Genomic DNA, 125,113 nt, shown 5'->3' with positions numbered 1-125,113 from the left:
CCAAAGATGTGCAGGTTGGGTGGATTGGCCATGAAAAATTGTCCAAAATTCTATGATTAACCTAGGACAAAAGTTCGGCGCAACATCATGGGCCGAAGGGCCTGTTCTGTGCTGTATTTCTCTATCTCTATCTATCTATGGACTGTGGCAGAGTTTGAGCTCTATATTGTAGGCAATACCAAATATCAGGAAGCTGGAGCTATGAAGCATATCTCTTAAGAAGCAGAGGAAGAAGATGGAAATCTAAGGGGGTGACAATAAAACAAGGTGGGAATGTGAGTGGAGAGGAGGAAGTAAAGAGGCTTCAGGGTGATTTAGACAAGTTGAGCGAGTGAGCAAATGCAGCATAACGAGGATAAATGTGAAGTTATCCACTTCAGACGGACTAACAGTGTTTCAGAATATCATTTAAAAGGAGACAGATTGGGAAATATTGATTACAAAAGGTGTACATCTTTTGTGTCCGAGTGCAACAGTCACTGAAAGTGAGCGCGCAGGTACAACAAGCAGTTTGAAAGGCAAATGGTATGTTGGTTTTCATCGCAAGGGGATTTGAACGCAGGAGCAACGATGTCTTACTGCAGCTGTACAAGGACTTGGGGAAACCACATCATCGTATCGTGTGCCGTTTAGGTCTATTTATCCAAGAAATTATCTACTTGCCATAGAGGGAGTGCAGTGAAGGTTCACTAGACTGATTCCTGGGAAGGTAGGATTGTCATACGAGGGGTAATTGGGTCAACTGGGCCTGTATTCACTGGAATTGAGAAGAACGAGAGGGGATCTCATTGAAACGTATAAAATTCTGACAGGGCTGCACAGACTGGGTGAGGGGATGTTGTTTCCTCTGGCTGAGGGTCTAAAGCAAAGGGTCAGCGTCTCAGGATACAGGGTAGCCATTGAGGACTGAGATGAGAAGAAACCTTTTAATTCAGAAGGTGGTGAATCTGCGGAATTTTCTACCACATAAGCCTATGCAGGTCAAGTCACTGAATATATTAAGAGAAATAGTTATATTTCCAACACTAATGGGTCAGGGGTATGGAGAGAAGCAGTATGGTGTGGCGACAGAGGATCAGCTATGCTCATACTGAATGCACAGCAGGTTCGATGGGCTGAATGGCTGACACCTGCTCATATTTTCTATGTTTGTAATCATCCATCGGCGGTTTGAGATCAACACCACCTGTTTCAATTTTCTTTTACTAAACCAAACAACTTCATCAATCCTGGTGCCCACTCTGGTTGGAATGCACCAAGCACGGACTCCTCCCCAGGGTTATCCAGAATTCCGAGGAAGAGAGATCAACGGCCAGAGATACCTCCCTCCCCATGTGCCCCTGGGTGGTTTCTACCCCGTATGAATGGGCACCTGGGCAGGGTCCTGGAGCAGACCCACGACTCCTCCTTACCCACTCAACCTGCATGGCTTTCCAACTAGGGGTTAGCCACAAATGTCAGCCTGATTCACAACACCTAAATAATCAAGGATAAATGATAAAAATAGGGGTGGGGTAGGGGTTATGAAGAACAGCAACTGCACAAAATGCTGGTAGATCAGCGATTGTCACAGGGTTCCAAATATGAAAGTTAATGAGAGTGGACGTGTAGATTCACCTGGGATAATTGCTGGGATGGGAAACTATAGCTGAGGGGAAAGATCTGGCTATTTCCAACAGGGTAGAGAGGCTTTTAAATCATGATGAGTTCTGATATAGTGAATACGGGAAAGGCATTTGTAGTTTGGAAGTCAGTTTTGTAGATTTCTCCCCTGACTGGTGTGGGGTGTTTTCACCTGCTTTTGTCAATCCTCGGTGATTCCAAAACTGTGGCTGGGGGAGTGGGGGGGTGTTATTCATTGCCCATCAGACATAGTGCCTGTAGGGCAGGCTTGATAGACAGACAGTCTTTCAGTTCTCCCCCATGTCCTGATCAATATTTTCCCTCGTCCAAAAGGACTAGAACAGATGATCTGACAGCACAGTGGTTAGCACTGATGCTTCACAGTGCCAGGGTCCCAGGTTCGATTCCCGTCTTGGGTCACTGTCTGTGCGGAGTCTGCACGTTCTCTCTGTGTCCTCAGTGTTTCCTCCGTGTGCTCCGGTTTACTCCCACAAGTCCTGAAAAACGTGACAGGTGAATTGGACATTCTGAAAATGAAAATGAAAATTTGCTTATTGTCACAGTAGGCTTCAATGAAGTTACTGTGAAAAGCCCTGAGTTCTGAATTCTCCCTCTGTATACCCAAACAGGCGCCGGAATGTGGCTACTAGGGGCTTTTTTCACAGTAACTTCATTGCAGTGTTAATGCAAGCCTACTTGTGAGAATAATAAAGATTATCAGTCCACGATTCCTCAGCAAGACGGAAGCTGATTGGCATCAACGAACAAATATGAAGGTGGTGGAGAGCACTTCTATATACTGCTGAAGAATGAAGTACATCTGTCACTGGTTCATCTTTAAGCAGCATTTCTCCTGTTTATTGTCATAAGCAATAATTTAAACATAATTAAAAATAATTTACAAAAATAATCTGGGTGGCATCAACAAAAGCAGATCTTTAACAGTCGGTAACATATGAATACAGTGCACGGCGTAATGTCGTGCACCATGTGTGTGCTCGGAACAATAGTACAAAGTAAAGATTTGGCAAATAAATGCTGCTATCAACTCAATATTTGGTCATATCTGGAATATATTTACTGAGCTGCGATGAGCAGAGGGAAGACCAATAACACTGTTTAACACAGCGAGGAGAACTGAACTTTCCAAATACTGATCTGGCATTCGATATTGGTAGAGATCGGCCCTAATCGGCAAAATGTAGTCAGTTTTACTCTGTATCCTGGGGATTTCCTCGTCTCCCTCAGTGTCCCCTACCTACTACAAACTATGCATCTTCACATGCAAGAGTGGGGCATCAACTCAGCATTAAATTATTTACTTTGTCTTCTAGTTTCAACCTCAATGGTGGCCTGCACCTAGCTTTCTTGAGAATGAGCTTAATTTTGACCCCAAACCTAACGCTGGCTACATGGAGTTTGCCTTTGGGATTTTGTTTCAGAAATCATTGCCTGCAGGCAGTATTGATCCATCTCACATTAGCCTGGCCTCCAAAGGGTAGTCAACATTCTGAGGCGACATCACTGAGCGGGTCATGGCTATCCAAAATGAACAACCGATCAGTACAATAATAAAGTTTGTTGCAAGGCTCAAGTCCTTTCACTACTTGTCACTAATTCACACAAGACTCAATTCCATTTGTAACTCATTCATCGTCCCTGGAAGACTAGACTGAACTGCTTCTTCATTGATCAACTTATCTTTTGCAGAATGATTTATGTCCCCTCATTTGATAGATAAACACTGCCGTGGGGGAAAAGCCCGGCTCATATTCAATTTGAAAAGTGCACATGTTAAAACAGTATGAGAAGCTACTTTGAAAACCATGCCATGCAAAGGGAAATGTCTCCACAGGGCAGCACTTAAAGCAAAAAAATGATAACAATAGTTATCAATCCAGAGCACAGATCAATAACTTACATTCCTGCTACAAAGCAAAATATCATGGATGGAGATCTGAAAGAAAAACAAAGTGTCGGAAGAATTTAGCAGATCTGGCAGCATCTGTGGCAAGAGAGAGTCAGATTGGACTCGAACATTAACTCTTTCTCTCTCTCACTGCAGACCCTGCCAGACATGCTGATTTTTCCAGCACTTTGTTGTTACTAGCTTAATTTCTACAAGACTCTTCAGATACACAAAGATGTCCCAATATCTCGAGCACTTTATGGGGCAGTGGATAAAATAGAAGTGTAGTGGGGAGGAAGAAAGACAGAGAGAGTGTGAAGGAAGGAAAAGCTTGAAGGGATTGAGAAGGAGTTCCAGAGGGTAAGATTACTGAAGCTAAATGAGTGTCTGCCATTGATGTAGGTGGAGAGGGGATGCCACAATGAATAATGTTCATTCCAGCTGCAGTACTGGAATGATACTTGAAAGCTTGCACTAATAATCTGGAGAACACAAGTTCAAATTCCACTCTGGCATTTCCAGAATTTTACACAAAGAGCTGGCCTCAGTTAAAGTGGCCATGAAACTGTTGGATTGTGGTGTTAAAAACCAACTGGTTCATTACTGTTCTCCACAAGGAAGCTTCTTTACCCAGTCTGAGACTATACTGTGACTCCAGTCCCACACCAATGTCCCTGACTGTTTATTTCTCTCTAAAGTAGCCTAGTTGTATTAAACTGCTGGCTGCACAATGAGGAAGACTGACGACCACCTTTTGCCTGTGCAACTGGGACAGGACAATAAATGGACAGCCTTACATTGATACGCACATTCTGAGAAGTAAAAATGAGCAAAGCACTGGAGGGTGTTAGAGAGAACGCGAGTAGGTGCAATGTAGCAGCCACTGAGGAAGGACAGACCTTGAGTCAGTAAGATGAGGAATAGGTGCAGCCTTGGCGAATGGAGTGACCAGACAGTAATCATGGCTAGAATGTTGGGTACTGTGCAGTAGCACATTAGAGAGTGACAGTGGCCACATTAAAGGCGATCTCCTCATACATTCGGTAGGAAGCAGAATTCAGGGGGTTTGTGCAAGGAGCTTCATCATTCCCTAAGCTAATTTCCACTGCAACACGGTAGCACTGTGTTATCTAATTGCTTCACAGTGCCAGGGTCCCAGGCTCGTTCCTGGCTTGGATCACTGTCTGTGCAGAGTCTGCATGGTCTCCCATGTCTGCGTGGGTTTCAACAAAGAAAAGTACAGCACAGGAACAGGCCCTTCGGCCCTCACAAGCCTGCGCCGACCATGTTGCCCCTCTAAACGAAATTCTTCTATTCTTCCGGGGTCCGTATACCTCTAATCTCCATCCGATTCATGTATTTGTCAGAATGCCCCTTTGTTCCTCCAGGTGCTCCGGTTTCCTCCCACAGTCCAAAGACGTGCTGTTTAGGTAATTTGGACACTCTGAATTCTCCCTGTGTCTCCGAACAGTGCCTGGAATGTGGCGACTAGTGTGATGTTTACAGTAACTTCATTGCAGTTGTTAATGTAGCCTAATATACGGAAAGGATTTCAAAAAATGAATTATTGGCAAACAATCAGCCCATCCACACTAACATGAACTGGATTGGGCGGCGAGGGGGTCACCAGTTAGAAGCATCACCACACACAAAAGAAAGTTAAGATCAAACTGCCATTGTAAACTCTAAATCTGTTGGTGTAAAAGTTTACATTAAAGCTTTGTTTATTTTGTATATCAAGTATTTTAAGGCTCATTAACTTGCTACTTTTCTGCTGCTCCCTGTGAGAGGAGCAGACTTGTAGTTGCTCCGAGTTATTGCTGATCCTGTTTCTGTAGAAACATGGCACTTTAAATGTCAGGGTAATGGGGAGAGCCCTGGAGTAGTAGGCGTTGAGATGGAAGAGCAGCCCTGATTGGCTTGAATGGGTGCAGCAGGCTTGATGGGCCAAATGGCATATTACTGTGCTATCTTCGATGTTTCTAGGAATGATGATTGAGTGACTGGCAATGGAAACACTTGTCTACATGAGTCTGACTTTTAGGATGGTGTGACAGGGAGATTTAATGCTGGGCAGAAATCGATATGGTTTGGTAGATTTCTGTTATTGTGCAGTAAAGTTACAATGACAACATTAATGCACACACCTAAAACAAAAACTAGTCATAAAAATAAGATGATAAAGGCAGGAGGATAATTACCTATCAAAACATGCTGGGGGTTAACTAGATATTCTGGCTCCAAGGCTCATTGCAGGACTAGGACAGAACAGGAGACATTGACACACGAAGCAGCAGGACATGATGTAAAATGAAGAGTGAGAGATCCCACAGAGGGGCAGAAGGGAGCAGCGTGGAAAGGGCCAATGGAAGTAATGAGGGTGGCAGTAACATTTTCTCACCAGGACAGTGTTAGGAGAACACAGAGACATGAACACAAACCCCAGTACAGTGTGAGGGGACAAAGACAGATACAGATCCAGCATCGCATCAGGGACTGGCACAGATTAAATACTGACCCGAACAAGACACACTCTTTTTTTTCTTTATTCATTCATGTGATGTGGATGTTTACTGGCAGAAGGCCAGTATTAGATGCCCATCCTAACCGTCCTTGAACTGAGCGGCTTGCAAAGTTATTTCTCTGGGTCTGGAGTCACATGCAGGCCAGACCAGTAAGGACGGCAGATTTCCTTCCTAAAGGACAGTTAGTGAACCAGACGGGTTTTTACAACACTCAACACTGGTTCTGGTCACCATACGGAGACTAGCTTTACATTCCAGATTCATTAATTAAGTTTTAAATTCCACCAGTTGCCGTGGTAGATTTGAACCTGTAGCCCCCCCCCCCCCCCCCCCCCCCCCCCCCCCCCCCGAACCAGAGCCTCGGATTACTAGTCTACTGACATCATCACTATGCTAGGCACCCCGCCTTCCCCATAACAGGTACAAGGAAGGTAGAGGTGCAGAGCACAGTCGAAGGACCATTGAAGATAAAGGCCGCAAGAGAAAAGGTCTCCTTAAAAGTTTCGTTCAAATCTGCACAATCAGAATTGGTCAGCACACCCAACAGGCCAAGAAACAGGTTCAGAGTCATTATAACAGAAAGGGCAGCCAATGGTGTAAACTTCTCCAAAGCATCTCAAATCCACTAGAACTTAAACTTTTAGAATCAGTCACGGCCTGAGACCCGCCAAAGACTGGTCCACAAAAGAGAGCAGTGACCTTGGTATCATCCACAAGGAGATCAGGGGTTATGGGGAGAAGGCAGGAGATTGGGATGAGAAAATATCAGCCATGATTGAATGGAGGAGCAGACTCGATGGGCCAAGTGGCCTAATTCTGCTCCTATGTCTTATGGTCTTATCCCCAAATACCTGGTGTCAATATGGGAGAAAATGATGGCTCTACCTGGCCTTTTGCTGCTTTCCTCAGTACGACCGAAGCAATGCAACGTCCTACACTGATGAACAGAAGCAAGTGTGATGATGCATGTCTGAAGCACAGCACAGGCATGATGCTACCTCATTCACTCACAGATGCTGCTCTGGTATAACTGCACGCCCCCCCCCCCCCCCCCCCCCCCCCCCAGCCCAACAGAGGGAGAAATTTGAATCCTTGGGGTAACCGGGAGCTGTATTGCCATCAACTTGTGAAAGGGTGAGCAAAAAGCAACACCATTAGTCTGGTGAATCCAATGTGTTTTAAAAAACGAGAAGGCACTCCAAAGTGCTTGGCATCCAAAGAGTTAACAGTACAGAGTGCCGTTAAACAAACTTGCTTCTGCCACACCCCAAACACTGATTTATTTTCTTTGAAGATTTTCAGCCCTCATTGATATTATTTCTCGCCATTTTATAGTTTATTTCCTTCCCTTCTACCGGTGATTAGATTAAATCACGTAGCCAGGGCTTTTCTCTTTGGAGCAGAGGAGGATGAGAGGCGACTTAATAGAGATTTATAAGATGACGAGGGGATAGATAAAGTGGACGTTCTATGTTCTATGTAAACTACTTTGGGTTAAACAGACGCCATTCAGTAGCTCAAAGTTCTGGCCTCGCATTTTTGGCACAGTCTCTGACCTCTGCTCATCGCTGCTGCTCAACATACATGAAGCACAAGCAGCATAAACACAGAACATGCAGCAGTGATTTATATTAGCTTGACATACACACCACATGCAGCACAGGCAGGAGAGAGTAGCACCTTTGTTTAGAGGCAGACAGCAGTGGATCTCTGCAAAATCCAATCCAACTACAAAAATGCAGCATTTTGTCACAAAGGGAAGCAGTTAAATTATTTCCTACACATCTAAGCAAAGAGCATTTGATTGATAATTTGTGCAGCATTTAAAAAGGAGGATTGTGTGAAGAGAGGGGTTTTGGGTGACTCTGGGACTAGGGTTAAGTGTGTTTTTCATTAAAAAGATTGGTGATTGGCCTTCAGTTGGAATTGCAGATATCCAGGCAACAACAAAGCAGTTAATCACTCACTGGTGTTTCACACACTGTATGGAACGTGCCAGGCTCATCCAGTGTTCCTACAATAACTAGATTAGCTGGGAACAAGCATCTTTTAGCAACGTCTGAAAATTGTAACTTCTGAACTACAGCCCGTTAAATATCCCCAAATTTAATTGAAGAAAAACAGGAAATATTTTTCCAACCAGTTGAGCTGCTCCACATTATTGGAGGGATCGGTGGATTCCAAGTTATAGAAAGAATTCCAAATTCCCGATAAAAAAAGTTTAAATGCAATATTTCAACAAATTAAATAGTCATTGCATGCAGCGAGTCAAGACCAAAAATAAGGGACGCGATACTCCGACCCCCACGATCGGGCCGGCGTCTCTGAAAGATGCACTCTTTTCCCTCCGCCGCCCCGAAAGATCAATCCTCCATGTCTTGCGGGCCGGCGGAGGGGAGGACAGCAACTGCGCATGCGCAGGGGATGTCATTTAGGCGCCGCCGGTCGCTTCATTTCCGCGGTGCCGCTCTGACGCAGGCATCAAGGCCCGGCGTGCGTAATTGATGCTGCGCCGCCCCTAGCCCCCTGGGGGTGGGAGAATAGGGAGCGAGGAGCGGCCTCCGACGCTGGTTTTCACTCCGGCGTCGGAACTTTGTCTCCCTTTGGGAGAATCGCGCCCAAGGGCTCGAAGACTTAATTCAGTTCCCACATTTAGTCATTATTATTCAGTCCTTATTTTTATATTGCCACTGTAAATTCCTCTGATGCTGCTGTTGCACCTCCAATTATGGGAGAGTGTAATTACACCATGACAAGTTGACATCGGCAATTTCAATTTAAAATAGGAACATGAGCATTTCTAATGGGACTGCAGACACAGCATTTTAATATGTCGTCTGTGGAAAGTGAGAAATCAAATGGGTTTCAGTATTATTATATGCACAACAGGAGGTGACACAGAAATATAACAACGGTAAATCATTTTGACAGTGGGGCTCAAGATATGACAAAATGGAAAGGACACACATGCAGCAATCTTCCCAAATCCTGAAGGCGCTTGTGCTGAAAGGTTTGCTCGATAGAAGTAGATACAGATCAGGATCAGCTTCCCTTCCTTAGCTGGAAAATGGGTCTCACTCACAACAGCCAATGGCATCTGCAGACCCACCAACAGCAAGTTTATCCATTGTACAATAACACTCAGCCAAACTGTACGCGTCCTAGAAATCACAGTAAATCAGGTGGACCTAACTTAACCAGAAGCAGGAAAATATCAGAGAGCGCGAGAAAACCGGAAAGACAGAGGGGAAAAACAAATTTCCATCGTGATTAAAGTTTGCTGCAACTGCAAACTGAGCACAGCGTTTAGAAGACAGTGAAAACCCCGAGTTAAATGGTTAAAAACAAATATATATATATATATATATAAAAAAAATAAAAAGTTAATACAACTTAACATTCTTGTTAATTTTTGTTAAAAACATTTTTAAAAGTTCTTTCTCTTGGATTATTTGTGCAAACACATTAACAGTAGAGATTTTACACTCCAAAACAAGACCAGGCCTGCACCGATAGGTAGCCCACTACAATCTGCTGTGTCAAATCGGAAAATATCCAGTCCTTTTCCTTTTCCCACTTGGACGTATCGGAGGGAAGCACTGGGTGAAACTCTTCGGCAACTCTGGGCTTGATCCACACAGGGCAGAAACTGGCGCAACTCTCAAAGCTCCAATCCTCCTCACCTACGCATCTGCTCAATTCTCTCAATCACTGCCTGTAATAAGAAACTGAACACACAAACTCCAATTAATAAACAGAGGCTGGTACTGAACCTGGAATCTCCGGAAGGAGCGATTTTCCAGGAAAGGGATACAGTGCAGATTCATCAGTGCAATACCATGGGTAAAAGGGTGACAGGTAACCTAGGCTAGGCTTGGATTCACTCGAGTTTAAGAGGCGATCTAATCCAGTGTTTAAGATGATTTAAGGGTTCAATAGGGTCGATTTAGAAAAACTTTACCCCCTGGTGAAGCAGCCAGAAAAAGGGAGCACCACCTTGCACTGAGAGTAAATGAGATTCAGAACTACTTCTCCACGCAGGATTCATGGAATTGTGGAAAGAAACCGGAGTTTAAAAAATAATAATTTTATGGGACTAACTCGCTAACTCGGGCAACTTTTTTTTTAAACCCACTGTGCTGTCAGGGAGGAATCCAGGATTTTGACCCAGCGACAGTGAAGGAACAATAATATATTTTCAAGTCAGGATGGTGAGTGGCTTGGAGGAAATCCAGGTGGTGGTGCTCCCATATTGTCTGCTGCCCTTGTCCTTCGAGATGGTAGCGTTGTGGGTTTGGAAGGTGCTAGAAACAACTGACTTTTTCACACTTGTAATTGACAGGTAAGACGATAAAGGGATATGGAGCGAAGGTAAATAAATGGAGACAAGGGACACACCATCCAACGTCCTCAACCTCAGAGAACAAGCTTGGTTAATATCCTGGTCATATTACAGAGTTAGGATGTAAATAATCCTGAACTTCAGCTGGAGATGCTCCAACTTTTCCCCAAAAGTCTGACCAGAATGAAGCAAGTATTTTAGTTCCTTCAGGCTCAACTTCTGGATCGAGTATCCCAAAATGTATGAGAAAATTATGTGGACACACCATTCAGCAACACATTAAGGGGTTACCAAACATTTGGAAATATTCTGGAATTACAAAACCCAGCTGTGTTACACAAATAGAACCTGGAACTCTAAATTCTGTAGCACCCTCAAGACAGACGAGAGTTCTCCTTGTCAACAGTTCACCTCAACCATCTCCAACAACAGCACTGCACATCTTATCGCTGCATGTGGGGTCTTGCTGTGATTCAACCAGAGAAGACGACGATTTTAAAAGGACATTAGATGGGCAGACGAGGGAAATAAACGTACAGGTCCACAGGGACAGAGTGGGTGAGTGGAACTCCCCAAATTTAAAACTCGTAAACTTAAATTAAACAAATTAATTAATTAGAGATGGCTGGTCAGGTGATGTGCTTAAGCTGCTTGATGTGGGAGCTGGCAGATCCCATTGCGAGCTGCAGTGACCACATCTGCAGTAAGTGTTGGCTGCGCGAAGAACTTCGGCTCAGAGTTGATGAGCTGGAGTCTGAGCTTCACACACTGAGGCACATCCGGGAGGGGGAGGCTTACCTGGACACTTTGTTTCAGGAGGCAGTCACACCTGTCAGAGTAAATAGTTTAAATCCTGCCAGTGGCCAGGGACAGCAGGGTGTGACTGCAAGTCAGGCAGGTAAAGGGAACCGGCAGTCAGGAACTCAGGAGCCTCAGCCCTTGACCCTGTCCAACAGGTACGAGGCACTTGCTCCCTGTGTGGATGCCGAACAGGGCTGCAGGAAGGATGAGTCAGCTGACCAAGGCACCATGGTTCAGCAGGCCATTCAAGGGGAGGAAGTAAATAGGCAAGTTGTAGTTGTAGGGGATTCTATTATCAGAGGGATAGATAGTATCCTTTGTGAGCAGGATAGAGGGTCCCGCATGGTATGTTGCCTGCCCGGTGCTAGGGTGCGGGACATCTCTGACCGACTTGAAAGGATATTGGAGAGGGAGGGGGAGGATCCAGTTGTTGTGGTCCATGTCGGTACCAACAACATAGGCAAGTCTAGGAAAGAGGACCTGTTTAGAGATTATAAAGAGCTAGGATTCAAATTAAAAAACAGGTCCTCAAGGGTCATAATCTCCGGATTACTGCCCGAGCCACGTGCAAATTGGCATAGGGAGGCAAGAATAAGGGAAGTTAACACGTGGCTGAAAGAGTGGTGTGGGAAAGAGGGGTTCCTTTTCATGGGACACTGGCATCAGTTTTGGGACAGGGGGGACCTATACCGTTGGGATGGTCTCCACCTGAACCGAGCTGGGACCAGTGTTCTGGCGAAAAGAGTAAATAGGGTGGTCAATAGGACTTTAAACTAGAGATTGGGGGGGAAGGGAAAGTCAGGGAACCAAGAGGTGAAGGAATCAGTGGGAAGCGTAGCTGCTTAGGATTACAAAAAATCACGAAAAGACAGAGCTCAGGAGAGGTTACGATAGTCCCGATCTCACAAAATATGACACAGTGTATGGAAAGGCTCAGTAAACCAAGGTCCACCACACTAAGAAAACAAAAAGGGACAGTCAATAGAGAATTAAAGGTGCTATATTTAAATGCCCGCAGTGTACGGAACAAGGTAGATGAGCTTGTGGCCCAGATTGTGACTGGCAGGTATGATGTGGTAGGCATCACAGAGACGTGGTTGCAGGGGGTTCAGGACTGGCAGTTAAACATCCAGGGATTTACAACCTATCGAAAAGACAGAGAGGTGGGTAGAGGGGGCGGGGTTGCCTTGTTAATTAGAAATGAAATGAAATCAATAGCACTAAACGACATAGGGTCAGACGATGTGGAGTCTGTGTGGGTAGAGTTGAGGAACCACAAAGGCAAAAAAACCATAATGGGAGTTATGTACAGGCCTCGTGACAGTGGTCAGGACCAGGGGCACAAAATGCACCACGAAATAGAAAGGGCATGTCAGAAAGGCAAGGTCACAGTGATCATGGGGGACTTCAATATGCAGGTGGACTGGGTAAATAATGTTGCCAGTGGACCCAAAGAAAGGGAATTAATTGAATGTTTACAGGATGGCTTTTTGGAACAGCTTGTGATGGAGCCCACGAGGGAACAGGCTATTCTGGACTTAGTGTTATGTAATGAGCCAGAATTGATAAAAGATCTTAAAGTAAGGGAACACTTAGGAAGCAGTGATCATAATATGGTAGAATTCAGTCTGCAATTTGAAAGAAGGAAGGTAGAATCAGATGTAAAGGTTTTACAGTTAAATAAAGGTAATTACAGGCGCATGAGGGAGGAACTGACGAAAATCGACTGGAAGCAGAGGCTAGTGGGAAAGACAGTAGAACAGCAATGGCAGGAGTTTCTGGGAGTAATTGAGGACACAGTGCAGAGGTTCATCCCAAAGAAAAGAAAGGTTATCAGAGGGAGGATTAGGCAGCCATGGCTGACAAAGGAAGTCAGGGAATGCATCAAGGCAAAAGAGAGAGCCTATAATGTGGGAAGTCAGAAGATTGGGAAGGCTACAAAAACAAACAGAGGATAACAAAGAGAGAAATAAGGAAGGAGAGGATCAAATATGAAGGTAGGCTAGCCAGTAACATTAGGAATGATAGTAAAAGTTTCTTTAAATACATTAAAAACAAACGGGAGGCAAAAGTAGACATTGGGTCGCTCCAAAATGACGCTGGTAATCTAGTGATGGGAGACAAGGAAATAGCTGAGGAACTTAATAAGTACTTTGCGTCAGTCTTCACAGTAGAAGACATGAGTAATATCCCAACAATTCAGGAAAGTCAGGGGGCAGAGTTGAATATGGTTGCCATCACAAAGGAGAAAGTGCTAGAGAAACTAAAAGGTCTGAAAATTGATAAATCTCCGGGCCCAGATGGGCTACATCCTAGAGCTCTAAAGGAGATAGCTGAAGAAATAGTGGAGGCGTTAGTTATGATCTTTCAAAAGTCACTGGAATCAGGGAAAGTCCCAGAGGATTGGAAAATCGCTGTTGTAACCTCCCTGTTCAAGAAGGGAACAAGAAAAAAGATGGAAAATTATAGGCCAATTAGCCTAACCTCGGTTGTTGGCAAAATTCTAGAATCCATCGTTAAGGATGAGATTTCTAAATTCTTGGAAGTGCAGGGTCGGATTAGGACAAGTCAGCATGGATTTAGTATGGGGAGGTCGTGCCTGACAAACCTGTTAGAGTTCTTTGAAGAGATAACAAATAGGTTAGACCAAGGAGAGCCAATGGATGTTATCTATCTTGACTTCCAAAAGGCCTTTGACAAGGTGCCTCACGGGAGACTGCTGAGTAAAATAAGGGCCCATGGTATTCGAGGCAAGGTACTAACATGGATTGACGATTGGCTGTCAGACAGAAGGCAGAGAGTTGGGATAAAAGGTTCTTTTTCGGAATGGCAACCGGTGACAAGTGGTGTCCCGCAGGGTTCAGTGTTGGGGCCACAGCTGTTCTCTTTATATATTAACTATCTAGATGACGGGACTGGGGGCATTCTGGCCAAGTTTGCCGATGATACAAAGATAGGTGGAGGGGCAGGTAGTATTGAGGAGGTGGGGAGGCTGCAGAAAGATTTAGACAGTTTAGGAGAATGGTCCAAGAAGTGGCTGATGAAATTCAACGTGGGCAAGTGCGAGGTCTTGCACTTTGGAAAAAAGAATAGAGGCATGGACTATTTTCTAAACGGTGACAAAATTCATAATGCTAAAGTGCAAAGGGACTTGGGAGTCCTAGTCCAGGATTCTCTAAAGGTAAACTTGCAGGTTGAGTCCGTAATTAAGAAAGCAAATGTAATGTTGTCATTTATCTTAAGAGGCTTGGAATATAAAAGCAGGGATGTACTTCTGAGGCTTTATAAAGCACTAGTTAGGCCCCATTTAGAATACTGTGAGCAATTTTGGGCCCCACACCTCAGGAAGGACATACTGGCACTGGAGCGGGTCCAGCGGAGATTCACACGGATGATCCCAGGAATGGTAGGCCTAACATACGATGAACGTCTGAGGATCGTGGGATTATATTCATTGGAGTTTAGGAGGTTGAGGGGAGATCTAATAGAAACTTACAAGATAATGAATGGCTTGGATAGGATGGACGTAGGGAAGTTGTTTCCATTAGCAGGGGAGACTAGAACGCGGGGGCACAGCCTTAGAATAAAAGGGAGTCACTTTAGAACAGAGATGAGGAGAAATTTCTTCAACCAGAGAGTGGTAGGTCTGTGGAATTCATTGCCACAGAGGGCGGTGGAGGCCGGGACGTTGAGTGTCTTTAAGACAGAAATTGATAAATTCTTGATTTCTCGAGGAATTAAGGGCTATGGGGAGAGAGCGGGTAAATGGAGTTGAAATCAACCATGATTGAATGGTGGAGTGGACTCGATGGGCCGAATGGCCTTACTTCCGCTCCTATGTCTTATGGTCTTATGGTCTTAACTGATTACATTGTTCTGCTGGGCCAGTATGGATTTGATAGGACGAATAACCTCCTGCTGTGCCATATTGACTAGGTCTGCCACGCTTGCCCACACAATAGACACTGCATTTTGTGAAATCCTTGAATTGTGTCTTCACCCAGTTGCCAAGTCAATGCAGAGGCAGTTCTCGTGAATTGTGTTAAAATTCCATTCAGAGAAGTAACAGAAATATATGTCAGGGGATCAGGAGATCTGGGGAAAAGGCAGGAGAATGAGGATGAGAAAAATATCAGCCACGATTGAATGGCCGAGCAGACCCGATGGACCGAGTGGCCTAATTCTGCTCCTATGTCTTATGGTCTGATGTAGAATATTTCCTCCCTTATCTTTTTAGCTGATTTGTAAAGCCAGAGGTAGCATTATAGCTGATAATTTACTATATATGTTTCCAAACATCTTAAGACTTCATGTAGGTTAGTGGACCTTTAGCCTTAAACCAAAAACAAAGACGTGGAAACATTTCAGGAAAATCCTACACCGAGTCAGGCTATACCTTGTAATAGGAAGGGGAACATCTAAAATACAGTAATGTCACAAATGTTTTGGGCAATTGTTTCAACATTAAATCTGAAGTACATATTGGTGATTCATTGCTCCATCTAAAGAAAAGTTACTGATAATGCAAAAGGGCTGCATAAATGCGGCACGGTAACACGGTAAGCACTGTTGCTTCACAGCGCCAGTGATTCGGGTTCAATGCCAGCCTCGGGTGACTGGCTGTGTGGAATTTTCCCTTTCTCCCCGTGTCTGCGTGGGTTTCCTTCGGGTGCTCCAGTTTCCTCCCACAAGTCCCAAAAGCCGTGCTGTTAGGTGGACTGGCCATGGTAAATTGTTCATTAGTGTCCAAAAGTGAGGTGGGTCACTGCGTTATGTGGAGAGAGTGGAGAGGGTGGAGGTGTGGGTTTAAGTAGGATGCTCTTTCAAGGGCAGACTCGATGGGCCAAATTGCCTCCTTTTGCACTGTAGATTCTATGATCTGTGAATCCTGAAACGTGTTACTGGGTGGTAAAGAGGAAAGATCATTAGCAAATTAGCAAGAAATGGCAATAAGGTTGGATGGATCATACTGCAAAGCATGAGGTGATTGGCAAAAGAATTAAGAGCAATGTAGACCAAGAATGAGACAGAGAACGATGTTAGACAACATAAAATCGAAAGCGGGAGGCTCCTACAAACAGCTGAAGAGGAAAGTAAAAGATCGCAAGGTGTGGAGAAAGGAGCTGAGAAGCTGTCTACAGACAGATCACCACAGCTAATTCTATGCACAGAGCAACTATAATCCATAAATCATGGATCTGCAGCTTTAATAAAACTGAATGTTTGAGAATGAAACTTATTCCCCTACAATCCCATTCAAAACCAGACATCTGGCCAGCAGCCTCCAGACTTCAGACTTCTCATACTGTACCTTTCTGTGATGATTCGGAAGACTTGGAAACTGGGCGAGAAGGGTGCTGCGGGATTGACTCTTCTCTGTGTGAAGGAGGCCTGAGAAAAGGAAAATTGTATCGTAAAGCTTATTGAATTGTGGCAAGTGTCAATCTCCCTCCCACATCATCCAGCATCAATCCCTTCATCCTTCAGCGGAGATCAAACAGCACAACGCAGTCCTGACTCGGATCAAACAGGACAGCGCGGTCCCGACCCGGATCAAACAAGACAGCGCGGTCCTGAACCGGATCAAACAGCACAACGCAGTCCTGAACCGGATCAAACAGCACAACACGGTCCTGACCCGGATCAAACAGCACAGCGCGGTCCCGACCCAGATCAAACAGCACAACGCAGTCCTGACCCGGATCAAACAGCACAACGCAGTCCTGACTCGGATCAAACAGGACAACGCAGTCCTGACTCGGATCAAACAGGACAACGCAGTCCTGAACCGGATCAAACAGCACAACGCGGTCCTGACCCGGATCAAACAGCACAGCGCGGTCCTGACCCGGATCAAACAGCACAGCGCGGGCCTGACCCGGATCAAACAGCACAGCACGGTCCTGACCCGGATCAAACAGCACAGCGCGGTCCTGACCCGGATCAAACAGCACAGAGCGGTCCCGACCCGGATCAAACAGGACAACGTGGTCCCAACCCGGATCAAACAGCACAGCGCGGTCCCAACCCGGATCAAACAGCACAGCGCGGTCCTGACCCGGATCAAACAGCAGTGTGGTCCTGACCCGGATCAAACAGCACAGCGCGGTCCTGACCCGGATCAAACAGCACAGTGTGGTCCTGACCCGGATCAAACAGGACAGCGCGGTCCTGACCCGGATCAACCAGCAGTGCGGTCCTGACCCGGATCAAACAGCACAGTGTGGTCCTGACCCGGATCAACCAGCAGTGCGGTCCTGACCCGGATCAAACAGCACAGTGTGGTCCTGACCCGGATCAAACAGGACAGCGCGGTCCTGACCCGGATCAAACAGCACAGCGCGGTCCTGACCCGGATCAAACAGCACAAGACGGTCCTGACCCTGATCAAACAGGACATGCGGTCCCAACCTGGGTCAAACAGCACAGCGCGGTCCCGACCCGGATCAAACAGCACAGCGCGGTCCCAACTCGGATCAAACAGCACAGCGCGGTCTTGAACCGGATCAAACAGCACAACGCGGTCCCAACCCGGATCAAACAGCACAGCGCGGTCCCAACCCGGATCAAACAGCACAACGCGGTCCCAACCCGGATCAAACAGCACAGCATGGTCCCGACCCGGATCAAACTGCGCAGCGCGTCCTGACCCAGATCAAACAGCACAACGCGGTCCCAACCTGGATCAAACAGCACAGCACGGTTCCAACCCGGATCAAACAGCACAGCGCGGTCCTGACCCGGATCAAACAGCACAGCGCGGTCCTGACCCGGATCAAACAGCACAGCGCGGTCCCAAACCCGGATCAAACAGCACAACGCGGTCCCAAACCCGGATCAAACAGCACAACACGGTCCCAACCCGGATCAAACAGCACAGCGTGGTCCTGACCCGGATCAAACAGCACAGCGCGGTCCTGACCCGGATCAAACAGCACAGCGCGGTCCTGACCCGGATCAAACAGGGCAGCGCGGTCCTGACCCAGATCAAACAGCACAGCGCGGTCCTGACCCAGATCAAACAGCACAGCGCGGTCCTGACCCGGATCAAACAGGGCAGTGCAGTCCTGACCCGGATCAAACAGGACAACGTGGTCCCAACCCGGATCAAACAGCACAGCGCGGTCCTGACCCGGATCAAACAGCACAGCGCGGGCCTGACCCGGATCAAACAGCACAGCACGGTCCTGACCCGGATCAAACAGCACAGCGCGGTCCTGACCCGGATCAAACAGCACAGAGCGGTCCCGACCCGGATCAAACAGGACAACGTGGTCCCAACCCGGATCAAACAGCACAGCGCGGTCCCAACCCGGATCAAACAGCACAGCGCGGTCCTGACCCGGATCAAACTGCAGTGTGGTCCTGACCCGGATCAAACAGCACAGCGCGGTCCTGACCCGGATCAAACAGCACAGTGTGGTCCTGACCCAGATCAAACAGGACAGCGCGGTCCTGACCCGGATCAACCAGCAGTGCGGTCCTGACCCGGATCAAACAGCAGTGTGGTCCTGACCCGGATCAACCAGCAGTGCGGTCCTGTCCCGGATCAAACAGCACAGTGTGGTCCTGACCCGGATCACACAGGACAGCGCGGTCCTGACCCGGATCAAACAGCACAGCGCGGTCCTGACCCGGATCAAACAGCACAAGACGGTCCTGACCCTGATCAAACAGGACATGCGGTCCCAACCTGGGTCAAACAGCACAGCGCGGTCCCGACCCGGATCAAACAGCACAGCGCGGTCCCAACCCGGATCAAACAGCACAGCGCGGTCTTGAACCGGATCAAACAGCACAACGCGGTCCCAACCCGGATCAAACAGCACAGCGCGGTCCCAACCCGGATCAAACAGCACAACGCGGTCCCAACCCGGATCAAACAGCACAGCATGGTCCCGACCCGGATCAAACTGCGCAGCGCGTCCTGACCCAGATCAAACAGCACAACGCGGTCCCAACCTGGATCAAACAGCACAGCGCGGTCCCGACCCGGATCAAACAGCACAGCGCGGTCCCGACCCGGATCAAACAGCACAGCGCGGTCCCGACCCGGATCAAACAGCACAGCGCGGTCCCGACCCGGATCAAACAGCACAGCGCGGTCCCCGACCCGGATCAAACAGCACAGCGCGGTCCCGACCCGGATCAAACAGCACAGCGCGGTCCCGACCCGGATCAAACAGCACAGCGCGGTCCCGACCCGGATCAAACAGCACAGCGCGGTCCCGACCCGGATCAAACAGCACAGCGCGGTCCCGACCCGGATCAAACAGCACAGCGCGGTCCCGACCCGGATCAAACAGCACAGCACGGTCCCGACCCGGATCAAACAGCACAGCGCGGTCCCGACCCGGATCAAACAGCACAGCGCGGTCCCGACCCGGATCAAACAGCACAGCGCGGTCCCGACCCGGATCAAACAGCACAGCACGGTCCCGACCCGGATCAAACAGCACAGCACGGTCCTGACCCGGATCAAACAGCACAGCACGGTCTCGACCCGGATCAAACAGCACAGCACGGTCCTGACTCGGATCAAGCAGGACAACTCGGTCCTGACCTGGACCAAACAGGACAGCGTGGTCTTGACCCGGATCAAACAGGACAGCGCGTTCCTGACACGGATCGAACAGGACAACAGCGTCCTGATCCAGATCAAACAGCACAGCGTGCACCTGACCCGGATCAAGCAGGACAGCGTGCTCCTGACCCGATCGAACAGGACAACGCGGTCCCGACCCGGATCGAACAGGTCAACACAGTCCTGACCCGGATCAAACAGGACAGCGTAGTCCTGACCTGGATCAAACAGGCCAACACCGTCTTGACCCGGATCGAACAGGCAATGCGTTCCCGAACCGGATCAAACAGCACAGCGCGGACATGACCCAAATCTGAAATGGAGGCAGGCAAAACTATTTTGCTCAATAAGATCATTACATGAGCTGCAGAATAAATTGCACCACTGATGCAATCAAAATTACATTCACCGATCTCCACAACAGCTTGCTCCGGTTTCTCTGCCACAACACAGTATATGGCGATAAAAATCCTTCAGTCATTGTTGTGCAGTAATATTTCAACTGCAGTCAAGTTCCACTCTCAGCCACAGATTACTTTAACTGCAGTCAGTTTACAAACTGTAACCACAATCAGTTAAAATTGAGCATTATAGGGCATTACTTCTGTAATTATATTTGATTGTGCATTCGGTACACCTCAACCAGGTGGGGACAGTGAATAAACACTGCTGTACCAGCCAGAAATAAACAGTACACTTCACACAATACAATTCTCAATTATTTCTTTTTATATAATTTCAACATAATGACAGTTCCATTTTAAATGTAGCTGTTTTAATTGGTGGAGAATGTATTGGGCATTGCCCAGGGATAGCAATGAGTTTCCTGCGATTTTCACCCTAAATAAAAGTTCTTGGGCGGCATGGTGACGCAGTGGGTTAGCACTGCTGCCTCACGGCGCCGAGATCCCAGGTTCGATCCCGGCTCTGGGTCGTTGTCCGTGTGGAGTTTGCACATTCTCCCAGTGTTTGCGTGGGTTTTCCCCCACAATGCAAAAGATGTGCAGGTTAGGTGGATTGGTCACGCTAAATTGCCCCTTAATTTCAAAAAATGAATTGGGTACATCAAATTAAAAATATATAAATAAATAAATAAAATTTCTTGTGCTCTAATTCTCTGGCACTGCTGTGTTTGAGTGAAGCTGTGGTGGCTGCTGGGACTGCCCTGGGGACAGGGAGGAGACAGGATGAGTCAGAGAAAAGGTTTTGTTTTTGACGGCTTGGGTTCTGGTTCGAATTCAACCCAATGGTTGTTATTCAAGTTTGGTATCGAGGCATCACTCATGCAGAATTGAACACCAGGTTAAACCAGTTTACGCACCCAAGCGGCAACAGATCTACTTGCCAAAAAACAATCATGGATGATGAAGGAGTGATGAGACAATATTACAAAAGGGAAAGCACACTTGACCAATCTACTAGAATACTTTGAAGATGTAACTAGTAGAGTTGACCAGGGAGACCCGATGGATATGATTGATTTAGACTTTCAGAAGGCTTTCGGCAAGGTCTCACACAGCGGATTACTATGTAAAGTTAAAGCGCAAGGGATTACGGGTCGTGTCTTGAGATGGATAGAAAGAATAATAGAATTTACAGTGCAGAAGGAGGCCATTCGGCCCAGACATTGAGAAGAGCACCGTACTTAAGCCAATGCGCCTCCACCCTATCGCCGTAATGCCACCTAACCTTTTGGAAACTAAAGGGCAATTGATCATGGTCAATCCATCTAACATGCACATTTTTGAACCGTGGGAGGAAACCGGAGCACTCAGGGGCAACCCAAGCCGACACGGGGAGAAGGTGCAAACTCCACACAGACAGTCACCCGAGGCCGGAATTGAACCCGGGCGCCTGGAGCCGTGAGGCATCAGTGCTAACCACTGTGCAACAATGCCGCACACAGCTGGTTCGCAAACAGGAAGCAAAGATTTGGAATAATGCGGTCTTTTTCCGATTGGCAGGCAATGACTAGTGGGGTACCGTAGAGATCAGTGCTGGAACCCCAACTGTTCACATTATATATTAATGATTTGGAAGAGGGAACTTAATACATTATCTCCAAATTTGCATATGATACAAAGTTGGGTTGAGGGTGAGCTGTGAGGAGGATGCAGAGATGCTTCATTGTGATTTGGACAGGCTGAGTGAGTGGGCATACAATTGGCAGATGCAATTTAATGTGGATAAATGTGAGGTTATCCACTTCGGTAGCAAAAATAGGAAGGCTGATTATTAGTTGAATGGGTGTAAATCGAGAGGTGGATACTCAGCGAGACCTTGGTCTCTCTGAAAGTAAGCAGGCAGGTACAGCAGGCAGTAAAAGTGGCAAATGGTATGTTGGCCTTCACAGCAAGAGGATTTGAGTTAGGAATAGAGATGTTTTACTGCAATTGTCTAGGGCATTGGTGAGGCCACACCTGGAGCATTGTGAGCAGTTTTGGTGTCCTGGGGCGGGATTCTCCCCTACCCGGCGGGATGGGGGGTCTCGGCGTAGGGGAATGGCACCAACCACTCCGGGTATTCTCCGCACATTTGGGCGCTAGCCCTGCGCCGGAGCGGTTGGCATCACGACGACTGGCGCAAAAACCGGCGCCAGCGGGACTGGCCGAAAGGCTTTCGCCGGTTCGCGCATGCGCCGGCGCTGACGTCAGCGGCCAGGTGCCGCTGACGTCAGCGCCGGCGCATGCGCGCTGTGGGTTTCTCTTCCGCTTCAGCCATGGCGGAGGCCGTGGTGGCGGCGGAGAAAGAGTGCCCCCAGGGCACTGGCCCGCCACCTGATCGAGGGGCCCCGATCGCGGGCCTCACCACCGTGGGGGCACTCCCCGGGGTCCAATCGCCCCGTGCCCCCCCCCAGGACCCCGGGGGCCCGGTCGCGCAGCCGATCCCGCCGCCACCAGAGGTGGTTCAAACCTTGGCGGCGGGCGAGGCCTCGCAGCGGCGGGACTTCGGTCCATCGCGGGCCGGAGAATCGCCGCAGGGGTCTCGCCGATCGGAGTGCCGTGATTCCCGCCCCCGCCACTTCCCGGGTGGCGGAGAATCTCTGCCACGACGGGGGCGGGATTTTTGGCGGCCCCAGGCAATTTCGCCCCTTATCTGAGGAAGGATGTTCTTGCTGTGGAGGGAGGGCAACAAAGGTTTACCAGGCTGAATCCTGGGGTGACGGCTCTGCATTCTCAAGATGACTGCATGTACAAGACAGCCACCAGTGATCAGGGAAAAACATCACAGAACTAGCCATCAAATTTGGAAACGTTTGGGAAAAGGGGAGAATGCTTCCAGGAGAACAATTACCTTCCTGGTCTTTCAGGCTTCCCTGTCATTTGTTCCGGCCCCTCCCGAGGCTTGGACCTGACGTATTCAGTGGCGTCGCGCTGCATGGGATAGAGAGAAGGACAATCACAACATGGCAGGAAATAACAGCACAAAACAAGCAGCGTACTACTGCAGGTGAAATATTCACTAGCTTACTGCGGCCTCAAAACTTGATTCTCAACTTTAAACATTTGTGATCAAGGAGTGTGCATATTCCCAAGACCGACACTATTGGATCTGGTCAGACACATCTTAATAACACTGCACATTTTCACACATGGCTTGGTGTCCCTCTCTCCCTTCCTGAACTGGAGCTGATGGATCCTAATCACGATCTGTACAAAACTACTAAACCCCAACAAGAATTCCACATAATCCAACACGATGACAACTCATTTGAGGCCAGGGAGAGTAAAGAGGGTAAAAAACATTGCAGGCGAAATGTTCTCATCGTCATTTTCCGCTTCCCGTTCAGACCTTCCCTTCTACACTATTTCCAAAAGAAGTTTCACTTTTGGAATAGCACATCCCCATTTTCTCTGCCCTGGTCATTTTGTCAAGCTGCTCTGATAACAGGTCCATCATAACCGGACGGTTACAGCTTGGGACAGTCTGAATCCTGCCCCAACAAAGGATGAGACAATTTGTTACAAGTAGCACAGTGGTTAGCACTGTTGCTTCACAGCTCCAGGGCCCCAGGTTCGATTCCCGGCTTGGGTCGCTGTCTGTGCAGAGTTTGCATGTTGTCCCGGTGTGGTTTCCCTCCGGGCGCTACGGTTTCCTCCCAGAATCCAAAAATGTGCAGATTAGGTGAATTGGCCATGCTAAATTGCCCTTTGTGCCCAAAAACGTTTGGGTGGGGTCACTGGGTTACGGGGATGGGGTGGGGGTGTGTGCTTGTGTAGGGGGCCGGTGCAGACTCGATGGGCTCCTTCTGCACTGTAAATTTTATGATTCTATGAAGCAACAATCTCACCTGAAGGCGACTGCATGGCAAAGATGTCATTCCTTTGCATCTGTGGGTTAGCCTGGTTCAGGCACATTATAGAGAAGACTAACAGCAGCTATACTCTGCTCTTTCCAACTTCCGAGCACTTAGAACGATAGAATCGTTACCGCACAGTCAGGAGGCTGTGCCATCGAGCCCCTGCTCACTCTTTGGAAGAGCAACACTGCGAGACCCACACCCCAGCCTTTCCCGATAGCCCTTCAGAAGCTTATCAAATTCCCTTCTTTTTCCAATCACTAACTCCGTGTCTGCCCTCGTCTTCTCGATCCTTTCATCGATCCTTTCTTCTATAGGAACAGTTTCGCTCTATCTGCTCTGTCCAATTCTTCAGAATTTTGAACACCTCTATCAAATCTCTTTTCAATCTTCTCTTCTTCAAAGGGAATGACTCCAGGAGGCCATTTGGCCTATCATGGCCATGTTGGCCCTTTGAAAGAGAAATCCAACTCGTCCTCATTTCCTAACTCTTTCCCCAGCCCTACTGCTTGATGGGCACAGTAGATGGAATCTTCCTCTGTATCTAAGCTGCACTATTCATCACTAAAATGTATTCGGTATTGCTATAGGTTGCTTAAAATTACCCAGCAGAGACAATAACTTTTATTTATTCGCTGCCGCAATGTGCTCCATCGGAGTATCATAAAGGAAATTGTGACACTGAGCGGTAATAATGCAGTGTGAGAACATACAGTTAAAAACTTGGTCAAAGTGGTAGGTTTGATGCAGTAGCTTAAAGGAGGAGAGAGAGGTAGAGAGATTTAGGGAGTCGATTCCAGAGATTAAGACTTAGGCAGTTGAGGGTGCGACTGTCAACGGTAGAGCAACTAGAACCATGGATTCTCACAAAATTGAAGGAAAGTAAAAATCTTAGCAGGTTCCAGGACAGGGGGAGGTCACAAAGGTAGAGAAGGAGACTAGCCATTTGAAATTAAAGCAAAATACTGCGGATGCTGGAAATCTGAAATAAAAACAGAAAATGTTGGAAAAATCAGCAGGTCTGGCAGCATCTTCAGAGTGAGAGAACCAGAGTTAACGTTACGGGTCCGTATGACCCTTCTTCAGAGCGCTCGAGAGCGCTATGGACTTGAAATGAGGAATTTGAAAAAAGGCTGAAAATTTTGAAATCAGGATGTGCTTAGTTAATGAACTTCAGCGAGTGCAGAAGTGAAGAGAAAACAGGACTTGGTGTGAGTTAGGAGAGAGGGGAGCTGCGTTTTTTTTTTTTTTTTTTAAATAATTTTTATTGAATTTTTCAAAATACAAACATTTTAACCCCCCCTACATTTACATTTAAATTATAACAAAACAAAGTCAAACCCCCTACTTAACAAGAAAAAGAAAAAGAATCCCCCCCCCCCCTACCCGCGCATCCCCCCCCCCCCCCCGCCGGCGAACCGACAGTCAGACCAACTTATCATTTCTAGCAGCGTCCTCGGGCAGGCCTTGCCCGTGCCACCGCCGCTACCGTACTTCCTTCGTCGTTTTCCCCCCTCCCCCTCCCCCCTCCCTCCCTCCCGCCCTCCCCTCCCCTCCCGGGTTGCTGCTGTCATGGCCTCAGTTTCTATCTCTGATCCAAGAGGTCTAGGAAGGGTTGCCATCGCCTGGAAAACCCCTGCACCGACCCTCTCAGGGCGAATTTGATCCTTTCCAATTGGATGAAGTTTGCCATGTCGTTTAACCAGGTGTTAACACTCGGAGGCCTTTCGTCCCTCCACTGAATCAGGATCCTCCTCCGAGCCACCAAGGACGCAAAGGCTAATATTCCAGCCTCCCTCGCCTCCTGTACCCCCGGTTCCACCCCAACCCCGAAGATCGCAAGTCCCCATCCTGGCTTGACCCTGGACCCCACCACTCTCGACACCGTCCCTGCCACCCCCTTCCAGAACTCCTCCAGTGCCGGACATGCCCAAAACATATGTGCATGATTCGCAGGGCTTCCCGAACATCTAATACACCTGTCTTCACCCCCGAAAAACCGACTCATCCTTGTCCCCGTCATGTGGGCTCTATGCAGTACCTTAAATTGAATGAGACTCAGTCTCGCACATGACGACGACGAGTTGACCCTCTCTAGGGCGTCTGCCCATGTCCCGTCCTCTATCTGTTCCCCCAGCTCTAACTCCCACTTATCTTTCAGCTCCTCTACTGGTACCTCCTCCACCTCCTGCATAATCTTATAGATGTCCGAGATCTTCCCCTCCCCGACCCAGACCCCTGATAGCACCCTATCACTCACCCCCCTGTCGGGGAGCGCGGGGAACCCCGCTACCTGTCGTCTGGCAAATGCCTTCACTTGGAGGTACCTGAACGTGTTCCCCGGGGGGAGCCCAAATTTCTCCTCCAGCTCTCCCAGGCTCGCAAACCTCCCCTCTATAAACAAGTCCCTCAGTTGTCTAATACCCGCCCTCTGCCAGCTCTGGAATCCCCCTCCTGTGTTTCCCGGCGCAAATCTGTGGTTCCCTCTTAGTGGTGCCCCTATCAGACCTCCCACTTCCCCCCTGTGTCGCCTCCACTGCCCCCAGATCTTGAGGGTGGCCGCCACCACCGGGCTCGTGGTATACCTCGTGGGAGGGAGCGGCCATGGTGCCGTTACCAGTGCCCCTAAGCTTATGTTGCCGCAGGACGCCTTCTCCATGCGCTTCCAGGCTGCCCCCTCCCCTTCCATCATCCACTTTCGTACCATCGATGCATTTGCCGCCCAGTAATATCCGGAAAGGTTGGGTAACGCCAGCCCTCCACTATCCCTACTCCGCTCCAAAAAGACCCTTCTAACTCTCGGGGTGCCATGTGCCCACACATACCCCATGATACTACTCGTTACCTTCTTGAAAAAAGGCCCTGGGGAGGAAGATGGGCAGACACTGGAACAAAAACAAGAACCTCGGGAGGACCGTCATTTTAACTGACTGCACCCTCCCTGCTAGCGACAGCGGCACCATGTCCCACCTCTTAAACTCCTCCTCCATCTGCTCCACCAGTCTGGAAAAGTTCAACTTGTGTAGGGTCCCCCAGTTCTTTGCCACCTGCACCCCCAAATACCTAAAACTTTTAACTGCTCTTTTGAAGGGGAGCCTCCCAATTCCCTCCCCTTGGTCTCCCGGGTGTATTACAAAGACCTCACTTTTCCCCAGATTTAATTTATATCCCGAAAAGTCCCCGAACTCCGCTAGTATCCCCATTACCTCCGGCATTCCCCCCTCCGGGTCTGCCACATACAACAACAAATCATCCGCATAGAGCGAGACCCGATGTTCCTCCCCTCCCCTTGTCAGTCCTCTCCACCCCCCTGAACCCCTCAGTGCCATCGCCAATGGCTCAATCGCTAATGCAAAGAGTAAGGGAGATAGGGGACATCCCTGCCTAGTACCTCGATGCAGCCCAAAATATTCTGACCTCCTCCCGTTTGTTACCACACTTGCCATCGGAGCTGAATAGAGCAGTTTTACCCACTTGATAAATCCCTCCCCAAACCCAAACCTTTCCAACGTCTCCCACAAGTATTCCCACTCCACCCTGTCAAATGCCTTCTCCGCGTCCAGCGCTACCACTATCTCCGCCTCCCCTTCCACTGCTGGCATCATAATCACATTTAACAATCTCCAAACATTTGTGTTAAGTTGGCGTCCCTTCACGAACCCCGTCTGGTCTTCATGGACTACCCCTGGCACACAGTCCTCTATCCTGGTTGCCAGGACCTTTGCTAACAGCTTGGCATCTACATTTAAGAGGGAGATAGGCCTGTAGGACCCGCACTGGACCGGGTCCTTGTCCCGCTTCAAAATCAAGGAGATCAGGGCCTGCGACATTGTTGGAGGCAGAGCCCCCCCCTCGCGCGCCTCATTGAAGGCTCGCACCAGCACTGGACCCACCAAGTCCACAAATTTCCTGTAAAACTCCACCGGGAACCCATCCGGCCCCGGCGCCTTCCCCGCCTGCATCTGGCCTATCCCTTTAATTAGCTCCTGCAGCTCTATCGGCGCCCCCAACCCTTCCACCAGCTCCTCCTGTACCTTTGGGAACCCCAATTTGTCGAGAAAGTTCTTCATTCCCCCTCTCCTCTTCGGCGGTTCAGACCTATACAATTCCCTATAGAAGTCCCTAAAGACCCTATTCACCTCTTGCCCCTTCTGCACTACATCCCCACCCCTCTCTCTCACTCCCCCAATCTCTCTGGCTGCATCTCGCTTACGAAGCTGGTGTGCCAGCATCCTGCTCGCCTTTTCCCCGTACTCATACGCCGCACCCTGCGCCCTTCTCCACTGCATTTCCGCCTTCCTAGTGGTCAGTAGGTCGAACCTGGCCTGCAAGCTACGCCGCTCCCTTAATAGCCCCTCCTCTGGCGCCGCCGCATATTTCCTATCTACTTCTAGGAGCTCCCCCACCAGCCTCTCCCTTTCCTGCCTCTCCTTCCTCTCTCTGTGCGCCCTTATGGAGATCAGCTCTCCTCTAATCACTGCTTTCAAGGCCTCCCAGACCGTCCCCACCTGCACCTCACCTGTGTCATTCGTACCCAGATAGTTCTCAATGCCCGTTCTCACCCTTCTGCACACCTCTTCGTCCGCCAACAGCCCTACATCCAGGCGCCACAACGGGCGTTGTCCCGCGCCTCCCCCATGTCCACGTCCACCCAATGTGGTGCATGGTCCGATATCGCAATGGCCGAGTACTCCGTGTCCTGCACTCTCGGTATCAGCCCCCTGTTCAATACGAAAAAAATCGATCCTAGAGTACACTCTGTGGACGTGGGAGAAAAAAGAATACTCCCTCGCCCTAGGCCTACCAAATCTCCATGGGTCTACCCCTCCCATCTGCTCCATGAACCCCCTTAACACCTCTGCCGCTGCCGGCCTCCTATTCGTCCTGGAACTCGATCTATCCAGCCCAGGGTCTAACACCGTATTAAAGTCCCCTCCCATGATCAGGCCCCCTGCCTCCAGTCCCGGGATGAGGCCCAGCAGGCGCCTCATAAAACCCGCGTCGTCCCAGTTCGGGGCATACACATTTACCAGTACCACACTCTCTCCCTGCAGCCTACCCCTCACCATCACGTACCTGCCCTCCTTGTCTGCCACCACCTCTGCCGCCACAAACGACACTCTCTTTCCCACCAAAATCGCCACCCCCCGGTTCTTGATATCCAAGCCTGAGTGGAACACCTGTCCCACCCACCCCCTTCTCAGGCGGACCTGATCTGCTACCCTCAAATGAGTCTCCTGCAGCATTGCTACATCAGCCTTCAGTCCCTTCAGGTGTGAGAAGACCCTTGATCTTTTGACCGGCCCATTCAGCCCCCTTACGTTCCACGTGATCAATCGGGTCGCAGAGCGACCCGTCCCTACTCCCTGTCGATTAGCCATGTCTTGTCCCTTGCTCGCCCCGGGTCATCCCTTCTTTTCTGACCCGCTTCCCATAGCGATGGCCCCCCCCCCCCCACCCCCCCCCGGCTCTCCCCTTCTCGTCCCTGGTCTTTCTAGCAGCAACCCGGTGTCCCCCCCCAGTCCCCCCCCCTTCCCCCCCCCCCCCCCCCCCCCCTGGCTAGGACCCCTCCTAGCCGCGATGTACCCCACATCGTACTCCCGAGAGTCAGCTGGTCTCCGCTGACCCGGCTGCTCCTGCCACATTCCGACTCCTCCCGGTTCACCCCATCTGCGCCCGTGAAAGATCCCCTTAAAACCCCCGAGAAAGACCCGCATAATCAACCCGCTCCCCCCCGTCCCGTCTCCCCAACTTAACGATATAAATACAAATACCCAATGGCAACTAAATACATAAATACTTAACTACATACTTAAATAACAAAATAATTAACTAACTATCAACTAACCGCGTGCCCAACCATCACCCTCCATCAAACAGTATACATAACCGCAGATAACCATAACCCGAAAAGAAAAAAAAAGAACCAAAAAACCCCCCCAAGCACCCAAAGAAAAAGGGTAAGAGAGGTAAATAACTAAGGGAAATTGGAAACGGGAAAAAACACCCCATAAGAAGCCAACGACCCACAATAGAGATTTCAACAGTACAAATATACAGAAACACCCAACAACTCGAAACCTTCAAAATATTCAGAAAAGTCAACCGTTCGAGAAAAAACACCCCAAACACTCCACGAAACTGTTACCCAGTTCCGACCTGGCCTGAAAAAGAAAAGGGCCACTTGCACAATCAAGAGTCCCCCGGCGGCTACGACCGCCGGTGCTCCCAGGTTTTAGTTCGTGTCCAACTTTTCCTCTTGTACAAAGGTCCAGGCCTCCTCTGGGGACTCGAAATAATGATGTTGGTCCTTGTAGGTGACCCACAAGCGCGCCGGTTGCAACATTCCAAATTTGATCTTTTTCGCGTGCAGCACCGCCTTTGTCCGGTTGTACCGGGCCCGCCGCTTTGCCACCTCCGCACTCCAGTCCTGGTACACCCTTACCGTCGAGTTCTGCCACTTGCTGCTTTTCTCCCTTTTAGCCCACCTCAGGACTTTCTCTCGATCACTTAGCCGCTGGAACCGCACCAGCACCACCCTCGGGGGCTCGTTTGCCCTAGGCCTCCTGGCCATGACCCGGTATGCCTCTTCCAATTCCAGGGGCGCCGGACCGGCCCCTTCCCCCATCAGGGAGCTCAACATCTCCGCCACATATCCCGGGAGATCCGACCCCTCCAGGCCTTCTTCCAGGCCCAGGATCCTCAAATTTTTCCTCCTCATCCGAGTGTCCAGCTCCTCGAAGCGGCTCTGCCACTTCATGTGGAGTGCCTCGTGCGCCTCCACCTTTGCCCCGATGACTGTGGCCTCCTCCTCCCTCGCGGCCATCTCCTGCTGCAGATCTTTAATCGACGCCTCTTGGATCGCCTGGGCTCCCACCAACCTGGTGGCCGTCGCGTTCATGGACTCTAAGAGTTCCACTTTCATCTCCGTGAAAAAACGGAGGAGAGCGGCCTGCTGCTCCTCCGCCCATTTCTTCCACTCCTCCGGTGCACCGCCGGCCGCCATTTTGATTTTCTTCCCCCGCTTTTTTTGGGGAGCTGCTGCCGTTTTTCTTGCCGCTCCACTCCGGGTACCGACCATAAAATCGGTCTAGTTCTCCTCAGGGGACCTTCCCCCACCGGGATTCGTTTTTTCAGCGCCGTTGGGGCCCTCCAATTGGCCCAAAAACACCTTTGTTGCAGGAGCTTCCAAATGTGCGGCTTAGCTAGTCATAGCCGCAACCGGAAGTCTCGGGGAGCTGCGTTTTTGACGACTGCAAGTTGAGTGAGTGCAGTGTGGCATGTTGGCCAGGTGTACATTAGAGACAGGGGTGGTGTTGCGGAGGGAGAGATAGGCAGTTTTGACCTCCCTATTTAAAAAGGGATGCAATTAGGTTAGGAGCAGTTCAGAGAAGGTTCACTCGACTCAAATTAACATATACAGGAAAGAAGATTTGGAGAAACTTAGGGGCTAAAATTCTCAGGAGCTGGTGGCCTACAGCCTGAGGTTCTGAGTGTGCTAGCTATGATTTTCCAAAATTCCTTCGAGTCTGGAACAGTCTAATCAGATTTGAAGTTGGCAAATGTGCACCACATTTCATGAAAGGAGGGGTTGAGAAAACAGTGAGCTGCAGGCCGGTTAGCCCAGCATCAGCTGTTGGGAAAATTCTGGAATCTCTTATTAAGGAGTTAAATAATTAGGGCAGCACGGTAGCACAAGTGGATAGCACTGTAGCTTCACAGCGCTAGGGTCCCAGGTTCGATTCCCCGCTGGGTCACTGTCTGTGCGGAGTCTGCACGTTCTCCCCGTGTCTGCGTGGGTTTCCTCCGGGTGCTCCGGTTTCCTCCCACAGTCCAAAGACGTGCAGGTTAGGTGGATTGGTCATGATAAATTGCCCATAGTGACCAAAAAGGTTAGGAGGAGTTATTGGGTTAAGGGGATAGGGTGAAAGTGAGGGCTTAAGTGGGTCGGTGCAGACCTGATGGGCCAAATGGCCTCCTTCTGCACTGTATGTTCTATGAGTGGGTAACACGATGGTGTCTAACGTAGGGAAGTCTGAAGTTATTCACTTTGGTCACAAAACTAGAGAAGCAGAATACTTTTAAATGGTAAGAAACTGAGAAGTTTTGATGTTCAAAGAGACTTGTGTGTGATCACACAAGGAACGCAGAAAGTTAACATGCAGGTCCAACAAGCAATTAGGAAAGAAAATTGCATGTCAACCTTTATTACAAGTGAATTGGAGGACAGCAATAAAGAAGTTCTGCTCCAATTATACAGGGTTGTGGTGAGACTACATCTGGAATACGATATATGCAGTTTGGTCTCACTAAGGAAGGATACACTTGCATTTGAGGCGATACAGCAAAGGTCCACTAAACTGGTTCCTGGGATAAGGAGGTTTTCCCATGCTGAGAAAATCACAGAATACGACAGTGCAGAAGAGGCCCTTCAGCCCATCGAGTCTGCACTGACCCACCTAATCCCATTTGCCAGCCCTTGGCCCATAGCCTTGAATGTTATGACATGCCAAGTATTCATCCAGGTACTTTTTAAAGGATGTGAGGGAACCCGCCTCTACCACCCTCCCAGGCAGCGCGTTCCAGACCGTCACCAACTTCTGGGTAAAAAGGTTTTTCCTCAAATCCCCCCTAAACACCCACCCCTCACCTTGAACTTGTGTCCCCTTGTAACTGACCCTTCAACTAAGGGGAGCAGCTGCTCTCTACACAACCCAAGCCTATCCAACCTCGCTTTATAATGTAAATGTCCCATCCCCGGCAACATCCTTGTGAATCTCCTCCGCACCCCCTCCAGTGCAATCACATCCTTCCTATAATGTGGTGACTAAAATTGTACACTGTACTCCTGCTGTGACCTCAACAAAGTTCTACACAACTCCAACATGACCTCCCTGCTTTTGTAATCTATGCCTCGATTGATAAAGGCGAGTATCCCACATGCCTTTTTCACCCACCCTATTAACCTGGCCTTCCAACTTCAGAAATCTCTGGACAAACACGCCAAGGTCCCTTTGTTCTTTGGAACTTCCCAGTGTCAGATCTTTCATAGTATACTTCCTTGTCAAATTACTCCTTCCAAAGCGTATCACCTCACACTTTTCAGGGTTAAATTCCATCTGCCACTTATCTGCCCATTTGACCATCCTGTCTCTATCTTCCTATAACCCAAGACTTACCTCACTGTTAACCACCCAGCCAATCTTTGTGTCATCCGCAAACTTACTAATCCTACCCCCACATAGTCATCTATGTCATTTATTTAAATGACAAATGAGAGGAGTAAATTGGGTTTATTTGAGAGGTGATCTCACCGAAAGCTACAAAATTCTGACGGGGAAAGCTACAAAATTCTGTTTGATGGGTTTGATGCGGTGGACGCTGAGAGATTGTTTCCGCTGGGCGGGGAATCTAAATCACGGGACACAGCCTCCGGATTCGGGGCTGAAATCAGGAGAAATTCCTTCACTCAAATGGTTGAGAATCCTTGGACTTCTCAACCCGAGGGTTGTGGGTCTGCATTGTTAAAGCCGGGACAGGTAGATTTTTGATCTCTCAGGGCATTAAGGCTTATGGGACATGAATGGAGTGAGGCCGACAATCAGCCATGATCATACTAAATGGCACAGGAGGCTCAATGGGCCGAATGGTCTACTCCAGAATTTACAGTGCATAAGGGGGCCATTTGGCCCATATGAGTCTGCACTGGCCCTTGGAAAGAGCACCCGACTTAAAGCCACACCTCCACCCTATCACACCCCCCCCCCCCCCCTCCCCCACAACCTAGTAACTCCACCTAACCTTTTTGGACACTAAGGAGCAATTTATCATGGCCAATCCACCTAACCCGCACATCTTTGGACTGTGGGAGGAAACCGGAGCACCCGGAGGAAACCCACGCACACGGGGAGAACATGCAGTGACCCATACCAGAACCTGGGACCCTGGAGCTGTGAAGCAACAGTGCTAGCCACTGTGCCACCGTGCTGCCCCCTACCTCCTGCCTCTATTTCTTGTATTCTTGACTCATTCCTGGAATGAAGGGTTTATCTTATGAAGGAGAGTTGAACAGGTTGGGCCGATACCCACTGAAGTTTAGATAAATGAGGGGGTGGATACCAGGAGGACGTTTCCACTTGTGGTGGAGACTGAAACTACGGCTCACTGTTTAAGAATTAGAGGTCACCATTTTAAGACGAAGATAAGGAGAAATTCTCTCCCTCTGTGGGTCATTAGTCTGTGGAGTTCTGTTCCCCAGGGAGTGGTTGAGGCTGGGTCATTGAACTTACTCAAGGCTGAGGCAAGACATTTTTGATAGACAAGGGAGTCGAGGGTTATGGGGTTGAGACCACAGCCAGGTCAGCCATAATTTTATCGAATGGTGGAGCAGTCTTGAAGGGCCAAATGGACTCCTCCTCAGTCCACTGTTCCTATTTTGTGATTGCAGATAAGAGCACAAAGATTCAGAGGTCGAACCCGACATCTTTCACTTAAACCCACAAAACAGCTTCAGAATGAAGTTCAATGACCTGAAACATTAACTCTATTTCTCTCTTGCTACAGACGCTGCCCAACCCGCTGAGTGTTTCCAACAGTTTTTGGGTTGTATTTTAGATTTCCAGCAACCGCAGTATTTTGCTTTTGCTTTCTAATTAAGGACAGGCAGATGAACGGCATTCTCCAAGTCGATCGTGTTACACCTGAGGGTTCTTTCAGCAAGACACAGATTAAATTAAACACCAAGAAAAGTGCAGTGCGACTTTAGGTGAATGGTCTCCACAAGAAACTCTCCTCTCATGGGTCTCAAGTGTGTCTTGTTTACAGCAATCATTAAATTAAAGCCTCAAAATTATAGCCTGTCATAAACGTTACTGAGAAAACAAGTTTGCACAGCACCCTGTTGCCAGGTGACCGGGCAGGAAAAACCTGGTATTGCTTCAGTGTAAATTATGTGGTTCATCTGTTAGATCCTGCTGTCTGTGTTTATCTGCACATCCACAGTGGATACTAAAAAAGGTCAGTCAGGATAGCAGCACATAATGTCACATGTGCACGCCACACTGGTTAGCACGGTTGCCTCACAGTGGCAGGGTTCCGGGTTCGATTCTCGGCTTGGGTCACTGTCTGTCTGGAGTCTGCACGTTCTCCCCGTGGATTTCCTCCGGGTGCTCCGGTTTCCTCCCACAAGTCCCGAAAGACGTGCTGTTAGGTGAATTGGACATTCTGAATTCTCCCTGTGTGTACCCGAACAGGCGCCAGAGTGTGGCGACTAGGGGCTTTTCATTGCAGTGTTAATGTAAGTCTATTTGTGACAATAATAAAGATCTGAAAATTTATGTCTGACAGACTTTGGGAGATAATTAAGTTGAGCCTACATATCGGAAATCCTCAAAAAGGCATAATTAATGGCAGTTAGGTGGGGTAACGGGGATGGGGCAGGGAGTAGGCCTGGGTAGTGTGCTCTTTCAGAGGGTTGGTGCCGACTCGATGGGCCGAATAGCCTCCTTCTGCATTGTAGGGATTCTACGACCTATTCAACAGAGACAAGCTGATTATGGCGGTAAAGTAACAGATGAAATTTAATGCAGAGAAGTAGGAAATGATTCATTCCAGCAGGAAAAACAAGGCAAGATTAAATTAAATAAAGAGGGTGCAGGATTCAGAGGGTCTGGGGGTTGATGTTTCGGCCTCAGCAATAGTCAACAGGAATATTTCAAGGCAATATTGAGGGAGTACTTCTTTAATGGGAGGTCTAGATTAGAATGAGAAATTAAAGCAAGACCCTGCACACCAGATAATGCCAGCCGAGAAGGGATCCTACGGCGCTATTCAAAGATGAGGATGGTCTCCAGGAACAAGTAACCTCCAGGCTGTGAGGTGCTCAGAGATGTGGTAAAACACAAATTAAAATTCTTTACAAGGAATCAACACGGTTTTTACTCCAATTTTAAGAATTGAAAAAAAAGATTCAAAATCAAATCTCACCAAGTTTAGGATTTACATGTTTAAATTAAACTGTAATCAAACCAAGGTCCAACTCTACCTTCTTTTCCTGCTCATGCTTCCTGCGTTCTGAAGATCCCTTCCTCCTGTCCTCCTCTGCTCTCCATGCAAAATCTTTTTCCTTGGATTTCCTGTGGGACTGCTTATTCTCTTCCTCCATCAGTAACCGGGCGATCTCCTGCAATTGACAGTTGGTGAAAGATTTGATCATTAATCTCAGTCCTTCAGTGTCCCACAAGTCCAATTCTAATACTGCAGACAATGAAAGAGTGTGCACTGCTTTTCCTCATTACACAGAGACAACACACGTACAAAATTAATTGCAACAATAATCGCAAGCTGCATCACCCAATGTCTACCTGGCAAAATCCCCAACTGGTATGGCCTGTTAAAGATGGTCTTACCTCATCTTGGACCATTTGAGCTGCTGTCTTGGAACTTTGGATAGCCTGGAGCAAGGAGAAAAAAGAAACACAAATTGATCAGAGAGTTGCTCTGGACTGCGTTCCTTCACAGCTAATACACAACTTACCGACAACTCCTTCTGGAATGAAAACATTATCGACTGTGTCATTTTATACACGATTGGAAAACGCGCCACAAATCTCATAACATACCTGGTGCTGGTGGTACAGTTGGCCAGATTTACACCTTTGCATTTATCATTTTCCCCTGCTGGACAGCTGGTCCGTGCGAGGATGACACAGGCCACTGCACGGAGATCGTGGGTCCGTGTCGGTGTGACGGGCATTTGGCGTAGTACTGGAGGGTGACGAAACCCCAAAGCAACAACTGGGAGTGAGGAGAATGAGTGAAAGGGTGATGGGCAGAGAAAACTGTCTGAAAGCAGAAAGCTCCTTCCTTAATTTTTAAACAGGAAATCTAATCTTTAGATTAGGTTTCCAAGAATAAAAACATTCCAAAAAGATACAAGGAAAAATAACTTGCATTCCTATAGCCTGTGGGACTTCCTGAGATCATCGGAGCCGTTACAGAAATACAATTCAATTAATCTGATAATTTAAGTGTTAGCACCATGAAAACTGCCAGATTGCCACATAAACCAAACTGATTTAGGATTGTCCCTGGGGGTGGGGGCCTGCCACCCTTACCCGGTCCAGTCCTACCAGATTCCCACATGATATGGTTGATACCCATTACCTCACAGGCAATCAAGGGTAGACAATAGATGCTGGAGTTAGAGGAGAATCTTCAGTTTCCTCCATTGAACTGATTATAGAGTCATAGATGTTTACAGCATGGAAACTGCCCCATTGGCGCAGCTTGTCCATGCCGCCCAGTTTCTATCACTAAGATAGTCCCACTTGCCCGCATTTGGCCCACCCTGCCCATGTAACTATCTAACTGTTTTTTAAAGGAAAAAATTGAACCCACCTCTACCACTGCCTCTGGCAGCCCGTTCCAGGTACTCACCACCTTCTGTGTGAAGAAATTTCCCCTCTGGTCTCTTTTGTATCTCACCCCTCTCACCTTAAACCTATGCCTTCTAGTTCTAGACTCCCCTATCTTTGGGAAAAGATGTTGACTATCTACATTTTATGCCCCTCATTATTTCATCGACCTCTATAAGATCACCCCTAAGCATCCTACGCTCCAGAGAAAAAAGTCCCAGCCTATCCAGCCTCTTCTTATAGCTCAGACCATCAAGTCCCGGTAGCATCCTTGTAAATCTCGATTGATAAAGGTGATGCTGGGTTGCCTCAGTCTCATCAACAGGGAAACATTTGAATGTTGCACTTTGTTTCAGGAGGTACAGTTAGCACAAGAATTAAAACAAAAGTCTGATTTTATTAAATGTATTCTTTCATTGGGTGTGGGTATCACTGGCAAGGCCAGTGCTTGCTGCCCATTGAACTGAGTTTCTCGCTCGGTCATTTTGGAGGAAAGTGAAGAGTCGATGATAATACTGTGGGTCTGAAGTCACATGTGGGCCAGACCGCGTAAGGACGGCAGATTTCCTTCCCTAAAATACATTAGTGAATTAGTGTAATGGCTTTTTACAACAATTGATGATAGTCATCATGGTCACCATTACTCACCTGCACCAGATTTAACAGAACCAAAAGAAAACTCATGAAACTAAATTTTAATGTTGATGGATGTTTTTTGGACTTGCAATTTGGACCTTCCATGACGACAAGATATCACAAAACTGCTTTACAACCAATGAGGTAACTTTAACAGGTAATGGCTGTTGTAATGATGGGAGGCAGCCTCAAAACCAGCAATGAGATAAATAACTCATCTGTTCGGATGAAGTAGATTGTGGTAAACACTGGTCAGGACACTGGGGAGAATGCCCCCTTGCTCTGCTGAACAACGTAATGGGATCTTTTACCCCGTCAAGGTCGGTAGACACGGCCTCATCAGGGAGGGGACACATCCGACAGTATAACATTCCCTCAACACTGCACTGGGGATGTCAGTCGAGATCTTATGCCAAGTGGAGAGAGTGAGCCACAGCCGAGACTGTTGCACAAAGAGCTTGGAGACATTAATGTGCGCACAAATTAAACAAAGAGCAAACTGGCAGGTTTCTCTGCTCACCATCAGCTCTTCTTCTTGAAGCTTCCGTGCGAGTTCAGCATCTTTCCACTCCAGGTCTTTGGCACTCATCTTTGAAATACCATGCATGGTTTCCTTCACTGCTTTATCCATTCTTGGCTTCATCCCTGTTGGAGATGGTTAAAGCTGCCAGTGAGCACATCATTAAACAAAAAACAGACGGGTCCAGCTCCCCAACCTGAGCAACAATTTCAATGATTTAATCATCCACCCTGCAGGGGTATCGTCAGCCACACACTGTTTCCGTGTTTTACACGAACAGCTCAGGTGCGTGTTCTTCTGTAACTGTCTGGGCCGCAATAGTGTTCCAGCACCACCATGAGACTGCATCAGCCGCAACAGGCAAATGTGCAGAGAGTAGAACCATGGAAACTTACAGCATATCGAGAGGTCATTTGCTCCATCAGGTCCGGGATGGTTCTTTGCCACTGGTCTAATTTTGCCTCAAAGCCCCGTTTCTACCTTTGCTTCGATCATTTATTCAATCTTCCCTTCAAAGAGGCAGTGATCTCCCTGCTTCAACCATTCCGAGGCATCCACACTCCAACACCCTCCACATAAGGGCATTCCTTCTAAGCTCGCCCCATGCTCAGTGATAATTTTAAATTTGACAGCCCCTCATCAATAGCTCTCATCCAGAGGCGAGATCAAAACTATTCATAGACACTAAGATCCATTAAATCTCGGAGTCTTGGCTCTGCACTGAAAGTAGACCCAGTGCTTTGTTAGTTTGCACATAACTGCAGTCATTGGCAGTGTCTCAGGATGTGACCTTGGGGCTACGGACCTTGGGGCTACGTAGCTATGCTGCTGAGGGGCGGTTCCTGTGAGAAATCTCTCACCAAGAGGCTGTGCCTGAAAACCCAGGGTTAACATTTACCCCCGTGGCACATCCATCCTGAGAACTTCACATAAAACCCTGTCCTAATTCGGGGAGGAGCAATCACTCCTTGCGATTATTTTCAGATTGCTCTTGGAACCTGACCATCTCTGACAAGACCAGCATTTATTACCCATCTTTAATTGCTCTGGATATGGTGACGCAGAGCCTTCTTGAGGCACTGCAGCCCCATGTGGTACAGGTGTACCAAAATTCCAATCACCAGGAATTCCTGGATTTCTTTAAATAGTGCTGCGGGACTTTCCATCTCCACCCAAGGGCCAGGCAGGTGTTGGTTTAACATTTCATCTGAGAAACAGCATCTCTGATAGCGTAGCACTCCCGCTGCATTGACCCCCCCCCCCCCCCCCCCCCAGCAGCGGGGCGCTCCCTCTGCACAGACCCCCCCCCCCCCCAGCAGCGCAGCGCTCCCTCTGTACAACATTGAAGCAGAGAGATGTTGTCCTCAGGTCTCTGTTTGGGACTTGAACACACAATTGTTTGACTCGGCAGCAGCGTGCCAACCTCTGAACCACGACTGGCACTTGTGCAATGGACTGCCATTTGAGCAGTCGAGCTGACGTGAATGTGAGGGGGGCAATGCTCAGCCATTCAACTCTTGACAAAATCTGGGGAGGAAAATGATTCGCTTCCTGCCACTGGAGGGCTCCAGTGAGCTTCAGTAAACTCAAAGCCAGCAACTAGAGCCCCGATTACAATTAACCATTGAAGTGCTGGTCGCAGAGATGAATCTTAGCAATGTTACTTTTAAGTGTTCATGACAGCTTAAAGGGGCAACAAATTACTAGCAAATCACAATGGGTAGGGGAGGACAAATCAGAAGTAAATGCTTATGTTATGGTAAGGTACTCAGAATTAATGGAATTAGGTCACATATCAAATAGAACATTTTCTGAGAGTATTGAAAGCAGTATGGGAGGAGATGCAGCAGAGGGATTTAGGGTAGAGTTTCGGAGACTGTGCAGTGAGAAGGGGTGGTATAGTCACTGTTAATGGAGATTAGCTCCAGGGTCCCAGGTTCGATTCCCGGCTGGGTCACTGTCTGTGCGGAGTCTGCACGTCCTCCCCGTGTGTGCGTGGGTTTCCTCCGGGTGCTCCGGTTTCCTCCCACAGTCCAAAGATGTGCGGGTTAGGTGGATTGGCCATGCTAAATTGCCCATAGTGTCCTAAAAAGTAAGATTAAGGTAGGGGGGGGTTGTTGGGTTACGGGTATAGGGTGGATATGTGGGTTTGAGTAGGGTGATCATGGCTCGGCACAACATCGAGGGCCGAAGGGCCTGTTCTGTGCTGTACTGTTCTATTCTATAAGAGGAAAGGGAAGGAACAGTGCAGCATGGAGGGTACGAACAAGCAGGGAGGTGGAGCCGAGAGACATCACCGAGGTTGAAGTTGCATGGAACAAAGGGTAGGCAATGTTGAGTGGTAATCTCACTGTGCTGGTAATCCAGGGGCCCAAGCTCTGGGACACTGGTTCAAATCCCACTACGGCAGCTAGTGAATTTAAACAACATTAGTCAATCTAGAATCGAAACCTAGCTAGTCTTTGTAAAAAACCCATCTGGTTCACTAATGCCCTTTAGAGAAGGAAATCTGCCATCGTTCGCTGGTCTGACCGACTCCAGTGTGACCCTAGACCCGCAGTCGTGTGGTCAATTTTAACAGCCCTCTGAAATGGTCCAGCAAGTCACTCAGTTCAAGGGAAATCAGGGATGGGGAACAAATGCTGGCCCAGCCAGGAAACCCACAGTCCCCAAAAGCACAAAGGAAGTCCCTGAAAGGATTTGGAAACTGACATGGCGAAGCACATGTAATTGGGGTGATCGACGTTTAATCCTTTATACACAGACAATGCCATCGGCAGTAGCATTGTGAATAAGTTATCATTTACTCAGTGGAAGAAGCCATGGTGGCTGGGAAAACATAGATGTTGAGCTTCGGAAGGATAGCTGCATATATTAGAGCCAGCAGCAGTGGGGGCAAGAGGTGGAGAATACAGTGGAAATGTCGAAGAGCACCATGGTAGCATTGTGGATAGCACAATCGCTTCACAGCTCCAGGGTCCCAGGTTCGATTCCGGCTTGGGTCACTGTCTGTGCGGAGTCTGCACATCCTCCCTGTGTGCGCGCGGGTTTCCTCCGGGTGCTCCGGTTTCCACCCACAGTCCAAAGATGTGCAGGTTAGGTGGATTGTTCGTGATAAATTGCCCTTCGTGTCCAAAATTGCCCTTAGTGTTGGGTGGGGTTACTGAGTTATGGGGATAGGGTGGAGGTGTTGACCTTGGGTAGGGTACTCTTTCCAAGAGCCGGTGCAGACTCGATGGGCCGAATGGCCTCCTTCTGCACTGTAAATTCTATGTAATTCTGTTTGGATACACAAATCTAACGGTTAGGCCAAATGATTTGGAATTCCGCTGATATGTTCAGAGAGTCACAATTTCACCTCTGGGACCGTGTCTTTGGAAAATTGAAGGTGGAAACGGCACAGTCAAAAATCATGTGCCTTGTCAATTGCCTTACATTGCAAGATTTGCTCAAGGGGTCATATTGGCACAGAACTAATCACTGCCCTTCTTTCATTTCCTGCACCACACCCGCACTTTCACTCCCAAGACGTCAAGACTTTGTGTACACAGCCTATTTGTTGCACCGTGTGGTCCCTTTAAGACAGAAGCGTGGCCACACACACACACATCTTAAAAGGAATGCTGGCTACGTGCGCTCTGCTTATTGTGCTGCAGCTGACATCCATCCAGACTGCTTCATGGTCAGTTCGCCATGTCCCTTTCCATGAGACTGTTAAATAAGTGAAAAGCCCATGGTGCTCCGGGCAAGATCCTGGCATGGATAGAGGGTTGGCTGACTGGCCGAAGGCAGAGAGTGGGGATAAAGAGTTCTTTTTCAGGATGGCAGCCGGTGACTAGTGGTGTGCCTCAGGGGTCTGTGCTGGGACCACAACGTTTTACAACATACATTAATGATCTGGAAGAAGGTACTAAAGGCACTATTGCTCAGTTTGCAGATGATACAAAGATCTGTAGAGGGACAGGTAATATTGAGGAAGCAAGGGGGCTGCAGAAGGACTTGGACAAGCTAGGAGAGTGGGCAATGAAGTGGCAAATGAAATACAATGGGGAAATGTGTGAGGTTATGCACTTTGAAAGAGGGAATCTAGGCATAGACTATTTTCTAAATGGGGAAATGCTTCAGAAAGCAGAAGCACAAAGGGACTTGGGAGTCCTTGTTCACGATTCTCTTAAGGTTAATGTGCAGGTTCAGTTGGCAGTTAAGAAGGCAAATGCAATGTTAGCATTCATGTCAACTTAGGGGGCAGCAGGGTTGCATGGTGGTTAGCATAAATGCTTCACAGCTCCAGGGTCCCAGGTTCGATTCCCGGCTGGGTCACTGTCTGTGTGGAGTCTGCACGTCCTCCCCCTGTGTGCGTGGGTTTCCTCCGGGTGCTCCGGTTTCCTCCCACAGTCCAAAGATGTGCGGGTTAGGTGGATTGGCCATGCTAAATTGCCCGTAGTGTCCTAGAAAAAGTAAGGTTAAGGGGGGGTAGTTGGGTTACGGGTATAGGGTGGATACGTGAGTTTGAGTAGGGTGATCATGGCTCGGCACAACATTGAGGGCCGATGGGCCTGTTCTGTGCTGTACTGTTCTATGTTCTATGTCAAGAGGGCTAGAATGCAAGACCAGAGTCCTCAAACGTTCCTCATACGACAAGTTCTTCATTCCAGGGATCATTCTTGTGAGGCTGCATAAGGCTCTGGTCAGACCCCATTTGGAGTATTGTGAGCAGTTCTGGGCCCCGTATCTAAGGAAGGATGTTCTGGCCTTGGAAAGGGTCCAGAGGAGGTTCACAAGAATGATGCCTGGAATGAAGAACTTGTCGTATGAGGAACGTTTGAGGACTCTGGGCCTGCACTCGTTGGGAGCTTAGAAGGATGAGAGGGGATCTTATTGAAACTTGTAAGATACGGCGAGGCCTGGATAGAGCGGACAAGGAGAGGATGTTTCCACTTGTAGGAAAAACTAGAACCAGAGGACACCATCTCAGATTAAAGGGAAGATCCTTTAAAACAGAGATGAGGAGGAACTTCTTCAGCCAGAGGGTGGTGAATCTGTGGAACTCTTTGCCGCAGAAGGCTAAGGAGGCCAATTCACTGAATCCCTTTAAGGCAGAGATAGATAGATTCTGGATTAATAGGGGGATCAGGGATTATGAGGAGAAGGCAGGAAAATGGAGATGAGAAAAATATCAGCCATGATTGAATGGTGGAGCAGATGGGCCAAGTGGCCTATTTCTGCTCCTATGTCTTATGGTCATGCATCTGTGCAGTTAAAAAGAGAACATTGCTCAATGGGTTCTGATACCTCAGCAATTAGTATCACGATGGGGACCCATTTCACTCTTATTTTACCAATATACCGGATTTCCTGTCAATTAAACTTTCATTTTCTCCCAACCAAGCACGACTCAAGAGGTTTCAAAGACGAACTTGAACACAGCATTATCAAAAGTAATATATCCTCACCATGCGAACCAGGTATGGAGGGCACCCGAGCACAGACTGTACTCCTAGAAAGTTACATTCCTTCTTTATTTTGAGGTAATAATCTGAAGACACTGGAGGAAACGTTATGCATTCAGAATGGAAACGTAAATAAAAACAAAAGTTGCTACCTGGTTCCTGGCAGTTGTTGCTCTCACCCCGCAGGTCAGGTGACCGTGAACGTCCTGCCTGTCGCCGCTCCTTCCTCGCCATCACAACATCTTCTCTGCATTGGCTTTCTCTTGCCAGCAGTTCCTCAGGGTCAGGGGCGCAAGCCCCCAAAGTTTCGGGGATACGGTTGCACGACGTTTTGACATCGGGCTTGCAGCAGTGAACACCACACCCGGACGGGTCACCACACTCATCCCCAACCTCAGCGACCTTGGGCCGAGCACCCTGACTGTCGTATCTGGCAGCAGCCACCTTAGCCGAGTGCAGGACAGGGGGAGGTGGTCTCTTTGGTGCCTCCTTCCTGTGAGGGCGGGTCTCGGGCCTCCGTCTGTCAGCGTCCGGATAATTATTAGCCCGTTCAGTGTCTGAAGGAGGTAACTTCTCTCTGGATCCATGAGCTGCTGGCTCTGTGGCCCAGTCATCAATCTGAGATTTTGAGATTGGGTCTACTTTCGGTTCACTGTCCCTTTTGTACCTTAAATCTCTATTTCTACGGGAGTCATTTCCATGCCTGCTGGTTCTATCGTGTTTGTGCACCCTGTTTTTCATGTGATCTGAGATTCACGTGGACACAATAGGATACGAAAACTGGTTAGCAAATGTTAAACACAAAGCAAAACAAGAATGAAACTCAAACTGAGGGACTGAATGTTAAACCACAAACATACAGGACATGCTCACAGAAAGCCATGCAGGTAAATGATAATGTCCTATCAAAAATGTTGACTTTTCATTCACCCCCTAAACTTTGGTGCGAATTCCAAAAACACGTTGGTCATAAACAGCACTGCACTGACCTTTGTGTGGAATAAGGAGGGTAATAAGTGGAATAAGCAAGAGGTGGTGCAGTGGTTAGCACTGCTGCCTCACAGCACCAGGGATTCAGGTTCAATTCCAACCTCGGGTAACTGTCTGTGTGGAGTTTGCACTTTCTCCCCGTGTCTGCATGGGTTTCCTCCGGGTGCTCCGGTTTCGCCCCTCAGTCCAAAGATGTGCAGGTCAGGTGGATTGGCCATGATAAATTGCTCTTAGTGTCCAAAGGTTGGGTGGGAGATTGGGTGAGCTAATTGGGATATGGCGGGGTATTGGGCCTAGGTCGGGTGATCGTTTGAAGGGTCGAAGGGCCAAATAGTCTGCTTCTGTACTGCAGGGATTCTGATAATGTATAGAATGAACAAAGCAACATGCAGCTTGATTATTAAGAGCCTGGCACACAAAGCTTTAATCACATTGAGCAGACAGCTCAGTCAGGTATGCACGGTGAACTGGATTAGCTAACAGACACCAAATTCCTCAATGTAAATATTTCAAGAGTGCGTTTGTAAAGGTCAGTGTTTGATATCAATTTAGACTATACGATTAATTGAGAGGGATATGAATAGGAGGAGGCCATTCAGTCCCTTGGCCCTATTCCATATTAAATCAGGTCATGGCTCATATCAGATCATGGACAGCACGGTAGCACATTTGCTTCACAGCTCCAGGGTCCCAGGTTTGATTCCAAGCTTAGGTCACTGTCTGCACATCCTCCCGATGTCTGCGTGGGTTTCCTCCGGGTGCTCCGGTTTCCTCCCACAGTCCAAAGATGTGCAGGTTAGGTGGATTAGCCATGCTAAATTGTCCTTAAGTGTCCAAAAAGGTTAGGTGGGGTCACTGGGTTACAGGGATAGGGTGAAGGTATGGGTTTGGGTGGGGTGCTCTTTCCAAGGATCGATGCAGACTCGACGGGCATTTTAAATTATATAATGTGATATGATATCTATCTGAATTTCATCCAGCTGCTTTGGTTCAGTGTCTCCTGTCCAGCAAAAATCAATCAGATACAGGTTTCAGATTAATTGGGCTCCAGCATGCAATGCTTTCTGTGGGAGAGAGTTGTCTCTATCTATCAACCATGATGAGAAATGTTTCCCGAATTCCTTTCCTCAAGGTCCTAACTCTGATGTTAAGATTGCGTCCCAATTTCTCTCACCCAACCAGCAACAAGAGTCTTTAATTTATCATATCAAATTGTTTTCATAACATTTTATCAAAACATCCTTAATCTTCAATATCCCAAGGAATAAATCTGCTATATTCCAGGGAATGCACATGGTTTATATAATCTCTCCACATAATCTAACCTTTGTAGTCCTGGTAATATTTGGGTGAATGGGGCACATCTTCCAAGGTCAATATAACCTCTGATGGTGCAGTGTTCAGAATGAACACCATCTTCCTGGTGTGGGACAGTCAGTATTGTACAGCTGCAGCAGAATTGCCTTGCCTTTATATTCTAACCCTTCATTATCAGATGCTCATACTTCCATAGCCTTTTCAATTATTTTATTGATCTGGATGCGGGCGTCGCTGGTTCGGCCAGCATTTATTGCCCATCCTTAACTGCCCTCGAGAAGGTGGTGGTGAGCTGCCTTCATGAACCGCTGGAGTCCATGTGGTGGAGGTACATCCACAGTGCTGTTCAGGAGGGAGCTCCAGGATTTTGACCCAGTGACAATAAAGGAACGGCGAGATATTTCCCAGTCAGGATGGTGAGTGACTTGGGAGGGGAACCTCCAGGTGGTGGGGTTCCCCGGTATCTGCTGCTCTTGTCCTTCTAGATGGTAATGCTCGTGGGTTTGGAAGGTGCTGCCGAAAGGAGCCTTGGTAAGTTACTGCAGTGCAACGATAGTGACGGGAGTGAAGGTTTGTGGAAGGGGTGCCAATCAAGTGAGTTGCTTTTTATTAGCCGTGTCGAGTTTCTTCAGTGTTGTTGGAGCTGCACTCATTCAGGCAAGTGGGGAATATTTCATCACATTGCTGAACTGCGCCTTGTAGACAGTGGACAGACGTTGGGGAGTTAGGTGGTGAGTTACCAGTCACAAAATTCCTAACCTCTGACCTGCTCTTGTCGCCACAGTATTTATATGGCTCGTCCAGTTCAGTTCCTGGTCAGTGGTAACCCTCAGGATGTTGATAGTGGGGGATTCAGTGATGGTTATGCCAGTGAATGTCATGGGGCAATGGCTTATTGGAGATGTTCATTGCCTGGCACTTGCTTAGTGTGAATGCTACTTGCCACTTGTCAGCCTCAGCCTGGATATTGTCCAGCTCTTGCTACATTTGCACGTGGACAGATTATTAAATCACGTGGTAGGAGATTTTGCAGATGCCATTGGGTAGTGACCAAGAGTGGGAATCCGGGATCGATTTCCCACTCCTGAGCCCTGGGATCAATCATTCAGCCCTGGCCATAGCAGATAACTCAGCTCCAAGTGTGAATCAAATTGTGGAACCGTGTTGCTCTGGCTGATCCTGGGCATTGCATTCCCCAGTGGGATGGGGTGGTGGGAGCCAGATGAACCCCTGAGTAACTGTTTCAGGTTTACCAGTATGCTGCCTGCTTATGAAGAAATTCTGGCGATGGGTGTGCTGTACAGAGGGAATGGTTCAGAGTGGGCGTGGAGCTTGCAAGCAACACAGAATCAAACGACACAAGGTGAACGTAAATACAACATTAAGGATGTCAATACGAAAGAAGGGGAAAGACACAAGCAGGATGGAAATGAAAAATCAGGAAGAGCACAGATTGTTCAGTGCCACTGATTGGACAGAAAGATTACGGTATTAAGCCTTTTCCGGAAGCTTCCAATCATCGAGCGTTGAATTGAGCAGCCATCATTTTCTCAACGACTTCAGTGCAGACCCTCCACCAAGCATGCTATCACTGCCACAAACCACCACCACCACCAAACCAACGATGCCACAGAACCACCAATCAGCGAGTACTCTCAGATTTAACAGCAATTCACCCGCTGTGCAGAACATAACTAAGTAACCAAACCCACTAACTGCTGGTTTCCATAAAACTGCCCACACCAAAAAGCCACTCGGAGACCTGTGCTTTTTGAAACAATCCAGTTTACACTTGTTCCTTCGACAGCTACTTTCAAATGGGTGCAAAGAGTTCCATTACTATTCAATTCGCTCAGAAACCACACCAAACATCCTGCGTTACCATAGTGGATCCTGTGGCTGAGCCCACAGAAGCTCCAACTCAGCAAGTTGAAGATTGTCCGGTTGGTGGAATTAACAGTTCCCTTTAACACAATGTTTCACACACAACAGTAATGCCCAACATTCTTCTTTATAGGAATCACCAGAATGCGTTTTGAAGCATTACCTCCATTTTCTTCGGAACCGCCATCGTATTGTTCCTGTTGATGTTTCCGCCTTAGTTTCTCCTCCTTCTCCTGAAGTTTCCGAGCAATGGCCTATGTGAAGAAATTTTAAAAGAGACTCTTTTAAAGTGTGCTCAACATCGGAGAGGTACCATCGTACAAAACCAAAAAAGTTTACTTCTAGTTGCCTACAACTTGCGGAAATCAGGACCAGATCCCATATCCAATCTGTGCTGAGTTGGTTTATCAGCTAATCTGGCAATTGGAATGTAATCCAGTGGCATCTTGGTGCCTGGTCTACAGAGCACTCCTTCCTTAATTACGGCCAGGCAACCCATGAATAGTGTGCATGCGGGAAAGGATAAGATCAGGCGCCTCTGATCCGGCCCTCACTCAAAAGAGGCCGGGTTAGTGAGGATTAAACACAAACACTGTCCACTTGGGCAGAAAGTGCCCAACATAAAGAGAACAGTACTCCAACCAAGAATTTCAGTGGATAAATACACTGTATGGATACGATACTGAACCACACAGAGAACAAATTCCACAGATTAAATAATGCAGAGCTCTGAGATGCAGAGGGATCTGGGTGTCTGAGTGCATGAATCACAAAAGGCTAGTGCTTAGGAAAGCTAATGGAATGTCATCATTTATCACGAGGGTAACTGGATACAAAAGTAGAGGGGTTATGCTTCAGTTACACAGAGCATTAGTGAGATCACATCTGGAATACTGTGTACAGAACTGATCCCTTATTTAACCAAGGATGTAAATGCATTGGAAGCAGTTCAGAGAAGGTTTACCAGACTGATACTTAGTAGAAGAGGCAGGTTGTGCTGTGAGGAAAGGCTGGACATGTATCCGCTGGAGTTTAGAAGAGTAAGAGGAGACTTGATGGAAACATGTAGGGGTGTTGACAGGGTGGATGTGGAGAGGATGTTTCCTCTTGTGGGAGAATCTGGAACCAGGGACCACTGTTTAAAATAAGGCATCGGCCATTTAAAAAGGAGATGAGATTAATTTTTTTCTCTCAGGGTTCGGAGATCATAAGACCACAAGACATCGAATCTGCTCCAATATTCAATCACGGCTGATGTGTTTCTCATCCCCAGATTCCTGCCTTAAGAAGTAGGAGCAGGAGTAGGCCATCTGGCCCCTCGAGCCTGCTCCGCCATTCAATGAGATCATGGCTGATCTTTTGTGGACTCAGCTCCACTTTCCGGCCCGAACACCATAACCCTTAATCCCTTTATTAATCAAGAATCTATATATCTCTGTCTTAAAGACACTCAGTGATTTGGCCTCCACAGCCTTCTGCGGCAACGAGTTCCACAGATTCACCACCCTCTGGCTGAAGAAATTCCTCCTCATTTCTGTTTTAAAGGATCGTCCCTTCAGTCCGAGTATGTGCCCTCGAGTTCTAGTTTTTCCGATAAGTGGAAACATCCTCTCCACAACCACTCTATCCAGACCTCGCAGTATCCTGTAAGTTTCCATAAGATCCCCCCTCATCCTTCTAAACTCCAACGAGTACAGACCCAGAGTCCTCAACCATTCCTCATACGACAAGCTCTTAATTCCAGGGATCATTCTTGTGAACCTCCTCTGGACCCTTTCCAAGGCCAGCATATTCTTCCATACAGGTCTCCAAACTGCTCACAGTGGGGTCTGACCAGAGCCCCACACTGCATTTCCTTCCTTACTGCCAACTGAACCTGCACGTTAACTTTAAGAGAATCATGAACAAGACCTCCCAAGTCCCTTTGTGCTTCTGATTTCTGAAGCCTTTTCCCATTTAGAAAATAGTCTCTGCCTCTTCATATCAAAGTGCATATCCTCACACTTTTCCACATTGTATTCCATCTGCCACTTCTTTGCCCATACTCCTAGCCTGTCCAAGTCCTTCTGCAACCCCTCCTCCCTCAATACTACCTGTCCCTCTGCACAACTTTGTATCATCTGCAAACATACCAACAATGCCCTTAGTTCCTTCTTTCAGGTCATAGATGTATATTGCGAACAGTTGTGGTCCCAACACTGACCCCTGCGGAACACCACTAGTCACTGGCTGCCATCCTGAAAAGGTTCCCTTTATAACTACTCTCTTAGTGGTTCTGCCAATCAGCCTCTATCCATGCTAGTACCTTACACCATGGGCTCTTCTCTTCTTCAGCAGCCTCCTGTACGGCACCTTGGCAATGATCTTCTGGAAATTCAACTAGATCGCATCCACTGGTTCTCCTTTGTCTAACTTCCTCAAAGAACTCAAACAGATTTGTCAGGTATAACCTCCCCTTGACGAAGCCATGCTGACTCAGTCCTATTTTACCATGCACTTCCAAGTACTTCGCTATCTCATCTTTGATAATGGACTAAAACTCTTACCAACAAGCAAAGTTAGGCTAATCAACCTATAATTTGCTGTCTTGTTCTGATACCCCACTGATGCCTTCCACTGGGAAGACTGATGCAAAGAAGAGCGTTTACGGAACTCTTCCTGAAAAGATGAGTCTGAATATTTTTAAGGCAGAGGTGGATGGATTCTTGGTAACAAGGGGGTGCTGGGTTATTGGGGGTAAGCAGAATGCAGATTTGAGGTCACTATCAAATCAACTATGATCTTATTAAATGGCGGAGCAGCCTCGAGGTGCTGAATGGCCTACTCCTGCTCCCAGTTCGTTGGAATGAAAATTAATGAAAAGAAAGAAATGCTATGATCCCGAGGGAAAGGATGGGCTTATATGTGGAGTTTGGATATGAATAGGCTCGACTGTTATATTTCTCATGGTTGAGCAATCAGATACTTCACTCCTCGTGTCTGAGGGCAATGGGATATGCAGGCGTATGAACAAAACACAAGCCAGTGCCATCAGGACAGAGGGGAGAATATTGAAGTGGTACAGGTCAACAAGATCAGTATAACCTACCTGCCTGTTGCAACTCACAAAGCTTCACTGAAGAACAAGACTCCTGTTGAACTATCTCCCAGTATTTGAGTCTCATGTAGTCTTAATGAATATGCAGCAGCAAAATAATTTTATAAAGCTCCTTAATCACATCACTATAAACAATGTTAATTTGCAAAACTAATTATATCCTTGATGTACTGCCAACTAAGCTGTTCACATCTCTTCTTCCGACACTTGTAGTATCAACAAATAAAAACCCATCATTTCCAAATGTTCTTGTAACTGGTTACTAGGTAACTGAGGATTAAAGTAATTAAAGGGTATTTACATGGTGCAGTGAGAAGTAAATATTTGGACCTTTTCTCATTAATGGAAAGGACTGCTTGCAGCGCTGTGAACACAAGTAGGATGGAGTAGAGTTTTTCTGGATATTTATATTTATAGGCAGCAGATTGCACGTTGCCTCTTGAAGTAAGGCCCGTGAAGCATTCAACACTGCAATATAAATGGAAAATGTCTGCACCATCCTTAAGTGCTGCTTTCTTTCTGACCGCTTGAAGCAGCTCTGCCACTCCCCAAGGGCTGAATGAACAGCTGAGACATACAGAAAAAGATCATCGCTGGTTAAATCTCTGTACTGTACTGCAGTAACAGTGGGAGCGCTATTTTAGAGCGCAATCCCCAAGTGGAGTGGTTGCTGAGGGGAGGGGTGATTCAGAGGGCAGGTAGCTAAATGGGGAGGGTATCAGAAGAGGCGATACATTTTAAAAATAGACTGATGGCACGGTTGAATCGCTTTTCAAATTTCACAGCACAGTTAGCTTTCCAGCTCATCCATTATGAAGCAGAAGGCAAAGCCTGGGATGGGCTATTTTGGCAACAAATTTCGCTTGTTATTCCCTCTACAACTCAGTCAGGCACAGAACTAGATCTCCCACGGGTATTGCATTTTTCCGACTGTGCTAACTGCTTGAATGTAAACTCCAAACACTGTCCTTCGTGCACCATAGCTGGCGATACTTCTCCCACATTTCCAAAATCTACCAGTACACAGGCTCCAATCCAATAGTGCAGGTGCAGTAACATTGCAGAATTCTCCAGACCACTTACTCCATCAAGTCCGCTCTATTTAGTTGACACCATGAATGATCTGTGCCAACTTTCAGTCTGGGACTAGGTAGGTATAGTTCCAGCCATCTAAGCATTGGGGTGGAAACATTTGGCCCAATTGGACTGAATCAAGGAGCATTTTAGGAACAGGAAAGGAAGTTGGGTTAAATTTCTCTTAAGGAAAATTAATTAAGATGAGGAATAAGCTACTGCTGAAGTCAATGAGTCAAGGCACCATTCGGGGTTGCTGGTGGGAGGGACCATGGGGCAAGGATATATCGATTTCTTCTTTGAAGCCTCCAATCTCATTTCTGATGTCAAGTGCTGGAGCACTTGTGCTTATGTCTTCATGTACCAATCAGCATTCCAAAACCCTGTTGTATGAGGAGATGCTTAATGGGAATCAACTGAAGCATATTATATAGTAGACCAAGCAAGACCAAAGAATATAACAGCATAAATTAGGATTTAGTGACTGGCTGAAGCAAAAGACGGATTTTGAAATACACGCGATTACCAGGAGTAAAGGGAGCTGAGTATCAGGCAGGCTCACCACCAAACATTATTATACAACTACGAAAATTAGAGTGTCAATTCCATCAAGTTCCCTAAAATTCATCTTCCTCACCTCAATCAGCTACCAGAGAACCAGGCTGAATTTTCAACATTGACAGAAAGGATGATAAATGCATTGATATCAAGTTCCTTCAATAGCAAATGGAAAGAATCTCTAGTTAGATGATCTGATATAAAGGTGGAAGTACACATGTATACCAGTGTCAAGAATGAGCTGAGCACAATGACGAGATGGACTAACTTCTACTCATTCCTTCGATAATATTTGTTCACCTTCCTCATTGAAGGCGAGATGAAGTAACAGCTTTGGGTTCTCACAGTACAAAACAAGGGAAATTCCAGTCACTGGGCGCCGCTTTGAAAATGAATAATTAGCAGGACTATGAGGAAAGACAAAGGAAGTTGGGCTCGAGCCAGCACGAGGTAAGCTTGGCCAAATGGCCTCCTCCTTTGCTGTGAGATTCTACGACACCGATCACAAAATATTTAACTCTCTTCACAGAAAAATGGCAGAATCAAGATTATTTGATTGAAACATAGAAAATAGAAGCAAGCCCTTTGAGCCTTCTCCGCCATTCATTATGATCATGGCTGATCATCAAGTTCAATATCCTGATCCCGCCCTCCCCCCATATCCCTTGATCCCTTTAGCCCCAAGAACTATATCCAATTCCTTCTTCAAGTCACACAACGTTTTGGCCTCAACTACTTTCTGTGGTAGCTAATTCCACAGATTCACCACTCTCTGGGTGAAGAAATGTCTCCTCATCTCACTCCTAAAAGGTTTACCCCTTATCCTCAAACTATGACCGCTAATTCTGGACACCCCCACCATCAGGAACATTCTTTCTGAATCTACCCTCCCTAATCTTGTGAGAATTTTCTAAGTTTCTATGAGATCCCCTCACTCTTTTAAACTGAAATGAATATAATCCTAACCAACTTGGTCTCTCCTCGTATGACAGTCCCGCCATCCCAGGAATCAGTCTGGAAAACCTTCAGTGCACTCCCTCCATAGCAACATCATCCTTCCTCAGATAAGGACACCAAAACTGCACACAATACTCCAGGTGTGGTCTCACCAATTCCCTATACAATTGCAGTAAACATCTCTTTTCCTATACTCAAATTCTCTCACTATGAAGGCCAACATATAATTTGCGTTCCTTACTGCCCGCTATACCTGCGTGCTTACTTTTAGCGACTGATATACAAAGTCACCAAGTTCTCGCTGAGTATCCGCCTCTCTCAATTTACACATTCAAATAATAATCTGCCTTCCTATTTTTGCTACTGAAGCAGATAACCTCACATTTATCCACATCATACTGCATCTTCCATGCATGTGTCCACTCACTCAACCTGAAAAAAATCCCACTGAATCATCTCTGCATCCTCCTCACTGCTCACCCTCACACCCAACTTTGTATCGTCTACAAATTTTGAGATAATACATTTAGTTCCCTCGTTCAAATCATTTTTATATTTTTATATAATGTGAACAGTTGGGGTTCGAGCACACATCCCTGTGGTACCCCACTAGTCACTGCCTGCCAATCAGACCAAGACCCATTTATTCCAAATTTTGCTTCCTGTCTGCTAACCAGCTTTCTATTCATCTCAAGACACTACTCGTAATCCCATGTCCTTTAACTTTACATATCAATCGACTGTGTCGAGACTTGGTCGACAGCCTTCTGAAAGTCTAAATAAACCATATCCACCGGCTCTCCCCAGTCAACTCTGCTAATAATAATAATCTTTATCGTCACAAGTAGGCTTACATTAACACCTCAATGAAGTTGCTGTGAAAATTCCCGAGTTGCCACATTCCGTACACCGAGGGAGAATTCAGAATGTCCAATTCACCTAACAGCACGTCTTTCGGGACTGGTGGGAGGAAACCGGAGCGCCCGGAGGAAACCCACGCAGACACGGGGAGAATGTGCAAATTCCACAGCGCCGAGATTCGCCCTGCTTTTTGGGCCTTGGGGAGTTTCTCCCTGTCAAGGCCACACGTTAGCATATTTTCAGCACCGATCGGCTCGTCGATCAGGACACTGTTTTGAACTGCTACCCCGATCTCTACACCCCAGCCTTTCAGGCCCCCTCCCTCTGCTTTCAGGATCCCCCACCTTCAGCCCGCCCCTGCCCAATCTTTTTGTGACCCCCTGGCAGTGTCAACCTGGCACCTGGGAACCTTGGCATTGCCAGCCCAGCACCCTGACAGTGCCCCGGCATACAGCAGGATGGCAGATCTCAAGGTGCCCGGCTACCACCCTGCACTGTCCCACACCACCCAGGGGTCTCCAATGGCCTGCGAGACACCCCCTCCCTCCCCAAAGGTGTCATCAAACCTGATCCACGGTGGTGGATACCAGTGCTAAATGGTTGAAGTATGACAGGCGCGGCCATTGACTCCCGGGGGTCGGTTGAATGCAGTGCCCGAGTATTTAACGGCTCGTGCACATCTGGATCACACCCAGCGAGGGCACGATCCAGATCACACTGGGTGGAGATGACTCACGGTTGGCTCCATGCCAGATGCAGATTTGGGGCTCTCGCAGGATTAAGATCCTCCCTCCCCCAGCCAATGGTGATCTTAGTCAAACAAAATAAGGGGACGCAACAGGGTAAATGCAGAGAGTACGTTTCCCTCTGTGGAAGAGTCTAGAACTAGGGAACATAGTTTAAAAGCAAGGGGTTTCCTATTTAAGACGGAGAGGAAAAGAATATTTTTCTCTGAGGTTTTTTGACGTGTGGAATTCTCTACCCAGAGAGCAGTGGAGGCTGGGTCGATGACCATCTTTTGGCTCAGTTATGGGGGTCCAACAGGAAAGTAGAGTTGAGGCCACAATCAGATCAGTCACGATCTTATCAAATGGAGGGGCAAGCTTGGAGGCCTACTCCCAATTCTCGTGTTTCTTGCACTGTGGACCCAATCACATTTATTCCACCCATTTTGGGACCAGTCTCATTCGGAGATGGATGAGGAATTGAGAAGCAAAGCCAATTACAGCGAGTAAAAGAGCTAATCTAAAGGCTAGACTGAGGGCTGTATTAATTGTGGTTGTGTGCACAAGTCAATTACTTAAAGTGAAATCATTTATACCCAACAGTTTCTGAATGGCAGACTGAAGTAGACTACAGCATGTAATATAAACTAAGTATATGTCTGACGCATAAACAGAAAAAGACAAAGTGGATTTGATCCCTGAATTACTTCAAGTCTGCTCCTCAAATTTCATCCATCATTTATAATTACAGCCAAAAATCAATGTGAGCTTGCATTTCACCAGGGCGAAAAACTGGCAAAATATTTAGGTTCACGGAAAGCAAAAACAGTATTACATTTAATAGATGTTAGTGGGAAGTGTTTGCTCAGTGTGAATTTTATACAACTTCCTTTTGGTTCAAGCACTTTTCGTCACCCTATCGCAATTTTACGCATGTTCAAATTCTTCATCTTACTGTGTTCTGCCGCATTATAATTAGGTTGTCAGTGGCTCTGTCTTCTCTCAACATTCATAATACTGGAGGATGGGAACGTAACTGTCACCCGCAGATTCCTACCTCATCCTTCTCTTCCTGGCGTCGCCGCTTCTCATTTTCCAACATCAGCTCATCCTGAATTACCTGAGCTATCTGATTATCACGGCGCTCCCTGCAACAATATAAGCAGTGGTGCCGGCTGGGCATAAGAAATCGAGGCAAAAAACGGCAGGCGATGACACAATGATACTGCAGGGCCAATACTAATACTACCAGGACTTTAGAAAGCAGAATTCCAGACCAAATCGGGGCTTTTGACAGCAAGTGGCGTTTTAAAAAGGTTCCCGGTCCCCACAGGGAGAACCCAAAAGAAGCACGGCTAAAAAGGCTGCTTGATATGCATCAAGGCTGCTGGATCCCTTCCACATAACTCTTTAACCCTCAACGTCCCTTTGTAGGAATCGGCATCCTGGCCTTTTGATTTACTGATTAACATAATGGCCGGGATTCTCCCCTACCCGGCTTGGCGGGGGGTCCCGGCGGGACGTAGTGGTGTGAACCACTCCGGCGTCGGGCCTCCCCAAAGGTGCGGAATTCTCCGCACGTTCAGGGGCCAAGCCCTCACATTGAGGGGCTAGGCCCACGCCGGAGTTGCTCCCGCTCCGCCGGCTGGCGCGAGCGGCTTTTGGCGCCCCGCCAGCACGGGCTAAAAGTCCTTCGCTGGCCAGCGGAAGTCCGCGCATGCGCCGGTGCGTCAGCGGCTGCTGACATCATACCGGCGCATGCGCAGGGGAGGGGGTCTCTTTCGCCCCGCCATGGTGAAGGCCATGGCGGAGCGGAAGAAAAAGAGTGCCCCCACAGCGCAGGCCCGCCCGCCGATCGGTGGGCCCCGATTGCGGGCCAGGCCACCGTTGGGGCACCCCCCGGAGTCAGATCGCCCCACGCCCCCCCAGGACCCCGGAGCCCACTTGCACCGCCAATCCCGCCGGTACCAGAGGTGGTTTAAACCACGCCGGCGGGAAAGACCTGTCAGCGGCGAGACTTCGGTCCATCGCGGGGAGCCCGCCGACCAGCGCAGCGCAATTCCCACCCCCACATAATGCTTCTCTGCTCCACAACTCGATCACCCTTTGAATGAGTTCTCTCCTTATTAATTTCATTTACAACTTCTGTCACATGGGACGTGAACCTTCCAACTTTGTTTCATTTCAGGGGTGCTGACATAGCCAGCATTTATTGCTCATCCCTAATTGCCCTCAAGGTGATGGTGAGCTGCCTTCCTGAGCTGCAATCCATGTGGCGCAGGTACATCCACAGTGCTGTTGGAAAGCGTGGGCCCTCTCAAGGGCACGCAACAAGAGGTAACAAATGTCATTCTTCCCAGCACTCCACAGATTCTAAATGCAAAATATTAACATCCTTTTTGTGCTGACCCCTCGAACGGCAATCTTTCCCCTTTCTGAACCCAATGAAGGTTAAATAAGGTCCTTCTCCCCTTCACCAACACTGCCCAACAAAATGAAACCCAACCTCGAGGCATCTTCTTCCCTCCCTTAAAATACAACTTTAACCTGGTGTTGAAAGACTTTTTACTAAAATACACTGGCATAACTTGCATGTTTTCCCCTGCTCCTTCAAGCTCACTAACACAGAACAGGGAGCGGGGAATATGGAGCAGTCACAAAGAGGATGGTTAAAGTGATGTGCTCAGCAGGGCAGTGAAGCCACGACCACTCTTTAGTATTCTGGTTCTCCCCCAATCATTAGGCTTTCAAATCCAAACTTGGTCTCACCAATCCATTTTTTGATTAATTTCATTGTCACTCTCAAACCCGTCGGTTAGATTTTCTAATGTATAAATTCACTCAAGTGCTTACATGTCCCACTGCTGTTTCTGAAGGCGGGCTTGGGCTTTCTTATTCTCCTCCTCTTGCAGCTTCTTGGCCATTTGTAGGTCATTCTGAACAAGACGGTTTCTTTGTACATTGGACGCCAAGTGATGTTCAACTAGGAGAGAGTGGCACAAAGTCGGTTAAACATCCACTGGGCTTCCATGTCAGGAGCACATACACAATGTAGCATTCCGGGTATGTATGCATTAAAAAATATAAACTCTTCTCAATTTAGAAACCTCACAACCAAGTGTTAACCATACAACTCTGACAGTGCAGGAGGTGGCCATTCGGCCCATCGAGTCTGCAAAGACCCTCTGAAAGAGCACCATACCTCGGCTCAGTCCCCTGCCCAATCCCCGTACCCCCACCTAACCTGCACATCTTTGGACTGTGGGAGGAAACTGGAGCACCTGGAGGAAACCCACGCACACACAGGGAGAAAGTGCAAACTCCACACAGACAGTCACCCAAGGCCGGAATGGAATCCAGGTCCCTGGCGCTGTGAGGTAACAGTGCTAACCACTGTGCCACCTGTTTACCCTTGATTAACTGGACAGCACTCTCATCTTGGGGGGGGTTAGGAGGTTGTGGGTACAAGTCCCACTCCAAAGTCTAAAGCCCATGATCCTGACTGATACTTCAGTGCAGGGCTGGGGGGGGGATCCCGCCACTGGAGGGCCGACACCGCTACAGCACCGCACCAGAGGGCCAGAGGCGCACCAGAGTGTTAGGGCTAGGTGGGCTTTTGATGGGAGACACTCAAAGTAATTAGGTTGATGAATGAGGTCCTACTATCTTTACAAAAAACCTGGATAGGGTCGCTATGTTCAAAATGAAACACAGTAAAATAATTACTGCTGGGAGGGGTGATGGCCCAGTGGTATTGTCGTTGGACTAGTCACCTAGAGAGCATGCGTCATTCTCTGGGGACCCGGGTTCGAATCACGGCAACTGGCGAAATTTGAAATCAATAAAAATCTGGGATGAGAAGGCTCAAGATGATCATGAAACTATGGTTGAAAATCCATCTAGTTGACTAATGTGTTTCCCTTTAGGGAAGGAAGTTTGCCAAGTTTCCCTGGTCTGGCTGGCAAGTGTCTTCAGGTGCACAGCAATGTGGCTGACTGTCAATTGCCCTCTGAAATGGTCTCGCAACTCACTCAGTTCAAGGGCAATTAGGGGTGGGCAATAAATGCCAGTAACAACCACATCTCATGATTGAATAGAAACAAAATTCCAAAATATACATGATTGGGGGGGGGGGGGGGAGAGCTCAGGATATACAATCCAGTCTCATGCAGAGTCAGAGATTACAACCTTCAAGTATCCATTCAAGATTTATCCACTTTTCTAGGTGGAACGGTTTATGCTAGGCCTTTCATCTGTTAAACTGCTCTCTCCATTTGGGTAAATCAGTTTTCAGCAGTTTTGAGGACCTCGCTTTTTGACAATTTCCAAGCACAAACTGTCACGACACTTATGTCAAAATAATTAAACTATAACTCCCACTGGTGCTTAGCATTTATTAATCCACCCCCAATGTATACTGCCCAGTCGACAATGACTGCATCGAGACACGGAGTACATAATTAAACTAAATTCTCAGTAAAGTGGTTTAAAACGGTTTGTTTCCTGTAAATTAAAAGCAGTCCACAGGATACTGCAAAAAGATGTTCAGGAATTGATATTCATAGCAGTTACACTGGTCTGTCTGACTATATACACCGAAACCTACAGTTGTGACTATTAATGCAGAGCGACACGAAATAACTGTGTCTTCTTCCCTTATGCGTGGGAGGGACGGCTGTTCCGCGCGCCCACACCCATAAGGGAAGGCTTACACACACACACACACACACGACATTGAACATTCTCCATTTCATATCCAGGATCATCAAACACTCCCAGGACAGGTATAGCACGGGGTTAGATACAGAGTAAAGCCCCCTCTACACTGTCCCCATCAAACACTCCCAGGACAGGTACAGCACGGAGTTAGATACAGAGTAAAGCTCCCTCTACACTGTCCCCATCAAACACTCCCAGGACAGGTATAGCACGGGGTTAGATACAGAGTAAAGCCCCCTCTACACTGTCCCCATCAAACACTCCCAGGACAGGTACAGCACGGGGTTAGATACAGAGTAAAGCCCCCTCTACACTGTCCCCATCAAACACTCCCAGGACAGGTACAGCACGGTGTTAGATACAGAGTAAAGCTCCCTCTACACTGTCCCCATCAAACACTCCCAGGACAGGTATAGCACGGGGTTAGATACAGAGTAAAGCCCCCTCTACACTGTCCCCATCAAACACTCCCAGGACAGGTACAGCACGGAGTTAGATACAGAGTAAAGCCCCCTCTACACTGTCCCCATCAAACACTCCCAGGACAGGTACAGCACGGAGTTAGATGCAGAGTAAAGCTCCCTCTACATTGTCCCCATCAAACACGCCCAGGACAGGTACAGCACGGAGTTAGATACAGGGTAAAGCTCTTTCTGTCCCTGAAATGTGTCTAAGTGCCAATTTCAAAAGATGCATGTTTCCATTTCTCACATCAATCTGTTAATTGTATGTCAATGGTAATTGCAGGTGATGGGCATTAATGAAATGAAATGAAAAGAAAATCACTTATTGTCACGAGTAGGCTTCAATGAAATTACTGTGAAAAGCCCCTAGTCGCCACATTCCGGCGCCTGTTTGGGAAGGCTGTTACGGGAATCAAACCATGCTGCTGGGCAGCAATTTAGCCCAGTGTGCTAAACAGCACACTAAATGGGGATTCACTTTAGCTCCTATACGTAGCAGCAGACTAAGACTGTGGTTATTGGGTTAGGAAGTTCATGTTGGTATTTGTATGTGTGTAAATAAATGCTCGTAAATTGTAAAACTTTGGCTCCAGTCCTATCCTTTATCTCCTAAAGTTCTGGTTTGTAACCCTCATCCCACAGACAGGTATCTGGTGATATTGGAGGAGATACTTTCTTCTGAGTCCAGTGGAAATTCATTCGGAAATTGACAGATGCACATTTCATGCGAGTCAATAGGTCATTACTCGCAGATTTGAATCTAGGTGTTTTACCTACTGCATTAACCAGGTCATGAAGCAATTGTAAAGCCCACTGCGCAAGCCTCTGACATGGAAAACTAAAGCTGCACATTCTGGGTTAAATGGCTGATCTCTTTGTTACAGTTAAGACTTTGTTTTCTCTGCATTGTGCCACACTCAGGCAACTAGGTGCTGGCTCTCCAGATTATCTACAAGACGACAACAAACTCGGACTTTATATTCCGTTTTTCTGATATTTAATTTCAAGACCTATAGCCACAACTTGCATGTTTCTCTGAAGCAGAGAGCAGGTTGTTTGTTTATGGGTCAGGAACTTCCAATCTACCCTGTTGCTCAGCAACCTGACTTCCATCAGATTTACACCCAAGTGAGCAGAGTCAGGCTGTGCTGGGAGTGGAGCTTTCTGAAACAGAAACAAAACAACTTATCCCCGTAATATTTTTCAGTGTGTGATGTTCAGAACTCAGTTCCATTCTGCAAACATTTTCTGAGTGAACTGCGGAGTTTAGATGTGACATAATCCCAGGCAGGATTAGGACAGGCGTTTCTCCTCGTCAATAGTTTGGCAGGCGTGTGTTACAAAGCACACTTCTGTAATCCCTGACCCAAAAGCACAGCAGAAATTTGCAACAAATCTGCTGTGAAGTCTCACCGAGTGCATTACGCATCCAGCGAGATATGGAGCTGATCAGAAGATGCTGCATTTAACTTCCTTCCACTCATAACCAACCTGATCATAGAGATATGACCATTCTGATATTTCAGTTCTAATGAAAGGTCATTTGACCTGAAACGTTAACTGTTTCCCTCTCCACAGATACTGCCTGACCCGAGTATTTCCAGCATTTTTTACTTTACATAGAGATATTACAACTGTTTCCAACAGAATGGTGTGTTCTCCCATCTGTGATCCAAACAGGAAACTATGCCGCCATATGCACGGTAGGATGGTGGTTAGCATAAATGCTTCACAGCTCCAGGGTCCCAGGTTCGATTCCCGGCTGGGTCACTGTCTGTGTGGAGTCTGCACGTCCTCCCCGTGTGTGCGTGGGTTTCCTCCGGGTGCTCCGGTTTCCTCCCACAGTCCAAAGATTTGCGGGTTAGGTGGATGCTAAATTGCCCGTAGTGTCCTAAAAAGTAAGGTTAAGGGGGGGTTGTTGGGTTACGGGTATAGGGTGGATTCGTGGGTTTGAGTAGGGTGATCATTGCTCGGCACAACATCGAGGGCCGAAGGGCCTGTTCTGTGCTGTTCTATGTTCTATATTTGATGTGATTTTTTGCAATGTCACCACATCATTACATAGTCTGTTAACATGGTCTCTAGATTTGTGAAAAACAAATTGCCAGAGCTACCAGAGTGAACTAATGACCAGAGAACACTATCTGATAAGAGCAAATGCTTTAAGGACAGAAAGAAAGAAAAAGCAGAGAAACATAGGAGCAGCAGACAAGTTCGGCCCATATGAACCTGGTCCGCCATTCAAACAGATCATGGCTTATCATTAACCTCAATGCCATTTTCCCCCACTATCACCAAATCCTTTGATGTCTTAGCATCCAGAAACCTATTGATTTCTGTCTCGAACATCTTCAGTTATTGCACTGAGTGAAGAAACTCCTCCTCATGTCAGTCTTAAATAGCCTGCTCCTTATTCTGAGGCTCTATCCCCTGCTTCTTTAAATATTTGTCCACGGCATGTGGCCACAGCTGACTGGGCCAGCATTTATTGCCCATCCCAGAGGACATTTAATAGTCAACCTCATTGCTGTGGGTCTTGAGTCACATGTAGGCCAGACCGGGTAAGGATGACAGATTTTGTTACCTAAAGGACATTAGTGAACTAGATGGGTCTTTACGACAATCGACAATGGTTTCATGGTCATCATTAGACTTTCAATTCCAGATTTTTATTGAATTCAAATTTCACCATCTGTAGTGGTGGGATTTGAACCTGGGAAGCAGAGCATTACTCTGGGTCTCTGGATTACTGGTCCAGTGACAATAACACTGCCTCCCCTAGACTCACCAGCCAGGGATTAGTGTGGTTAACCACCATTGTATTCCCTCTTTGACAAGCATACTCTTCCTTAGATTTAAAAGAAAATAAATTTAAAATACTCAATTTTTTTTCCGATTAAGGGACAATTTAGCGTGGCCTGTCCATCCACCCTGCACATCTTTGGGTTGCGGGGGTGAGACCTACGCAGGGAGAATGTGCAAACTCCACATGGACAGTGACCCGGGGTGGGATAAAATCTGAGTCCTCAACAGCGTGAGGCAGCAGTGCTAACCATTGCACCACCGTGCCACCCCCATATCCTTCCTCAGTTGAGACTAAAACTGTAGACAGTACTCCGGATGCAGTCTGACCTGTTGCTGGACTATCACAAAATCCCATCAGGAGGCTATTTGGCCGATCGAGTCTGCACCAACCCTTTGAAGGAGCACTCTACCTAGGCCCATTCCCCGTTCTATCCCCATAACCTCCTGGAGGCTAAGGGGCCATTTTATATACAAGTGTACCAAGACATCTTTACTTCTGTACTCAAAACCCCTTGCAATGAAGGCTAACGTATCATTTACCTTTCTAATTGTTTGCTACACCTGCATGTTACCTTTTAGTGGCTCACGAACAAGGACACCAGGCCCCTTTGGACATCAACACATCCCAAACACTCACTATTTAAAAAAGACTCTGCATTTATGTTTGTTTTTACCCAAGTGGATAGCTTCACATGTTGTTTTGAAATTATATTCCATCTGCCATGTTCTCATCCATTCACTTTGCTTTTCCAATTCCGCTTGGAGCTTCCTTGCATCCTCCTGACAACTCATATCCCCAAGTTGCCATCAGCAAATGTCATTACATTTGGCCTGCACATCCAAATCACTGATAGAAATTGCGATAACTGTGGCCCTAACACTGATCCTTGTAGTGCTCCACTAGCAACAGCCTGCTATTCTGAGAATGACCTGTTCATTCCTACTGTTTTCTGCATCTTAACCAATTCTCAATCGATTCCAGTATATTACCCCCATGCGCGCTAACTTTGTTCACTAACCTCCTGTGTGGGGCCTTATCAACAGCCTTCTGTATGTCCAAATACACATATTCATTGGTTCTCCTTTATCTATGCTACACCCTCAAAAACCTCCCAACGGGTTTGCCAAACCTGATTTCCCTTTCTTAAATCCACGTAGATTCTGCCCAATCAGGAAGGCAGTAAACGAGAGTGGTGCAGTTATGGAAAAATGTGCAGTGGCTTCAAACTGTCGTTCATCATATTTCACACAAACTACTAACAATTTCCAAGATCTTAACAACCGCGACACAACTTCTCTCTCAAACAGCTCAGTGCCTCGTACCTACAGAAGCTTACACGGCAAGCTAGAATTGACCGTTGCCTGTACATAGTCCTTTAGACGGCATCACATACAGCTCCTGTCTGTCCGCGAACCCCGAGTTATTCACACATCCACCATTCAGCTGCTGGCGAAATCCAGTTTCAACCTTGTGGCAGCTGCAGTAAAGCTGTCCGTCATACCTTGTGGATGGAGGAAGTGGATCTGATAGATCTGACTACTGAGGTGCCCAAGTGACCGTTTATACAGCCCAATAATTTAGTGTCATCCAAAAAGAAAGATTTTCCAATTAAGTTCTGGGGTGACAACCCAGTTACCAGTCCCAGACTGAACCCACAAAAGTTAACATGCATGGAACTGACAGATTGGCATTTACAAAGGAATTGGAGGGCGACGTCCAGCTCAAGCCTATTCCATCATTCAGTTAGGTGATGCTGATCGATAGCTCAACTTTACCGACCCACCTTGGTGTGGAAACGTTAACACCCTCACCAAACAGAAATCCGCTAATCTCAGCTTTGACATTTTAATTTGAATGCAAATTTTTCCAGCTTCTGTGGATAAGAAGTGGTGTAGCTTTCAGTAAAGTTGAACTAGTCTAAATGCTCATCTAAATATCTGGCACACCATCTTTCTGCATTGATTCAGCTCCCAGTACCCTCGCTGGTCATTCTTCCAATAAGGCAGCCGTGCGGATTGGGAGCAGGAAGTGTTTGAAGAGCCATGCATGGAGTGGAGTGTCATATCGTGGGCCCGACAAAGGCCTACGGAGCCGGGGATCTGGTTTTCCTGCCACCCCACAGAAAGGGCGCAAAGCCTCTGTGGACTTCTGGCAAAAAGCGGGCCAGCTCACAACTGGCCGGTACTCACTCGGAGGAGTAGCTTGCACAAAAGTCTCTGAAACAAACTCCAATAATCCTCGTTTATCCTGCAATTCAATGTGGACTCCTTCCTTTGGGAGCCGTTATAACAGCTTCATTCATCAAAATATGTATGATGGGGACAGTGTCGAGGGAGCTTTACTCTGTATCTAACCCCGTGCTGTACCTGCCCTGGGAGTGTTTGATGGGGACAGTGTCGAGGGAGCTTTACTCTGTATCTAACCCCGTGCTGTACCTGGCCTGGGAGTGTTTGATGGGGACAATGTAGAGGAAGCTTTACTCTGTATCTAACCTCATGCTGTACAGTGGCCGAATCAGAACAGTGTGTGGGAGACCAGAGTGGAAACATTGTTCAGAAGTAGCCAAAGTCAGTAAAAAGTCACTCACCTGATGAAGGAGCAGTGCTTCTATAGCTTGTGATTCCAAACAAATTGCTGGACTTTAACCTGGTGTTGCAAGACTTCTTACTGTGTCCACCCCAGTCCAACGTCAGCATCTCCACATTATGAATATTTTAAAGACAGAGCTAGACAGATTCTTTAAGCAAGGCGTTGAAAGGTTTTTGGAGACAGGCGAGAATGTGGAGTTGAAGTTAATCAGCCAAGATCGTATTGAACGTCGGAGCAGGCTCGGGGACTGAATGACCAACTGCGCTCTGATTGAGATTGTTCAAACTAAGAGCAGCCTAAAAATTAGAAGCAGGCCTTTCCGGAAGGAAATTTGGAGACATTCCTTGTCCCAAAGACTGGAGAAGTTTGGGACTTAATTACACAAACTCCTCATGATGAGGAGTCAATTGTTAATTTAACATTATCAAATTGTTCCGTTTTTGTTGGTTCAAGATATTGAAGGATATAGACAAAAGCAGCTCCAGTCAGTTAGCTCGCCAATCAGCCATGATCACATTGAATGGTGCACAGATTAAATGGCCTTCCCAGTTCCTACAAGATCAGAGGTTAGTTGTCTTCAAACTGCAGACCAAGAGGAGCAGTAACTCCATCTCAAAAACACCCAGCACCAACTGCCAAAACACATGGAAAAAGTGGGAACCAGTTCAAGCTTGGCTCAGATCACTTCTGGGCCCAGACCAGATCAGGATAGGGGTTTTCATTCTGTAATGTGAAATTACCTAACGGGGTAGCGGTTTTCATTCTGTAACGAGATATTACTGAATGGTTTGGGCTTCTATAACAATTCAACATGGTCACTTTCACGTTTTATTTCCAGATTTATTCTTGATTGCAATGATTTGGCCCTCTGACCACACCATTATGTGTTAAAGTACCTTAACTGTACTTACTTTCCTGTTCCTGAAGGTTGTGGGCCAAACTGTGATCTTCCCGAACTGCAAACTCCCGACAAACTGGAAGAGAATAAATGCATTCAGAGCCCAAGTCCTTTCTGAACAGATCACACAACATCAGCTATCTTTTTTTCTATTTAAAAAAAATCTTTATTGTCACAAGTAGGCTTACATTAACACTGCAATGAAGTTACTGTGAAAATCCCCTAGTCACTACACTCCGACATCTGTTCGGGTACACCGAGGGAGAATTCGGAATGTCCAAATTAGCCAACAGCACGACCAGGATTCTTCAAACACCGGAGTGTTTCACGCCGGCGTCAACGGGCCTCTTGGCCCAGCGATTCCGTGACCCACAGGAGGCCAGCACAGCACAGGAGTGCTCTGCGCTACTCCAGCTGCCGATATGTGGCCCTGCACATGCCGGCCGCTTCCGTGCTGGCCCCGTGCGACATGGCGGATTCACACAGCGGGCCGGCGTGGAAGAAGGTAGGGCCCCCTAGATCACGCACGCCCACCGATCAGTGGCTCCCGATCGCGAGCCTTGTCGTCATGAAGGCCCCCCCCCACCCCCTTCCGGAGACTGATCCCGCCGCCCCCCCTACCAGGACGACCACCGCAGCCGTGGCGCCGAGCTCCCGCCTGGTGGAACCATACGTGAACAACGCCAGGGGAACTCGGGCGGTTGACTGCGGAGAGTCACCACTGGGGCCTCTTTCAACGGGCCCCAACCGGCACCGTGTCAACCGCACGCGCGACTGCCGCCGGTTCTCCGAAGCATCCTGAGGAAACCCACGCAGACACGGGGAGAACATGCAGACTCCGCACAAATAGTGGCCCAAGCCGGGAATCGAACCTGGGACCCTGGTGCTGTGAAGCAACAGTGTTAACCACAGTGCTACCGTGCCACCCAATCTTGAAACTGATACCAAACATTTCAAAATTCCTTCCAGCATGGCAATGAAGATTCATTAGATGGGATGAGAGGGCGTTCCATGAGGAGATATTGAATAGAATGTGCCACTGCTTTCTGGAGCTTCGGAGAGTGGGAGGTGATCACATTGAAACATAGATTCTGTGCGGTCTTGACACGATAGAGATGCCAAGACCAAAGAGAAAATGCTGGAAAATCTCAGCAGGTCTGGCAGCATCGGTAGGGAGAGCAAAGAGCTAACGCTTCAAGTCTAGATGACCCTTTCTAATAGAGAGGCCAAGAGATTGATTCCTCTGGCAGGAGAAGCCCGAGCTTGCGAGACGGTCTCAGATTAAGGAATCAGCTATTTAAGTCTGAAATTTGAAAATGAAAATCGCTTACTGTTACAAGTTGGCTTCAAATGAAGTTACTGTGAAAAGCCCCTAGTTGCCACATTCAGGCGCCTGTTCGGGGAGGCTGGTACGGGAATTGAACCGTGCTGCTGGCCTTCCTTGGTCTGCTTTCAAACCAGCGATTTAGCCCTGTGCTAAACCAGCCCCTTGGAGAAATCTCTTCCAATTCAGAGAGTTTGGAATTGTCTACCCACCCCAAACTTTTTAAGGAGGACTGCAATGGCATTTCAACAAGAGATGGTTGGGAAATTTGAATGGGATGTGGACAAACCACACAGCCTGGCAGTTGGACCTTAACGGAGGTGTGGAATTTGGAACTAAAACAAAAAGCAGAAGCTTATTTTCCCCCTTTCTGCAACTAGTTCCCTGAAGTCAACCATTTTCAGAGTTTTAGGAAGTGAAGGGGAAACCCACATACCATACGCAGTGCCCCCACCCACACTTACAGTGCAAGCCCATCTGATATCTCCCTGCAAGTGAAGACCTTGTATTTTTACTAAACTGCCGTGAACTATTCTGTCCCTGAAGATTGCACATTTCTTCTATCATTCTATTTCAACTGTCCATCACATTGCTTGAAGGGTGTAGGTGGAATAAGTCTGCATTAATACTGAGGAGGCAAGGCCATTCCACATTTTTCCAGTAGAACAAATCCCATCCCACCCCCCCCCCCCCCCCCCCCTCCCGAACAGCCAGGCTAACCAAGTCATAGAATCATAGAATTTAGGGTGCAGGATGCCATCCGGCCCATCACGTCCACACCGGCCCTTGGAAAGAGCACCCCGCTTAAGCCCATGCCTCCACCCTATCCCCGTAACCCAGGGGTGGGCAAACTACGGCCCGCGGGCCGCATGCGGCCCGCCAAAGGTATTTCTGCGGCCCACCAAGTCATTAAAAAAAAAAAAAAAAAAAAATTTTTTTAATTTTTTTTTTTTTTTTTTAAATTTTTTTTAAGGTTAATGGGGGGGGCTGTTGGGTTACTTACTGGTATAGGGTGGATACGTTGACTTGAGTAGGGTGATCATTGCTCGGCACAACGTCGAGGGCCGAAGGGCCTGTTCTGTGCTGTTCTATGTTCTATATGAGGCGCCCAGAATCATAACCGGGTGAAGTAATTATTTTACTTAATATACTATGCGGCCCTTTGTGAATTGTGAATTTCTGAATGTGGCCCTTGCACGGAAAAGTTTGCCCACCCCTGCCGTAACCCAACCTAATCTTTTTGGACACTAAGGGGTAATTTAGCACGGCCAATCCACCTAACCTGCACACCTTTGGACTGTGGAAGAAACCAGAGCACCGGGAAGAAACCCACGCAGACACGGGGAGAAAGTGCAAACTCCACACAAAGTCATCCAAGGCCGGAATTGAACCCGGATCCCTGGAGTTGTGAGGCAATAGTACTAAGCACCGTGCGACAGTGCCGCCCTATATTATAGATTCCATTTTGTAACAATGGTGCAATGATAATGGAATTATTGACCAATCATATCAATGAATCACTATCAATTAATCTGCAAGAAACCCTGGGACACCCAATGATGGCGAGCTTTGGGGACCGCCGAGGCAACAATGCAACTTTCTATCATATCCAAAAGTAATTCACAGCCAACAAATTAGTTTTTGAAACAAAGTTGCTGTTGCTCAGACAAACATGGATACTACATTGCACACAGCAATGTAATAAATTACCAGTTCATATAGTCCTGGTTCAGTGATGCTTCCTACACTGCTTCAAATATTGCCATGCCACCTTTTCCAATAACCTGGACAGGCCCCAGGTTAATGTTTCATCTGAAGGTTGGCATTCCAGACAATGCCGTATTCCCCCAGGACTGCATTAAGTGTCAGTTCTGGATTGGTTGTTCCAGCATATCCTTGTGGCCTCCAGCCTGCTGCGGCACAGATTCACCACCCTCTGGCTGAAGACATTCCTCCTCATCTCAGTTTTAAAGGATCATCCCTTTAGTCTGAGATTGTGTCCTCTGGTTCTAGTTTCTCCTACAAGTGGAAACATCCTTTCCACAAGCACTCAATCCAGACATCGCAGTATCCTGTAAGTTTCCACAAGATCCCCCCTCATCCTTCTAAACTCCAACGAGTACAGTCCCAGAGACCTCAACCGTTCCTCATACGATAAGCTCTTCATTCCAGGGATTATTCTCGTGAACCTCCTCTGGACCCTTTCCATGGCCAGCACATCCTTCCTTAGGTACGGGACCCAAAACTGCTCACAATACTCCAAATGGAGTCTGACCAGAGCCTTATACAGCCTCAGAAGTACATCCCTGGTCTTGTATTCTAGCCATCTCGCCATGAATTCTAACATTGCATTTGCCTTCTTAACTGCCGACTGAACCTGCACGTTAACCTGAAGAGAATCTTGAAATAGAACTCCCAAGTCCCTTTGTGCTTCTGATTTCCTAACCCTTTTCCCATTTAGAAAATAGTCTATGCCTCCATTCAGCCTACCAAAGAGCATAATCTCTCACTTTTCCACATTGAATTCCACCTGCCACTTCTTTGCCTACTCTCCTAGCCTGTCCAAGTCCTCTGCAGCCCCCCCTGCTTACTCAATACTACCTGCCCCTCTACAGATCTTTGTATCATCTGAAAACTTAGCAACAATGCCCTTAGTTCCTTCTTCCAGATCATTAATGTATATTGTGAAAAGTTGTGGTCCTTAAACTGACCCGAGTCATACCACTAGTCACCGGCTGCCATCCTGAAAAAGACCCCTTTATCCCCACTCTCTGCTTTCTACGAATCCTATATCCAAGCCAGTATTTTATCCTTAACACCATGGGCTCTTAACTTATTTGACAGCCTCCTATACTACACTTTGTCAAAAAGCCTTCTGGAAATCTAAGTAGATCACATCCACTGGTTCTCCTTTGTCCAACTTCCTTGCTACCTCCTCAAAGAACTCCCAACAGATTTGTCAAACATGACCTCCCCTTGATGAAGCCAGGTTGACTCAATCCTATCTTATCATGCACTTCCAAGTACTCCGCAATCTCATTTTAATAATAGACTCGAAAATCTTTCCAATGACCGAAATCAGGCATGTGACATTCCTGATGGGGTAAATAGATAATTAGTCAACAAGGTTAAACTAAATGAACAGGACCCAAAACAGATTAATAAGCAAGTTAGAAGTAAAATGAAAGCTTCTCAAGTACTGCAGAAAACAACAGAAAGGAACTAGTTTAAAGGGGAAAAAAAGACAACTAGTTTGGAAATTGACGGATAATAGACAATCATTAACATTTCCACAATTCGCAGCGGAAGGCAAAGAGATAAAGTTTGCCAAAAAGAGCGACAACCCAATTAAAATTAATAACCAGTATAATGGAGTTGGAAATTGTACAAAGGTTAAAAGGGTTCCAAACAGATCACTGCGCAACGGGTATTTATCGCAGAGTGTCAAGAGACAAGGGAGGAGCTTGGTGAGAGACTGATGATGATGAGATGGTAACTGGACACTGCTACTTGGAAACACATCAATCCAGTGCCCAGATACCAAAAGGCCACCAGGAGTTACAAATCTCACTTGACCATTACCTCGATGACCCACAATGCCATGTCCTACCACAGTGTGTACTTAATCTAATAAAGATAATTTGGAAAAGTTCTGCACAAAAGCATCTACTTCAACTTCAAAGTTGTGAGGATTCAAAATGAGCAGTGGGAGTGGATGAGGAGTTGGAGAATAGAATACCTGTACTTGTTGGGAATCGTGTCAGGCTGGAGGACAACACAGGGTTCAAGGCTGGAGGAGAACACAGTGTTTAGCGCTGGGCCAGCCGTTTCTGATTTACACAGATCATCCCGATTCAGAAACTCACTGCAAAGTGTTCAATTTTGGAAATGGTATGGAACCAGAAAGGGCTGTGGAATCAGTACTAGAGGCTGAGATATTACAGTGCGAGTTGGATAACACATGCAAACGGGCAGTAGAATCGCAGATGTAAATTACTGCTCTGATGTGAAGGAACGTGGGGTGGCACAGTGGTGCAGTGGATAGCACTGCTGCCTCACGGGGGGTGGCACGGTGGCGCAGTGGATAGCACTGCTGCCTCACGGTGCCAAGGTCCCAGGTTCGCTCCCGGTTCTGGGTAACTGTCCGCGTGGAGTTTGCACATTCTCCCCATGTTTGCATGGGTTTCGCCCCCACAACCCTGCAGGGTACGTGGATTGGCCACGCAAATTGCCCCTTAATTGGGAAAAAAAATGAATTGGGTACTCTAAATCGTTTTTTTTTGGGAACGCATGCAAGAAGCAAGAAAGAATACACCTATTCCATGCAAAAGCAAAGGTAACAGGAAAACTTAGATAATCCAATCCTCAATGTGACCCATCAATGCAGAGCAGCAGTCAACAAAGCATAGTGGTTAGCACTATGGCTTCACAGCACCAGGTTCCCAGGTTCGATTCCTGGCTTGGACCACTGTCTGTGCGGAGATTGCACGTTCTCCCCGTGTCTGCGTGGGTTTCCTCCGGGTGCTCCGGTTTCCTCCCACAAGTCCAGAAAGATGTGTTTGTTAGGTGAATTGGACATTCTGAATTCTCCCTCTGTGTACCCAGTCAGGCGCCGGAGTGTGGCGACTAGGGGCTTTTCACAGTAACTTCATTGCAGTGTTAATGTAAGCCTACTTGTGACAATAAAGGTTATCAATTCTTAACGGTCGCCACAAAATCAAAACCCTGCGGATTCTGGAAATCCAAATAAAGACAGAAAATTATGGAAATACTCAGCAGATCAGGCAGCATCTGTGGAGAGAAACAGAGCTAAAAAAGTCCAAAGATGTGCAAGTTAGGTGGATTGGCCATGCTAAATTGCCCTCAGGTTAGATGGGGTTGCTGGGTTATGGGGGACATAATTGAACCACTTCTAAAAATAATCCACCAGCTTCTAAGTTAGTTTTCTAAGTAATTACCAACTTTATCAAATTCAAAATCACAACTTGTCAGGGTAATATTTGATCTCCAACCATGTGGAGGCACCAGATCAGACGAAAAAAATTACCAACTGGACCTGGATTGGGTTTACAAAGATGGCAGATCAGGCTATATTTTAATCAGTACATTCTTTTCAATCAATGATGCGAGGAATACACTGAGCAACCCACACTCCAACCAGCGTATTTTTTTTAGCTCTTCTTTTGTTTCAAACTATAAAGGGGAAGAGGATTAAGTGGCATTCCGTTCATTATGGAATATTTCAGATGTTGCCTGATAAAGCAGGTTGCTGATCTACTTTGAAGCAGAGAGACGTACACCAGAGGAAGCTGGCCACTCTCCTCCGATTAACAATATCGCCCAGCACAGATAACAATCATCATTCCCTCCCTCGACAAATCATTCAGCTGCACTATTCAAGTCTTATTTACAAAAAGCAACATTGGAAGAAAACATTGGGGCCTCCGCTACAGAGAACCCATTCCTTACGCAGTTTGTGCCTTGCAGTCGGCCATCCCTTTAAAGTTGCTCTGGGCTCAGGCACACAGGTCTTAAAAGGGAATACAGACTGAACACAGCCTGTTTCATGCACTGCACAGTGTGGTACCTACACAACCTGGAACCGACACAGTTTGGAGGTAACTGGTTCACTGTGTTGTTTTAGAGACAGAGCTGACCAACAGGTACTGTACCCCAGTGTTATACAGTGCCAGACCCATCCCCACCAGTACTGTACCCCAGTGTAATACAGTGCCAGACCCATCCCCACCAGTACTGTACCCCAGTGTTATACAGTGCCAAACCCATCCCCACCAGTACTGTACCCCAGTGTTAGACAGTGCCAAACCCATCCCCACCAGTACTGTACCCCAGTGTTAGACAGTGCCAAACCCATCCCCACCAGTACTGTACCCCACTGTTAGTGACAAATCCGTCCCCACCAGTACTGTACCACACTGTTATACAGTGCCAAACCCATCCCCCCCAGTACTGTACCCCACTGTTATACAGTGACAGACCCATCCCCACCAGTACTGTACCCCACTGTTATACAGTGACAGACCTGCCCCCAGCAGTACTGTACCCGTGTTACACAGTGACAGATCCGTCCCCACCAGTACTGTACCCCAGTGTTACACAGTGACAGATCCGTCCCCACCAGTACTGTACCCCAGTGTTATACAGTGAAAAACCTATCCCCACGAGTACTGTACCCCACTGTTATACAGTGACAGACCTGCCCCCAGCAGTACTGTACCCGTGTTACACAGTGACAGATCCGTCCCCACCAGTACTGTACCCCAGTGTTATACAGTGACAGATCCGTCCCCAACAGTACTGTACCCCAGTGTTATATAGTGAAAACCTGTCCCCGCCAGTACTGTACCCCAGTGTTATGCAGTGACAGACCCGTCCCCACCAGTACTGCACCCCAGTGTTATACAGTGACAGACCTGTCCCCACCAGTACTGTACCACTGTGTTATACAGTGACAGACCTGTCCCCACCAGTACTGTACCACTGTGTTATACAGTGACAGACCCGTCCTCACCGGTTCCATGCTCCCGTGTTACAAAGTAACAAGTCCTCTGACTAACCATTTGTCTTATTAGGGTTCAGCTCTGCAGAAAAAGATTTGAAGGTTTGAATTTACCATTGTATTGAAAATATCTCTGCCACTCTGAAAAATCAGATGATGGCCATGTAACCTTACTGAATTTGTGACAACATTTCTGTGAACTCTGTAATGGACTTCAATTTAACAAAGGTGTAGGAGTCGGAGGAAGAGACTTCATGGAATGCACAGTCGGCTGAATAAGAACAAGGTTTATTGACACTTTGCTCAATAACCACAAGTACTACAACTCCTCCCAAACCTGAGGGGGGGTTAAATATTGTGAAGCTCCTCCCAGTGAGGCGTGGGGTCTGCCTTCTGAATTGCCAGGGCAGTTCATATTCAGGGGAGTTGTAGGAGGGGCATTGGATACAACAGTGTGTGCACCCCCCCCCCCCCCCCACGCCCCCCGAAAGACTAGGGAAAGGTCCATTGCCTCAAGCAGAGGTAGAGGTTCCCTCGTCCGCTTGGGGCTTCACCCGCTCGGCCAACATGATTCCGTGCTGGATTTCATTTGCCATTAAGGATTCAAAGTCTTGGCAGGAACGCAGTCCAATTAGCGGACACCAGGACTTTGGGTATCCCGTGCATATTATAAACATGTCGCAGTCTGTCCATGGTTGTTTGCTTGGTCGTGGTCGGTGCCTAGTGGACCATGAGCCATTTGGAATGAGCATCCATCAGGATGAAGAATGTTGCCCCCTGGAACAGGCCGGCGAAGTCTACATAGACGCAGGACCAAGGCTTTCCCGGCCATTCCCAAGGGTGCATCCAAGCCGCAGTGTGGCTTTCTGGTTTTCTTGGCACGGCTGCAGCACTGGGCCGCTCTCTCGATCTCAGAGTCCATCCCAGGCCACCAATTGTAGCTGCAAGCCAGCTTCTTCATTTTGGCCATCCCTCGTGACCATTATGAAGGTCCTTTAGCAAAGACATACGACCCTACTACCACCTGGGTCCCCCACAATAGGACGCCATCTTCTACCCTCAGCTGCAGGAGCTAGGTGGTGCAGGCCGAAGATCATATGGTGGCGCTCTATGCTGGGCCCTATATTGAACCCTATGACAGACCCGCAATAATTACAGGTCTGTCTGGGTCCATTCCTTTATACGAGCTGGCGTGATCGACAAGGTGTCCACGAAGTGGAGGACTGCAATTACCTCCATGGCCAAAATGGGCGCTAACAGTCTTGTGGGGAGGGGCAGACAGCTCAACACATCGGCATGCAGTATCCTCGTGCCTGGGCAGTGTTCCAGGGTATACTCATCGGCCGCTAGGAGCAAATGGGTTTCCTCCGGGAGCTCCTGTTTCCTCCCACAAGGCCCGAAAGATGTGCTGTTAGGTGAATTGAACATTCTGAATTCTCCCTCTGTGTACCTGAACAGGCGCCGGAATGTGGCGACTAGGGGATTTTCACAGTAATTTTATTGCAGTGTTAATGTAAGCCTACTTATGGGATAATAAAAATTATTATCCCACTGCAGGCCTCGGGCGGATGCGATCGGAGGGATTACCCAATCTTCCTTAAATAATCCCGGTAAGGGCTTGTGGTCCATGTAAATTCTAAAGGCACGCCCATAAACGTACAGGTGAAATTTCCGTCCTGTAAACACGACGCCAAGCCTTCCTTTGCGACTTGCCCATAATTTTGTCTGGCGTTGGCGAGGGTGCGAGATGCGAAGGCATCAGGTGTGCTAGAACCACTCCCACGTTTGGAAGGTGAGGCATCGCATGCAAGGAGCACCAGCTTCGATGGGTGGAAATGGGTCAGCATTTCCTTGAGCAACAGTCATCACAATCTCCTGGAGCACCTTCTGGTGTGAGGAGCTCCAGTCCCATTGTTGCCCCTTTTTCCAGAGCTGGTGGAGCAGGTTAGGTGACGTGGACATATTGGGTATGAATTTACAGCAAAATATAGTAGATTGGAGAGTTGGGCAGAGAAATGGCAGATGGAGTTCAATCCAGGCAAATGCGAGGTGATGCATTTTGGAAGATCTAACTCAAGAGCAGACTATATGGTCAATGGAAGAGTCCTGGGAAAATTGATGTACAGAGGGATCTGGGAGTTCAGGTCCATTGTACCCTGAAGGTAGCTGCGCAGGTCGATAGAGTGGTCAAGAAGGCATACAGCATGCTTGCCTTCATCGGACGGGGTATTGAGTACAAGAGTCGGCAGGTCATGATACAGTTGTATAGGACTTTGGTTAGGCCACATTTGGAATATTGTGTCTGCGTGCAGTTCTGGTCGCCACATTACCAGAAGGATGTGGATGCTTTGGAGAGGGTGCAGAGGAGGTTCACCAGGATGTTGCCTGGTATGGAGGGTGCTAGCTATGAAGAAAGGTTGAGTAGATTAGGATTGTTTTCATTGGAAAGACGGAGGTTGAGGGGAGACCTGATAGAGGGCTACAAAATTATGAGAGGTATGGACAGGGTGGATAGCAACAAGCTTTTTCCAAGAGTGGAGGTGTCAATTACAAGGGGTCACGATTTCAAGGTGAGAGGGGAAAAGTTTAAGGGAGATGTGCGTGGAAAGTTTTTTTACGCAGAGGGTGGTGGGTGCCTGGAATGCTTTGCCAGCGGAGGTGGTAGGGGCGGGTTCGATAGCATCATTTAAGATGCATCTGGACAGATATATGAACGGGTGGGGAACAGAGAGAATTAGACCTCGGAAAATAGGCAACAGGTTTAGATAAAGGATCTGGATCGGCGCAGGCTGGGAGGGCCGAAGGGCCTGTTCCTGTGCTGTAATTTTCTTTGTTCTTTGAATATGCCAAAATGGTTGCCGAGCTCAAGAGAAGAGCCGAGCTCCTTCTGGTCATCGAGGTATACGGCCACCCTTGGTAAAGCCCACAAGATATTTTCCATAACCCGCTGGGAGATCGCACAGGCGGAGGAAACGCAAAAGGAAAGTGGGTATATTCGTACAGCTCCCTGTGGGTGCTAATAGTGATTAACTTCCGGGAACCCAGATCCAGACCAGCTGCAGATATGCATCGCTCACATTAAGTTTAGTTAACGTTTTGCCCCTGAAGATTGGGCTGCGCCTGTGGTCCTGGTATTGAAGCCTGAGGTCTCCGTACGTCTCTGTGGAGACTATAAAATGACTGTGAACTGGGAATCCTGCCTTGATCGTTACCTGGTCCCTCGTATCGAGGGCTTGTACGCGAAGCTCAACAGGGGCAAAACGGTTACTTGATATGAGACACACATATCTGCAGATGGTTCTGAATCCGGGTTACCGGAAGTTAATCACCATGTGGGGAGTGCAATGTCCACTGCTCACTGGACGGTCCGGGGAGTCTCCATAAGCAAGTTCTGCTGTGTTTCTCTGTCCTGTAGCCCGCAGACAAAATGGTCCTGCGGGGATTCGGTTAAGGTGTCCCCGAATTTGCGAGGACTGGCGAGAATCCGTAGGCCGGCCAGAAACTCCCCATCGGACTTGGTCAGGGCTTGCAAGGCTGTGTGGAATCGCTATCCCCGGACCATGACTGGGGACTGCTTCTCGACCAAGCTGACCAACATCGCAAACGGCAGCATGTCTGGCCTGTGGGGGTAGACGAGGCTTTTAAACAACGCGCAGATCAGACCACCGACAGCGGTCAGCAGCGTGACAGTCTGTCTTTCACACCCATGATGGTGTTGGTGTGATAAAAAAGTTGCACTCGCTTGACATATTGGGCCCAATCATCAGCATCAGTGTCAAACGGCTCCAGCTTTCCGATAAGCTCCATCGTTCTGCTGAAGGCGGAAGCCTCTCCAAGCCTAGACGAAGCGGGTAGGTGGTTAACAGTCCGATGGCTGCGGCAGCTCCACTTTATCCTCATCGCCAGTGTAGTAGCCGAAGGAAGAGACTTCATGGAATGCTGAATATGAACAAGGTTTATTTACACAAGTACAACTCCTCACCCCGAAGGGACACCCGCCCTGAGCCTGGCTGGGGGTGATATACTGTGAAGCTCCTCCCAGTCACAGGGAGGGAGTCTCTGCCCCTCAATTACCCAGGGAGTTCATATTCCATTGTGTAGGAGGGGAATCTGATACAACATAGTACTCGGCCCCTGAGGGGGTCATAACAAAGGTTAACGGTCCAAGGTTAGGTTTTACGGAATCCCGAAACCAGTGAAGAATTGTCTTCAATCAGCAGAGCTCACATATACATTACAGACCAGCTGGAATCGACAGCTGATTGATTGCCTTTAGAATTCTAGACATAAATTAACCACCCTGTTTAACTCAAAACAATTTGCTGAAATAAGTACAATAATTCATTTTCGAAAAAGGAGCATTAACTGCTTTGCTGCATGTATACAGAACTTAATCACATCTCTCAAAGCACACAACAAATACGGAAGTTCTTTTCTGGGCATCCTGCACACAGCAAGATCACAAAACAGCCACCCAAGTTGAGGTCAGTTAATCTGCTTGGCGGCATTGATTCAGGGATGTGGATAGGGTTGGAGCACAGGGATTACTTCCTGCTCTTTCAATTGTGGAACTGGATCTTAAACCGCACCGAAGTAACTTGCTCAGGGTCCCGCTTTATTGTCTCTTTTAAAAGTCAGCAGCATTCGGTCAGTCAAGCAGGTCAGTGGAATGAACTCATGGAATAAAACTCATCACCATTCTGACTTTGAATGCAATCACCAATTATACCAGGCAGATACCAGTGCTTGATCACACGAGGGTGAAACACACACAGCTATTCTGTGTGCTAATCCCAATGACACTGCTGCTATCTTGCAGATAAAACTTTCTGATGTTTGAGTGGGAGGCAGAGGAAAGAAATGTGGAAGCAGTTATTGAGCTTGTTTTCCAGCACCAGAAGCACACATAAAGTACACCTTTCAGGTGGATACCCTTTTGCTCCGATAATTAGCCTGAAGCTGAAACACTAGCCTGCCTTTTCTCAATTCAGATCCTGATTAACATTCCCTTTATCTCCAGCACTTTCCCATTTCCCTGCTGCAGCTGTGACTGAGGCAACAACGAATCACAACACAGGGCTGTACCCCTATCTGGGCATTATCCCGGTCTCAATCCTTGGCTCACTCTGGAAAAGGCAAAATTAAGTGGAGTAATTAGAAAGATGAAAGATTTATGGTACAGGAGGAGGCATTTGCTGAAGAGTCTGTCAGCCAAGCACTTAACTGCGGCTTAATCTGGGAGTTGATGCTGCGAATTGTAACAATATGCGTCTGCATTCTGCCGAAGGATGAGGCTTCTATACTTCATTTTTATTCTGCCCATCCTTAATCAGCAAACTCCAAAAGGAGATTTCATGTGCAAATGTAAAGTTGTTTTAAGTGGTGTTCCACAGGGATCGGTGTTGGGACCCTTACTGTTTGTGTTATGTATTAACGATTTGGACTTGAACGTGGGGAGCACGATTGGGAAATCTTCAGACAGCACAAAGATTGGCCGAGTAGTGGACAGTGTAGAGGATAGCTACAATCTTCAAAACAATATAGATGGGTTGGTGGAGTGGGCGGTAGTGTGGCAGATGGATTTTAACACAGACAAGTGGGAGGCCACGCTTTTAGGGAGGTCAAACAGTTATTGGGAGCACACAATAAATGGGAATATACTAAGAGTGGGAGATGAAGTGAGAGATCTTGGTGTACAAGTACACAGGTCCCTAAAGGCAGCAGTTCAAGTAGTAGCCAAGGTTGTGAAGAAAGCATATGGAATGCTCTCCTTCATTGGCAGATGTGTAGAATATAAAAGGATATAATGTTGGAATTGTATAAATACTGGTGAGGCCACAACTGGAATTTTGTGTGCAGTTCTGATCGCCACATTACAGGAAGGACGTTATTGCTGTGGAGAGAGTGCAGAGGTGGTTTACAGGAAAGCTGCCAGGGCTGGGAAAGTGTGGCTCCGAGGAGAGATTGGATAGGTTTGGGTTACGTTCCTTGGAACAAAGAAGGCTGAGCGATGACCTAATTCAGGTGTACAAAATTATGCGGTGAAGAGATAGAGTGGACAGGATAAAATTGTTTCCCTTGGTGGAGAATTCTAGAACCAGGGGACATAGATTTAAGATAAGTGACAGACATGTAGAGGAGACATGAGGAAGAACCGTTTTTTTACAGAAAGGGTAGTGGGAGTCTGCAATTCACTGTCCTGGTGGTGGAGGCAGAGACCAGGGACCCTCAACACGTTTACCTGGATCTGCACCTTAAATGCTGCAAGCTACAGGTCCATGGACTGGGTGCAGAAAGGCGAGATTAGAAACGGTACCTGGGTGTCCTGGGACTAGCACGGTCAAGATGGGCCGAATGGCTATCAGTTAGAAACGGAGAGTGCGGGTAAAATCAAACAGTGATACTGTAAACGCACCACAGCCAATACCTGCAGTACAATACTGGGAAAACCTGTGATGTGGAGATGCCGGCGTTAGACTGGGGTGAGCACAGTAAGAAGTCTTACAACACCAGGTTAAAGTCCAACATGTTTGTTTCAAACAATAGCTTTCGGAGCACTGCTCCTTCCTCAGGTGAACCCGAGTAAGGAGCAGTGCTCCAAAAGCTAGTGTTTGAAACAAACATGTTGGACTTTAACCTGGTGTTGTAAGACTTCTTACTGGGAAAACCTGTGTTAGAGAGATAGAGAGAAACTAGGAAATTAGTACTGCACATTCATATTAAAAATCTTGTGACAACATATAGGTCCTATCTGTGTCCCTCAGCTTTCTGTTGTTACATTGCTGAATATGCATCACATTCTCACATCCCGCCCCGTCCAATTAGAAATCTCATTCACATTTCTCACAGGATTTGCCTGTCTAAATGCACCACTCTCCCACATAATCTCACTGTCCAGCTCCCACTTCCTTCAAGTTTTTCTGAAGATCTGCCATTTCTTTCCATAATAACGAATTTTGAACATCCACGATAAGGTTCAAAGATATTGTTACTTTAATCACATACTTCGCAATAACCTGATTCACTTCACCATTGAATTGTTTTTTTTTTTGAGTCTTCCACTGGCTTAATTAAAGCTTTTACTTGAATTGAAAACGGAGCTTCAACTACAGATTTTCAGTTAGAGAGATTGGAATCACATTGGTACTTCGTGAACATGTGTATTTTGAAGTAATCTCTAATGTGGTACCTGCACATCAAGGGGAGCCAAAGGATGTAGCTTCTCGCCCTGGAGATTTTGAGATTCTTTCCTTTTCCCAATGACTTCCCATCCATTCACTTTAACATGGTTCGAGGGATAGGCCAGAAGGGGTGAATTATTGGAAACAATTCTCAGCGAGTGGATAAACCGTTACTTAAAAAGACACAGATTGATCGGAGATAGTCAGCATGGTTTTGTCATGTGAATGGAAAAAGAGAAGGGAGCAAACTGTAATCTGGAATTCACAGCCGAAAGGGAAGCCGATTAAATGGTAACCTTTAAAAGGGAATTGGATACATAGAGAGAGAAATACAGCACCGCACAGAACAGGCCCTTCGGCCCACAATGTTGTGCCGAACTTTTATCCTAGGTTAATCATAGAATTTTGGACACTAAGGGCAATTTATCATGGCCAATCCACCCAACCTGCACATCTTTGGACTGTAGGAGGAAACCGGAGCACCCGGAGGAAACCCACGCACACACGGGGAGGATGTGCAGACTCCACACAGACAGTGACCCAAGTCGAAATCGAACTTGGGACCCTGGAGCTGTGAAGCAATTGTGCTATCCACAATGCTACCGTGCTGCCCTTAAGAAGAAATTAATCTACACTCCATTATTCTACCCTAATCCATGTACCTATCCAATAGCCGCTTGAAGGTCCCTAACGTTTCCGACTCAACTACTTCCACAGGCAGTGCATTCCATGCCCCCACTACTCTCTGGGTAAAGAACCTACCTCTGACATCCCCCCTATATCTTCCACCATTCACCTTAAAATTATGCCCCCTTGTAATGGTTTGTTCCACCCAGGGAAAAAGTCTCTGACTGTCTACTCTATCTATTCCCCTGATCATCTTATAAACCTCTATCAAGCCTCCCCTCATCCTTCTCCGTTCTAATGAGAAAAGGCCTAGCACCCTCAACCTTTCCTCGGAAGACCCTACTCTCCATTCCAGGCAACATCCTGGTAAATCTCCTTTGCACCTTTTCCAAAGCTTCCACATCCTTCCTAAAATGAGGTGACCAGAACTGCACACAGTACTCCAAATGTGGCCTGACCAAGGTTTTGTACAGCTGCATCATCACCTCACGGCTCTTAAATTCAATCCCTCTGCTAATGAACGCTAGCACACCATAGGCCTTCTCCACAGCTCTATCCACTTTCAAAGATCTATGAACATAGACCCCCAAGATCTCTCTGCTCCTCCACATTGCCAAGAACCCTACCGTTAACCCTGTATTCCGCATTCATATTTGTCCTTCCAAAATGGACAACCTCACACTTGTCAGGGTTAAACTCCATCTGCCACTTCTCAGCCATGCTCTGCATTCTATCTATGTCTCTTTGAAGCCGACAACAGCCCTCCTCACTATCCACAACTCCACCAATCTTCGTATCATCTACAAATTTACTGACCCAACCTTCAACTCCCTCATCCAAGTCCTTAATGAAAATCACAAACAGCAGAGGTCCCAGAACTGATCTCTGCGGTACACCACTGGTAACTGGGCTCCAGGCTGAATATTTGCCATCCACCACCACTCTCTGTCTTCGATCGGTTAGCCAGTTCATTATCCAACTGGCCAAATTTCCCACTATCCCATGCCTCCTTACTTTCTGCATAAGCCTACCATGGGGAACCTTATCAAATGCCTTACTAAAATCCATGTACACGACATCCACTGCTTTACCTTCATCCACATGCTTGGTCACCTCCTCAAAGAAGTCAATAAGACTTGTAAGGCAAGACCTACCCCTCACAAATCCATGCTGACTATCCCTAATCAAGCAGTGTCTTTCCAGATGCTCAGAAATCCTATCCCTCAGTACCCTTTCCATTACTTTGCCTACCACCGAAGTAAGACTAATTGGCCTGTAATTCCCAGGGTTATCCCTATTCCCTTTTTTGAACAGGGGCACGACATTCACCACTCTCCAATCCTCTGATACCACCCCTGTTGACAGTGAGGACGAAAAGATCATTGCCAACGGCTCTGCAATTTCATCTTTTGCTTCCCATAGAATCCTTGGATATATCCCATCAGGCCCGGGGACCTGTCTATCCCCAAGTTTTTCAAAATGCCCAACACATCTTCCTTCCTAACAAGTATCGCCTCGAGCTTACCAGTCTGTTTCACACTGTCCTATCCAACTATATGGCCCCTCTAGTTTGTAAATACTGAAGAAAAATACTTGTTCAAGACCTCTCCTATCTCTTCAGACTCAATACACAGTCTCCCGCTACTGTCCTTGATCGGACCTACCCTCGCTCTAGTCATTCTCATATTTCTCACATATGTGTAAAAGGCCTTGGGGTTTTCCTTGATCCCTCCAGCGCCCTGTCTGAACCTTGTTTCCTCAGCCTTACATAAGTCTCCTTCTTCCTCTTAACAAGACATTCAACCTCTCTTGTCAACCATGGCTCCCTCACTCGACCATCTCTTCCCTGCCTGACAGGGACATACATATCAAAAACACGCAGTACCTGTTCCTTGAACAAGTTCCACATTTCACTTGTGTCCTTCCCTGACAGCCTATGTTCCCAACTTATGCACTTCAATTCTTGTCTGACAGCATTGTATTTACCCTTCCCCCAATTGTAAACCTGCAAACCTAAAGACTTCAGCACATCATCTCAGTTCTCAATGCAGCACAGTACAGAATGAGCGCCGCAACACTGGGGAAGTCAGCTTTGGGGGAGGCTTTCAACCAAGTCTGCCTGCTGAAATTATTATAAATCATCTCGTGCCACAATTCAAAGACAAAGGGGACCTTTCCCAGTCCCCTGGCGGTAAGTGTAGCCAGGAAACAAACCTCACTCTTGCTGCTTGTGGAATTCCGCTGGACACAAACTGGCCGCTGCTTTTGGTTCAAAAGTAATTGTTTGGTGGTTACTGTTGACTCTGATCCTCTCATCACTGGTTTGTATGAAACCATCGCTGCCAGCCTAGAATGTGCCAACTCCACAATAGGCATGCAGCAGAGGAAAGCAGACAGCCTTAAAAAAAACAACTGCACAGTGTATGAAACTAGAAACTTGGGCGAGTGCCAAGGACCTGCGCTAAGTACCAAGATTAGGAAGGACAGAAGGATACACTTGCTGATTAGCTAATGTGGAGGCTCAGGATTTAAAAGTCCTCCCCCCCCCCCCACCAAAAAGCCATGGAATCTAATAATCTCAGGACCCAACGACGGACAGATCAAACCCCAGAACGGGGAAAACCTCAAACATGGCAAGGGAACTCAGCCACTATATGGAGCAGATGGGAGCAGTAGACCCCTGGAGATTCGCCCACCCGGGGGAGAAAGAATTCTCTTTCTTCTCCCCAGTACACAACGTGTACACCAGAATTGACTTCTTTGTGGTGGGGAAAACGGTGCTTCCAGAGATAGACAAGGTGGAATACTCCGCAATTGTGATATCAGACCACGCTCCACACTACATGGATGTGCGGCTAGAGACGGGAAGGGCCCAGCGCCCCAAATGGAGGTTGGACGGTGCCTTACTAGCTGACAAGGCCTTCAGCGAAAGGATAGCGCAGGCCATAGCGGAGTACACTGAGATCAACCAAAACGGGGAGGTCTCACCCTCCACGTTCTGGGAAGCGCTTAAGGCCGTACTAAGAGGGGAAATCATAGCCTACAAAGCGCAAAGAGATAGGGAGGAAAGGGTGGCTAGGCAGAAGCTGGTCGACTCCATACTGGAGGTAGACCATAAATACTCCGAGGCCCCGACTGTAGAACTCCTGGCGGAGAGAAAAGAATTACAAAGGAACTTTGACCTGCTCTCCACCAGGAAAGCAGTACACCAACTCCGCCAGGCACGCGGGGCCCTATACGAACACGGAGACAAAGCCAGCCGCCTGTTGGCCCACCAGCTGAGAAAGCAGGCAGCCAGCAGAGAAATTGCGCAAATCAGAGATACCAGAGGCACGTTGGAAACAGAACCAGGGAAGATTAACAAAACCTTCAAGGCCTTCTACCAAGAGCTGTACACCTCAGAGCCCCCAACGGGGAAGGCTGGGATGAACCGGTTTCTTGACGGACTGAACATACCAGTTGTGGGAGAGGGCAGAAAACGGGATCTGGAAGCACCACTAGCACTGGGAGAGATCATGGACAGCATTAGCTCCATGCAGGCGGGGAAGGCGCCGGGACCGGACGGATTCCCGGCGGACTTCTACAAAAAATTTGCGACAGCGCTGGCCCCGCACATGCGGGAGATGTTCACAGACTCGCTAGCTAGGGGCACGTTGCCACCCACGTTAGCACAGGCCTCAATCTCGCTGATACCTAAGAAAGACAAAGACCCAACGGAATGTGGGTCATACAGACCCATATCTCTGCTGAATGCAGACGCCAAAATACTGGCCAAAATCCTAGCCAAAAGGCTAGAAGACTGTGTACCTGAGGTGGTCACAGAGGACCAGACGGGCTTTGTCAAAGGTAGACAGCTGACCGCGAACATCAGGCGCCTGCTGAACGTGATAATGACCCCCTCCGGGGAGAGAACACAAGAGGTGATCGTCTCCCTGGACGCAGAAAAGGCCTTCGACAGAGTCGAATGGATATACCTCATAGAGGTACTGGAGCGGTTCGGGCTTGGAACAGGGTTCACAGCTTGGGTAAAGCTCCTGTACAACGCTCCCATGGCGAGTGTACAGACCAACAATACCAACTCCCAATACTTCCAGCTGCACAGGGGCACCAGACAAGGATGCCCACTGTCCCCGCTGCTGTTCGCACTAGCAATCGAACCGCTAGCAATCGCGCTCAGGGCAGCAAAAAATTGGAGGGGGATCCGAAGGGGAGGTAGAGAGCACAGAGTCTCACTCTATGCGGATGATCTGCTCCTCTATATCTCGGACCCACAAAGCAGCATGGACGGAATCATCGCGCTCCTGAAAGAGTTTGGAGCCTTCTCGGGCTACAAACTCAACATGAGCAAAAGTGAGATCTTCCCATTACACCCGCAAGGGGGGGGGGGGGGGGGGGGGGCACTAAAGGGGCTGCCGTTCAAACAAGCCCGACATAAATTCCGCTACCTGGGGATCCAAATAGCCCATGACTGGAAAGGGATCCACAAATGGAACCTCACCAGCCTGACGGAGGAAGTTAAAAAGGACCTGCAAAGAGGGAACACACTCCCGCTCTCCCTCGCGGGGAGAGTTCAGACGATCAAAATGAACGTACTGCCCAGGTTCCTCTTCCTGTTTAGATCCATTCCGATCTACATCCCCAAGGCCTTTTTCAAAGCGCTGGACAAACTCATCACGGCGTTCGTATGGGGGGGTAAAAATGCTAGGATCCCAAAGAAGGTCTTACAAAAAACAAAAACCAGGGGAGGGTTAGCCCTCCCGAATCTACAATTCTACCACTGGGCAGCAACAGCCGAGCGAGTAAGGGGATGGATCCAGGAGCCAGAAGCTGAGTGGGTGCGTGCGGAGGAGGCCTCCTGCATGGGAACCTCCCTCCGGGCCCTCGCCACGGCAGCACTCCCATCCCCACCCAAAAAACACTCCAGCAGCCCAGTGGTGACAGCCACCCTCCAATCCTGGAACCAACTGCGGCAGCAACTTGGCCTGACCAAAATGTCGAACAGGGCTCCCATCTGCAACAACCATAGGTTCAAACCAGCACTGACCGACGCCACCTTCAAAAGGTGGAGGCAGGACGGGGGGACACTGACAGTCAGGGACCTATACACGGACGACAGGATCGCAACACTGGACAAACTGACAGAGAAATTTCAGCTAGCTGGGGGGAACGAGCTACGGTACCTGCAGCTCAAAAACTTCCTACGAAAGGAGACAAGGACGTACCCACAACCGCCACGACAGACACTACTGGAAGACCTACTGGACGCAAGTATCCTAGAGAAAGGGAACTGTAGTGACATGTATGACCGACTGGTAGATAGGGACGACACCGTACTGGACGCAACAAGGAGGAAATGGGAGGACGACCTGGGGATGGAGATCGGGTGGGGACTCTGGAGCGAAGCACTGCATAGGGTCAACTCCACCTCCACGTGCGCAAGGCTCAGCCTGACGCAACTAAAAGTGGTACATAGAGCCCACTTAACAAGAACCCGTATGAGTAGGTTCTTCCCGGAGGTGGAAGACAGATGTGAACGGTGCCAAAGAGGCCCGGCCAACCACGCCCACATGTTCTGGTCCTGCCCCAGACTCGTGGAGTACTGGACAGCCTTCTTCGAGGTAATGTCCAAAGTGGTGGGAGTGAGGGTGGAGCCATGCCCGATAGTGGCGGTCTTCGGGGTTTCAGAACAGCCAGATCTATTCCTGGGGAGGAGGGCGGATGCCCTTGCCTTTGCCTCCCTGATCGCCCGCCGTAGAATCCTGTTTGGCTGGCGGTCAGCAGCACCGCCCAGAGCTGCGGACTGGCTGTCCGACCTCTCGGAATCTCTCCAAATGGAGAAAATCAAATTTGCCATCCGAGGGTCGGACGACGGCTTCCACAGAACGTGGGAGCCATTCATGCAACTGTTCCGGGACCTATTTGTGGCCAATGTACAAGAGGAAGAATAGTCGGGGGAAGGTAGCGGGAGGGGGGGGGGGGGGGTACAGGTTCGTTACGGGGGTTCGATGGCTAGCTAAGGCCCAAAACCAAGCTAAATAAACATGTTGAGGGGGGGGGGGGGGGGGGGGGCGCAGTTACTACTACGAAGATGCTTACCTGTAAATATGTATGTTAATTTTTGCGTGTTTGTTTTTGTTTGTTTTTTTTTTCTCTCTCCTAACAATTTGTAATTTGTTCAATATAAAATACGAAAACTGAATAAAAACATTTATAAAAAAAAAGGAAGGACAGAAGGATACACTTGCTGATTAGCTAATGTGGAGGCTCAGGATTTAAAAGTCCTCCCCCCCCCCCCACCAAAAAGCCATGGAATCTAATAATTTCAGACCCAATCTCTCACCCAGTTGATCAAGGAGACGAAGAGAAGGGCATCAGGATTAAAATAATGGAAACTTTGGAAACAGGCAGCTAGTTGAAAAGGAAAAGAATAGCCCTAATTAATTGATTAATACAAACCAATCTTGACCATATTTCATTGACAGATTGTGATAACTGCCCCTCAGAACCCATATCTTCTTGCTCTAAAGCTGGCAATATTCTGCCCACAGTCTGCATCCACTGTTAAAACATAGGCTCATCTATTCATTCTCTATTCTCACTCATGTGGAGGACCTCAACATTGTGCAACTATCTTTCTCCCTCATCTGGACAGATCATACTCATGTGGACCTGATGGTGTGGACCCCATGCTCTTGGGTCAGGTCATAACAACCTCAACATTGTGGAACTGTAGTTTTTCGGTCCCCATCTCTCTCTCTGTAATCTACAGTCCTGTAAAACCCAGACTGAGCTTCATTTAATCACCACTTTATCGGGCTCTTCTGCACCCATGATCTGCCACTGGTCCTCAACTTGATTTCTCAAAATTCTGCAGCCATAGCTTCCTATTCAAGTGATCACATGAAATCACATCAGCACCTGTACTTGCTAAACACACTCCGAAGGGAGATGGGGGTGGGCAGAGATTTTCAGCTTCTCAGCTCAGACTGGGTCTAGCCAGCCCACCTGGCACTAAAGGTTCCAAATTACATCCTCGGGCAGTTACTTCACAAACGCCTGGCCTGGGGAAGTGGCTGCTTTCATTACTGCTGGTGGTGTCAGAATGGTGAAGGTAGCGAATTCCTGAAATGAGACAACCACACCAATAAAAATAGGTTAATGGAATTGAGGTTGTCATCACTGCCCATCTCCCTGAAGCAGCTGTGTCTGTGGTTTCAGAAAGCTGTGAAAGACTAACTGACACACGAACACAATAAAAACAATCAGGAAGTGATGCTTCAGCTGAACAGAACCTCAGGTCAGATTTTATCTGGAGTTCTGAGTATTGTCTGGAAATCAAACTCGAAGGATACACTGAGCTTGTAGGAGGTGTAGCACCCACAGACTCGACTTGGGCTTAGAGATAAATTGTAAGAATAAGTCACAGAAATGCAGTTTGTATTACATAGACATTGAAATGAAATGAAAATCGCTTATTGTCACGAGTAGGCTTCAATGAAGTTACTGTGACTATACAGTGCAGAAGGAGGCCATTCGGCCCATCGAGTCTGCACCGACCCACTTAAGCCCTCTCTTCCACCCTATCCCCGTACCAAATAACCCCTCCTCAAATTTTTTGGACACAAAGGGCAATTTATCATGGCCAATCCACCAAACCTGCACGTCTTTGGACTGTGGAAGGAAACCTGAGCACCCGGAGGAAACCCACGCAGGCACAGGGAGAACAGGGCAGCATGGTGACGTAGCGGGTTAGCGCTGCTGCCTCACGGTGCCGAGGTCCCAGGTTCGATCCCGGCTCTGGGTCACTGTCCGTGTGGAGTTTGCACATTCTCCCCTTGTTTGCGTGGGTTTCACCCCCACAGCCCAAAGATGTGCAGGCTACGTGGATTGGCCACACTAAATTGTCCCTTAATTGGAAAAAATGAATTGGGTACTCTAAATTTAAAAACAAAAGACACGGGGAGAACGTGCAGACTCCGCACAGACAATTACCCAGCGGGGAATCGGAACTGGGACTCTGGAGCTGTGAAGCCACAGTGCTAGCCACGTGTGCTACCGTGCTGCCCTCTTCTCTTGGGTTTGCAAGGCTGTTGATTCAGGGGGTCAATATGCTCAAGATTGAGACAGATTTGATTTTTGCTCAGTAAGGGCACCGGGGATATGGAGCAAGGGCAGAGTCGTCAAACAGAGGTACAGGTTTACCAGGGGGCACAACAAGTTTGAGGGCCAAATGGCCATCTCCTGCTCCAATGCAGCTTGAAGGACCAAGGGGAGGCAAGGAGGCCCATTTTTAAGATACTTCTAGAGAATTAAATTAAAATCAAGTGTATTAAAAAAATCAAGTATACAAGGCAGTATGCGGAGCCTCTGGATTTCAATGCAGGATTTGCAGAGGTCAAAGAGGGGGCTTGACAAGCAGGGCACAGTGCACAGCACCGAACAAAATGTTATCAATGACAGACAAAATCTGTAAGTTCGCATAAGGGAAAGATTGCCATTGAAGGAGTTTCCCTGGTTGCGAAATGTCACATTTGCCAGGGTTTAAAATGTGATTTTCAGCTTCCCAGCATTGCCAAGGTTGCAATATGGCTGTAGCGAGTAGAGCAGGACTGGTCTGAGAGTGAGGGCAGTAAGCCAAGCCCTCTCACGCAATAAGCCAAGTCCTCTCATGCAGTGAGCAAGGCTCCTGTCAGCGACCAACCGCATCCATTTTGTGGTTTACAAAAATAAAATCTATTACTGTTTACATGTCTGGTCCAAAGTGGCCCTGTCACATCCAAGCCACAATGTTTGAGGAAGTGATCCAGCCACGAACTTTCAGCAACATGAGCAGATGGCTGGGCCGGAGCGGTTTTCAGTCAGCTATTGCCAAGAATATGATTTCATCAAGTCCAAGATGTGTGAAATCTTCATCCATGAACTGTGATACAGCTCGGCCTGACTGAACTTGGGTTGTTTGGAGCATAGGTAGCATAGTGGTTAGTACAAATGCTTCACGGCTCCAGGGTCCCAGGTTCGAATCCCGGCTTGGGTCGCTGTCTGCGTGGAGTCTGCACATTCTCCCCGTGTGCGCGTGGGTTTCCTCCGGGTGCTCCGGTTTCCTCCCACAGTCCAAAGATGTGCAGGTTAGGTGGATTGGCCAGGCTAAATTGCCCTCAGGGTCCAAATTGCCCTTAGTGTTGGGTGGGGTTACTGGGTTATGGGGATGGGGTGGAGGTATGGGCATGGGTAGGGTGCTCTTTCCAAGAGCCGGTGCAGACTCGATGGGCCGAATGGCCTCCTTCTACACTGTAAATTCTATTAAATCTACATAGCCCAGACCTGGTGGAAAGAGAATTTGGTGGTCGTATATGCCAGTGGTTAGCACTGCTACCTCACAGCACCAGGGACCCGGGTTCAATTCCAGCTTTGGGTGTTGTGGAGTCTGCACGTTCTCCACGCGTCTGCGTGGGTTTCCTCTGGGCGCTCCGGTTTCCTCCCACAGTCCAAAGATGTGTAGGTTACGTGGATTGGCCGTGATAAATTGCCCCTTAAGTGTCCAAAGATACGCAGGTTAAATGGGGTTAAGGGATTACGGGAATAAGGCGGGGGAATGCACCGAAGCAGGGTGATTTTTCGGAGGGCCGGTGCAGACTTGATGGGCTGAATGGCCTCCTTCTGTACTGTAAGGATTCTATGATGAAGTTGTTTTTATATTGCGTGCTATCGATTTTAGTGCCTCCTACTCCTGGTGTGCAACCACTGATTCATTGCTTACAGCTGCCAAAGGACTCTCGCTCCTCAAAGGGATAAGTGCAGTTCACTCCGGGATTGCAGCTTGTGGAAGGGCCCAGAGAATCAGGTGGCAACAGCAATGACATGGTCATTGCACAATAATAAAAGCAGCTTAAAACAATACAGGCATTGGTACAGAATGGATGGAATGGGGCTTTTCCTTAGCTCATCGGTTTTAATGCATTAATTAAACTTCAGCAGTCATTTTCAACAAGTTCAACAAATCATTAGCTACAATTATCTAATTGCTGATAGACTTGCATTTCTTTCTTTTAATAAATTTAGAGCACCCAATTATTTTTTTTTCCAATTAAGGGGCAATTTAGTGTGACCAATCCACCTACCCTGCACATCTATGGGTTGTGGGGGTGAAACCCACGCAGACACGGGGAGAATGTGTAAACTCCACACAGACAGTGACCCAGGGCCAGAACTCAAACCTGGGTCCTCAGCGCCACAGTCCCAGTGCTAACCACTGCGCCACATGCCGCCCCCAAGACTTGCATTTCTTAGAGCCTTTCCACCTCAGGACATCCCAACCAAAGACATGTTTCTGAAGCATAGTCACTGCTGTAAGGGATGACAGCCAACTACCACAAACAAGAATGGGACAAGAATTGTCTCAGTGATATTGATTGAGGAATAAATAATGGACAGGATACTGGGGAGAACTCCCCAAATCTTGCTTCAAATAGTGCTATTGAATCATTCACATCCTTGCCGAGTGGGCAGATGCACATCAGCTTAACGTCTCATCTGAAAGAGAACACCTCCGACTGCACTGTCACTCCAGGTATGTGCGCTCAAGTCTCTGGAGTGAGCTTGAATCTACAACTCTCTGACTCAGTGACAAGAGTGTGCCTACTGATGCACATCTGATATGACACCCAGTCAATAATTCAGCAACAATCCAGACCACAGGAGTATAGTCTGGGGCCAGACATGTGCTGCATCAACTACCAGAGACACAAGTGGCATCACTGTAGCACAGTGGTTAGCACTGTTGCTTCACAGCGCCAGGGTCCCAGGTTCAATTCCCGGCTTGGGTCACCGTCTGTGCGGAGTCTGCACGTTCTCTCCGTGTCTGTGTGGGTTTCCTCCGGGTGCTCTGGTTTTCTTCCACAAGTCCTGAAAGACGTGCTGTTCGGTGAAATGGACATTCTGAATTCTCCCTCTGTGTAACCGAACAGGCGCCGGAATGTGGTGACTAGGGGATTTTCAGTCACCATTGCAGTGTTAATATAAGCCTACTTGTGATAATAATAAAGATTATTAATAATAAAGATTATGTTGATATTACCAGGAGTTGGTTAACCGGATGTCTGATTTAAACCTTAGATTTCTCAGTAAACGCTGCTAGTACATATCCAGTTCTCAGTAGGTTTATTGCTAATGTTCTATGGAACATTTGTTTAAGTCACTGATTTGATGTTGTGTGAATAAATGCTTCATTCACCTCAAAGTGCTCACAATATTGTAACTCACATGTAGATCTGATCTTTCAATAAATAATCAGATTTCACTTTTAAAGATGGAACCAGATAGCAAGCAGAAGAATTAGTTCACGATTCAGACAAGGGATTTTGAAGAATTTTCTTCAAGCTGGAGAAAAAGGCAGAGGTGTTTGAGTCCCCAGGTATAAGGTTCCTGACAGCGGAAAGCTCATTCATTGTAAAGGTGGAACTATAGCTAAAGATATGGATGGGAAGTCAGAGCTCTCGCAGCGACGGAGAACCTGCACTGGCAGATGGGACTGAAGAGTTTAGATCAAATAAATAAAGAGGAGCGGTTTCCAATAGCTGAAGCACTGCTAACCAGGCACAGGCAAATGGCAAAATGCGGTGACACGAGGAAAATCATTTTTTACACAGCGAGTTATGATCGAGAATCTGCTCCCTGGTCTCGATCACTTCACTACTATCCCCGGCATTCATAACGTGCCGAGGACGTTTCAGACATGGACCGTGTTCCCTGACGGGCCTAGGTCACCTCACGTCGGAGTGCTCCTAACATTCGTGGATTTCTTTTCCTATTAGTGGGCAGGCCGAGGCTCAACCACGTGTCAGCAGATGACCCATTCGCTGCTCCGAGGGTGCTGCTCCAGTAGTGGTGTGTGGCGTGGTGCGGTAGTAAAATAAGAATCAGCCAGACGGATCTCCGGAGAACTGGAGCTCCCCAACTTAAAAGTCTGCAATGCCCGTTCGGCCAACCTGTTGGAGGACAGGTGGTAAGGTGCGGTCCTTACGCGGCGGACCCCGGTCATTTCCTGGAAATCACCGAATTCTGCACCAGTGAAGACCATGCAGTTGTCCAACACCAAAACCTCAGGCATTCCCTGGAAACTGAACGTTTGGCGGAGCTTCTCAATTGTGGCTTGCGACATCGTCGTGGACATGCGGTGGATGTCCATCCACTTCGAGTGAGCATCCACGCTGAGCAAGAACATCGCTCCTTGGAAAGGTCCTGCGAAATCCACGTGGAGACGGGACCAGTCGGCCCAGGGCGACATGGTACTACCGGAGGGAGCTTCTGGTGCTCCTGGCACCACGGACACTCTCTCACCAACGTTTCACTCTCTCTCTCTATCCCAGGCCACCACACACAACTGTGTGCTCCTGTGTGGTCGTGCCTGAAAGAAGCCAAGGGTTCATTCTACAGGACCTCCGCAATGGACATGCAGGGTTCTTAAAAATGAAGATCAACAGGAAATGGCTGACGGTTGAGTGTTTTTAAAGAAACATCTGAATTAGTCTCAAGCAGTGTTTGTTCAAACGTTGGATTCAAAAGGAGAGCTGCATAAATGTTTTCCTCGGACCCTCAACCGAGATAAGATTCTGCTCAGATTTAGACAGCTTTTTCAGCAAAACAAAATCTCAAAATGAATCCGAAACAGAAATCTGCACTGTAGGAATTTTGAAAACATTCATTCTGGACTGAATGGCACGAGATTAACACAGGCAGTAATCTCCATACTAATCAGCTCTACAGAGCATCACCACCCACACGCAAGAAATAACCAGTCCAAAGATGTGCAGGTTAGGTGAATTGGCCAGGCTAAATTGCACACAGTGGAATACCATCCACCACAATGAGCTCCGCTGGTGAATGCCCTCAGGTCATCCGGGAGCGCGTGATGTTGAGCCCGGTATAGCACTATGTCGAGGATCTTGGCCAATAGCAGGCCCCTCTGCATCCACACCTTTACCCTGGCTGCCATGACCGGCAATGAGTCCATGAAATGTAATGCTAAACTACCTCATCCGAGTGACAGCTGTCAGCGTGCTGGTGGGCAACGGAAGTCAGCTGAGGGTGCCTGCGTGCGGGATCTTCACTCGCGGTCAATGTTCCAAGGTATACTCATAAGCCGTCAGGAGCAACGCCCAGCGCTGAATGCAGACAGTCGCCACTGGAGAGGTCACCTTGTCCTCTTTAAAAAAAACCAGGAGAGACTTGTAGTTTGTAAAAACTGTAAATATGTGCCGATATACGTACTGGTGGAACTGCTTTACTGTGAAAACCACCACCAAACCTTCCTTACTATTTGCGCATAGTTCCGCTCTGCCACAGCCAGGGTGTAGGAAGTGATAGGCCGTGCCAAGACGTCATCCATCCGGTATGTCACAACAGCCCCGATACCGCAAGGCAAAGCATCGTGGGTCAATAGCAGAGGTGTTAACGGGTCGAGATGTGTTAACAGAAGCGAGGACGAAAGGCTCACCTTAACCTCGAACCATCTTTTTCAGCAAGTGGTGCAATGGGGCCAAAATGGACGCCAAATTGGGGATAAACTTCCTATAACAGTTTATCAGGTCCAAGAAAGAACGGAGCTCCGTTGCCCTGAGTACCCGAATCCAGTCAATCCTCCGCTGACCAGGCCAAGATGTTTTACCAGTTTCAATGATTAAAGCGGATAAAACATCTTGGACTGGTCAGCGGAGGATTGACCATCCTTCTTGGTGGTACAGACTGCGGGTTTGAATGGTGTTGTCTAAAGGAGCCTTGGTGGGATGTTACAGTCCATCTTGCAGATGGTACACACTGCTGCCATTATGCACTAGTGGTGGCGGGAGTGGATATTTAAGGTGGCAGTAGATGGGCATGTGCTGGGCGATAATGGAGTTATTGATTAATTATATGATCATTCTCCATTAACAAATCTACAACAGACCCAGACAAGAGGTGAGGACCCCCCCCCCCCCCCCCCCGGGTGGTGGAGCGTTTTAAGTTCTTCCCAAAGTACACTCACCTTATAACATGTCTCTACTAACTAACATGTACTAGTTAATTACACCTGCTTTGAAATACAGGAAATCAAGAGGAAATGGCTGAAGGTTGAGTGTTTTTAAAGAAACATCTGAATTAGTCTCAAGCAGTGTTTGTTCAAACGTCGGATTCAAAAGGAGAGCTGCATAAATGTTTTCCTCGGACCCTCAACCGAGATAAGATTCTGCTCAGATTTAGACAGCTTTTTCAGCAAAACAAAATCTCAAAATGAATCCGAAACAGAAATCTGCACTGTAGGAATTTTGAAAACATTCATTCTGGACTGAATGGCATGAGATTAACACAGGCAGTAATCTCCATACCAATCAGCTCTATGGAGCATCACCACCCACACGCAAGAAATAACCAGCTCATTTTCTCTTCTCTTTTGAGTCAAAACAAATTTCTGGAACTGCCCATTTGTGCTGACTTCAAACTTAATTCCTGACCCTGAATTTTGTTTATTCTCTCTTTCCAACTCTGAACCAGCTCTCACTTACGGACTCACACTAGCAAATGGGTATACGCTGTGATCATCCTCCAGTACCTCTACACACATTTCAGCATTCAGTACTATTCAGCAACTGACAGCATTACACTTGATCTGGCGTAAACTTTGTAGTTGGGCTCAGAACCTCCAACTCATAATCCCCATTGTGGGGAAGCGGTGGTGCAGCAGTGGTCACTGGACTCCTGACCCAGGGCAATGGTTCGAATCCCACCATGGTAAATGGTGAAATTTGAATTCCATGAAAATCTGGAATTAAAGTCGAACGGTGAAAACGAACGCATTATCGATTCTTGCAAAAAGCCATCTTGTTCACAAATGTCCTTTAGGGGAGGAAATCTCTCCTCATCTGGTCTGGACGTGATTCCACACCCAGAACGTGATTAATTGCTCTCAGCGAGGGCAGAAAAAGCAGACCCAGCTCGCGATGCCCACATCCCATGAACAAATTAAAGAAATCCTGTTACCCCAGCCAGCCTAACCTAGTTCAGCTCAGCCTGGAAATTGGCTTTTTCTATAGGAGGTGGTGCTTCTATACACGGGAAAATGGGTGTGAGGATTTAGGAGATTCTGAGCAATATACCGATTCTAAAAAGCCGGGATGTTCAATCTGCAGCCCCTGGGTAGAGTACTGCCAATCTGATGCATGTATTCCAGACAGATCAGCTCATTTCAATTGTGCTGCTTGAAGTTTCTTGAGCTTGGAGATTTGCTAAGCCTTCGTTGTGTTGTGGCCTTATGGTAGGCAAATATTAAATGAAAATGAAAATGAAAATCGCTTATCGTCATGAGTAGGCTTCAATGAAGTTACTGTGAAAAGCCCCTAGTCGCCACATTCCGGCGCCTGTCCGGGGAGGCTGGTACGGGAATCGAACCATGTTGCTGGCCTGCTTGAAAAGCCAGCGATTTAGCCCAGTGATCTTTCAGTGCCTGGAGCTAACCTGAAATTTGTATGTATTTTTGATATTCACTCCAGGAATGTGCGCGCGCTGGCTAGGCCAACATTTATTGGCCATCCCCAATTACAAAGTACAAAGTGTCTTGCTTGGCCAGTTCAGAGTCGACCACATTGGTGTGGGTCGGAATCAGACTGGATTATGGGCGACTGATTTTCATCCCTCATCAGTTGGGTTTTTAACAACAGTCTGACAGCTTCGTGGCCACTTCTACTGATGCCAGCTTTTTATTTCCAGAACTTTTAAACGGATTAAATTTCCTGAAAACCAATAGGTACTTTTCAGGATGGCTCATTTGCACATCTTTCTCATGGGAAAATGGCCAAGTAAAATCCCAGAGTGTTTTCTTTAAAAATTCATTCTCCGGACGTGGATATTGCAGGCCCTGGGTGCCCTGCAGAAGGTAGTGGTGAGCTGCTTTCCTGAACTGCTGCAATCCATGTGGTGAAGATATAGACACTGACTGCCCTGTTGGGGAGACAGCTCAAGACTTTTGCCCCAGACACAATAGAGTGCAAAAGCTCCCTTTTAACAAAGTACCTGAATTCTGTGCTCAAGCATTGGGGCATATTTTAGAGTTGACAACACCCAATGTTTCAGAAAGGTATGCCCATGTTGGGAGACCCAGTGCAGCACGCTGGACTCAGGGATGGAGACTGACAAGATTGCTGGGATGAGAAGTCTGAACACTCGACAAACCCGGAGCAGCTTCACTTTGGGTAGACAGAACCAGGTGTACGCGGCAATGTTGGGAAACTGGTTAAGGAAGGCCCCAGGATTTCATAGAATTTACAATGCAGAAGGAGGCCATTCAGCCCATCGAGTCTGCACCGGCTCTTGGAAAGAGCATCCTACCCAAGCCCACACCTCCACCCTACCCCATTAGCCAGTAACTACATCCAACACCAAGGGCAATTTTGGACACTAAGGACAACTTAGCATGACCAATCCACCTAACCTGCACATCTTTGGACTGTGGGAGGAAACCGGAGCACCCGGAGGAAACCCACGCAGACACAGGGAGAACGTGCAGACTCCACACAGAGTGACCCAAGCCAGGAATCGAACCTGGGACCCTGGAGCTGTGAAGCAATTGTGCTAACCACAATGCTACCAGGCTGTCCATGTCTGCTGAGAAAATGGAAATGTAAAGAGCGCTGTCAGGGCAGAGAAGAGGGAGTCACATTATGCACCCAACTAGGTTACGCCCAAATGCAAGTTTACTGTTGGCAACATTGAAAATGCTATATTCTACAGCTACCCATCCCAAAATGGGAGATGCTGACAGAGTCAGGAAATTAAATGAAATGAAAATCGCTTATTGTCACAAGTAGGCTTCAAATGAAGTTGCTTGAAAAGCCCCTAGTCGCCACTTTCCTGTTCGGGGAGGCTGGTACAGGAATTGAACTGTGGTACTGGCCTGCCCTGGTCTGCTTTAAAAGCCAGCGATTTAGCCCTGTGCTAAACCAGCCCCTTGATATCTAGTAATGCAAAGGCCCAGGCTAATGCTCTGGGGCACTGGTTCAAAGCCCAGAGTGGCAAAGAGTGGAATTTAAATTCAGTCAATAATAAAGCTGGAATCAAAGGTTAGTCAGTGACAACTACTGTGAAACTATCATCGATTGGTTCGCTAATGCCCTTTAGGGAAGGAAATCAGTCGCCTTTATCGGTCTGGCTTCATTTGTGCCTCCAGACCCACAGCAATGTGGTTAACCCTCTAATGGCCCAGCGACACAGTTAGCTCGAGGGCAATTCGGGATGGGCAACAAATGCTGGCTTTGAGAGCAACGGCATCACCCAGGAAAGGATTTTTTTTTTAAAACATCCATTTTACAAATTACCGAAAATGTTAATAAATAATTCCAATCTCCCCCTTTCACTCGAGTGACCACTATTCCAACTTGAGAATTTACTGTCGGCAGGCTATTTGACTATGTGAGGCCTCGCTGTGAAGCCCCATTTTGTTCTCTGTTGGCAGCCACATGACGATACTGACACAGCATCCTGCATTCAGGAAAAATGTGCTTATCTTCAATAGCAAATTACAGTCCTTAAACGGATCAGCCCTGGAGGAGGAAACCGCTGACGTTTCACAGTTCAGTGACTGACCAGCTGAAGCAGTCGGCTCTGTGTACTGCTCCCTGGTTGCTGAGTAATCACAACAGCCCAACATTTTGTGTGTCAACTTCTTCTTCACAGTACCTCCCATGAGTGTGATTTGCTTCCACACTAGGAATGAGTTTTCAGGTGACTGAGGAGTCCAATGTGAGACCTCTGTGCCACAGGTGCGGTGTGGTGGTATGATTTGCATAGCTGTCTGCCATTGGTGCAGAACACTGGCTTACCATTGGCCCTGGTCGGTCATGTGCCTCTCGACCGATTGGTTGAGACCAGTCATCTGACGGCTCCCCGATTGGTCGAGAGGCTGAGTTAACCCCGCCTCCAGAGCGAGGTATAAATACCCAGAATGCCCGGCGGTCGTCTATTTACTGTAGTCGACCGCAGGGCTAACTTCTAGCTCATTAAAGCCTAACTTTTGTACAGCAACTTGTCTTGCGTTCGATTGATGGTTCATCATGCGGCAGACGGTGGAGTGGGTGGGTGGGCTGCCTGGGTTACCACACGTTCCTTTCACACTCAATCTTGGGCTCAGCTCGCTCTCGGTGATTAAACTGGAGGTGTTTAGCTTCTTCCCGGATGCTTTTCCTCCACTTCGGACAGTCTTCAGCCAGGATTCCCCGGTCTCGGTGGGAATGTTGCACTTTTCAAGGAGGCTTTGAGGGTGTCCTTGAAGCATTTCCTCTGCCCTCCTGCGGCTCGCTTGCCATGTCGATACTCCGAGTAGAGCGCTCGTTTCGGGAGTCTCGTGTCAGGCACGTGGATGATGTGATCCACCCAGCAGAGCTGATGGAGCGTGGTCAATGTTTCGATGCTGGCCTGAGTGGGAACACTGACGATGTGCCCATCCTGCCAATGGGTATTCAGGATCTGGCAGAGCCAGCACTGCTGGTACTTCTCCAGGGTTCTGACCTGCCTACTGCGCATAGTCCACGTCTTGGAGTCATATAGGAGGGTGGGTATCACTGCTGCTCTGTAGACCATGAGTTGCGTTGGGTCGGAGGTTCTGGTCTTCAAACTCTCTCTTCCTCAGGCGACCAAAGGCTGTGCTGGCACACTGTAGGCAATGTTGAAACTCACCGGCAACATATCAGCACCGAAATAATACCGAACAAAAGCAGCGTTTAAAGACTAGACACATATTCCTTGGCCAATAACTTAGCTCTTAATCTACACAATATATTTAACAACACTTTGATGCTAAATGGAGCTGCAGGGCGCTTGTAGACAGCCAAATCCTCATGGAGCCAATAACCCCTCCCAAAGCAATATAAATCGGACGAAATGAAACCACTGCCTCAACCAGTAACAAACAGAATAAACCATACTCTAGGAGAATAAATTCCAATGTGGAGTCAGCACAACACTGCCTGGATGAGCATACCTTTCAAATATCATACACACGCCTCCCTCACTCTCAAAGTACAGGATAAATTTCAACAACCCTTCCAGAAACATCATGAGAAACAGATGTGAATCATGAGCCGTGTACGTGGAATATGGAACAAGATCGACAGACCAAGGACACAGCTACCGGATAATAGACAGAACAGCGACCACAACACAAAACCTTCCCATTCCTTAAAATCTAAAATACGATTCAAATACTCCGGGTCCAAACCATACATGAGAAAAGTGGCACAATATTCATCAATCCACAGATTTCCAAACATATGCCTGTTGCCCATAGGGAACAATCCCTCTGCCCTGGGGCAACAGGAAGCATTGTTGAACTATGTAGATTTGAAAGAACATTGAAGTTCAGATAGCATGGCCACCACCAAGCCAGTACTCAAGTTGCAGTGACAGACCCGTTCCCCACCAGTTCTGTACCCCAGTGTTATACAGTGACAGACCCGTCCCCACCAGTACTGTACCCCAGTATTTGTGACACACCGTCCCACCAGTACTGTAACCCAGTGTTATACAGTGACAGACCCGTCCCCACCAGTACTGTAACCCAGTGTTATACAGTGACAGACCCGTCCCCACCAGTACTGTACCCCAGTGTTATACAGTGACAGACCCATACCCACCAGTACTGTAACCCAGTGTTATACAGTGACAGACCGGTCTACTTTCCATAGTTCAGGTGGGTGTAATATTGTAGTTTCACACATCCACCTTTGCACTTCATTGCAATGCCAGTGACAACACATACACATTTTCACAACTGTAACCTACATATTCCTACTGCAGGAACAGGTGGTGAGCATGACAAGTGCTGAGTACATCAACTCCAGAGGTTTGTAACATGTTCAGCTGATTGGAGTGTAGAGCAATTATTTCTATCTCCTCTTTCTGTAACAGTGAAGAGGGACTCTGGAGATTAAAGGTCAGTGGAGAATTTTATACCCACCAGCAAAACTCTCACAAAGGCCATCAGGATTAGTGAGCTGATTTCACAGCTGACATTTCAAACTCTAAATGTCTGCAAAATCAATCGCTAATTTTAAAGAGGGAGAGATTGTGAATCAAATATTAAAGGGATATGGGGGAAAGTGTGCATACGGAGCTCGCTCACAGCTAAAGCCTGATCTCATTGACTGACAGCACAGATTTGAGGGGCGAAATTACCTCCTCCTGTTCCTTTGACATTGCAATGAAGCAAAGCTCGGAAGGAGATGAGCCCAGACTGGTTCCTTGGACTTCAGTTGTCTATTGGATAATTGCCTGCATTAGTTTAATAATACACTGGAGAAAATCCAAAGGTATCCTGAACAATTGCTCTGTTGCAACCGATGATTGTGGAAATGTGGTTGAATGTGTGTATACAGCTTATGTAAAGTAATCAGCCAGTGCACAAAGCACCCGAGGAATCTCTCTCTACTTCAATGATTATATTGCATACAGCTAGGGCTCCAGGAAAAAATGATACTGCATGCTTTATTTTTAGATCATTACTGAGTAAACAGGAAGAAGCTTTTACTCCAGAAAATCCACAATTCTTGCTAAAAACGCAGCAAACTCATTGGCTCATTTTAACCAAAAGCACTTTCGTCCAGGGAGTGCAGACAGCAGGTTCAGCTTCCAGTGCCTGAAGCACATATTCTCGGCAGTTCCATCTTTTGGGGAAGATGTCACTTGGGTAGACGTGGAAGAATCCACTTCACTATTGGAAGGGGAGAAGGGGTGTTTTTCCCCAGTGTTAAGGTCAGGATTTATCCTTCAGTCTATATCACTAATAAAGAGATCATCTGGTCTTTTGTCACACTGCTGTTGTGGGAGTTGGCTGCCTGTAAATTGGTTCCTGCTTTTCCCACATGCAGCAGTGACAGGAGTCCTTCATTAGCTGGAAAAGTGCTTTGGAACACCCTGAAAGGCACGACAGAAATGAAACCTTCTCTCTCCAACACTGCAATGAAGTTACTGTGAAAAGCCCCTAGTCGCCACATTCGGTTCGCCTGTTCGGGTACACAGAGGGAGAATTCAGAATGTCCAATTCACCTAACAGCACTTCTTTCGGGTCTTGTGGGAGGAAACACACGCAGACACGGGGAGAACGTGCGGACGCCGCACAGACAATGACCCAAGCCGGAATCGAACCTGGGACCCTGGCGCTGCGAAGCAACAATGCTAACCACTGTGCTATGGTAAAACTATTTGCACAAATACCAACGGCAATATTTTCAGCAATGACTTTCCAATAATAAATGCTTTTGTATTATCACAACATAATTCAGGTATCATGTCATAATTAGAACAAAATATATCAGCGGGGAGTCACTGTTCTTAATAACACCTGTTGCCAGTCCGATCCCAAACATATAAAAGCATCCTCTAGGTCGGATACAGACATCGCTGTCAAGGCCAACAATATATTCCAAACTGCCCGAAAACTGCATACCGTTGTTAAAAGTCAACAATGTCGCAGTGGACTGGGCCGGGACGGCAAGCTTTATTTCTGAAAATGACATTAGCAACCCTGTTGCACTCCAGCTCCCACTACCTTGTGGGACATCCTGCCCAAATGCCCAAGGATCCTCAGGTCAGGAATCTGCCTGTTGATTCACCATGAGCGTCCATGACGGAAACAGGTGACTGAGCCACTGTCTCCCTCGGATGAGGGGACTGCTAACAGAGCGGGATCCCCCAACAATGAGAGCGGGATCCCCCAACAATGAGAGCGGGATCCCCCAACAATCAGAGCGGGATCCCCCAACAATCAGAGCGGGATCCCCCAACAATCAGAGCGGGATCCCCCAACAATCAGAGCGGGATCCCCCAACAATCAGAGCGGGATCCCCCAACAATCAGAGCGGGATCCCCCAACAATCAGAGCAGGATCCCCCAACAATCAGAGCGGGATCCCCCAACAATCAGAGCGGGATCCCCCAACAATCAGAGCGGGATCCCCCAACAATCAGAGCGGGATCCCCCAACAATCAGAGCGGGATCCCCCAACAATCAGAGCGGGTTCCCCCAACAATCAGAGCGGGTTCCCCCAACAATCAGAGCGGGATCCCCCAACAATCAGAGCGGGATCCCCCAACAATCAGAGCGGGATCCCCCAACAATCAGAGCGGGTTCCCCCAACAATCAGAGCGGGTTCTCCCAACAATCAGAGCGGGATCCCCCAACAATCAGAGCGGGTTCCCCCAACAATCAGAGCGGGTTCCCCCAACAATCAGAGCGGGTTCCCCCAACAATCAGAGCGGGATCCCCCAACAATCAGAGCGGGATCCCCCAACAATCAGAGCGGGATCCCCCAACAATCAGAGCGGGTTCCCCCAACAATCAGAGCGGGATCCCCAACAATCAGAGCGGGTTCCCCCAACAATCAGAGCGGGTTCCCCCAACAATCAGAGTGGGATCCCCCAACAATCAGAGCGGGTTCCCCCAACAATCAGAGTGGGATCCCCCAACAATCAGAGCGGGTTCATAGAACAATCAGAGCGGGATCCCCCAACAATCAGAGCGGGATCCCCCAACAATCAGAGCGGGATCCCCCAACAATCAGAGCGGGATCCCCCAACAATCAGAGCGGGATCCCCCAACAATCAGAGCGGGATCCCCCAACAATCAGAGCGGGATCCCCCAACAATCAGAGCGGGATCCCCCAACAATCAGAGCGGGATCCCCCAACAATCAGAGCGGGTTCCCCCAACAATCAGAGCGGGTTCCCCCAACAATCAGAGCGGGTTCCCCCAACAATCAGAGCGGGATCCCCCAACAATCAGAGCGGGTTCCCCCAACAATCAGAGCGGGATCCCCCAACAATCAGGGCGGGATCCCCCAACAATCAGAGCGGGTTCCCCCAACAATCAGAGCGGGATCCCCCAACAATCAGAGCGGGTTCCCCCAACAATCAGAGCGGGATCCCCCAACAATCAGAGCGGGATCCCCCAACAATCAGAGCGGGTTCATACAACAGAGTGGGTTCCCCCAACAATCTATCATCATGCTCACTTTTATTGGGACAAGCTTCTTATTTCCAGATTTCATTTACAAAATTCAACTTCTTAAACTGTCCTGTAGAATCTGAACTCATGTCCTGGAGGAGGGATTGCTGATTCAGGTGTGGATTTGTAGTCAAAACTCCATTGTGATGAAGGCTCCATACCTGAAACATGAACTCCTCCATTCTCTCCACACATGCTGCTCGACATGGTGTTTCCGTTTCCTAAAAGCCGCTACCCAGCTTCCGGAATTCTGCCAATCCCAGTCGGTATTCCCCTCCTATAACAACAGAACTACCCCAACGCTGCTTAACATTTCCTTATTATTTTGATCCAGGATCTACATCACCTCCCATTGACACATTACCCTCGTGGACACTGCCGCCCACTGCTCCCTGCTCAAACAAAAGCTTCAAATTTAAGATCACATCTTTGCGTTCAAATCCCTCCCTGACCAAGCCCACCTCTGTAAACCCCCCCCCCCCCCCCCGGACCTCTGTACTCATCCAATTCCGCCCTCTTGCACATCTTACTGCCGACTGTGCCTCCATTACCTGGACCCCAAGCTCTTGGATTTTGTCACTGAATTCCAGCACCATTCTCTCCTGCAAGGCTCTCCTGATATCCCATCTCCTTGACAACTTCTCTGAGAGGGTCATGAGAACTCTCTGCCCAGAGAGCAGAGGAGGCCCGATCATTCAAAATATTCCAGGCAGAGCGGACTGATCTTTTATTGACAAGGGAGGTAAGATTTCGGGGAACAGGCAGGAGAGTGAAGTTAAGGCCACAATCAGCTCAGCCGTGTGCTGTTCATTAGGGAGGAAACTCCAGGATTTTGACCCAACAACTATGAAGGAATGGTGATCCACTTCCAAATCACGGTGGTGTGTGACATGGAGGGGAACTTGCAGAAGCTGTAATTTCTCCAGGTTTGAAGGGTGATCTGAGCCCCACAATTTGATTAATGGCTTTCAGAGAGTAATTATTGTATTCTGGATAAAATCTACAGTTCATGGTGTGTTCCTCAATGACACATTCCAGTGGAATACTCTCCACTTGCCTGGATGAGTGCAGCTCCAACAACACTCAAGAAGCTCAACACCATCCAGGACAAAGCAGCCCCGCTTGATTGCTCCCCCTTCCACAAACATTCAAACCCTCCACCACTGACGAACAGTGGCAGCCCTGTGTACCGTCTACAAGATGTACTGCACTAACTCACCAAGGATCCTTAGACAGCACCTTCCAAACCCACGACCACTACCATCTGGAAGGACAAGGGCAACAGATCTTGGGGACCCCACCACCTGGAGGTTGCCCTCCAAGTCACTCATCACCCTGACTTGGAAATATATCGGCCGTTCCTTCACTGTCACTGTGTCAAAATCCTGGAACTCCCTCCCTAACAGCACCATGGGTGTACCTACACCTCAAGGATTGCAGCGGTTCAAGAAGGCAACTCATCACCATCTTCTGAAGGGCAACTAAGAATGGGCAATAAATGCTGGCCTAACCAGCAATCCCGTAAATGAACTTTAAAAAACAAGCCTCACCATTCACTGGAACCAGAAGTAGTGATGGGCTCACAGTGAACTTAATAAAACAGTAAAGGCACCCCCCATACTGAACTTTATCACTGGGTTTAACAATGATAAATCACTGACTGGAACCTCACATCCTCAATTAGATTGCTGCCTTGAAATTACATCAATTATACTGAATTAGATTCCGACACGATCCTGGTTTGATTTGCGTTTCAATTTACAAAGATTCAAGGAAGCAATTCAGGTTTTGATTACAATTCTAACACACTGATTGCTCGATCTGCAGAAGAATGCATCACTCATTTGTGGCTACACCCAGTTTTAATAAAATGGCTCCGACAGAAACCTGGAGGGGAAGAATTGAGGAGACACAAATCTAGGGCAGGGACAGCATTCCTTCGTTTGATGAATTAGGGATCAATGAATGGACCTGCTGATGCTAGCTGCAGCACCCAGCATCACAGCATCAACATGTCACGTTGGGGTGGGGGAACAGGGAACTGGTCTGTTTAATAATGACACAATGGTCAAGAAAGCACCCCTGAGACAACAATGTGTCGCTCGGCCAGTTAAGGCCTTTTGTAGTCCAGTTATTTTAGCTTGAATCCCAAATGATGGACAGGAGCCAAGGGGAGACCTGGAAAACAGGAGGGCAAACCTGAACTTGTGGGAGGAAACCGGAGCACCCGGAGGAAACCCACGCAGACACAGGGAGAATGTGCAGACTCCACACAGACAGTGACCCAAGCCGGGAATCGAACCCGGGTCCCTGGCGCTGTGAAGCCACAGTGCTATCCACTGTGCTGTTGTGCTGTCTATAGGGTGTTCAGCGGCGATTGTCAAGAGGAACAAAAGGGAACAGAGGGGAGGAGGGGGTGAGGTGACAGAGGGTGAGGTGACAGAGGGGAGGTGACAGAGGGTGGGTGGGGGGGGTGAGGGGGTGGGGGGGGGTGAGGGGGTGGGGGGGGGGGTGAGGGGGGGTGGGTGGGGGGGGGGGTGAGGGGACAGAGGGTGGGTGGGGGGGGTGAGGGGACAGAGGGTGGGTGGGGGACAGAGGGTGGGTGGGGGGGGTGAGGGGACAGAGGGTGGGTGGGGGGGGTGAGGGGACAGAGGGTGGGTGGGGGGGGGTGAGGGGACAGAGGGGGGGTGAGGGGACAGAGGGTGGGTGAGGGGGGTGAGGGGGGTGAGGGGACAGAGGGTGGGGGGGGGGTGAGGGGACAGAGGGTGGGGGGGGGTGAGGGGACAGAGGGTGGGGGGGATGAGGGGACAAAGGGTGGGTGGGGGGGGTGAGGGGACAGAGGGTGGGTGGGGGGGTGAGGGGACAGAGGGTGGGTGGGGGGGGTGAGGGGACAGAGGGTGGGTGGGGGGGGGTGTGAGGGGACAGGGGGTGGGTGGGGGGGTGAGGGGACAGAGGGTGGGTGGGGGGAGGGGACAGAGGGTGGGTGGGGGGGTGAGGGGACAGAGGGTGGGTGGGGGGGGGGTGAGGGGACAGAGGGTGGGTGGGGGGGGGTGAGGGGACAGAGGGTGGGTGGGGGGGGTGAGGGGACAGAGGGTGGGTGGGGGTGGGTGAGGGGACAGAGGGTGGGTGGGGGGGGTGAGGGGGACAGAGGGTGGGTGGGGGGGGGTGAGGGGACAGAGGGTGGGTGGGGGGGGGTGAGGGGACAGAGGGTGGGTGGGGGGGGGTGAGGGGACAGAGGGTGGGTGGGGGGGTGAGGGGACAGAGGGTGGGTGGGGGGGGGTGAGGGGACAGAGGGTGGGTGGGGGGGGTTAGGGGGACAGAGGGTGGGTGGGGGGGGTGAGGGGACAGAGGGTGGGTGGGGGGGGTGAGGGGACAGAGGGTGGGTGGGGGGGGGTGAGGGGACAGAGGGTGGGTGGGGGGGGGTGAGGGGACAGAGGGTGGGTGGGGGGGGGGTGAGGGACAGAGGGTGGGTGGGGGGGGGGTGAGGGGACAGAAGGTGGGTGGGGGGGGGTGAGGGGACAGAGGTGGGTGGGTGGGGGGGGGGGGGTGAGGGGACAGAGGGTGGGTGGGGGGGGGGGGGGGGTGAGGGGACAGAGGGTGGGTGGGGGGGGTGAGGGGACAGAGGGTGGGTGGGGGGGGTGAGGGGACAGAGGGTGGGGGGGGGTGAGGGGACAGAGGGTGGGTGGGGGGGGGTGAGGGGACAGAGGGTGGGTGGGAGGGGGGTGAGGGGACAGAGGGTGGGTGGGGGGGGGTGAGGGGACAGAGGGTGGGTGGGGGGGGGGGTGAGGGGACAGAGGGTGGGTGGGGGGGGTGAGGGGACAGAGGGTGGGTGGGGGGGGGGTGAGGGGACAGAGGGTGGGTGGGGGGGGTGAGGGGACAGAGGGTGGGTGGGGGGGGGTGAGGGGACAGAGGGTGGGTGGGGGGGGTGAGGGGACAGAGGGGGGGGTGAGGGGACAGAGGGGTGGGTGGGGGGCGTGAGGGGACAGAGGGTGGGTGGGGGGGTGAGGGGACAGAGGGGGGGTGCGTGAGGGGACAGAGGGGGGGGGGTGAGGGGACAGAGGGTGGGTGGGGAGGGGACAGAGGGTGGGTGGGGAGGGGACAGAGGGTGGGTGGGGTGGGGTGAGGGGACAGAGGGTGGGTGGGGGGGGGTGAGGGGACAGAGGGGGGGTGAGGGGACAGAGGGTGGGTGGGGGGGTGAGGGGACAGAGGGTGGGTGGGGGGGGTGAGGGGACAGAGGGGGGGGGTGAGGGGACAGAGGGTGGGTGGGGAGGGGGAAAGAGGGAGGGTGGGGGGGGTGAGGGGACAGAGGGTGGGGGGTGAGGGGACAGAGGGTGGGTGGGGGGGGGTGAGGGGACAGAGGGTGGGTGGGAGGGGGTGAGGGGACAGAGGGTGGGTGGGGGGGGTGAGGGGACAGAGGTGGGGTGGGGGGGGTGAGGGGACAGAGGGTAGATGGGGGGGGTGAGGGGACAGAGGGTGGGTGGGGGGGGGTGAGGGGACAGAGGGTGGGTGTGGGGGGGGTGAGGGGACAGAGGGTGGGTGGGGGGGGTGAGGGGACAGAGGGTGGGTAGGGGGGGGTGAGGGACAGAGGGGGGGGGGTGAGGGGACCGAGGGTGGGTGGGGGGGTGAGGGGACAGAGGGGGGGGGTGAGGGGACAGAGGGGGGGGGGTGAGGGGAAGAGGGTGGGTGGGGAGGGGACAGAGGGTGGGTGGGGAGGGGACAGAGGGTGGGTGGGGAGGGGACAGAGGGTGGGTGGGGTGGGTGAGGGGACAGAGGGTGGGTGGGGGGGGTGAGGGGACAGAGGGGGGGGTGAGGGGACAGAGGGTGGGTGGGGGGGGTGAGGGGACAGAGGGTGGGTGGGGGGGGTGAGGGGACAGAGGGTGGGTGGGGGGGGTGAGGGGACAGAGGGGGGGGGGTGAGGGGACAGAGGGTGGGTGGGGAGGGGACAGGGGGTGGGTGGGGGGGGTGAGGGGACAGAGGGTGGGTGGGGGGGGTGAGGGGACAGAGGGTGGGTGAGGGGACAGAGGGTGGGTGAGGGGACAGAGGGTGGGTGAGGGGACAGAGGGTGGGTGAGGGGACAGAGGGTGGGTGAGGGGACAGAGGGTGGGTGAGGGGTGAGGGGACAGAGGGTGGGTGGGGGGTGAGGGGACAGAGGGTGGGTGGGGGGTGAGGGGACAGAGGGTGGGTGGGGGGTGAGGGGACAGAGGGTGGGTGGGGGTGAGGGGACAGAGGGTGGGTGGGGGGTGAGGGGACAGAGGGTGGGTGGGGGGTGAGGGGACAGAGGGTGGGTGGGGGGTGAGGGGACAGAGGGTGGGTGGGGGGGGAGGGGACAGAGGGTGGGTGGGGGTGAGGGACAGAGGGTGGGTGGGGGGTGAGGGGACAGAGGGTGGGGGGGGGGGGTGAGGGGACAGAGGGTGGGGGGGGGTGAGGGGACAGAGGGTGGGGGGGGGGGTGAGGGGACAGAGGGTGGGGGGGGGTGGGGGGACAGGGGGGGGGGGGTGGGGGGACAGGGGGGGGGGGGTGAGGGGACAGGGGGGGGTGAGGGGACAGGGGGGGGGGTTGAGGGGACGGGGGGGGGTGAGGGGGACAGGGTGGGGGGGGTGAGGGGGACAGGGTGGGGGGGGTGAGGGGGACAGAGTGGGGGGGGTGAGGGGACAGAGGGGGGGGGGTGAGGGGACAGAGGGGGGGGGGGTGAGGGGGACAGAGGGGGGGGGGGTGAGGGGACAGAGGGGGGGGGGGTGAGGGGACAGAGGGGGGGGGGTTGAGGGGACAGAGGGGGGGGGGTGAGGGGACAGAGGGTGGGGGGGGTGAGGGGACAGAGGGTGGGGGGGGGTGAGGGGACAGAGGGTGGGGGGGGGTGAGGGGACAGAGGGTGGGGGGGTGAGGGGACAGAGGGTGGGGGGGGTGAGGGGACAGAGGGTGGGGGGCGTGAGGGGACAGAGGGTGGGGGGGGTGAGGGGACAGAGGGTGGGGGGGGTGAGGGGACAGAGGGTGGGGGGGGTGAGGGGACAGAGGGTGGGGGGGGGTGAGGGGACAGAGGGTGGGGGGGGTGGTGAGGGGGACAGAGGGTGGGGGGGTGAGGGGACAGAGGGTGGGGGGGGTGAGGGGACAGAGGGTGGGGGGGGTGAGGGGACAGAGGGTGGGGGGGGTGAGGGGACGGGGGGGGGTGAGGGGACGGGGGGGTGAGGGGACGGGGGGGTGAGGGGACGGGGGGGTGAGGGGACAGAGGGTGGGGGGGTGAGGGGACAGAGGGTGGGGGGGGTGAGGGGGACAGAGGGTGGGGGGGGTGAGGGGACAGAGGGTGGGGGGGGTGAGGGGACAGAGGGTGGGGGGGGTGAGGGGACAGAGGGTGGGGGGGGTGAGGGGACAGAGGGTGGGGGGGGGTGAGGGGACAGAGGGTGGGGGGGGTGAGGGGACAGAGGGTGGGGGGGGTGAGGGGACAGAGGGTGGGGGGGTGAGGGGACAGAGGGTGGGGGGGGTGAGGGGACAGAGGGTGGGGGGGTGAGGGGACAGAGGGTGGGGGGGGTGAGGGGACGGAGGGTGGGGGGGGGGTGAGGGGACGGAGGGTGGGGGGGGTGAGGGGACGGAGGGTGGGGGGGGGTGAGGGGACGGAGGGTGGGGGGGGTGAGGGGACGGAGGGTGGGGGGGGTGAGGGGACGGAGGGTGGGGGGGTGAGGGGACGGAGGGTGGGGGGGGGGGGGGTTGAGGGGACGGAGGGTGGGGGGGGGGTTTGAGGGGACAGATGGGAGGGAGGGGGGGGGGGGGGGTGAGAGTCTTACCTGCGTTGACGGCGGGGAGGCTGCTCTGGTCGATGGTGAAATCCGCCATGTCGGCGGCTGCGAGCGGCTCAGCCCCGCTCCCGGGCTCCCTGTCTGCCCCGCACGGTCCAACCCCCTATCCGCTCCGCTGCCCCGCACCGTCCGCCCCCCTATCCGCTCCGCTGCCCCGCACCGTCCGCCCCCCTATCCGCTCCTCCCGCCCCGCACGGTCCGCCCCCCTATCCGCTCCGCTGCCCCGCACCGTCCGCCCCCCTATCCGCTCCTATCCGCTCCGCTGCCCCGCACCGTCCGCCCCCCTATCCGCTCCGCTGCCCCGCTCGGTCCAACCCCCTATCCGCTCCGCTGCCGCGCACCGTCCAACCCCCTATCCGCTCCGCTGCCCCGCACGGTCCGACCCCCTATCCGCTCCGCTGCCCCGCACGGTCCGACCCCCTATCCGCTCCGCTGCCCCGCACCGTCCGCCCCCCTATCCGCTCCGCTGCCCCGCACCGTCCGCCCCCCTATCCGCTGCCCCGCACCGTCCGCCCCCCTATCCGCTGCCCCGCACCGTCCGCCCCCCTATCCGCTGCCCCGCACCGTCCGCTCCCTCTCTGCTCCCCCCGCCCCGCACGGGGTTCCGCTCTCCTGTCTCCCCCGTTCCCGGCCCCCGGCACATGCGCAGCGCCTCCAGCCGGGGTACTGCGTCCCCGCGGCGTGGGAACCGCGCAATCCCCCTGCCAGACCCGAAATCCCAGTCAGTGCTCAGCACGGCTCCTGCGCACAGTGTGGTTGTCTGCACTGAGCAAGGACAGATATCTCACAACCTGTGTAATCACACTCAATCTGAAACTAGCCTATTATTTCCAAACAAGTCATTTGATGGGGGATTTTACATTAAAAATCCCCTAAATTTGGTTTCCAGCAAACCTTCCCCCACCAAACCAAACTATTCATGTTTGTTCCCTTGTCTTGTTCTCAGTCAGTGTCAGGCACTTTACTCCCTCAACATCAGCACCCCGACCCCCTGGATTGTGAATCAAGGTCCCCCTTCCCTGGCTCACTCAGCTCAGTGTCCCAGTCACACTAACCTGCAGCTGTTTTCCACCCTCATTGATACCTCCTGAGGATGTGGGGGAACCTGGCCAGGGGGCAGTAGGAATAGAGCTTGGAGATTAAAGTCAAAAAGGCATGGATGAGGATTTTAGCAGATAAACTCTGGGTTTAGATATTTCAGTAAACTCAGGGAAGGTGGTAAAAGAGGGGGAGGGGTGGCATTGTCAGTCAAGGACAGTATTACGGTGGCAGAAAGGACGTTTGACAAGGACTCGACTACTGAGGTAGTATGGGCTGAGGTTAGAAACAGGAAAGGAGAGGTCACCCTGTTAGGGGTTTTCTCTCGGCCTCTAAAAAGTTCCAGAGATGCAGAGGAAAGGATTGCAAAGATGATTCTGGATAGGAGCGAAAGCAACAGGGTAGTTGTTATGGGGGTCTTTAACTTTCCAAATATTGACTGGAAACACTATAGTTCGAGTACTTTAGATGGGTCCGTTTTTGTCCAATGTGTGCAGGAGGGTTTCCTGACGCAGTATGTAGATAGGCCAACGAGAGGCGAGGCCGTATTGGATTTGGTACTGGGCAATGAACCAGGACAGGTGTTAGATTTGGAGGTAGGTGAGCACTTTGGTGATAGTGACCACAATTCGATTACGTTTACTATAGTGATGGAAAGGGATAGGTATATACCGCAGGGCAAGAGTCATATCTGGGGGAAAGGCAATGATGATGCGATGAGGCAAGACTTAGGATGCATCGGCTGGAGAGAAAAACTGCAGGGGATGGGCACAATGGATTGGATTGGATTGGATTTGTTTATTGTCACGTGTACCGAGGTACAGTGAAAAGTATTTTTTCTGCAAGCAGCTCAACAGATTATTCAGTACATGGGAAGAAAAGGGAATTAAACAGAATTCAAGAAAATACATGAGAATACATAATAGGGCAACACAATATATACAATGTACTACATAAGCACTGGCATCGGATGAAGCAGACACGGGTGTAGTGTTAATGAGGTCAGTCAATAAGAGGGTCATTTAGGAGTCTGGTGACAGTGGGAAAGAAGCTGTTTTTGAGTCTGTTCGTGCGTGTTCTCAGACTTCTGAATCTCCTGCCCGATGGAAGAAGTTGGAAAAGTGAGTAAGCCGGGTGGGAGGGATCCTTGATTATGCTGCCTGCTTTCCCCCGGCAGCGGGAGGTGTAGATGGAATCAATGGATGGGAGGCAGGTTCGTGTGATGGACTGGGCGGTATTCACGACTCTCTGAAGTTCCTTGCGGTCCTGGGCCGAGCAGTTGCCATACCAGGCTGTGATGCAGCCCGATAGGATGCTCTCTATAGTGCATCTGTAAAAGTTGGTAAGGGTTAATGTGGACATGCCGAATTTCCTTAGTTTCCTGAGGAAGTAAAGGCGCTGTTGTGCTTTCTTGGTGATAGCGCGACATGAGTGGACCAGGATAGATTTTTGGTGATGTGCACCCCTAGGAATTTGAAACTGCTCACCATCTCTACCTCGGCTCCGTTGATGCTGACAGGGGTGTGCACAGTGCTTTGCTTCCTGAAGTCGATGACCAGCTCTTTAGTTTTGCTGGCATTAAGGGAGAGATTGTTGTTGCTGCACCACTCCACTAGGTTCTCTATCTCCCTCCTGTATACGGACTCGTCGTTATTCGAGATCCGGCCCACTATGGTCGTATCGTCAGCAAACTTGTAGATGGAGTTGGAACCAAGTTTTGCCATGCAGTCGTGTGTGTACAGGGAGTAGAGTAGGGGGCTAAATACACAGCCTTGTGGGGCACCGGTATTGAGGACTATTGTGGAGGAGGTGTTGGTGTTCATTCTTACTGACTGTGGTCTGTTGGTCAGAAAGTCAAGGATCCAGTTGCAGAGTGGAGAGCCAAGTCCTAGGTTTTGGAGCTTTGATATGAGCTTGGCTGGGATTATGGTGTTGAAGGCGGAGCTGTAGTCAATAAATAGGAGTCTGATGTAGGAGTCCTTGTTTTCGAGATGCTCTAGGGATGAGTGTAGGGCCAGGGAAATGGCGTCTGATGTGGACCGGTTGCGACGGTATGCAAATTGAAGTGGGTCAAGGCGTTCCGGGAGTATGGAGGTGATGCGCTTCATGATCAGCCTCTCGAAGCACTTCATTACAACTGACGTCAGGGCCACCGGGCGGTAGTCATTGAGGCACGTTGCCTGGTTCTTCTTTGGTACCGGTATGATGGTGGTCTTCTTGAAGCAGGTGGGGACCTCGGAGTGGAGTAGGGATAGGTTAAAGATGTCTGTGAATACCTCTGCCAGCTGGTCTGCGCAGACTCTGAGTGCACGACCAGGGATCCCGTCCGGGCCCATCGCCTTCCGGGGGTTCACTTTCAGGAAGGCCGATCTGACTTCGGAAACTGTGATGGTGGGTATGGGTGAATTATGGGCTGCTGGGGCACTCGATAGCGGATTGTTGGTTACCTGCTCAAACCGAGCATAGAATGCATTAAGTTCATCGGGGAGGGGTGCACTGCTGCCAGAGATACTGCTCGGCTTCGCTTTGTAGCCCGTTATGTTGCTTAGTCCTTGCCACAACCGCCGAGAGTCTGTCTGTGACTCTAGTCACATGGAAATGTGGAGCATGTTTCAAGGAACAGCTACTGCGTGTCCTTGATAAGTATGTACCTGTCAGGCAGGGAGGAAGTGGTCGAGCAAAGGAACCATAGTTTCTGTGGTGAATGTGATTCACACCAGATTATAATCTGTATATACATGTGTCTATATTGTAAGTGCAATTTCACTACCTGACCACCAGGGGGAGTAGCTCTGGGAATGCTCGAGAATTGTACTGGGCTTCTCCCTTGGTTCCGCCCAGGACTCCTCCCCATGGAGCTGCTGTATAAATATCAGTGCCACATGGTCAGCCGGCTAGTTCACATAAATTCAATGGCTAATAGGCTGGCTCTGTTGTGAGTATATTAAAACCGCTATTCTAATCCTACAAGCACGTGTCCGTAGAATTGTTGGTTCCAACAGTTTCCTAATGCAGTTGAAACATTTGTCAAGAGGAAGTAGGAGGCTTATGTAATGATGAGACATGATGGTTCAGTTAGGGCGCTTGCGAGTTACAAGTTAGCTAGGAAGGATCAAAAGAGAGAGCTAAGAAGAGCCAGGAGGGGAAATGAGAAGTTTTTGGCAGGTTGGATCAAGGATAACCCTAAAGCTTTCTATAGATGTGTCAGGAATAAAAGAATTACTAAGGTAAGAGTAGGGCTAGTCAAGGACAGTAGTGGGAAGTTGTGCGTGGAGTCCGAGGAGATAGGAGAGGTGCTAAATGAGTATTTTTCATCCGTATTCACACAGGAAAAAGACAATGTTGTCGAGGAGAATACTGAGATACAGGCTACTAGACTAGAAGGGTTTGAGGTACATAAGGAGGAGGTGTTAGGGATTCTGGAAAGTGTTAAAATAGATAAGTCCCCTCTGCCGGATGGGATTTATCCTAGGATTCTCTGGGAAGCTAGGGAAAAGATTGCTGAGCCTTTGGCTTTGATCTTTAAGTCATCTTCATCTTCGGGAATAGTGCCAGAAGACTGGAGGATAGCAAATGTTGTCCCCTTGTTCAAGAAGGGGAGTAGAGACAACCCCGGTAACTATAGACCTGTGAGCCTTATTTCTGTTGTGGGCAAAGTCTTGGAAAGGTTTATAAGAGATAGGATGTATAATCATCTGGAAAGTAATAATTTGATTAGAGATAGTCAACATGGTTTTGTGAAGGGTAGGTTGTGCCTCACAAACCTTATTGAGTTCTTTGAGAAGGTGACCAAACAGGTGGATGAGGGTAAAGCAGTTGATGTGGTGTATATGGATTTCAGTAAAGCGTTTGATAAGGTTCGCCACGGTCGGCTTTTGCAGAAAATACAGAGGCATGGGATTCAGGGTGATTTAGCAGTTTGGATCAGAAATTGGCTGGCTGGAAGAAGACAAAGGTTGGTGGTCGATGGGAAATGTTCAGACTGGTGTCCAGTTACTAGTGGTGTACCACACGGATCTGTTTTGGGGCCACTGCTGTTTGTCATTTTTATAAATGACCTGGAGGAGGGCGTAGAAGGATGGGTGAGTAAATTTGCAGATGACACTAAAGTCGATGGAGTTATGGACAGTGCAGAAGGATGTTACAAGTTGCAGAGGGACATAGATACGCTGCAGAGCTGGGCTGAGAGGTGGCAAATGGAGTTTAATGCAGAAAAGTGTGAGGTGATTCATTTTGGAAGGAATAACAGGAAGACAGAGTACTGGCCTAATGGTAAGATTCTTGGTAGTGTGGATGAGCAGAGAGATCTCGGTGTCCATGTCCATAGATCCCTGAAAGTTGCCACCCAGGTTGAGAGGGTTGTTAAGAAGGCATACGGTGTGTTAGCTTTTATTGGTCGAGGAATTGAGTTTCAGAGCCATGAGATCATGTTGCAGTTGTACAAAACTCTGGTGCGGCCTTATTTGGAGTATTGCGTGCAGTTCTGGTCGCCGCATTATAGGAAGGATGTGGAAGCATTGGAAAGGGTACAGAGGAGATTTACCAGGATGTTGCCTGGTATGGAGGGAAGATGTTACGAGGAAAGGCTGAGGGACTTGAGGCTATTTTCATTAGAGAGAAGAAGGTTAAGAGTTAATTGAGGCATACAAGATGATCAGAGGATTAGATAGGGTGGACAGTGAGAGCCTTTTTCCTCGGATGGTGATGTCCAGCACGAGGGGACATAGCTTTAAATTGAGGGGAGATAGATATTGGATAGATGTCAGAGGTAGGTTCTTTACTCAGAGAGTAGTAAGGGTGTGGAATGCCCTGGCTGCAACAGTAGAGGAATCGCCAACACTAAACAAATTCAAATGGTCATTGGATAGACATATGGACGATAAGGGAATAGCGTAGATGGGCTTTAGAGGGGTTTCACAGGTTGGGGCAACATCGAGGGCCGAAGGGCCTGTACTGCGCTGTAATGTTCTATGTTGGAGATGAGAGAACGTGGAAGCTGGTGGCATTGGTGATGGGCGGGTTTGTCTTCAGAATCTCATCTCAAGTTGAAAGAGGATATTGGGCTTGTGAACTGTCATAATATACACCAGTATATCATGGCGCAGACACACACACTGATGGACATACACTAGGACCAATCAACATGCACAAACACCGCAGCCAATCACCAGTTAGAACAGACTCACTATAAAGACAGAGGGCATCACTTTTCCAGCTCATTCTGGATGCAGCTTCTCAGAAGCACAAGAGCTCATCAGTTACAGTACAGACTCTCACCACGTGCTGAGTGATTCAACTGGTTCGGACAGGCACAGGTCTCTAGTTAAACTAGCATCGTGTAAAGCCACAGTTATAGTATGTCTAGCATTTTATAAGAGTTAATAAAATAGTGTTGAAACATCTTCAGTGTTGGTGGCCTACGTCTACTTCACGGATCCAAAGTGCCCAACACATCATGGACAGTCCGATCCAGCCTGGGACAAGGCCCCAGGAGAGAGAATGGAATCCGTGACTCCGGAACAGAGTTCACAATGACAACAAGATACATTAAGACCATAAGACCATAAGACATAGGAGTGGAAGTAAGGCCATTCGGCCCATCGAGTCCACTCCGCCATTCAATCATGGCTGATGGGCATTTCAACTCCACCTACCAGCATTCTCCCCGTACCCCTTAATTAACCCTGTCTTTCCAGTAGCCTCCCAGAGCTGCACGGTAGCACAGTGGTTAACACTGTTCCTTCACAGCGCCAGGGTCCCAGGTTCAATTCCAGGCTTGGGTCACTATTTGTGCGGAGTCTGCACGTTCTCCCCCTGTCTACAGGATGTAGTGTTAATGTGGTCAGTCCATAAGAGGGTCGTTTAGGAGTCTGGTAACAGTGGGGAAGAAGCTGTTTTTGAGTCGGTTCATGCGTGTTCTCAGACTTTTGTATCTCCTGCTCGATGGAAGAAGATGGAAGAGTGAGTAAGCCGAGTGGGAGGTGTCTTTGATTATACTGCCCGCTTTCCCCAGGCAGCGGGAAGTGTAGATGGAGTCAATAGATGGGAGGCAGGTTTGTGTGATGGATTGGGTGGTGTTCACGACTTTCTGAAGTTTCTTGCGGTCTTGGGCCGAGCAGTTGCCATACCAGGCTGTGATGCAGCCAGATAGGATGCTTTCTGTGGTGCATCTGTAAATGTTGGTAAGAGTCAATGTGGACATGTCGAATTTCCTTAGTTTCCTGAGGATGTATTGGTGCTGTTGTGCTTTCTTGGTGGTAGCATCGACGTGGCAGCGCCAGGAACCTGATTGGAGAGATTCAAACATGGAGTTCAGGGAAGGGCAGCGTTCAGTTTGGGAGCCAACAAACATGTTCAAAAACTTTGAAAGGAAAGTTATGTCAAGTAGACGCTGCAGTATAAACCATCTGGCAAATTTCTGTTCGACTTAGGGAGGCTATTAACACCGAAAGAGGCGGTGACTCTGATCAGTGATGTACTGTATCTACCTTTCGTACAAAGTGATTAATGCCTCAGTCAGATACAGGAATGTTGGAGCAGGATAGGCCATTCAGCCACTCGAGCCTGTCCCTCATCATCCAGTTTGAAGATGATAGATCAGCACTGTAGTTTCTGGGAAGGGAGCCAGGGTTCCTGTTTTCTCAGAATGGCAAGTGAAAACACACAGATATGGAATGAGTGACTTGATTGGTCTAGGCTAATGCGTGCCCCCCCCCCCCCCCCGACACCTACGCCCACACTTGCTGTCTGGCATCGCTCCAGATGTAAAACCACTTGGGGTCATTTGCCAGAGGTCAATCTGAATGAGTGCACCAGTGTCCAAACCTGAGTCAGGGACTTTGATAAAATATAAAATCACTCAAAAAACAATTGGTCATTCCTGAATCAGTCGGTCCCACTGCCCATGCTCTTTCTTCAACATCCTGCAGGTTTTTTGTAAATTATTCATTTACGGGATTTGGGGGGTCGCTGGGTAGGCCACCATTTATTGCCCACCCCTAGTTGCCCTTCAGAAGGTGGTGGGGAGCTGCCTTCTTGAACCGCTGCAGTCCATGAGGTGTAGGTACACCCACTGTGCTGTTAGGGAGGGAGTTCCAGGATTTTGACCCAGGTGATGGGAGAAACACAGCAAAGGAAGAAATGCTATAAACTTATCTTTCTGTTAATTAACCTATAGTTTATGACGAGGATCCCAACTCTCGACCCTCATTTTTCTCTAGTTCTCTGTGTATGCATAGAATTTTTTTTACAGTGCAGAAGGAGGCCATTTGGCCCATCGAGTCTGCACCGGCCCTTACAAAGACCACCCCACTGAAGCCCACATATCTGCCCTATCCCCGTCACCCAGTAACCCCCACTTAACATTTTTTGGACACTAAGGGCAATTTAACATGTCCAATCCACCTAACCCGCACATCTTTGGACTGTGGGAGGAAACCGGAGCACCTGGAGGAAACCCACGCAGACATGGGGAGAACGTGCAGACTCCGCACAGACAGTGACCCAAGCTGGGAATCGAACCTGGGACCCTGGAGCTGTGAAGCAACTGTGCTAACCACTATGCTACGTGCTGCCTTTATTTTTCCAAGCTTGCTGCTCCCCCAATGTTTGTCCGTGGCCTGAATGGCAGAGTTTGTCCTCTATCACTCACACATTTGGGTTGGTTGAGGGTTAATCCACATTCAGATAACCAACAATCCGCTGTCGAGTGCCCCAGCAGCCCATAATTCACCCATACCCACCATCACAGTTTCCAAAGTCAGATCGGCCTTCCTGAAAGTGAACCCACGGAAGGCGATGGGCCCGGACGGGATCCCTGGTCGTGCACTCAGAGCCTGCGCATACCAGCTGGCAGAGGTATTCACAGACACCTTTAACCTATCCCTACTCCACTCTGAGGTCCCCACCTGCTTCAAGAAGACCACCATCATACCGGTACCAAAGAAGAACCAGGCAACATGCCTCAATGACTACCGCCCGGTGGCCCTGACGTCAGTTGTAATGAAGTGCTTCGAGAGGCTGATCATGAAGCGCATCACCTCCATACTCCCGGAACGCCTTGACCCACTTCAATTCGCATACCGTCGCAACCGGTCCACATCAGACGCCATTTCCCTGGCCCTACACTCATCCCTAGAGCATCTCGAAAACAAGGACTCCTACATCAGACTCCTATTTATTGACTACAGCTCCGCCTTCAACACCATAATCCCAGCCAAGCCCATATCAAAGCTCCAAAACCTAGGACTTGGCTCTCCACTCTGCAACTGGATCCTTGACTTTCTGGCCAACAGACCACAGTCAGTAAGAATGAACACCAATACCTCCTCCACAATAGTCCTCAATACCGGTGCCCCGCAAGGCTGCGTACTTAGCCCCCTACTCTACTCCCTGTACACACACGACTGTGTGGCAAAACTTGGTTCCAACTCCATCTACAAGTTTGCTGACGATACGTCCATAGTGGGCCGGATCTCGAATAACGACGAGTCCGAATACAGGAGGGAGATAGAGAACCTAGTGGAGTGGTGCAGCGACAACAATCTCTCCCTTAATGCCAGCAAAACTAAAGAGCTGGTCATCGACTTCAGGAAGCAAAGCACTGTGCACACCCCTGTCAGCATCAACAGAGCCGAGGTGGAGATAGAACATAGAACATAGAACGATACAGCGCAGTACAGGCCCTTCGGCCCACGATGTTGCACCGACATGGGAAGTCAAAAACTAAAGGCCACCTAACCTACACTATGCCATTATCATCCATATGCTTATCCAATAAACTTTTAAATGCCCTCAATGTTGGCGAGTTCACTACTGTTGCAGGTAGGGCATTCCACGGCCTCACCACTCTTTGCGTAAAAACCTACCTCCGACGTCTGTCCTATATCTATTACCCCTCAATTTAAGGCTATGTCCCCTCGTGCTAACCACCTCCATCCGCGGGAGAAGGCTCTCACTGTCCACCCTATCTAACCCTCTGATCATTTTGTATGCCTCTATCAAGTCACCTCATAACCTCCTTCTCTCTAACGAAAACAACCTCAAGTCCGTCAGCCTTTCCTCATAAGATTTTCCCTCCATACCAGGCAACATCCTGGTAAACCTCCTCTGCAACCGTTCCAAAGCTTCCACGTCCTTCCTATAATGAGGCGACCAGAACTGTACGCAATACTCCAAATGCGGCCGTACCAGAGTTTTGTACAGCTGCAACATGACCTCATGGCTCCGGAACTCAATCCCTCTACCAATAAAGGCCAACACACCATAGGCCTTCTTCACAACCCTATCAACCTGGGTGGCAACTTTCAGGGATCTATGTACATGGACACCGAGATCCCTCTGCTCATCCACACTGCTAAGAATTTTACCATTAGCCAAATATTCCGCATTCCTGTTATTCTTTCCAAAGTGAATCACCTCACACTTCTCCACATTAAACTCCATTTGCCACCTCTCAGCCCAATTCTGCATCTTATCTATGTTCCTCTGTAACCTGCAACATCCTTCCACACTGTCTACAACTCCACCGACTTTAGTGTCGTCTGCAAATTTACTCATCCAACCTTCTGTGCCCTCCTCTAGGTCATTTATAAAAATGACAAACAGCAACGGCCCCAGAACAGATCCTTGTGGTATGCCACTCGTAACTGAACTCCATTCTGAACATTTGCCATCAAACACCACCCTCTGTCTTCTTTCAACTAGCCAATTTCTGATCCACATCTCTAAATCACCCTCAATCCCCAGCCTCCGTATTTTCTGCAATAGACGACCGTGGGGAACCTTATCAAATGCTTTACTGAAATCCATATACACCACATCAACTGCTCTACCCTCGTCTACCTGTTCAGTCACCTTCTCAAAGAACTCGATAAGGTTTGTGAGGCATGACCTACCCTTCACAAAACCATGCTGACTATCCCTAATCATATTATTCCTATCTAGATGATTATAAATTGTATCTCTTATAATCCTCTCCAAGACTTTACCCACAACAGACGTGAGGCTCACCGGCCTATAGTTACCGGGGTTATCTCTACTCCCCTTCTTGAACAAAGGGACCACATTTGCTATCCTCCAGTCCTCTGGCACTATTCCTGTAGCCAATGATGACATAAAAATTAAAGCCAAACGCTCAGCAATCTCTTCCCTGGCTTCCCAGAGAATCCTAGGATAAATCCCATCAGGCCCCGGGGACGTATCTATTTTCACCTTGTCCAGAATTGCCAACACTTCTTCCCTACGCACCTCAATGCCGTCTATTCTAATAGCCTGGGTCTCAGCATTCTCCTCCACAACATTATCTTTTTCCTGAGTGAATACTGACGAAAAGTATTCATTTAGTATCTCGCTTATCTCCTCAGCCTCCACACACAACTTCCCACCACTGTCCTTGACTGGCCCTACTCTTACCCTTGTCATTCTTTTATTCCTGACATATCTATAGAAAGCTTTTGGGTTTTCCTTGATCCTACCTGCCAAAGACTTCTCATGTCCCCTCCTTGCTCGTCTTAGCTCTCTCTTTAGATCCTTCCTCGCTTCCTTGTAACTATCAAGCGCCCCAACTGAAACTTCACGCCTCATCTTCACATAGGCCTCCTTCTTCTTCTTAACAAGAGATTCCACTTCTTTGGTAAACCACGGTTCCCTCGCTCTACCCCTTCCTCCCTGCCTGACTGGTACGTACTTATCAAGAACACGCAATAGCTGTTCCTTGAACAAGCTCCACATATCCAGTGTGCCCAACCCTTGCAGCCTACTTCTCCAACCTACACATCCTAAATCATGTCTAATGGCATCATAATTGCCCTTCCCCCAGCTATAACTCTTGCCCTGCGGGGTATACTTATCCCTTTCCATCACTAACGTAAAGGTCACCGAATTGTGGTCACTGTTTCCAAAGTGCTCACCTACCTCCAGATCTAACACCTGGCCTGGTTCATTACCCAAAACCAAATCCAATGTGGCCTCGCCTCTTGTTGGCCTGTCAACATATTGTGTCAGGAAACCCTCCTGCACACATTGTACAAAGAACGACCCATCTAATGTACTCGAACTATATCTTTTCCAGTCAATATTTGGAAAGTTAAAGTCTCCCATAACAACAGATGATGAGCAGTTTCAAATTCCTAGGGGTACACATCACCAAAAATCTATCCTGGTCCACTCACGTCGACGCTATCACCAAGAAAGCACAACAGCGCCTATACTTCCTCAGGAAACTAAGGAAATTCGGCATGTCCACATTAACCCTTACCAACTTTTACAGATGGCTATAGAAAGCATCCTATCTGGCTGCATCACAGCCTGGTATGGCAACTGCTCGGCCCAGGACTGCAAGGAACTTCAGAGAGTTGTGAATACTGCCCAGTCCATCACACGAACCTGCCTCCCATCCATTGATTCCATCTACACCTCCCGCTGCCGGGGGAAAGCGGGCAGCATAATCAAGGATCCCTCCCACCCGGCTTACTCACTTTTCCAACTTCTTCCATCGGGCAGGAGATTCAGAAGTCTGAGAACGCGCGCGAACAGACTCAAAAACAGTTTCTTCCCCACTGTCACCAGAC

General features: G+C 48.9%; 1 protein-coding gene across 2 annotated transcripts; it reads right to left on the bottom strand.

Annotated features, from left to right (window-relative positions):
* Positions 1-7,759: 7,759 nt before the first annotated feature.
* On the bottom strand, positions 7,760-112,621 carry ccdc50a (coiled-coil domain containing 50a). 2 transcript variants are annotated; one of them, XM_038815959.1, is made up of 12 exons: positions 112,494-112,621; positions 67,058-67,120; positions 58,422-58,551; positions 56,626-56,716; positions 48,460-48,550; positions 44,258-44,851; positions 38,656-38,780; positions 36,492-36,536; positions 36,128-36,265; positions 23,079-23,158; positions 16,512-16,591; positions 7,760-9,785 (listed from the first exon to the last, which is right to left on the bottom strand). In XM_038815959.1, the coding sequence occupies exons 1-12, from the start codon at positions 112,540-112,542 to the stop codon at positions 9,766-9,768; spliced, it is 1,506 nt and encodes a 501-aa protein (XP_038671887.1). In that variant the 5' UTR covers positions 112,543-112,621; the 3' UTR covers positions 7,760-9,765. The 2 variants fall into 2 exon arrangements, with proteins under 2 accessions (XP_038671887.1, XP_038671888.1); XM_038815960.1 differs by lacking the exon at positions 44,258-44,851.
* Positions 112,622-125,113: the final 12,492 nt, after the last annotated feature.

This window comes from Scyliorhinus canicula, chromosome 13 (genome assembly GCF_902713615.1).
Source record: "Scyliorhinus canicula chromosome 13, sScyCan1.1, whole genome shotgun sequence".
Classification (NCBI taxonomy): domain Eukaryota; kingdom Metazoa; phylum Chordata; class Chondrichthyes; order Carcharhiniformes; family Scyliorhinidae; genus Scyliorhinus; species Scyliorhinus canicula.
Note: the sequence above shows the minus strand (reverse complement) of the source record. Positions and strands in the feature narration are given on the sequence as shown.

Excerpts from the sequence above, each read along its gene's own strand:
- ccdc50a (XM_038815959.1), bottom strand. The coding sequence starts at position 112,542 with ATGGCGGATTTCACCATCGACCAGAGCAGCCTCCCCGCCGTCAACGCA. Across the intron at positions 48,551-56,625 it reads GCCAGGAAGAGAAGGATGAG|GCCATTGCTCGGAAACTTCA; the intron begins GTAGGAATCTGC and ends TTCTTCACATAG. Across the intron at positions 9,786-16,511 it reads TTCCGAATCATCACAGAAAG|TTTCTTATTACAGGCAGTGA; the intron begins GTACAGTATGAG and ends TTGTGTGTTCAG.